Source organism: Lampris incognitus, unplaced genomic scaffold, assembly GCF_029633865.1.
Source record: "Lampris incognitus isolate fLamInc1 unplaced genomic scaffold, fLamInc1.hap2 scaffold_155, whole genome shotgun sequence".
Lineage (NCBI taxonomy): Eukaryota > Metazoa > Chordata > Actinopteri > Lampriformes > Lampridae > Lampris > Lampris incognitus.
In genome coordinates, this window is record NW_026611120.1 from 1 (window position 1) to 130,000 (window position 130,000).

At 44.1% G+C, this 130,000-nt stretch overlaps 5 protein-coding genes across 7 annotated transcripts; 2 read left to right on the forward strand and 3 right to left on the reverse strand.

Annotated features, from left to right (window-relative positions):
• Nucleotides 1–23,776: 23,776 nt before the first annotated feature.
• coq8b (coenzyme Q8B) lies at nt 23,777–73,517 on the reverse strand. Of its 2 annotated transcripts, none has more exons than XM_056301814.1 (16): nt 73,387–73,517; nt 63,309–63,490; nt 62,916–63,072; nt 62,544–62,746; nt 60,018–60,084; nt 57,925–57,999; nt 55,533–55,652; nt 52,282–52,367; nt 41,617–41,757; nt 38,523–38,604; nt 37,073–37,166; nt 36,251–36,392; nt 28,723–28,830; nt 27,302–27,367; nt 25,929–26,015; nt 23,777–25,234 (listed from the first exon to the last, which is right to left on the reverse strand). In XM_056301814.1, the coding sequence occupies exons 2-16, from the start codon at nt 63,486–63,488 to the stop codon at nt 24,935–24,937; spliced, it is 1,908 nt and encodes a 635-aa protein (XP_056157789.1). In that variant the 5' UTR covers nt 63,489–63,490; nt 73,387–73,517; the 3' UTR covers nt 23,777–24,934. The 2 variants fall into 2 exon arrangements, with proteins under 2 accessions (XP_056157789.1, XP_056157788.1); XM_056301813.1 differs by lacking the exon at nt 73,387–73,517 and adding an exon at nt 64,022–64,107.
• On the forward strand, nt 73,085–91,246 carry fbxo46 (F-box protein 46). 2 transcript variants are annotated; one of them, XM_056301810.1, is made up of 3 exons: nt 73,085–73,454; nt 86,630–87,251; nt 87,503–91,246. In XM_056301810.1, exons 2-3 carry the CDS (start codon nt 86,775–86,777, stop codon nt 89,360–89,362), a joined length of 2,337 nt encoding a protein of 778 aa, XP_056157785.1. In that variant the 5' UTR covers nt 73,085–73,454; nt 86,630–86,774; the 3' UTR covers nt 89,363–91,246. The 2 variants fall into 2 exon arrangements, with proteins under 2 accessions (XP_056157785.1, XP_056157786.1); XM_056301811.1 differs by lacking the exon at nt 73,085–73,454 and adding an exon at nt 73,696–73,764.
• Nucleotides 91,247–91,331: 85 nt separating this feature from the next.
• On the reverse strand, nt 91,332–106,776 carry slc5a2 (solute carrier family 5 member 2). Its single transcript, XM_056301812.1, has 15 exons — nt 106,415–106,776; nt 106,203–106,274; nt 105,911–106,015; nt 102,152–102,211; nt 101,850–101,954; nt 101,494–101,599; nt 98,680–98,760; nt 97,886–98,115; nt 97,619–97,754; nt 96,692–96,799; nt 96,161–96,311; nt 93,451–93,619; nt 92,713–92,928; nt 92,350–92,482; nt 91,332–92,274 (listed from the first exon to the last, which is right to left on the reverse strand). Exons 1-15 carry the CDS (start codon nt 106,526–106,528, stop codon nt 92,054–92,056), a joined length of 2,007 nt encoding a protein of 668 aa, XP_056157787.1. The 5' UTR covers nt 106,529–106,776; the 3' UTR covers nt 91,332–92,053.
• A 2,576-nt stretch (nt 106,777–109,352) lies between these two features.
• si:dkey-260j18.2 (uncharacterized protein LOC325231 homolog) lies at nt 109,353–116,075 on the reverse strand. The gene is made up of 5 exons (XM_056301809.1): nt 115,601–116,075; nt 113,503–113,656; nt 112,785–112,863; nt 112,425–112,652; nt 109,353–112,257 (listed from the first exon to the last, which is right to left on the reverse strand). Exons 2-5 carry the CDS (start codon nt 113,654–113,656, stop codon nt 110,763–110,765), a joined length of 1,956 nt encoding a protein of 651 aa, XP_056157784.1. The 5' UTR covers nt 115,601–116,075; the 3' UTR covers nt 109,353–110,762.
• A 318-nt stretch (nt 116,076–116,393) lies between these two features.
• On the forward strand, nt 116,394–128,517 carry sars2 (seryl-tRNA synthetase 2, mitochondrial). The gene is made up of 16 exons (XM_056301808.1): nt 116,394–116,670; nt 116,958–117,053; nt 119,595–119,624; nt 119,756–119,896; nt 120,017–120,071; nt 120,235–120,298; nt 123,264–123,369; nt 123,468–123,515; nt 123,718–123,826; nt 124,168–124,213; nt 124,303–124,390; nt 126,751–126,863; nt 127,387–127,480; nt 127,819–127,911; nt 128,004–128,069; nt 128,264–128,517. Exons 1-16 carry the CDS (start codon nt 116,395–116,397, stop codon nt 128,402–128,404), a joined length of 1,566 nt encoding a protein of 521 aa, XP_056157783.1. The 5' UTR covers nt 116,394; the 3' UTR covers nt 128,405–128,517.
• The last annotated feature ends 1,483 nt before the right edge of the window (nt 128,518–130,000 follow it).

The following is a 130,000-nucleotide window of genomic DNA, read 5'->3' on the forward strand; positions in this document are numbered from 1 at the left end:
GAAATAGAAAGATCTAGTAGTGAAATAGAAAGGTCTAGTAGTGAAACAGAAAGGTCTAGCAGTGAAATAGAAAGGTCTAGTAGTGAAATAGAAAGGACTAGTAGTGAAATAGAAAGGTCTAGCAGTGAAATGGAAAGGTGTAGTAGTGAAATAGAAAGGTGTAGCAGTGAAATAGAAAGGTCTAGCAGTGAAATAGAAAGATCTAGCAGTGAAATAGAAAGGTCTAGTAGTGAAATAGAAAGGTCTAGCAGTGAAATAGAAAGGTCTAGTAGTGAAATAGAAAGGTGTAGCAGTGAAATAGAAAGGTCTAGTAGTGAAATAGAAAGATCTGGTAGTGAAACAGAAAGGTGTAGTAGTGAAATAGAAAGGTCTAGCAGTGAAATGGAAAGGTGTAGTAGTGAAATGGAAAGGTGTAGTAGTGAAATAGAAAGGTGTAGCAGTGAACTAGAGAGGTCTAGTAGTGAAATAGAAAGATCTGGTAGTGAAACAGAAAGGTGTAGTAGTGAAATAGAAAGGTCAAGCAGTGAAATAGAAAGGTGTAGTAGTGAAATAGAAAGGTGTAGCAGTGAAATAGAAAGGTGTAGTAGTGAAATAGAAAGGTCTAGCAGTGAAAGATATAGCAGTGAAATAGAAAGGTCTAGCAGTGAAATAGAAAGGTCTAGCAGTGAAATGGAAAGGTGTAGTAGTGAAATAGAAAGGTGTAGCAGTGAAATAGAAAGATCTGGTAGTGAAATAGAAAGGTCTAGTGGTGAAATAGAAAGATCTAGTAGTGAAATAGAAAGGTCTAGCAGTGAAATAGAAAGGTCTAATAGTGAAATAGAAAGGTCTGGTAGTGAAATAGAAAGGTCTAGTGGTGAAATAGAAAGATATAGCAGTGAAATAGAAAGGTCTAGCAGTGAAATAGAAAGGTCTAGCAGTGAAATAGAAAGGTCTAATAGTGAAATAGAAAGGTCTGGTAGTGAAATAGAAAGGTCTAATAGTGAAATAGAAAGGTCTGGTAGTGAAATAGAAAGGTCTAGTGGTGAAATAGAAAGATATAGCAGTGAAATAGAAAGGTCTAGCAGTGAAATAGAAAGGTCTAGCAGTGAAATAGAAAGGTCTAATAGTGAAATAGAAAGGTCTGGTAGTGAAATAGAAAGGTCTAGTGGTGAAATAGAAAGATCTAGTAGTGAAATAGAAAGGTCTAGCAGTGAAATAGAAAGGTCTAGTAGTGAAATAGAAAGGTCTAGCAGTGAAATAGAAAGATCTAGTAGTGAAATAGAAAGATCTAGCAGTGAAATAGAAGGGTCTAGCAGTGAAATAGAAAGGTCTAGTAGTGAAACAGAAAGGTCTAGTAGCGAAATAGAAAGGTCTAGTAGTGAAACAGAAAGGTCTGGTAGTGAAATAGAAAGATCTGGTAGTGAAATAGAAAGGTCTGGTAGTGAAATAGAAAGATCTAGCAGTGAAATAGAAAGGCCTAGTAGTGAAATAGAAAGGTCTAGCAGTGAAATAGAAAGATCTAGCACTGAAATAGAAAGATCTAGTAGTGAAATAGAAAGGTCTAGTAGTGAAACAGAAAGGTCTAGTAGTGAAATAGAAAGATCTAGTAGTGAAACAGAAAGGTCTAGTAGTGCAATAGAAAGATCTAGTAGTGAAATAGAAAGGTCTAGTAGTGAAACAGAAAGGTGCAGTAGTGAAACAGAAAGGTGTAGCAGTGAAATAGAAAGGTCTAGCAGTGAAATAGAAAGATCTAGCAGTGAAATAGAAAGGTCTAGTAGTGAAATAGAAAGGTGTAGCAGTGAAATAGAAAGGTCTAGTAGTGAAATAGAAAGGTCTAGTAGTGAAATAGAAAGGTCTAGCAGTGAAATAGAAAGGTCTAGCAGTGAAACAGAAAGGTCTAGCAGTGAAATAGAAAGGTCTAGCAGTGAAATAGAAAGATATAGCAGTGAAATAGAAAGATCTAGCAGTGAAATAGCAAGGTCTAGTAGTGAAATAGAAAGGTCTAGCAGTGAAATGGAAAGGTGTAGTAGTGAAATAGAAAGGTCTAGTAGTGAAATAGAAAGATCTAGTAGTGAAATAGAAAGATCTAGCAGTGAAATAGAAAGGTCTAGCAGTGAAATAGAAAGGACTAGTAGTGAAATAGAAAGATCTAGCAGTGAAATAGAAAGGTGTAGTAGTGAAATAGAAAGGTCTAGTAGTGAAATAGAAAGGTGTAGCAGTGAAATAGAAAGATCTAGCAGTGAAATATAAAGGTGTAGTAGTGAAATAGAAAGGTCTAGTAGTGAAATAGAAAGGTCTAGTAGTGAAACAGAAAGGTGTAGTAGTGAAATAGAAAGGTCTCGCAGTGAAATAGAAAGGTGTAGTAGTGAAATAGAAAGGTCTAGCAGTGAAAGATATAGCAGTGAAATAGAAAGATCTAGTAGTGAAATAGAAAGGTGTAGTAGTGAAATAGAAAGGTCTAGTAGTGAAATAGAAAGGTGTAGTAGTGAAATAGAAAGGTCTAGTAGTGAAATAGAAAGGTCTAGTAGTGAAATAGAAAGATCTAGCAGTGAAATAGAAAGATCTAGTAGTGAAATAGAAAGATCTAGCAGTGAAATAGAAAGGTGTAGCAGTGAAATAGAAAGATCTAGTAGTGAAATAGAAAGGTCTAGTAGTGAAATAGAAAGGACTAGTAGTGAAATAGAAAGGTGTAGCAGTGAAATAGAAAGGTCTAGTAGTGAAATAGAAAGATCTGGTAGTGAAATAGAAAGGTGTAGCAGTGAAATAGAAAGGTCTAGTAGTGAAATAGAAAGGTGTAGCAGTGAAATAGAAAGGTCTAGTAGTGAAATAGAAAGATCTGGTAGTGAAATAGAAAGGTGTAGCAGTGAAAAAGAAAGGTCTAGTAGTGAAATAGAAAGGTCTAGTAGTGAAACAGAAAGGTCTAGCAGTGAAACAAAGGTCTAGCAGTGAAATAGAAAGGTCTAGCAGTGAAATAGAAAGATATAGCAGTGAAATAGAAAGATCTAGCAGTGAAATAGAAAGGTCTAGTAGTGAAATAGAAAGGTCTAGCAGTGAAATGGAAAGGTGTAGTAGTGAAATAGAAAGGTCTAGTAGTGAAATAGAAAGGTCTAGTAGTGAAATAGAAAGGTCTAGTAGTGAAACAGAAAGGTCTAGCAGTGAAACAAAGGTCTAGCAGTGAAATAGAAAGGTCTAGCAGTGAAATAGAAAGATATAGCAGTGAAATAGAAAGATCTAGCAGTGAAATAGAAAGGTCTAGTAGTGAAATAGAAAGGTCTAGCAGTGAAATGGAAAGGTGTAGTAGTGAAATAGAAAGGTCTAGTAGTGAAATAGAAAGGTCTAGTAGTGAAATAGAAAGATCTAGTAGTGAAATAGAAAGATCTAGCAGTGAAATAGAAAGGTCTAGCAGTGAAATATAAAGGACTAGTAGTGAAATAGAAAGGACTAGTAGTGAAATAGAAAGGTGTAGTAGTGAAATAGAAAGGTGTAGTAGTGAAATAGAAAGGTCTAATAGTGAAATAGAGAGGTATAGTAGTGAAATAGAAAGATATGGTAGTGAAATAGAAAGGTCTAGTAGTGAAATAGAAAGGTCTAGTAGTGAAACAGAAAGGTCTAATAGTGAAATAGAAAGGTCTGGTAGTGAAATAGAAAGGTCTAGTGGTGAAATAGAAAGATCTAGTAGTGAAATAGAAAGGTCTAGCAGTGAAATAGAAAGGTCTAGTAGTGAAATAGAAAGGTCTAGCAGTGAAATAGAAAGATCTAGTAGTGAAATAGAAAGATCTAGCAGTGAAATAGAAAGGTCTAGCAGTGAAATAGAAAGGTCTAGTAGTGAAACAGAAAGGTCTAGTAATGAAATAGAAAGGTCTAGTAGTGAAACAGAAAGGTCTGGTAGTGAAATAGAAAAATCTGGTAGTGAAATAGAAAGGTCTGGTAGTGAAATAGAAAGATCTAGCAGTGAAATAGAAAGGCCTAGTAGTGAAATAGAAAGGTCTAGCAGTGAAATAGAAAGATCTAGCACTGAAATAGAAAGATCTAGTAGTGAAATAGAAAGGTCTAGTAGTGAAACAGAAAGGTCTAGTAGTGAAACAGAAAGATCTAGTAGTGAAACAGAAAGGTCTAGTAGTGAAATAGAAAGATCTAGTAGTGAAATAGAAAGGTCTAGTAGTGAAACAGAAAGGTGCAGTAGTGAAACAGAAAGGTGTAGCAGTGAAATAGAAAGGTCTAGCAGTGAAATAGAAAGATCTAGCAGTGAAATAGAAAGGTCTAGTAGTGAAATAGAAAGGTGTAGCAGTGAAATAGAAAGGTCTAGTAGTGAAATAGATAGGTCTAGTAGTGAAATAGAAAGGTCTAGCAGTGAAATAGAAAGGTCTAGCAGTGAAACAGAAAGGTCTAGCAGTGAAATAGAAAGGTCTAGCAGTGAAATAGAAAGATATAGCAGTGAAATAGAAAGATCTAGCAGTGAAATAGCAAGGTCTAGTAGTGAAATAGAAAGGTCTAGCAGTGAAATGGAAAGGTGTAGTAGTGAAATAGAAAGGTCTAGTAGTGAAATAGAAAGATCTAGTAGTGAAATAGAAAGATCTAGCAGTGAAATAGAAAGGTCTAGCAGTGAAATAGAAAGGTCTAGCAATGAAATAGAAAGATATAGCAGTGAAATAGAAAGATCTAGTAGTGAAATAGAAAGATCTAGCAGTGAAATAGAAAGGTCTAGCAGTGAAATAGAAAGGACTAGTAGTGAAATAGAAAGATCTAGCAGTGAAATAGAAAGGTGTAGTAGTGAAATAGAAAGGTCTAGTAGTGAAATAGAAAGGTGTAGCAGTGAAATAGAAAGATCTAGCAGTGAAATATAAAGGTGTAGTAGTGAAATAGAAAGGTCTAGTAGTGAAACAGAAAGGTGTAGTAGTGAAATAGAAAGGTCTCGCAGTGAAATAGAAAGGTGTAGTAGTGAAATAGAAAGGTCTAGCAGTGAAAGATATAGCAGTGAAATAGAAAGATCTAGTAGTGAAATAGAAAGGTGTAGTAGTGAAATAGAAAGGTCTAGTAGTGAAATAGAAAGGTGTAGTAGTGAAATAGAAAGGTCTAGTAGTGAAATAGAAAGGTCTAGTAGTGAAATAGAAAGATCTAGCAGTGAAATAGAAAGATCTAGTAGTGAAATAGAAAGATCTAGCAGTGAAATAGAAAGGTGTAGCAGTGAAATAGAAAGATCTAGTAGTGAAATAGAAAGGTGTAGTAGTGAAATGGAAAGGTGTAGTAGTGAAATAGAAAGGTGTAGCAGTGAAATAGAAAGATCTGGTAGTGAAATAGAAAGATCTAGTAGTGAAATAGAAAGATCTAGCAGTGAAATAGAAAGGTCTAGTAGTGAAATAGAAAGGACTAGTAGTGAAATAGAAAGGTGTAGCAGTGAAATAGAAAGGTCTAGTAGTGAAATAGAAAGATCTGGTAGTGAAATAGAAAGGTGTAGCAGTGAAATAGAAAGGTCTAGTAGTGAAATAGAAAGGTGTAGCAGTGAAATAGAAAGGTCTAGTAGTGAAATAGAAAGATCTGGTAGTGAAATAGAAAGGTGTAGCAGTGAAAAAGAAAGGTCTAGTGGTGAAATAGAAAGGTCTAGTAGTGAAATAGAAAGGTCTAGCAGTGAAACAGAAAGGTCTAGCAGTGAAACAGAAAGGTCTAGCAGTGAAATAGAAAGGTCTAGCAGTGAAATAGAAAGATATAGCAGTGAAATAGAAAGATCTAGCAGTGAAATAGAAAGGTCTAGTAGTGAAATAGAAAGGTCTAGCAGTGAAATGGAAAGGTGTAGTAGTGAAATAGAAAGGTCTAGTAGTGAAAGAGAAAGGTCTAGCAGTGAAATAGAAAGGTCTAGCAGTGAAATGGAAAGGTGTAGTAGTGAAATAGAAAGGTCTAGTAGTGAAATAGAAAGATCTAGTAGTGAAATAGAAAGATCTAGCAGTGAAATAGAAAGGTCTAGCAGTGAAATAGAAAGGTCTAGCAGTGAAATAGAAAGATATAGCAGTGAAATAGAAAGATCTAGTAGTGAAATAGAAAGATCTAGCAGTGAAATAGAAAGGTCTAGCAGTGAAATAGAAAGGACTAGTAGTGAAATAGAAAGATCTAGCAGTGAAATAGAAAGGTGTAGTAGTGAAATAGAAAGGTCTAGTAGTGAAATAGAAAGGTGTAGCAGTGAAATAGAAAGATCTAGCAGTGAAATATAAAGGTGTAGTAGTGAAATAGAAAGGTCTAGTAGTGAAACAGAAAGGTGTAGTAGTGAAATAGAAAGGTCTCGCAGTGAAATAGAAAGGTGTAGTAGTGAAATAGAAAGGTCTAGCAGTGAAAGATATAGCAGTGAAATAGAAAGATCTAGTAGTGAAATAGAAAGGTGTAGTAGTGAAATAGAAAGGTCTAGTAGTGAAATAGAAAGGTGTAGTAGTGAAATAGAAAGGTCTAGTAGTGAAATAGAAAGGTCTAGTAGTGAAATAGAAAGGTCTAGCAGTGAAATAGAAAGATCTAGTAGTGAAATAGAAAGATCTAGCAGTGAAATAGAAAGGTGTAGCAGTGAAATAGAAAGATCTAGTAGTGAAATAGAAAGGTGTAGTAGTGAAATGGAAAGGTGTAGTAGTGAAATAGAAAGGTGTAGCAGTGAAATAGAAAGATCTGGTAGTGAAATAGAAAGATCTAGTAGTGAAATAGAAAGATCTAGCAGTGAAATAGAAAGGTCTAGTAGTGAAATAGAAAGGACTAGTAGTGAAATAGAAAGGTGTAGCAGTGAAATAGAAAGGTCTAGTAGTGAAATAGAAAGATCTGGTAGTGAAATAGAAAGGTGTAGCAGTGAAATAGAAAGGTCTAGTAGTGAAATAGAAAGGTGTAGCAGTGAAATAGAAAGGTCTAGTAGTGAAATAGAAAGATCTGGTAGTGAAATAGAAAGGTGTAGCAGTGAAAAAGAAAGGTCTAGTGGTGAAATAGAAAGGTCTAGTAGTGAAATAGAAAGGTCTAGCAGTGAAACAGAAAGGTCTAGCAGTGAAACAGAAAGGTCTAGCAGTGAAATAGAAAGATATAGCAGTGAAATAGAAAGATCTAGCAGTGAAATAGAAAGGTCTAGTAGTGAAATAGAAAGGTCTAGCAGTGAAATGGAAAGGTGTAGTAGTGAAATAGAAAGGTCTAGTAGTGAAAGAGAAAGGTCTAGCAGTGAAATAGAAAGATCTAGTAGTGAAATAGAAAGATCTAGCAGTGAAATAGAAAGGTCTAGCAGTGAAATAGAAAGGACTAGTAGTGAAATAGAAAGATCTAGCAGTGAAATAGAAAGGTGTAGTAGTGAAATAGAAAGGTCTAGTAGTGAAATAGAAAGGTGTAGCAGTGAAATAGAAAGATCTAGCAGTGAAATATAAAGGTGTAGTAGTGAAATAGAAAGGTCTAGTAGTGAAACAGAAAGGTGTAGTAGTGAAATAGAAAGGTCTCGCAGTGAAATAGAAAGGTGTAGTAGTGAAATAGAAAGGTCTAGCAGTGAAAGATATAGCAGTGAAATAGAAAGATCTAGTAGTGAAATAGAAAGGTGTAGTAGTGAAATAGAAAGGTCTAGTAGTGAAACAGAAAGGTGTAGTAGTGAAATAGAAAGGTCTCGCAGTGAAATAGAAAGGTGTAGTAGTGAAATAGAAAGGTCTAGCAGTGAAAGATATAGCAGTGAAATAGAAAGATCTAGTAGTGAAATAGAAAGGTGTAGTAGTGAAATAGAAAGGTCTAGTAGTGAAATAGAAAGGTCTAGTAGTGAAACAGAAAGGTGTAGTAGTGAAATAGAAAGGTCTCGCAGTGAAATAGAAAGGTGTAGTAGTGAAATAGAAAGGTCTAGCAGTGAAAGATATAGCAGTGAAATAGAAAGATCTAGTAGTGAAATAGAAAGGTGTAGTAGTGAAATAGAAAGGTCTAGTAGTGAAATAGAAAGGTGTAGTAGTGAAATAGAAAGGTCTAGTAGTGAAATAGAAAGGTCTAGTAGTGAAATAGAAAGATCTAGCAGTGAAATAGAAAGATCTAGTAGTGAAATAGAAAGATCTAGCAGTGAAATAGAAAGGTGTAGCAGTGAAATAGAAAGATCTAGTAGTGAAATAGAAAGGTGTAGTAGTGAAATGGAAAGGTGTAGTAGTGAAATAGAAAGGTGTAGCAGTGAAATAGAAAGATCTGGTAGTGAAATAGAAAGGTGTAGTAGTGAAATGGAAAGGTGTAGTAGTGAAATAGAAAGGTGTAGCAGTGAAATAGAAAGATCTGGTAGTGAAATAGAAAGATCTAGTAGTGAAATAGAAAGATCTAGCAGTGAAATAGAAAGGTCTAGTAGTGAAATAGAAAGGACTAGTAGTGAAATAGAAAGGTGTAGCAGTGAAATAGAAAGGTCTAGTAGTGAAATAGAAAGATCTGGTAGTGAAATAGAAAGGTGTAGCAGTGAAATAGAAAGGTCTAGTAGTGAAATAGAAAGGTGTAGCAGTGAAATAGAAAGGTCTAGTAGTGAAATAGAAAGATCTGGTAGTGAAATAGAAAGGTGTAGCAGTGAAAAAGAAAGGTCTAGTGGTGAAATAGAAAGGTCTAGTAGTGAAATAGAAAGGTCTAGCAGTGAAACAGAAAGGTCTAGCAGTGAAACAGAAAGGTCTAGCAGTGAAATAGAAAGGTCTAGCAGTGAAATAGAAAGATATAGCAGTGAAATAGAAAGATCTAGCAGTGAAATAGAAAGGTCTAGTAGTGAAATAGAAAGGTCTAGTAGTGAAATAGAAAGATCTAGCAGTGAAATAGAAAGATCTAGTAGTGAAATAGAAAGATCTAGCAGTGAAATAGAAAGGTGTAGCAGTGAAATAGAAAGATCTAGTAGTGAAATAGAAAGGTGTAGTAGTGAAATGGAAAGGTGTAGTAGTGAAATAGAAAGGTGTAGCAGTGAAATAGAAAGATCTGGTAGTGAAATAGAAAGGTGTAGTAGTGAAATGGAAAGGTGTAGTAGTGAAATAGAAAGGTGTAGCAGTGAAATAGAAAGATCTGGTAGTGAAATAGAAAGATCTAGTAGTGAAATAGAAAGATCTAGCAGTGAAATAGAAAGGTCTAGTAGTGAAATAGAAAGGACTAGTAGTGAAATAGAAAGGTGTAGCAGTGAAATAGAAAGGTCTAGTAGTGAAATAGAAAGATCTGGTAGTGAAATAGAAAGGTGTAGCAGTGAAATAGAAAGGTCTAGTAGTGAAATAGAAAGGTGTAGCAGTGAAATAGAAAGGTCTAGTAGTGAAATAGAAAGATCTGGTAGTGAAATAGAAAGGTGTAGCAGTGAAAAAGAAAGGTCTAGTGGTGAAATAGAAAGGTCTAGTAGTGAAATAGAAAGGTCTAGCAGTGAAACAGAAAGGTCTAGCAGTGAAACAGAAAGGTCTAGCAGTGAAATAGAAAGGTCTAGCAGTGAAATAGAAAGATATAGCAGTGAAATAGAAAGATCTAGCAGTGAAATAGAAAGGTCTAGTAGTGAAATAGAAAGGTCTAGCAGTGAAATGGAAAGGTGTAGTAGTGAAATAGAAAGGTCTAGTAGTGAAAGAGAAAGGTCTAGCAGTGAAATAGAAAGGTCTAGCAGTGAAATGGAAAGGTGTAGTAGTGAAATAGAAAGGTCTAGTAGTGAAATAGAAAGATCTAGTAGTGAAATAGAAAGATCTAGCAGTGAAATAGAAAGGTCTAGCAGTGAAATAGAAAGGTCTAGCAGTGAAATAGAAAGATATAGCAGTGAAATAGAAAGATCTAGTAGTGAAATAGAAAGATCTAGCAGTGAAATAGAAAGGTCTAGCAGTGAAATAGAAAGGACTAGTAGTGAAATAGAAAGATCTAGCAGTGAAATAGAAAGGTGTAGTAGTGAAATAGAAAGGTCTAGTAGTGAAATAGAAAGGTGTAGCAGTGAAATAGAAAGATCTAGCAGTGAAATATAAAGGTGTAGTAGTGAAATAGAAAGGTCTAGTAGTGAAACAGAAAGGTGTAGTAGTGAAATAGAAAGGTCTCGCAGTGAAATAGAAAGGTGTAGTAGTGAAATAGAAAGGTCTAGCAGTGAAAGATATAGCAGTGAAATAGAAAGATCTAGTAGTGAAATAGAAAGGTGTAGTAGTGAAATAGAAAGGTCTAGTAGTGAAATAGAAAGGTCTAGTAGTGAAATAGAAAGGTCTAGCAGTGAAATGGAAAGGTGTAGTAGTGAAATAGAAAGGTCTAGTAGTGAAAGAGAAAGGTCTAGCAGTGAAATAGAAAGGTCTAGCAGTGAAATGGAAAGGTGTAGTAGTGAAATAGAAAGGTCTAGTAGTGAAATAGAAAGATCTAGTAGTGAAATAGAAAGATCTAGCAGTGAAATAGAAAGGTCTAGCAGTGAAATAGAAAGGTCTAGCAGTGAAATAGAAAGATATAGCAGTGAAATAGAAAGATCTAGTAGTGAAATAGAAAGATCTAGCAGTGAAATAGAAAGGTCTAGCAGTGAAATAGAAAGGACTAGTAGTGAAATAGAAAGATCTAGCAGTGAAATAGAAAGGTGTAGTAGTGAAATAGAAAGGTCTAGTAGTGAAATAGAAAGGTGTAGCAGTGAAATAGAAAGATCTAGCAGTGAAATATAAAGGTGTAGTAGTGAAATAGAAAGGTCTAGTAGTGAAACAGAAAGGTGTAGTAGTGAAATAGAAAGGTCTCGCAGTGAAATAGAAAGGTGTAGTAGTGAAATAGAAAGGTCTAGCAGTGAAAGATATAGCAGTGAAATAGAAAGATCTAGTAGTGAAATAGAAAGGTGTAGTAGTGAAATAGAAAGGTCTAGTAGTGAAACAGAAAGGTGTAGTAGTGAAATAGAAAGGTCTCGCAGTGAAATAGAAAGGTGTAGTAGTGAAATAGAAAGGTCTAGCAGTGAAAGATATAGCAGTGAAATAGAAAGATCTAGTAGTGAAATAGAAAGGTGTAGTAGTGAAATAGAAAGGTCTAGTAGTGAAATAGAAAGGTCTAGTAGTGAAACAGAAAGGTGTAGTAGTGAAATAGAAAGGTCTCGCAGTGAAATAGAAAGGTGTAGTAGTGAAATAGAAAGGTCTAGCAGTGAAAGATATAGCAGTGAAATAGAAAGATCTAGTAGTGAAATAGAAAGGTGTAGTAGTGAAATAGAAAGGTCTAGTAGTGAAATAGAAAGGTGTAGTAGTGAAATAGAAAGGTCTAGTAGTGAAATAGAAAGGTCTAGTAGTGAAATAGAAAGATCTAGCAGTGAAATAGAAAGATCTAGTAGTGAAATAGAAAGATCTAGCAGTGAAATAGAAAGGTGTAGCAGTGAAATAGAAAGATCTAGTAGTGAAATAGAAAGGTGTAGTAGTGAAATGGAAAGGTGTAGTAGTGAAATAGAAAGGTGTAGCAGTGAAATAGAAAGATCTGGTAGTGAAATAGAAAGGTGTAGTAGTGAAATGGAAAGGTGTAGTAGTGAAATAGAAAGGTGTAGCAGTGAAATAGAAAGATCTGGTAGTGAAATAGAAAGATCTAGTAGTGAAATAGAAAGATCTAGCAGTGAAATAGAAAGGTCTAGTAGTGAAATAGAAAGGACTAGTAGTGAAATAGAAAGGTGTAGCAGTGAAATAGAAAGGTCTAGTAGTGAAATAGAAAGATCTGGTAGTGAAATAGAAAGGTGTAGCAGTGAAATAGAAAGGTCTAGTAGTGAAATAGAAAGGTGTAGCAGTGAAATAGAAAGGTCTAGTAGTGAAATAGAAAGATCTGGTAGTGAAATAGAAAGGTGTAGCAGTGAAAAAGAAAGGTCTAGTGGTGAAATAGAAAGGTCTAGTAGTGAAATAGAAAGGTCTAGCAGTGAAACAGAAAGGTCTAGCAGTGAAACAGAAAGGTCTAGCAGTGAAATAGAAAGGTCTAGCAGTGAAATAGAAAGATATAGCAGTGAAATAGAAAGATCTAGCAGTGAAATAGAAAGGTCTAGTAGTGAAATAGAAAGGTCTAGTAGTGAAATAGAAAGATCTAGCAGTGAAATAGAAAGATCTAGTAGTGAAATAGAAAGATCTAGCAGTGAAATAGAAAGGTGTAGCAGTGAAATAGAAAGATCTAGTAGTGAAATAGAAAGGTGTAGTAGTGAAATGGAAAGGTGTAGTAGTGAAATAGAAAGGTGTAGCAGTGAAATAGAAAGATCTGGTAGTGAAATAGAAAGGTGTAGTAGTGAAATGGAAAGGTGTAGTAGTGAAATAGAAAGGTGTAGCAGTGAAATAGAAAGATCTGGTAGTGAAATAGAAAGATCTAGTAGTGAAATAGAAAGATCTAGCAGTGAAATAGAAAGGTCTAGTAGTGAAATAGAAAGGACTAGTAGTGAAATAGAAAGGTGTAGCAGTGAAATAGAAAGGTCTAGTAGTGAAATAGAAAGATCTGGTAGTGAAATAGAAAGGTGTAGCAGTGAAATAGAAAGGTCTAGTAGTGAAATAGAAAGGTGTAGCAGTGAAATAGAAAGGTCTAGTAGTGAAATAGAAAGATCTGGTAGTGAAATAGAAAGGTGTAGCAGTGAAAAAGAAAGGTCTAGTGGTGAAATAGAAAGGTCTAGTAGTGAAATAGAAAGGTCTAGCAGTGAAACAGAAAGGTCTAGCAGTGAAACAGAAAGGTCTAGCAGTGAAATAGAAAGGTCTAGCAGTGAAATAGAAAGATATAGCAGTGAAATAGAAAGATCTAGCAGTGAAATAGAAAGGTCTAGTAGTGAAATAGAAAGGTCTAGCAGTGAAATGGAAAGGTGTAGTAGTGAAATAGAAAGGTCTAGTAGTGAAAGAGAAAGGTCTAGCAGTGAAATAGAAAGGTCTAGCAGTGAAATGGAAAGGTGTAGTAGTGAAATAGAAAGGTCTAGTAGTGAAATAGAAAGATCTAGTAGTGAAATAGAAAGATCTAGCAGTGAAATAGAAAGGTCTAGCAGTGAAATAGAAAGGTCTAGCAGTGAAATAGAAAGATATAGCAGTGAAATAGAAAGATCTAGTAGTGAAATAGAAAGATCTAGCAGTGAAATAGAAAGGTCTAGCAGTGAAATAGAAAGGACTAGTAGTGAAATAGAAAGATCTAGCAGTGAAATAGAAAGGTGTAGTAGTGAAATAGAAAGGTCTAGTAGTGAAATAGAAAGGTGTAGCAGTGAAATAGAAAGATCTAGCAGTGAAATATAAAGGTGTAGTAGTGAAATAGAAAGGTCTAGTAGTGAAACAGAAAGGTGTAGTAGTGAAATAGAAAGGTCTCGCAGTGAAATAGAAAGGTGTAGTAGTGAAATAGAAAGGTCTAGCAGTGAAAGATATAGCAGTGAAATAGAAAGATCTAGTAGTGAAATAGAAAGGTGTAGTAGTGAAATAGAAAGGTCTAGTAGTGAAATAGAAAGGTCTAGTAGTGAAATAGAAAGGTCTAGCAGTGAAATGGAAAGGTGTAGTAGTGAAATAGAAAGGTCTAGTAGTGAAAGAGAAAGGTCTAGCAGTGAAATAGAAAGGTCTAGCAGTGAAATGGAAAGGTGTAGTAGTGAAATAGAAAGGTCTAGTAGTGAAATAGAAAGATCTAGTAGTGAAATAGAAAGATCTAGCAGTGAAATAGAAAGGTCTAGCAGTGAAATAGAAAGGTCTAGCAGTGAAATAGAAAGATATAGCAGTGAAATAGAAAGATCTAGTAGTGAAATAGAAAGATCTAGCAGTGAAATAGAAAGGTCTAGCAGTGAAATAGAAAGGACTAGTAGTGAAATAGAAAGATCTAGCAGTGAAATAGAAAGGTGTAGTAGTGAAATAGAAAGGTCTAGTAGTGAAATAGAAAGGTGTAGCAGTGAAATAGAAAGATCTAGCAGTGAAATATAAAGGTGTAGTAGTGAAATAGAAAGGTCTAGTAGTGAAACAGAAAGGTGTAGTAGTGAAATAGAAAGGTCTCGCAGTGAAATAGAAAGGTGTAGTAGTGAAATAGAAAGGTCTAGCAGTGAAAGATATAGCAGTGAAATAGAAAGATCTAGTAGTGAAATAGAAAGGTGTAGTAGTGAAATAGAAAGGTCTAGTAGTGAAACAGAAAGGTGTAGTAGTGAAATAGAAAGGTCTCGCAGTGAAATAGAAAGGTGTAGTAGTGAAATAGAAAGGTCTAGCAGTGAAAGATATAGCAGTGAAATAGAAAGATCTAGTAGTGAAATAGAAAGGTGTAGTAGTGAAATAGAAAGGTCTAGTAGTGAAATAGAAAGGTCTAGTAGTGAAACAGAAAGGTGTAGTAGTGAAATAGAAAGGTCTCGCAGTGAAATAGAAAGGTGTAGTAGTGAAATAGAAAGGTCTAGCAGTGAAAGATATAGCAGTGAAATAGAAAGATCTAGTAGTGAAATAGAAAGGTGTAGTAGTGAAATAGAAAGGTCTAGTAGTGAAATAGAAAGGTGTAGTAGTGAAATAGAAAGGTCTAGTAGTGAAATAGAAAGGTCTAGTAGTGAAATAGAAAGATCTAGCAGTGAAATAGAAAGATCTAGTAGTGAAATAGAAAGATCTAGCAGTGAAATAGAAAGGTGTAGCAGTGAAATAGAAAGATCTAGTAGTGAAATAGAAAGGTGTAGTAGTGAAATGGAAAGGTGTAGTAGTGAAATAGAAAGGTGTAGCAGTGAAATAGAAAGATCTGGTAGTGAAATAGAAAGGTGTAGTAGTGAAATGGAAAGGTGTAGTAGTGAAATAGAAAGGTGTAGCAGTGAAATAGAAAGATCTGGTAGTGAAATAGAAAGATCTAGTAGTGAAATAGAAAGATCTAGCAGTGAAATAGAAAGGTCTAGTAGTGAAATAGAAAGGACTAGTAGTGAAATAGAAAGGTGTAGCAGTGAAATAGAAAGGTCTAGTAGTGAAATAGAAAGATCTGGTAGTGAAATAGAAAGGTGTAGCAGTGAAATAGAAAGGTCTAGTAGTGAAATAGAAAGGTGTAGCAGTGAAATAGAAAGGTCTAGTAGTGAAATAGAAAGATCTGGTAGTGAAATAGAAAGGTGTAGCAGTGAAAAAGAAAGGTCTAGTGGTGAAATAGAAAGGTCTAGTAGTGAAATAGAAAGGTCTAGCAGTGAAACAGAAAGGTCTAGCAGTGAAACAGAAAGGTCTAGCAGTGAAATAGAAAGGTCTAGCAGTGAAATAGAAAGATATAGCAGTGAAATAGAAAGATCTAGCAGTGAAATAGAAAGGTCTAGTAGTGAAATAGAAAGGTCTAGTAGTGAAATAGAAAGATCTAGCAGTGAAATAGAAAGATCTAGTAGTGAAATAGAAAGATCTAGCAGTGAAATAGAAAGGTGTAGCAGTGAAATAGAAAGATCTAGTAGTGAAATAGAAAGGTGTAGTAGTGAAATGGAAAGGTGTAGTAGTGAAATAGAAAGGTGTAGCAGTGAAATAGAAAGATCTGGTAGTGAAATAGAAAGGTGTAGTAGTGAAATGGAAAGGTGTAGTAGTGAAATAGAAAGGTGTAGCAGTGAAATAGAAAGATCTGGTAGTGAAATAGAAAGATCTAGTAGTGAAATAGAAAGATCTAGCAGTGAAATAGAAAGGTCTAGTAGTGAAATAGAAAGGACTAGTAGTGAAATAGAAAGGTGTAGCAGTGAAATAGAAAGGTCTAGTAGTGAAATAGAAAGATCTGGTAGTGAAATAGAAAGGTGTAGCAGTGAAATAGAAAGGTCTAGTAGTGAAATAGAAAGGTGTAGCAGTGAAATAGAAAGGTCTAGTAGTGAAATAGAAAGATCTGGTAGTGAAATAGAAAGGTGTAGCAGTGAAAAAGAAAGGTCTAGTGGTGAAATAGAAAGGTCTAGTAGTGAAATAGAAAGGTCTAGCAGTGAAACAGAAAGGTCTAGCAGTGAAACAGAAAGGTCTAGCAGTGAAATAGAAAGGTCTAGCAGTGAAATAGAAAGATATAGCAGTGAAATAGAAAGATCTAGCAGTGAAATAGAAAGGTCTAGTAGTGAAATAGAAAGGTCTAGCAGTGAAATGGAAAGGTGTAGTAGTGAAATAGAAAGGTCTAGTAGTGAAAGAGAAAGGTCTAGCAGTGAAATAGAAAGGTCTAGCAGTGAAATGGAAAGGTGTAGTAGTGAAATAGAAAGGTCTAGTAGTGAAATAGAAAGATCTAGTAGTGAAATAGAAAGATCTAGCAGTGAAATAGAAAGGTCTAGCAGTGAAATAGAAAGGTCTAGCAGTGAAATAGAAAGATATAGCAGTGAAATAGAAAGATCTAGTAGTGAAATAGAAAGATCTAGCAGTGAAATAGAAAGGTCTAGCAGTGAAATAGAAAGGACTAGTAGTGAAATAGAAAGATCTAGCAGTGAAATAGAAAGGTGTAGTAGTGAAATAGAAAGGTCTAGTAGTGAAATAGAAAGGTGTAGCAGTGAAATAGAAAGATCTAGCAGTGAAATATAAAGGTGTAGTAGTGAAATAGAAAGGTCTAGTAGTGAAACAGAAAGGTGTAGTAGTGAAATAGAAAGGTCTCGCAGTGAAATAGAAAGGTGTAGTAGTGAAATAGAAAGGTCTAGCAGTGAAAGATATAGCAGTGAAATAGAAAGATCTAGTAGTGAAATAGAAAGGTGTAGTAGTGAAATAGAAAGGTCTAGTAGTGAAATAGAAAGGTCTAGTAGTGAAATAGAAAGGTCTAGCAGTGAAATGGAAAGGTGTAGTAGTGAAATAGAAAGGTCTAGTAGTGAAAGAGAAAGGTCTAGCAGTGAAATAGAAAGGTCTAGCAGTGAAATGGAAAGGTGTAGTAGTGAAATAGAAAGGTCTAGTAGTGAAATAGAAAGATCTAGTAGTGAAATAGAAAGATCTAGCAGTGAAATAGAAAGGTCTAGCAGTGAAATAGAAAGGTCTAGCAGTGAAATAGAAAGATATAGCAGTGAAATAGAAAGATCTAGTAGTGAAATAGAAAGATCTAGCAGTGAAATAGAAAGGTCTAGCAGTGAAATAGAAAGGACTAGTAGTGAAATAGAAAGATCTAGCAGTGAAATAGAAAGGTGTAGTAGTGAAATAGAAAGGTCTAGTAGTGAAATAGAAAGGTGTAGCAGTGAAATAGAAAGATCTAGCAGTGAAATATAAAGGTGTAGTAGTGAAATAGAAAGGTCTAGTAGTGAAACAGAAAGGTGTAGTAGTGAAATAGAAAGGTCTCGCAGTGAAATAGAAAGGTGTAGTAGTGAAATAGAAAGGTCTAGCAGTGAAAGATATAGCAGTGAAATAGAAAGATCTAGTAGTGAAATAGAAAGGTGTAGTAGTGAAATAGAAAGGTCTAGTAGTGAAACAGAAAGGTGTAGTAGTGAAATAGAAAGGTCTCGCAGTGAAATAGAAAGGTGTAGTAGTGAAATAGAAAGGTCTAGCAGTGAAAGATATAGCAGTGAAATAGAAAGATCTAGTAGTGAAATAGAAAGGTGTAGTAGTGAAATAGAAAGGTCTAGTAGTGAAATAGAAAGGTCTAGTAGTGAAACAGAAAGGTGTAGTAGTGAAATAGAAAGGTCTCGCAGTGAAATAGAAAGGTGTAGTAGTGAAATAGAAAGGTCTAGCAGTGAAAGATATAGCAGTGAAATAGAAAGATCTAGTAGTGAAATAGAAAGGTGTAGTAGTGAAATAGAAAGGTCTAGTAGTGAAATAGAAAGGTGTAGTAGTGAAATAGAAAGGTCTAGTAGTGAAATAGAAAGGTCTAGTAGTGAAATAGAAAGATCTAGCAGTGAAATAGAAAGATCTAGTAGTGAAATAGAAAGATCTAGCAGTGAAATAGAAAGGTGTAGCAGTGAAATAGAAAGATCTAGTAGTGAAATAGAAAGGTGTAGTAGTGAAATGGAAAGGTGTAGTAGTGAAATAGAAAGGTGTAGCAGTGAAATAGAAAGATCTGGTAGTGAAATAGAAAGGTGTAGTAGTGAAATGGAAAGGTGTAGTAGTGAAATAGAAAGGTGTAGCAGTGAAATAGAAAGATCTGGTAGTGAAATAGAAAGATCTAGTAGTGAAATAGAAAGATCTAGCAGTGAAATAGAAAGGTCTAGTAGTGAAATAGAAAGGACTAGTAGTGAAATAGAAAGGTGTAGCAGTGAAATAGAAAGGTCTAGTAGTGAAATAGAAAGATCTGGTAGTGAAATAGAAAGGTGTAGCAGTGAAATAGAAAGGTCTAGTAGTGAAATAGAAAGGTGTAGCAGTGAAATAGAAAGGTCTAGTAGTGAAATAGAAAGATCTGGTAGTGAAATAGAAAGGTGTAGCAGTGAAAAAGAAAGGTCTAGTGGTGAAATAGAAAGGTCTAGTAGTGAAATAGAAAGGTCTAGCAGTGAAACAGAAAGGTCTAGCAGTGAAACAGAAAGGTCTAGCAGTGAAATAGAAAGGTCTAGCAGTGAAATAGAAAGATATAGCAGTGAAATAGAAAGATCTAGCAGTGAAATAGAAAGGTCTAGTAGTGAAATAGAAAGGTCTAGCAGTGAAATGGAAAGGTGTAGTAGTGAAATAGAAAGGTCTAGTAGTGAAAGAGAAAGGTCTAGCAGTGAAATAGAAAGGTCTAGCAGTGAAATGGAAAGGTGTAGTAGTGAAATAGAAAGGTCTAGTAGTGAAATAGAAAGATCTAGTAGTGAAATAGAAAGATCTAGCAGTGAAATAGAAAGGTCTAGCAGTGAAATAGAAAGGTCTAGCAGTGAAATAGAAAGATATAGCAGTGAAATAGAAAGATCTAGTAGTGAAATAGAAAGATCTAGCAGTGAAATAGAAAGGTCTAGCAGTGAAATAGAAAGGACTAGTAGTGAAATAGAAAGATCTAGCAGTGAAATAGAAAGGTGTAGTAGTGAAATAGAAAGGTCTAGTAGTGAAATAGAAAGGTGTAGCAGTGAAATAGAAAGATCTAGCAGTGAAATATAAAGGTGTAGTAGTGAAATAGAAAGGTCTAGTAGTGAAACAGAAAGGTGTAGTAGTGAAATAGAAAGGTCTCGCAGTGAAATAGAAAGGTGTAGTAGTGAAATAGAAAGGTCTAGCAGTGAAAGATATAGCAGTGAAATAGAAAGATCTAGTAGTGAAATAGAAAGGTGTAGTAGTGAAATAGAAAGGTCTAGTAGTGAAATAGAAAGGTGTAGTAGTGAAATAGAAAGGTCTAGTAGTGAAATAGAAAGGTCTAGTAGTGAAATAGAAAGGTCTAGCAGTGAAATAGAAAGATCTAGTAGTGAAATAGAAAGATCTAGCAGTGAAATAGAAAGGTGTAGCAGTGAAATAGAAAGATCTAGTAGTGAAATAGAAAGGTGTAGTAGTGAAATGGAAAGGTGTAGTAGTGAAATAGAAAGGTGTAGCAGTGAAATAGAAAGATCTGGTAGTGAAATAGAAAGATCTAGTAGTGAAATAGAAAGATCTAGCAGTGAAATAGAAAGGTCTAGTAGTGAAATAGAAAGGACTAGTAGTGAAATAGAAAGGTGTAGCAGTGAAATAGAAAGGTCTAGTAGTGAAATAGAAAGATCTGGTAGTGAAATAGAAAGGTGTAGCAGTGAAATAGAAAGGTCTAGTAGTGAAATAGAAAGGTGTAGCAGTGAAATAGAAAGGTCTAGTAGTGAAATAGAAAGATCTGGTAGTGAAATAGAAAGGTGTAGCAGTGAAAAAGAAAGGTCTAGTGGTGAAATAGAAAGGTCTAGTAGTGAAATAGAAAGGTCTAGCAGTGAAACAGAAAGGTCTAGCAGTGAAACAGAAAGGTCTAGCAGTGAAATAGAAAGATATAGCAGTGAAATAGAAAGATCTAGCAGTGAAATAGAAAGGTCTAGTAGTGAAATAGAAAGGTCTAGCAGTGAAATGGAAAGGTGTAGTAGTGAAATAGAAAGGTCTAGTAGTGAAAGAGAAAGGTCTAGCAGTGAAATAGAAAGATCTAGTAGTGAAATAGAAAGATCTAGCAGTGAAATAGAAAGGTCTAGCAGTGAAATATAAAGGACTAGTAGTGAAATAGAAAGGACTAGTAGTGAAATAGAAAGGTGTAGTAGTGAAATAGAAAGGTCTAGTAGTGAAATAGAAAGGTCTAATAGTGAAATAGAGAGGTATAGTAGTGAAATAGAAAGATATGGTAGTGAAATAGAAAGGTCTAGTAGTGAAATAGAAAGGTCTAGTAGTGAAACAGAAAGGTGTAGTAGTGAAATAGAAAGGTGTAGTAGTGAAATAGAAAGGTGTAGCAGTGAAATAGAAAGATCTAGTAGTGATATAGAAAGATCTAGCAGTGAAATAGAAAGGTCTAGCAGTGAAATAGAAAGGTCTAGTAGTGAAACAGAAAGGTCTGGTAGTGAAACAGAAAGGTCTTGTAGTGAAACAGAAAGGTCTGGTAGTGAAATAGAAAGATCTGGTAGTGAAATAGAAAGGTCTGGTAGTGAAATAGAAAGGTCTAGTAGTGAAATAGAAAGGTCTAGTAGTGAAACAGAAAGGTCTGGTAGTGAAACAGAAAGGTCTAGTAGTGAAATAGAAAGGTCTAGTAGTGAAACAGAAAGGTCTGGTAGTGAAATAGAAAGATCTGGTAGTGAAATAGAAAGGTCTGGTAGTGAAATAGCAAGGTCTAGTAGTGAAATAGAAAGGTCTAATAGTGAAATAGAAAGGTCTAGCACTGAAATAGAAAGATCTAGTAGTGAAATAGAAAGATCTAGTAGTGAAATAGAAAGGTCTAATAGTGAAATAGAAAGGTCTAGTAGTGAAATAGAAAGGTCTAATAGTGAAATAGAAAGGTCTGGTAGTGAAATAGAAAGGTCTAGTAGTGAAATAGAAAGATCTAGTAGTGAAATAGAAAAGTCTAGCAGTGAAATAGAAAGGTCTAGTAGTGAAACAGAAAGGTCTGGTAGTGAAACAGAAAGGTCTAGTAGTGAAATAGAAAGGTCTAGTAGTGAAACAGAAAGGTCTGGTAGTGAAATAGAAAGATCTGGTAGTGAAATAGAAAGGTCTGGTAGTGAAATAGCAAGGTCTAGTAGTGAAATAGAAAGGTCTAATAGTGAAATAGAAAGGTCTAGCACTGAAATAGAAAGATCTAGTAGTGAAATAGAAAGATCTAGTAGTGAAATAGAAAGGTCTAATAGTGAAATAGAAAGGTCTAGTAGTGAAATAGAAAGGTCTAATAGTGAAATAGAAAGGTCTGGTAGTGAAATAGAAAGGTCTAGTAGTGAAATAGAAAGATCTAGTAGTGAAATAGAAAAGTCTAGCAGTGAAATAGAAAGATCTAGCAGTGAAATAGAAAGGTCTAGTAGTGAAATAGAAAGATCTAGTAGTGAAATAGAAAGATCTAGCAGTGAAATAGAAAGGTCTAGCAGTGAAATAGAAAGGTCTAGTAGTGAAACAGAAAGGTCTAGTAGTGAAACAGAAAGGTCTAGTAGTGAAATAGAAAGATCTAGTAGTGAAATAGAAAGATCTAGTAGTGAAATAGAAAGATCTAGCAGTGAAATGGAAAGGTGTAGTAGTGAAATAGAAAGGTGTAGCAGTGAAATAGAAAGGTCTAGTAGTGAAATAGAAAGATCTGGTAGTGAAACAGAAAGGTATAGCAGTGAAATAGAAAGGTGTAGCAGTGAAATAGAAAGGTCTAGTAGTGAAATAGAAAGATCTAGTAGTGAAATAGAAAGGTCTAGTAGTGAAACAGAAAGGTGCAGTAGTGAAATAGAAAGATCTAGTAGTGAAATAGAAAGGTGTAGTAGTGAAATAGAAAGGTGTAGTAGTGAAATAGAAAGGTCTAGCAGTGAAATAGAAATGTCTAGTAGTGAAATAGAAAGGTGTAGCAGTGAAATAGAAAGGTGTAGCAGTGAAATAGAAAGGTCTAGCAGTGAAATAGAAAGATCTAGCAGTGAAACAGAAAGGTCTAGTAGTGAAATAGAAAGGTCTAGTAGTGAAATAGAAAGATCTAGTAGTGAAATAGAAAGGACTAGTAGTGAAATAGAAAGGTCTAGCAGTGAAATAGAAAGGTCTAGTAGTGAAATAGAAAGATCTAGTAGTGAAATAGAAAGATCTAGCAGTGAAATAGAAAGGTCTAGTAGTGAAATAGAAAGGACTAGTAGTGAAATAGAAAGGTCTAGCAGTGAAATGGAAAGGTGTAGTAGTGAAATAGAAAGGTGTAGCAGTGAAATAGAAAGGTCTAGCAGTGAAATAGAAAGATCTAGCAGTGAAATAGAAAGGTCTAGTAGTGAAATAGAAAGATCTAGTAGTGAAATAGAAAGGTCTAGTAGTGAAATAGAAAGGTCTAGTAGTGAAACAGAAAGGTGTAGTAGTGAAATAGAAAGATCTAGTAGTGAAATAGAAAGGTGTAGTAGTGAAATAGAAAGGTCGAGTAGTGAAATAGAAAGGTCTAGTAGTGAAACAGAAAGGTGTAGTAGTGAAATAGAAAGATCTAGTAGTGAAATAGAAAGGTGTAGTAGTGAAATAGAAAGGTCTAGTAGTGAAATAGAAAGGTGTAGTAGTGAAATAGAAAGGTCTAGCAGTGAAACAGAAAGCTCAATGATCAAGAGTCCATGGCAGGTAGCCTCTTCTTGGCTAACACTAATAAAATTCAATTACTTTACTGAAAAGTCTTCATTTCCTTCTCCCCTTTAATTTCATATTTAATACACACATCAAAACAGTTACACACACAGCAATGCGTGACTACGGTAAAAAGTAAGTGATAATTGTGCATATGTACATGGGTATCTGTCTGGTTGAGGTGTGTTAGTCAGTCAGACCAGAAGGAACGGTGTTGGACTGGCAGGAAACACAGGCTCCACCATGTCACATCCTTGAGTATCACAATATTTACCATAAATATCCTTTGTGATAAGCATTAGTGTTATTTGAAGAGGAATGACAGTAATGTACATGTTGACGAGTTGTATCAAACATGGGTCATTATCCGAGGTTAGGTACAATTCCCATGTTCATCCTGTGATCTGCCACACAACAGGGCTACATTCAGTGGTTCTTTGTCTGCTGACAGAGCAGTGAGTCCTCATCACAGCACTGACAGAGCAGTGAAGAGGACTCACAGCACTGACAGAGCAGTGAGTCCTCATCACAGCACTGACAGAGCAGTGAAGAGGACTCACTGCTCTGTCAGTGCTGTGAGTCCTCTTCACTGCTCTGTCAGTGCTGTGAAGAGGACTCACAGCACTGACAGGGCAGTGAGTCCTCATCACAGCACTGACAGGGCAGTGAGTCCTCATCACAGCACTGACAGGGCAGTGAGTCCTCATCACAGCACTGACAGAGCAGTGAGTCCTCATCACAGCACTGACAGAGCAGTGAGTCCTCATCACAGCACTGACAGAGCAGTGAGTCCTCATCACAGCACTGACGGGGCAGTGAGTCCTCATCACAGCACTGACAGAGCAGTGAGTCCTCATCACAGCACTGACAGGGCAGTGAGTCCTCCTCACAGCACTGACAGGGCAGTGAGTCCTCATCACAGCACTGACAGGGCAGTGAGTCCTCATCACAGCACTGACAGGGCAGTGAGTCCTCCTCACAGCACTGACAGGGCAGTGAGTCCTCATCACAGCACTGACGGGGCAGTGAGTCCTCATCACAGCACTGACAGGGCAGTGAGTCCTCATCACAGCACTGACAGGGCAGTGAGTCCTCATCACAGCACTGACAGGGCAGTGAGTCCTCATCACAGCACTGACAGGGCAGTGAGTCCTCCTCACAGCACTGACAGAGCAGTGAGTCCTCATCACAGCACTGACAGAGCAGTGAGTCCTCATCACAGCACTGACAGGGCAGTGAGTCCTCATCACAGCACTGACAGGGCAGTGAGTCCTCATCACAGCACTGACAGGGCAGTGAAGAGGACTCACTGCCCTGTCAGTGCTGTGAAGAGGACTCACAGCACTGACAGAGCAGTGAGTCCTCATCACAGCACTGACAGGGCAGTGAGTCCTCATCACAGCACTGACAGGGCAGTGAGTCCTCATCACAGCACTGACAGGGCAGTGAGTCCTCATCACAGCACTGACAGAGCAGTGAGTCCTCATCACAGCACTGACAGGGCAGTGAGTCCTCATCACAGCACTGACAGGGCAGTGATGAGGACTCGATGAGGACTCGCTGCTCTGTCAGTGCTGAGTCCTCTTCACTGCCCTGTCAGTGCTGTGAGTCCTCCTCACAGCACTGACAGGGCAGTGAAGAGGACTCACAGCACAAGAGGATATTTGGCAGCAAAAACATGACCTGAAAACACAACCCGTCTTTTAACTTTGTATGTATTATTACTTATTATTTTACAATTTATTATTATTTATTTATCTTGCTTATTTTTCTTTTCTTTTTCAACTTTTTTCTTTTAATCTTATTTTTTATAACCCATCTTTTGGAACAATGGCAGATCTAGTTTTAGAGGACATCTCTTCCACGCTCCAGGAAGTCATTGAAAAAAGAACGTTGTGTTGATCACACCGTGTGCTAAACGGGTTTAGTGACATTATGTTGCCACACATGTACAGCAGCCTTGTTTCCAGCATTTGCTGACGGTGAGATAGAAACTTTTTGGGTAATATTTTCCACACAATGATCCAAGACACACTAAAATACTGCTTCCATTTAGTATCTAAATCAAATCAGCAGTTTGAGCTACAGTTCGTATCGGTCATTACAAAACTATTAACACCAATTTCAAATAACACAATTCACACAGTTAACCATTACCGTTATGTATTAACATGTTTTTATACAGGCAGAGGCTTCATCACATCTCAAATGTGTTGGCAGACTGCTGCGACTGGAAACCTGTCGAGGGCAACAGTAGAATCGATTCACCGACTTGACAAATTGGGGAGGGATACCCCAAGTCATCATACTGTAAGGCTGACATCAGTGGTCTGCACAAAATTAAGCTAATGATGGACTGCAGCGGCACCGCCAGCAATAGCAAAGGAAATAACTTTTTCTCATAATGTAGTCACAAGTCACACCCCAGGGGGATGAGTATTAGTCTATTGGCCCTATGATTTGAGACATGCCTTGATCCAAAGCCTAGAATTTGAAGGTTCAAATCCTTTCGTCCCTTTACTTTAAACAGAAGGTGTCCTTTAGAAGGTGATGAGGGTGTGCCTCGGCTCTTACGCCTGAGCTGCCTGTGTGGCTTGCCTCCTCTGGGTATAGCTGTTGTAGATATCTAGGAACATGTCCCGGCAGGGGATGTGCGCCTTGAGCTTGGAGCAGATGAGGAAGGAGCCGGCCATTTTGCGATGGAGGGAGTAGGTCTCCTCGGGTGGAGGGGTGAGACGATGGCGCAACATGATGGGGATCAGGCTCTGGATTCGCTGCGTTGTGCTCTGAAGGCCAAAGTCAAAGGGCTCTGTGGAGGCAAAGGCCTCCCCTAAGATCATCACCGCCTCCACATGGGCATCCTGGAAGGCCTGGGGGGGGGGGGGCAGGAGAGGCATAGGGATGATAATTTAAACATACTGCAAGCATTTCTGTTTGGATGTGGGTGGAAATTATACAGCTCCAATGTATTGTAAGTGAAATAACACTTGAAAATATAATCTGCTTTTTAGGCCGACAAAATAAGACATACAACTATATCAATATGCTATCATAATAAATAGCCCGTAGCAGAGAAAGGAAAACACTACTTGTCAAAATGCAAAAGCAATGTGTTTTAAGAGATAAACTCACAACCACCCTGAAGAGGAGTGCATCCACACAAAACGTGTTGTTCAAACAGTGTATAACCAAGTATCTTCCCATGGCTGTACACATGTTTTCATCCTTGTAGCTCCAACAGTTTTCTTTGCTTTAGAAAGTTTCTCCTTATTTTCCAAGGATTTTGCCACCTTGGGAAGTATTTTGCCCTTCTACTCATCCTTCCTACATAATCATCATATCTCAATAAGAGCAAAAGTAACACATGAGCAGGTGGCAAAATATTTAAGGAAGGGATTCATACACTGCAACTGCTGAGTAAGAGCTCCAAGGACAGGGAGTGAGAGAGGAGAAGGCAGGATGGAGGGGAAACAAGAGGAGAGGACAGACATAGAAGGAGCAGTGACAGATAAAAAGCATGAAAAATGGATGAGTATGAGTTAGCAGAGACTAAAATTATCTTACCTTGGCCTCGAAGCCTGTCAAGAACTTCAGATCTTTTGATTTGGAGAGAACAGTGGCTCGATCACCCACAGAGGCGGCATGCACCACCTGAACGTTGGCACAGAAACACACAGCAAAAAGGACTTGGTGAACCAAGCATGAGAGAAAGTCTATACAGAACCTGAACGTTGGCGCAGAACACATACCAAAGAGGACTTGGTGAACAAAGCATGAGAGAAGGCCTGTATAGAGAACCTGAACGCTGGCACAGAAACACACACCAAAGAGGACTTGGAGAACCAAGCATTAGAGAAAGTCTATACAGAACCTGAACGTTGGCAAAGAACACACACCAAAGAGGACTTGGTGAACAAAGCATGAGAGAAGGCCTGTATAGAGAACCTGAACGCTGGCACAGAAACACACACCAAAGAGGACTTGGAGAACCAAGCATGAGAGAAAGTCTATACAGAACCTGAAAGTTGGCACAGAAACACACAGCAAAAATGACTATGTGAACCAAGCATGAGAGAAAGTCTATACAGAACCTGAACATCGGCACAGAAACATACACCAAAAAGGACTTGGTGAACCAAGCATCAGAGGAAGTCTATACAGAACCTGAACATCGGCACAGAAACATACACCAAAAAGGACTTGGTGAACCAAGCATCAGAGGAAGTCTATACAGAACCTGGTACAGCCATTGTGTTTGGTTTGAGCATTTCTGAATGAGGCATATCAACATGTTTTGAGGTAAATGGTGATTGTCACTGTAAGATAAGTATGTAAGATAGATCAGTTTGTGTGTGTGTGTGTGTGTGTGTAAGTGTTTGTGTATATGCTTTTTGTATAGAAGCTTAAAAAGCTTGTGAAATGACTGAAAAAAGATAAAATAAATGAAAACAACAACAATGTTGTACAATTGGTTTGACTTTGTGGTGGTACGGTGGTGTAGTGGTTAGCGCGGTCGCCTCACAGGAAGACGGTCCTGGGTTCGAGCCCCGGGGTAGTCCAACCTTGGGGTCGTCCCGGGTCATCCTCTGTGTGGAGTTTGCATGTTCTGCCCGTGTGTGCGTGGGTTTCCTCCGGGTGCTCCGGTTTCCTCCCACAGTCCTGAACTGTAGGTCAGGTGAATCGGCCGTACTAAAGTGTCCCTAGGTGTGAATGTGTGTGTGTGTGTGTGTGTGTGTGTGTGTGTGTGTGTGTGTGTGTGTGTGTGTGTGTGTGTGTGTGTGTGTGTTGGCCCTGTGATGGCCTGGTGGCCTTTCTAGGGTGCCTCCCCACCTGCCACCCAATGACTGCTGGGATAGGCTCCAGCATCCCCGCGACCCTGAGTGCAGGATAAGCGGTTTGGATAATGGATGGATGGTTTGACTTCTGATTCATTGTACCTGTATGTAGTCATCTGTGAAGGATTCTGGGTAGTCTCTACAGGCTCCAAAGTCCAACAGAATAACCTAATGATGAGATAATAAAGGGTAAAGAACAATAAATGGTAGGATCACCTGATAAAGAGCTAGTATAAACCAGTGCTAATTCTGACAAGAATTTTAAATTAAGTTTTAGTCTTAGTTGCTGAACCCAGCCACTGAGGATGCACAAGCCAGTGCATTCTTAGTGCCAGTCCCAAGCCCCGATAAATGGGGAGGGTTGCATCAGGAAGGGTATCCGGCGTAAAATCTTTGCCAAATCAAATAGGCAGATCATATACAAGTCCAAAGGAGTTGAATCAAGTGCAACTGGACTTGGTATATATCCGTGAAGACGTTTCGCCTCTCATCCAAGAGGCTTCCTCAGTTCTGCCTTTCTGACTAGACCAAGCTAGTCTGACTGGCTGCTGATGAGACTCAGAATTTATCCTCTAGGAGTCGTTGTCAGAGGTATTGAAAGGCGTGGCTCTTTGTGATCCGATGTTTACCAACGCCCGTCGCTAACAGAGCAATAGATATGAGTGGCTCTTTTGTGTACCGATGTTTGGCCGCGCCCGTCGTTATCGGAGCTACTGATATGCGTGGCTCTCCTGTGCTCTGATGTCCAGCCGATTTGCATTTGTTTAGCAGCGATGGTGGTTGGGGGTGTTAGTTTCGACTTCAATGTTCAGTGGTCATTAGAGTGGTTGTAGCCGTTAGTGACCGACTGTTGTTCTTGGAGGCTAGGCTTCTTGAGTCTCCTGGGTAGAGATGAAAGGACGGCATTGTAAGTGGGAGATAGGTGGTGTCGCAGACCTCCTCCTCTGTTGAGGGATGGTTTTTCCAGTTTCGCATAGATGGCTTCCTTCACCCCTCTTTCAAACCATCTATCTTCTCTGTCCAAAATGTGTACGTTGCTATTAGTAGTAGTAGTAGTAGTTGTCATTACAATTAAGTCATGAAATAAAATGTCGTCAACGAAATATTTTTGTTAACATTTTCATTGACAAAACTAACACTGGTGTAAACAGACTGATGCTCAGATGTGCAGGGTGGAGTCAGGCTTGTTACAAATCCGTAAGATCAGTCAAGTCACATTTAGAAAGTTAAGATCAGTAACTCTCGTGGAACTATGCATCCGAGTGGTCTACACAGCAGGCCGGTCTTTCTACATGCTTGTGTCATGTTGGCTAGCATTGTTGGGTCCAGTCATTAACAATTCAAAACACACAATGAAAGTCAGTTTCACTTACTGTGATACACTTTTCCCTTTATGACTTACTTAATGGCTCAGCTTGATAACATTTCAATGGCAAAATATTTTCAGCTCCCAAATAATAAAGACAGCCTAATTTGACAATATGTACCACTGAAGTACATATACAGTAGTAACAGTCTCTCACCTTGTTGGTGTCTGCATTATAGAAGAAGTTAGCCCAGTTAGGATCCGTCTGCATGAACCTGAACTCAAACAGCTCCCTAAGGCACAACTGCAGAATATTGAAACAGATCTAGAAAGGGGAGGAGAAAAAACAGAGAGGAGAGGAACCAAGAAAAGAGGAGAGGTTAATTTACCAGTTTTTGGGGAGACAGGACAGGTCCACTGGGATAAAGACCACCATCAAGTCAGCATCTTCTCTTACTTAGCTGTCAATCTAAATGGCTAGCCCTCTTATGACTTCACTGCTATTTCTCCATCCATCCATCCATCCATCCATCCGTTATCCAAACTGCTTATCCTGCTCTCAGGGTCGCGGGGATGCTGCAGCCTATTCCAGTAGTCATTAGGCAGCAGGCGGGGAGACACCCTGGACAGGCTGCCAGGCCATCACAGGGCCAACACACACACACACACACACATTCATTCCTAGGGACAATTTAGTATGGCCGAGTCACCTGACCTACATGTCTTTGGACTGTGGGAGGAAACCAGAGCACCCGGAGGAAACCCACGCAGACACGGGGAGAACATGCAAACTCCACAAAGAGGACGACCTGGGATGACCCACCAAGGCTGGACTACCCCGGGTCTCGAACCCAGGACCTTCTTGCTGTGAGGCGGCTGTGCTAACCACTGCACCCCCGTGCCACATAACTGCCATTATTTGTAAGTAAATACTGTAATTACTCACTAAACCAGCCACTGGGGATGCATTCTTAGTTCTGGTCCCAAGCCCGGACAAATGGGGAGGGTTGCATCATGAAGAGCATCCGGTGTAAAATCTTTGCCAAATCAAATATGCGGATCATAAATAAGATTTCCATACTAGATCGGTCGACGCCCAGGTTACCAGCGACTGCCACCGGTACCGTTAACCAGCAGGGTACCGGTGGAAACTATGCTACTGTTGGGTGAAGGAGAAGGAGAGGGGGAAGGCATGTCCAGAGGCAGCTAGAGAGGAGAAAAGGTAGGCGTGTGGAGGTGAGAGTTGGAACTTTGAATGTTGGCACTATGACTGGTAAAGGGAGAGAGCTGGCTGATATGATGGAGAGAAGAAAGGTAGGCATACTGTGTGTGCAAGAGACCAGGTGGAAGGGGAGTAAGGCCAAGAGTATTGGAGGTGGGTTCAAACTCTTCTACCATGGTGCAAATGGGAGGAGAAATGGGGTAGGGCTAATTCTGAAGGAAGAGTATGTCAAGAGCGTGCTGGAGGTGAAGAGAGTGTTAGACAGAGTGATGAGTATGAAGCTGGAAATCGAAGGTGTATTGATGAATGTTATCAGTGCATATACCCCGCAAGTTGGGTGTGAGATGGACGAGAAAGAAGAATTCTGGAGTGAGATGGATGACGTGGTGGAGAGGGTACCCAAGGAGGAGAGAGTGGTGATTGGAGCAGACTTCAATGGACATTCAACTCAATTCAATTCAATTTATTGTCATTAAAAACAATCTGAAGGCACATGTTAAAAATGAAATGAGGGCTGTGGCTTCACCAAACAGTGCAAGAGAGACACAGACAAACACAGCAAACACAATATAAGATATACACACATGAAGACCAAAAGCTAAAAATAAGTTAAAAGAGAGCTGGAGTACAAAATATTTAAAAATATCTACAGACATTCAGTGGGTAGCCAGGTTCAGGTGGGCAACAGCTTGTGGAAAGAAGCTGTTTTTGAGCCTGGTAGTACGGGCTCTGAGGCTCCTGTAGCGCCTCCCAGAGTGCAGGGGGGAGAACAGTCCATGGTTGGGGTGGGTGGATCTCTGCTGATGCTCAGACCCCTTCGAAGGCAGCGTTTGTGATACATATCTTTTATGGCTGGGAGCTGGGTACCGGTGATATGCTGGGCCGCCTTGACGACCTGCTGCAGAGCTTTCTGGTCTACTGAGATGCAGATGGTCAGGATGCTCTCTATGGTGCAGTGGTAGAAGTTGGTGAGAATTTTGGGGGGTAGACAGGCACTCCTCAGCCTCCTCAGGAAATGCAGGCGTTGTTGGGCCTTTTTCACAAGGGCCTGGGTGTTTAATTTCCATGAAAGGTCCTCGCTGATGTGGACTCCAAGGAATTTAAAGCTGGAAACATGCTCCACTTCCACCCCATTGATGTGAATGGGGGAGTGGCTGCAGCTTCTAGACCTCCTGAAGTCCACAATCAACTCCTTTGTCTTCTGCACATTAATGGGGGAGTGGCTGCAGCTTCTAGACCTCCTGAAGTCCACAATCAACTCCTTTGTCTTCTGCACATTAAGGACAAGATTGTTGGTAGCACACCGTGATGTGAGGTGCTCAGTCTCGTCTCTGTAGGCCATCTCGTCATTGTTGGTGATACGGCCAATGACTGTGGTGTCATCTGCAAACTTAACTATAACATTTGAAGGGTGAGTTGGCAGGCAGTCGTGGGTAAAGAGGGAGAAAAGGAGGGGCTCAGAACACAGCCTTGAGGGTCACCTGTGCTGAGGGTCAGGGTGGAGGAGGAGTGATCAACCATGTATGTGTTGTTAAGTTCAAGGTGGGTCAGAGCAACTTGCAGGGCAGTGGCATCCTCAGTAGACCTTTTGGGACGGTAGGCGAACTGATCTGGGTCGAATGTGGGGGGGGGGTAATGTTTTTGATGTGAGCCAGAACCAGTCTTTCAAAGCACTTCATGGCAATGGGGGTGAGTGCTATGGGTCGGTAGTCATTCAGACATGTGGATGTTGGTTTCTTGGAGACAGGAATGATAGAGGTGGTCTTAAAGCATGCCGGGACTTTAGATTGGGACAGTAAGAGGTTAAATACAGGTGTGAAGACCTCAGCCAGCTGGTCGGCACATTCCCGGTAGACCCAACCCGGTATGCCGTCTGGTCCGGCAGCCTTCCGTGTGTTCACTCTGCACAGTGATTCTCTGACATCTGCGACTGATAGAGTGAGCGCCTGGTTTTCTGGGCGGCTGGGGATTTTTGTGGCTGGGTCAGTATTGTCCTTGTCGAAGCGGACATGTTGGTGAAGGGAACAGAGGTGATGGGAAGGTATGGAGTCAAGGAGAGAAATGTGGAAGGACAGATGGTGGTGGATTTTGTGAAAAGGATGGAAATGGCTGTGGTGAATACATATTTCAAGAAGAGGGAGGAACACAGGGTGACGTACAAGAGTGCACACAGGTGGACTATATCTTATGTAGAAGGTGCGATCTAAAAGGGATCGGAGACTGCAAGGTGGTGACAGGGGAGAACGTAGCTAGGCAGCATCGGATGGTGGTCTATAGGATGACTTTGGAGGCCAAGAAGAGGAAGAGAGTGAAGACACAGCCGAAGATCAAATGGTGGAAGTTGAAGAAGGAAGACTGTTGTGTGGAGTTCAGGCAGGAGGTAAGACAGGCACAGGGTGGTAATGAAGAGTTGCCAGATGGCTGGGTAACCACTGCAGAAATAGTGAAGGAGACAGCTAGGAAGGTACTTGGTGTGTCATCAGGACAGAGGAAGGAAGACAAGGAGACTTGGTGGTGGAATGAGGAAATACAGCAAAGTATATAGAGGAAGAGGTTGGCAAAGAAGAAGTGGGATAGTCAGAAAGATAAAGAACGTAGACAGGAGTACAATGAGATGCAGTGTAAAGCAAAGAGAGAGGTGGCAAAAGCAATGGAAAAGGTGTATGGTGAGTTGTATGACAGGTTAGACACTTAGGAAGGAGAAAAGGACTTGTACCGATTGGCTAGACAGAGGGACTAAGCTGCAAAGGATGTGCAGCAAGTTAGGGCGATCAAGGATAGAGATGGAAATGTGCTGACAAGCGAGGGGAGTGTGTTGAGAAGGTGGAAGGAGTACTTTGAGGGGTTGATGAATGAAGAAAATGAGAGAGAGAGAAGGTTGGATGATGTAGGGATAGTGAATCAAGAAGTTCAGTGGATTAGCAAGGAGGAAGTGAGGGCAGCTATGAAGAGGATGAAGAGTGGAAAGGCAGTTGGTCCTGATGACATACAGTAGGGAAAATAATTATTTGACCCCTTGCTGATTTTGTAGGTTTGCCCACTTACAAAGAATGCAACAGTCTGTAATTTTAATCATATGTACACTACCGTTCAAAAGTTTGGGATCACATTGAAATGTCCATATTTTTGAAGGAAAAGCACTGTACTTTTCAATGAAGATAACTTTAAACTAGTCTTAACTTTAAAGAAATACACTCTATACATTGCTAATGTGGTAAATGACTATTCTAGCTGCAAATGTCTGGTTTTTGGTGCAATATCTACATAGGTGTATAGAGGCCCATTTCAAGCAACTATCACTCCAGTGTTCTAATGGTACAATGTGTTTGCTCATTGGCTCAGAAGGCTAATTGATGATTAGAAAACCCTTGTGCAATCATGTTCACACATCTAAAAACAGTTTAGCTCGTTACAGAAGCTACAAAACTGACCTTCCTTTGAGCAGATTGAGTTTCTGGAGCATCACATTTGTGGGGTCAATTAAACGCTCAAAATGGCCAGAAAAAGAGAACTTTCATCTGAAACTCGACAGTCTATTCTTGTTCTTAGAAATGAAGGCTATTCCATGCGAGAAATTGCTAAGAAATTGAAGATTTCCTACACCGGTGTGTACTACTCCCTTCAGAGGACAGCACAAACAGGCTCTAACCAGAGGAGAAAAAGAAGTGGGAGGCCGCGTTGCACAACTGAGCAAGAAGATAAGTACATTAGAGTCTCTAGTTTGAGAAACAGACGCCTCACAGGTCCCCAACTGGCATCTTCATTAAATAGTACCCGCAAAACACCAGTGTCAACATCTACAGTGAAGAGGCGGCTGCGGGATTCTGGGCTTCAGGGCAGAGTGGCAAAGAAAAAGCCATATCTGAGACTGACCAATAAAAGAAAAAGATTAAGATGGGCAAAAGAACACAGACATTGGACAGAGGAAGACTGGAAAAAAGTGTTGTGGACGGATGAATCCAAGTTTGAGGTGTTTGGATCACAAAGAAGAACGTTTGTGAGACGCAGAACAAATGAAAAGATGCTGGAAGAATGCCTGACGCCATCTGTTAAGCATGGTGGAGGTAATGTGATGGTCTGGGGTTGCTTTGGTGCTGGTAAGGTGGGAGATTTGTACAGGGTAAAAGGGATTCTGAATAAGGAAGGCTATCACTCCATTTTGCAACGCCATGCCATACCCAGTGGACAGCGCTTGATTGGAGCCAATTTCATCCTACAACAGGACAATGACCCTAAACACACCTCCAAATTGTGCAAGAACTATTTAGAGCAGAAGCAGGCAGCTGGTATTCTATCGGTAATGGAGTGGCCAGCGCAGTCACCAGATCTGAACCCCATTGAGCTGTTGTGGGAGCAGCTTGACCGTATGGTACGCAAGAAGTGCCCATCCAACCAATCCAACTTGTGGGAGCTGCTTCTGGAAGCGTGGGGTGCAATTTCTCCAGATTACCTCAACAAATTAACAGCTAGAATGCCAAAGGCCTGCAATGCTGTAATTGCTGCAAATGGAGGATTCTTTGACGAAAGCAAAGTTTGATGTAAAAAAAATCTTATTTCAAATACAAATCATTATTTCTAACCTTGTCAATGTCTTGACTCTATTTTCTATTCATTTCACAACATATGGTGGTGAATAAGTGTGACTTTTCATGGAAAACACAAAATTGTTTGGGTGATCCCAAACTTTTGAACGGTAGTGTACATTTTAACAGTGAGAGATGGAATCCCAAAGAAAATTCCAGAAAATCACATCATATGAATTTATAAAAATTAATAACCACCTGATTTAGAAAAATAAGTATTTGATCCCCTACCAAACAGCAAGTATTCTGGCTCCCACAAACCAGTTAGTTTTTCTTTAAGATGCACCCCCAATCCCAACTAATTACCCACATAAAATACACCTGCATTACCTAGTTACCTGTATAGAAGACACCAGTCCACACCCAATCAATCAGATTTCAACATCTCCACCATGGGCAAGACGAAAGAGCTGTCTAAGGACACCAGGGACAAGATTGTAGACCTGCACAAGGCTGGGATGGGCTACAAGAGAATTGGAAAGCATCTTCGAGAGAAAGTAACAACTGTCGGTGCAGTTATCAGGAAATGGAAGGAACACCACACCACCGCCAACCTCCCTCGGTCTGGGGCTTCACGCAAGATCTCGCCTCGTGGGGTGTCCCTGATCATGCGAACGGTGAGGAATCATCCCAGAACCACAAGGGGGGGACAGGTTAATGACCTGAAGGCAGCTGGGATCACAGTTACAAGGTCCCACTGCTCAAGAAGGCACATGTACAGGCCCGTCTGAAGTTCGCCAATGAACACCACGAGTTTAAATACTTGGAGTCAACTGTCCAAAGTAACGGGGAGTGCAGGAGAGAGGTGAAGAAGAGAGTGCAGGCAGGGTGGAGCGGGTGGAGAAGAGTGTCAGGAGTGATTTGCGACAGAAGTGTACCAGCAAGAGTTAAAGGGAAGGTTTACAAGATGGTTGTGAGACTAGCTATGTTGTATGGTTTGGAGACAGTGGCACTGACCAAAAGACAGGAGGCGGAGCTGGAGGTGACAGAGTTGAAGATGCCAAGATTTTCACTGGGAATGACGAAGAAGGACAGGATTAGGAATGATTATATTAGAGGGACCACTCAGGTTGGACGGTTTGGAGACAAAGCAAGAGAGGCAAGATTGAGATGGTTTGGACATGTGTGGAGGAGAGATGCTGGGTATATTGGGAGAAGGATACTAAATATGGAGCTGCCAGGAAAGAGGAAAAGAGGAAGGCCAAAGAGGAGGTTTATGGATGTGGTAAGGGAAGACATGCAGGTGGCTGGTGTGACAGAGGAAGATGCAGAAGACAGGAAGAAATGGAAACGGATGATCCTTTGTGGTGACCCCTAACGGGAGCAGCCGAAAGTAGTAGTAGTACTCAAGCGATACCTCAACACTCTTACACTGCTCAAAATGTCTGCACAGGTATTTGCATTATCCTCAAGAATTATGATTGTGGTCCATTATGCCCCTAAACTGTTTCAATGATGTCTCTATTCAGAACCAGTATCTCATAGTACACTGGTCCAGTGCACCATACTTCCTCTACAGCTGCGACTCTCACATCTCAAGATGTTAAATTCATATGTGAGGAGTGATTGACTACGTTCTATGGAAGGTTTTGCATTATACCTTTGCAGTTTGTTAGGACCTGTTGTATTGTAGTGTGTCAGTTCGTACAATGTTAACGTTACCTTTGAGGCCTTCAGTATGCCTCTGCACTAATGTTACCATGATAAATTCTGCAAATATATTCCGTTTTCTTTGCAAAATAGAGGTTTCAATTCATGAAGAAAAAAAAAAGGGTACGAGACAAAATCAGACACAAAGGATACATCCTGAGTAAAATAACAGAGAGGAAAGACTCCTGATCTTCTCTGGTGAACTAGCCAACCCAATAGCAGTCCAATGGGTCTTTAGGCACTTCATACTAATTACAGCTTGCTGCTTGTGCCAGTGACTGAAACGCTACCTGGTTCCTGGTCTCCTGGTCCAAGTCCACACAGCAGTCCAGTGGGACTCCCTGCACCAGCTCCATAGCCAACACCCTCTGCCTTGACAGCTCATCTATCACCTCAGGGACTTGGAAGAACTTATCTCCTTCCAGCAGCGACCTGGGGCCAGAAGCAAGCCAACACCGTGAGATTTCTCAGCTAAAATGGATGGCGCCTCCTTGTGTTGAGGAAGTTATGTTGGAGGTTAAGACACAGCTTGAGTCTTATTTTTCAAATGCAGGAGAGGTTAATGGGTCGATAAAATAATAAAAATTGGCTGAAATTAGCTGAATAATATGAAATGAAATTGTGCCATTGTGACAATTAACTAAATCCAAACCCAACTGGGATTTAGAAAAAAAAAAAACCAATTATGTAAAGCAGCACGTTACCTTAACTCCCAATATTTTGTAATAGCAACTGGTAATAGCTAGTCATAATAGCTGCTAGTAGTAGTAATAATAATGAAAAATAATGGTAAAGCAATTAGCCCTAATTGCATACCACTTTCCTAAAATACTTTTTTAGCACGTCTCATGCAGCTCATCACATTGTGTTGTCTTTTAATTCTCTTAAATGTGAGACGATGACTGGAAATTGTTATGAAATTTGCAGCTAAGTGTGAATTTAGGTGTGAATATTCATAGCTAAATCTGATTTAGTATCAGTAATGACAAAGTTACAAAATATTACAAAATATCTAATATTTACCCTGAGTTCGGTGTCTTACCATTAAAACAGCCGCGCAGGTCCACTTGCATGTGGGGGGTTTATACTTTCCATACTCCACATAAACTAACCTGAATGTTTTGGCAGACTCTGCTTCCCTCTTGTAGTCACACTCCCACGCGAGCTCCCTCTGCAGCACCTCTAAGCTGCTGTCTGCAAACAAACCTGCAGCAAAACAAAGAGAAGCGATGTCAGGAGGGAAAACTGAAGAGAACACAGACTAGCGCAGTGTGGTCACTACTGTAGAGGCAAGATTAAAATATTCACAGGATAAGCACTAGCACGTTTTGAAGTGTGTGGATCAAAATGGAAGTATAATTTAGACAACCCGAGGATGAAATGACAGCAGATAACATTACATTGTACACAGTATAAACACCATGATTAGTGGTGTCTACTACTGTGCCCTCATTCCACTGCCCCTGACATTTAATGCTCTCATTATACGCTTGCATAGCAATGTTAATCTACTCTGTATTTTTATTCTCCTATTCTCCACTTCTTGACATAAGGCGTAATAACACTACATGCACCTGACATGCAATGAACTGCTGACATGACATGCCACTATATGACTACTATGGCGTGCTTGATGATGACTGCTGGTAAAATTCAAATTTATTTAATCGTTGACTCAAAATAGTGATCTCATTTAAGTCTGTGAAATGACAAAATGTAAATAAGGAACACCCTGCATATGTTAAACTGCACTCCTCTGTTGCAAAGTTCATGCTTAATAATTCATTTGTCATTAGATTGTCTCCAGCCTTTCATCTGCAGCAAGTTAAATCAAGCCTACGGTATTTCAAACAGGACGCTTAGTCGTGCTAATAAGCTTTGTAATAGGAGCTGTGTTGATATTTTGCACACTTGCTGTTAAATATTGTGGCCTAGAATACATAAGTGCGACCGGGTAAAGTGGTAGAAGGAGATAAAGTGACAGGCAGAACAGGAACATGGTATCATTCGATACATGATCAGGTGGCAAGATGAGGGATGTAGAAGAGACCACGTAACACAAGGTCTGCAATAAATACAGAAATGACTACAATCAGTATGAGGCCATCAAATCCCCAGTCAGTAACACTCATCTATGCTGTTTATGAATGCACGATATTGCTTTTCTTTTCTCGTTTTTGGTGCGCAGTGTGCAGGTTATTTTCATACAACAATCTGTTGAACATTGGTGGGTGCATTTTAAGATGTCATGCACATGAATCCAGGTTAATACAGCTTCTTATATTGTTTAACTTTTTAGTCTGTAGCAATGGTGACTAATTTATGTTGATCAACTTGAAGAATACAAACAAACGACTTATGGTCAGTGTCTTCTTTAACATCATGACAACATACCTGGAGTGCTGAATATAGGCCGTGACAAACCAACACTGGGGATGTTGCAGCTTATGCCTCTGACTTTACATAAAAAAATATTTCTACATGGTTTTCGTTTGAACAATTCGTGGATATTGTTGGCTGTGGACTGAATCTCTTTTCCAAGAAATTGGATTTTGGAGTTACCCTCTGGCAGGACCACGCTCATCTTCAGTACTGACATCAAGTTGTTGATGTCACTGTGGATACTCTCTGCCACTCCTGGATACTGGGATACAGAAGTCAACAACAAAGAAAAAGCAAGGATGTCAGAGAAGAGAGAAAACTAGAAATACCGCCTCACAGTTGTATGCCTCCACCAACCAGCCAAGCTGCAGTTTGCATCCATGTCTGTCCAGATTCAAACATATATCCATCCATCCATCATCTGCGCCGCTTATCCTGCTCTCAGGGTCGCGGGGATGTTGGAGTCTATCCCAGCAGCCACTGGGCGGCAGGCGGGGAGACACCCTGGACAGGCCGCCAGGCCATCACAGGGCCAACACACACACACACACACACACACACACACACACACACACACACACACACACACACACACACATTCATACCTAGGGACGTTTAGTATGGCCAATTCACCTGACCTACATGTCTTTGGACTGTGGGAGGAAACCGGAGACCTGGGGCTCAAACCCAGGACCTTCTTGCTGTGACCGCACTAACCACTGCACCACCATGCCGCCTCAAACACACACGCACACACACACACACATATATATATATATATATATATATATATATATATATATATATATATATATAAATACACAATCCAGTGAGTCACGTAAATGCTTTGAGACTGTCTAATATAGAATGTACTTGACTCACTGGATTATTTTGCTCCTTATTTGTTGAGCACTTTTCCTACCATTGAGTGTTTCTTTAAACACAGTTATATAGTATATATAGGGGGGGAAATCCAAAAATTTTTTTTTTTTTAATTTTCCTCCTTTTTCTCCCCAGTTGTATCCAGCCAATTACCCCACTCTTCCGAATCGTCCCGGTCACTGCTCCACCCCCTCTGCTGATCCGGGGAGGGCTGCAGACTACCACATGCCCCCTCCCATACATGTGGAGTCACCAGCCGCTTCTTTTCACCTGACAGTGAGGAGTTTCACCAGGGGAACGTAGTGCATGAGAGGATCACGCTATCCCCCTCAGCCCCCCCCCAAACAGGTGCCCCCGGCCGACCAGAGGAGGCGCTAGTGCAGCGACCAGAGCCACATACCCACATCCGGCTTCCCACACACAGACATGGGCAATTGTGTCTGTAGGGACACCTGACCAAGCCAGAGGTAACACAAGAATTCGAACCGGCGATCCCCGTGTTGGTAGGCAACAGAATAGACCGCTACACTACACGGACGCCCTTCAAATAATATTTGTAGTGAAGACTGAAGGAATTTAATAAAAGACATTAAGTGTATTTTTTGGTGAAATGGAAGTTATCACTATATTGACATGTATGATCCCAGTGAATAATTTCTAGTGGGAAACATGTTGTCTTCACTTAAGAGACTATTTTGAACACACACACACACACACACACACACACACACACATACACACACACAGTCTGTCTCCTCAGAGCCAAATCCATCTAGCAAGTCATACATGATCTCATTCTGACTGGTCAGAAAGTTACCAACATAAAAGAGATGTGTGCATGCAGGACAAGACTAAGAGACACTAACACATAATCATTCGATAAGATAAGCTAATATAGGTCTATTGACAGCTCATATTTTCGTTAGTGTAAAATAGGTCACGGAGAAAGGAGAATCCTTCACCTTTTCCATCACCCTCAAAGCGTCCAAGACTTGAATCAACGAAAGGGGATGGCCTATATGTGTTGCTGCAAAGAAGCTGGAAATTCTAAAACATGGATGCTTCACGCACATCTTCAACCCGGCAGCACAGAAGATCTACACAGTCACCACGGTTTCAAGGTTAGTGTCACCAATTCAGTATCCGACCAACTGCAAAATATGGTCACAATCTCCCCATCTGCTCCTGAGGGATGGCGCTGAATAATGGCCAGTAAAGTGTTATTGCAGAACATTATGATTTTACACTGAAGTTGACCTTTGACCTTTTGGATAAAATGTCATCTTTGTCATTTTATCCTATTAGACAAGTGTGTGAAACTTTTCTATTAGCGTATGAATTCTTGAGTCATAGCCAAAAACATGTTTTGTGAGGTCACAGTGACCTTGACCTTTGACCTGTCACAGCCACCCCCATGCCTTCCCAGGACCCACCCTCTGTCCCAGTCTCCCTGATTGTCTCCCTTATCTTGGCCACTCCCCCTGCCCTGGTTTCTCTCTCCTGTTTGTGTGTGTACACGTGTGTTTCAGGATTGGAGGCGGGTGTGTGGCAGGCAGAGCAGAGGTCCACCACCTGCATCTCATCTACGACAATCAACCATCCATCCATTATCCAAACCACTTATCCTGCTCCCAGGGTCGCAGGAGCCTACCAGCCTTGCCACATCCACCCTGCCAGATCATAGCGCCTACTTAGTCAGTCCTATGCTTCCAGCCTTGAAACCTTTCATTGTCTCCTAGTCCATCGATTCCGTCTAACTCTGCTTTCCATGTTCCTGCAGTCCCGACTGCTCTGCCCAGCCCCTGCCTCGACTTGCTGGTCTGTCTCCATGGAGCCCCACTTGTCTTCCTGCTTCCAGGTGTGGTCGGGGTCCCCACCCAAGTGTACGCTTGCCCTGGACCCAGTGTTCCCTATCTGCTCCTTGTCTTGTTTGGCTTTAAAGGACTGGTTTTACTGAAACCCTGCCTTGAGTCTGTGTGCATACTGAGTTCGGCCTTGCAGCTCCAGTTAACATGACTACCAAATTCTAATCAGTTCATCCTTGAATCTAAGTAGATGTTCGAACTAGGTGTAATGAAATTCCCTCCGGGCATTCCAGAGATATCATCTTCATGAGAATGGGACAGATGTGTGGTCACAGTGACCTTGACATTTGACCACCAAGTCAAGTCAATTTTATTTGTATAGCCCAATATCACAAATCTGTTCATCCTGACATCTTAAGCGGACGTTTGTGCCAAATTTGAAGAAATTCCCTCAAGGTGTACATGAGATCGCGTTCAAGAGAATGAGATGGACATAAAAACATAATAATGACTCCAGCCATGGCTGTCACCGGCACGGAGGCATAAAAATGTACTGATGAAGAAGAGAGAGTATTTGTGAATCTTACCTGGATTTTCATTGCAATTTCTCGACCATCTTTTAAAACTCCATGATGCACCTGACCTATGGAGGCTGCAGCAAATGGTTTGTCTTCGAAGGATGACAGTTTCCCGGTCCAGTCTTTCCCCAGCTCCTCTTCTAAAACTTTCTATTGAGAAACGGTGATAAACAATCACATACACTGCCAAAATGATTCTGATGTACACAACAAGTTAAATTTACTCAGAGCTACATTTAAAAAAAAAAGTATACATCTGTCTAAATGCATCTGACCATATATGTATATACAGATGTGTGTGTATATATATATACACACACACACACACACACACACACACACACACACACACATATATATACATATATATATACATATACACACACACACACACACACACACAAACACACACAAACACACACACAGCAATGTGTGCCCCGTCAAATATCTCAGACAACCACTGTGATCATTTCGTTTGAAAAATTTTCAGATCACACTTTATTTCACGGTACACTAACAAGACCTAACAAGCCGTACTTTGTCTCAGATTAGACAAAAACTAGAAATAATGTTCTTTAGTAGACAGTAAACAAACAGTTATTCCCGTATTAGACACCATACACCTAAATTATGCTTTAATTAGAAACCACATATAATGCCATATTAGACCAAAAATACACAACACTTAGATACAATTATACCAAATTATATTCCAATCAGAAACCAATCACATCTGGTCGCTACTTCAAATGTCCCTCATTCCTGGAGGATGTTCTCCACAGTCCCATGGAGTTTGTAGGTAGTAATACATAGCCTAGCTAATACATGCTTCCTCAACGCTCGACTCCCATACCAGTTAGGCCATCAGATCATTTAATGCCATGTCACTATCCCACCCCAGCAGCATTAGGCTATGGAAGATGCCAGAACATTAGGCTATGGAAGATGCCAGAATGTTAGGCTATGGAAGATGCCAGGACATTAGACTATGGAAGATGCCAGGATTTTAGGCCAGGACATCTGAAGCTCAATCTGGACAAGACAGAACTGATGTTCCTCCCGGGGAAAGGTTGCCTGCACCGAGATCTGGCCATCACCATTGACAACACCGTGGTGACGCCGACTCGGACTGCGAGGAATCTGGGTGTGATCCCGGACAACCAACTGTCGTTTGCTGCAAACGTTGCATCGGTTGCTCGCTCCTGCAGATTTCTCCTCTATAACATCAGGAGGATTCGCCCATTCCTCACCGACGAGACGGCACAGGTGCTCATCCAGGCTCTGGTCATCTCCCGGCTGGACTACAGCAACTCCCTCCTTGCTGGCACCCCGGCGTCGGCCATCAAACCACTAGAGCTTGTGCAGAAAGCTGCAGCTCATCTGGTTTTCAACCGCCCTAAGTTCTCCCACACAACTCCCCTTCTCATGTCCCTACACTGGCTCCCAGTAGCTGCTCGCATCCAGTTTAAGACTCTGGTGCTAGCCTACAGGGCAGTGAAATGAACAACTCCTTCCCATCTCCAGGCCATGGTCAAGCCCTACACCCCCACCAGACCACTTCGCTCTGCTGCCTCGGGACGCCTGGTTGCCCCATCGCTTAGAGGCCCCTGCTGCCGATCGACCTGGTCCCGGCTCTGTTCTGTCCTGGCCCCACAGTGGTGAAATGAACTCCCCACTGATGTCAGGACAGCGGAGTTGCTGCCCATCTTTCAGCGCAGGTTGAAAACTCACCTCTTCAAGAACTACTACCCTGTTACTTGTTCTTACCACTTATTGTATTCTCTCATTTAAAAAAAAACTCTTTCTTGCGCTTTTACTTTAGCAATGGTTTTGCTCTTAGATGCTTGTTTAGATGTACTTATGACCTCTGATGTCTAGTAGTTCTCCCGATTTCCTACGTTAAATGATGCACTTATTGTAAGTCGCTTCGGATAAACACGTCGGCTAAATGACTGTAATGTAATGTAATTAGGCTATGGAAGATACCAGAACATTAGGCTATGGAAGATGCCAGAACTTTAGGCTATGGAAGATGCCCGGAGATTAGGCTATGGAAGATGCCAGAACATTAGGCTATGGAAGATGTAAGGATGTTAGGCTATGGAAGATGCCAGGACGTTAGGCTATGGAAGATGCCAGGACGTTAGGCTATGGAAGATGCCAGGAGATTAGGCTATGGAAGATGCCAGGACGTTAGGCTATGGAAGATGCCAGGAGATTAGGCTATGGAAGATGCCAGAACATTAGGCTATGGAAGATACCAGGAAGTTAGGCTGTGGAAGATGCCAGGACATTAGGCTATGGAAGATGCCAGGACATTAGGCTATGGAAGATGCCAGGACATTAGGCTATGGAAGATGTAAGGATGTTAGGCTATGGAAGATGCCAGGACGTTAGGCTATGGAAGACGCCAGAACATTAGGCTATGGAAGATGTAAGGATGTTAGGCTATGGAAGATGCCAGGACATTAGGCTATGGAAGATGTAAGGATGTTAGGCTATGGAAGATGCCAGGACGTTAGGCTATGGAAGACGCCAGAACATTAGGCTATGGAAGATGTCAGGACGTTAGGCTATGGAAGATGTAAGGATGTTAGGCTATGGAAGATGCCAGGATATTAGGCTATGGAAGATGCCAGAACATTAGGCTATGGAAGATGCCAGGACGTTAGGCTATGGAAGATGCCAGGACATTAGGCTATGGAAGATGTAAGGATGATAGGCTATGGAAGATGCCAGGATGTTAGGCTATGGAAGATGCCAGGACACTGCATCTTTATCTCCCACTGTCAGACCCGCATTAGACTTTTAGAGGGTAATTTATACCACATAAAAACAGAACTGTGCCACAAACTAAAGCAGGGTTCCTACAGTTGAAGGCAAGCTAGATTTAAGACTTTTCAAGACTATTTTTCATGTCACTCGGAATGAAATTTAAGAGCAATTTCACATTAACCAAAATTGAAGAAAAAAAAAAAACAAATAAAAAACAACATCAATTACTTTGGGTTAGGGACAATGTAAGTGTTACAGTTAAAATACAATAAGGCACACACTCAGGCATATAAAGGGCAGCCAAACACAACGTTTGGGTCCTAACATCTACGATGAGAGAAATTATTTTCTTGCCATTGCTGACGAACCATACGGAGATTATTTCTTAAGGGTCCGCGGTGGCGTAGCGGTCTAAGCGTCGGCTTGGTGTCGATGCAGTTGCCCACTGGGGACTGGGGTTCGCGCCCCGGTCTCGTCAGATCCGACTATGGCCGCACTCGATGAAGCAGCAATCATTGGCATCGCTGTCTTCGGGAGGGGGGCGGAGTCGGCTTGTGTTCGTCATGTGAATGCGTCTCTGTGTGTGTCGGAAAAACAGTGGTTCGGCTTGGATTCGCCTTGTCACGAAAGTGGGGAGGCGCTTTCCTTCGAGACTGCCGGCCGGAGAGATGCAGTTGGCGAACGCATGCAATACGAGGGTGGGTGTTTGAATTAAAATAGGGATCAATTGGCCACTAAATTGGGAGAAAAAAGGGGAAAATCAGAAATAAATTTATAAGAGATTATTTCTTAGAATAAAAGGTTTTCAAGTGCTGCATATATTATGTTAAAAGGTCAATTATTGACATCTGAAGCTAAAGCAGACAGTCAAAAGAAACTTTCAAGACTCCCAAGGATGTAAGAACCTCTTTTCATGACAAGCGGCCAACGATGTATTGAATGCCTTTGTTTCATGTTCGCGCTCAGCGCCATTTTGTATGTTTTCATGAAATGTACTGTATAATTTGTTGATGTATTTATGTTATGTTCATTCACAAATATAGATCTCATGGCGTGACTAAGACGTGGGTGTATCAGAAAAACAAGACGTGCCCAAGCAATAAACGCCCGTTTCAAAGAACCGACCTGTGTCTGTGTTGTCGTGAAGAGAGCTACATTGAGAACTCGCCTGTTCAACATGGGTAGGCGAGACAACAAGACTGCAGCGGGTAACGACGCAACGAACATCCAGCATATCAGATAAGCAAAGCCCATAACGCATTGTCAGCATAGCGACTGCAAGCAACGGTGATTAGACCATGTTGAAAGCACAACTTTTCATGCCAAAGCCAAGAAGTGCTCTACCACAACCGTTAAGTTAAGGTGGTGTGAGAAGTGGTTTGACTTGGAAATTGCAACTAAGGACTCAGGTCTATTAACCTTGCATACTGTGCTTAGCCTACATGTTTGGGGATAAATCTAATGTGCCAGTGTTTGTAGTTGTTAGATGTCATAAGGTTTAAATGGGAACGCCACCCCTTAAGCAAGGTTAACAGCAACTTAACCCCATAAGCAAGTGAACAAGTTTTTAGTACGGGTTAAAGAAAAGGACATTATCATAAATTGAAATTTAAAAATTGTAAAAATGTTGTGTTTTATGAAAAGTAACAGAGCTTAAAAGGCAATTTAAGTGAAGTTTACCATTGATGTGAAAACCTTTCTTATGTAAAGGATAAGTGATTTAATGCATTTCTAAGACTATTCCCTCTGCAATTAAGGTTTATACTTGCATATTTGTGCCAAAGTAATTCCCAAACTTCTTATTTTTTGTTTTGAAATTGAAGTCAACTTGAAGTCTAGATAAGTTAAATAATGGTAGTTATCTTGATGCAATATTGAATATTGAAGTCTACATTTAGAAAATTAGGCTTCCCACGTAGTCTTAACACAGTTGTCAAGGAATTAACAGTTATTAATAACATTCCTGGCTACTCACATTTAGGCCTATTGTAGCTTACATTTATACATAGACTAATAGAAATCAAATTCAAGCTCAGTAGTTACACACATTCGATAGCCATTCAAGTTATCTTAAGATGTCTGACACAAGCACTGAGACCTGCCGTAAAAATGCCAAACCACCTGCTCAACTTGAAGCTACTGACACCAAATCTACAGAAGAAGTGGAAAGGCTACGTAGAAGTGAAAGAACCCGAACCCTAACAGAAAAGGGAAAAGAGCTTCGAGAAGAAAGGCTGAAGAGTGTACAGCGTCGGTACAGAATCATCTATGAGAAATGGAGGTGTTGTGCAAGAATAGGTAAGGAAATATTGACTAATAAGGCCTCCGAGGACGAACTGAATGAGCTGATTGAGAATATGGAAAGCATCTGTTCTGATTTAAAGGTCATTTATGAAGAGTTACATCCAATGCAAACTCCTGAACCAGACCAGCGGTGCAGAGTTGACATGTGCATATCACTTTCAGCATTCATTATTCGAAAAGCAGAAAGACAACTTGAAAGGCATACAACAGATGAAGAGGAAGAACCTTGGCCTGATGTTGGATCAATCCTAGACTCAACAAGTTGCTTATCAAGGCCACTGTCTCATCAATCAAAATGTAGTTCTACCCACTCTAGCATCCACTCAGTCAATAGAACGGAGGCTGCGGCTGAAGCTGCTGCATCCCAGGTAGTTTTGGCAGTTGTTGGATGAACAAGAAAGGGACGCAACAGAATTTCAAAGGCTAGAGGCTGAAGATAAACAACGGCTGGCACAGTTTGAATCTGAGAACTTAGCTAGACAATAAGCAATGCAAGACAAGCGTAGAAAGCTTAAATGCCAAGAAGAAGTGAAGAAGTTGAATGCTGCAAGAGCTCAAGTAAAGGTCTACGATCAAGTCGAAGAAAAATTTGAACCAATCGATTTGCTACATGATGTTGAACCAGTATGAGAACTTCAAGTTCTTAACCTCACAATTCCTCCAGTTATTCCTCAATCTCTGCCAGCCACAACCCAAGCCCTCCATGCATCAAGTCCCCCATTCATTCCTCAACCTCTACCAGTTATGAGTCAAGCTCCTAGTCCCCAAAGTCTGCAACTGGTACCTCAAGCTCCACCGACTTTGATGCCCATGCCCCAAGTGCAGAACAGCTGATTTGGTCAGCATGCTACCAAAAGGTATAAATGCTAATCATTTTCCAACACCAGAGCCTGCATTATTCATTGGAGATCCTTTGAAATTCAAAGACTGGCGGCTATCTTTCGAAACATTGATAGGCAGGAAAAACATTCCAAAGAATGAAAAACTGTATTACCTACGAAAGTACTTAGGTGGCGCTGCAAAGAAAGTCGTTGAAGGAGTTTTCCTACTAGGCACCAAAGCAGCATACGACTCAGCCTGTCAGCTGTTGGAAAAATGTTTCGGAGACCCATTTATTATTGGGAAGTCCTTCAGAGACAAGCTGCATGGATTGTGTTATGGCCCCAGTGCCATGTGTTATGTGTGCAATTACCCTCGTGAATACAAACCTAGGGTTTGTTTTTATGGGAGGGGGTGTTACGGCCCTAGTGCCATGTGTTGTGTACAACTACCCTCTTGTATACAAACCTAGGGTTTGTTTTTATGGGAGGGGGTGTTACGGCCCTAGTGCTGCGTGTCTGTAATTTTCCCCCTCCAGGTAATGCCCCGTCTTCCGTTGAAACTGCTGATTGAGCCCAGGTGACCCCAACTTCTCATCAGCTGGGTATATACCTTGGAGAGAGACACCCGACAATGCCAGTGGGCCATTGTTGTCAACCAGAGAGCGAGCTCTTATGTCGATACCCATTACTCCTTGAGACGGAGCGTGAAACTTGTTATTGTTATTGTTTGTTACGTTTTTTGGTTTGATCGGAGTTTGTTATGTTATCTAAGCCTGGTTATTTGCCAGCTTCTTTAGTTGTCATTGTTACTGTATATATTGACTTAGGGTTAATTTCTGTTAATAAATCTGTTTGTTTTTACACCTGGTTCCGCCTCCCACCTTTCTTATTCCCCCGGGACACTTTTATTTTCTTTGTTACTTCCCCTCATCCCCTGGACCTTTAACAGGGAACGTAACAGATGGCCAAAAATAAGCTCTAAAGATGGTTGTGAACTAAGAGAATTTGCAGACTTCCTCAAGAGCTGCGAGGCCGCAATGCCCCACATTAAGACATTGGAAGTTCTCAATGACTGCAATGAGAGTAAAAAAATTCTACTGAAATTGTCCGATTGGTTGGTATCCAGATGGAACCGCAAAGCGATGGAAGCTAGACAAGCAAACGCTGGGTACCCACCATTCAAAAAGTTTGTAGACTTCCTATTGAAGGAAGCAGTCCAGTCTGGGTCTCATCCACGGAACAGCCAGATCAAGAGGTCCAAGATCTCAACACAAACAAAGAGAATGCCAGTTTGTGGCTATCCACAATGTCTGCAAAGTCAACAGTCATACCTTGTCAGAAACTGTCAAATCTACAAGTGAGAGGATACAACTTAGAGAAAAGGATTCCGTTGCCATCAGTTTTCACACGAGAGTTCATTCCAGCAGACAGGTTGCACATTCCAACTTCTGAAACGGCTCTAAAATGGCCTCATCTGGAAAAATTAGCAGACAAGAGTCCACCACCATTGGATTGTGAAGTAGGCCTTCTGATCAGCTATAACTGCCAACAAGCCCTTCTTCCAAGTGAGACCCTGTCCGGAGAAGGAAATCATCCGTATGCACAGCAAACTGATCTCGGCTGGAGCGTCAGTGGCTGTGTGACTCCAGCAAATGGCTATGGCAATGCAATAGGAACCAGTCACCGAATCATAGCGTGACAAGTAACACCTGCTGTGCAGCCATCAGTTGAGCTAAAGAGAGAGGTACACTTCGTGTGCAAAACTCAAGTCAAAGACCTCAATCTCAATCCAACAGATATAATCAAGGCTCTCAAACCTGATTTCACAGATATCACTGCAGATGATAATCCAATTCCTCAGGAAGACCTTCTCTTCTTGTCCAAAGTTAAAGAAAATATAAGGCAGAGGGAAGATAGCCACTACGAACTCACACTTCCTTTCAAGATGGACAAACCTAATCTCCCAGACAATAAATGAAGTGCAGTTCAGCTGAAAGAGTCTAATTGGTTGAAAGGATCCAACTTTCTTTGGCAGCAGAATCTTCCACGTGAAGAAGAAACGGTGGGAAAAGTAGAAATGACTGACCCTGAGCTTCGCAAAGCCCATGTTCACACAGTCAAGACAAAACTGAAGCTACTAGTCAGTGACACTACACTAGATAAGGGAAAACCACTTACTAGATCAGTTCACCTCGAAAGACCTATTCACAAGGTAGTTACCTTACTTGATGCCAACTAAGTCACATACATAAGGTCACATTCATTCAGACTTAAACCATTTGATCAATTCCTTTCATAATTTTGTTTAAATGTAAATCTCACATTCCAAGTTAATGAGTGATTTTGGTGGGAGTGTAAGTGTTACAGTTAAAATACAACAAGGCACACGCTTGGGCATATAAAGGGCAGCCTGACACAATGCTTGGGTCCTAAAAGCTATGATGAGAGAAATTATTTTCTTGCCATTGCTGACGAACCATATGGACATTATTTCTTAGAATAAAAAGTTTTCAAGTGCTGCATATATTATGTTAAAGGTCAATTATTTACGTCTGAAGCCAAAGCAGACAGTCAAAAGAAACTTTCAAGACTCCCAAGGATGTAAGAACCTCTTTTCATGACACGCGACCAACGAGATATCGAATGCCTTTGTTTCATGTTCACGCTCAGTGCCAGTCTGTATTTCCTTTGTTTTCATGATATGTACTATATAATTTGTTGATGTATTTATGTTATGTTCATTCACAAATATAGTTCTCATGGCATGACTAAGACATGGGTGTATCAGAAAAACAAGACGTGCCCAAGCAATAAACGCCCGTTTCAAAGAACCGACCTGTGTCTGTGTTGTCGTGAAGAGACCTACAGACAATTTTGCCCAAGTGTTTATTGTAACATGAAACGTGACTTTTTTTAGTCCAGTGAAAAAGTTAGATGATCTATTTCAATTGTTGAAATCTTTTTAAAAAATTAAACTTTTTGACTGGAACCCATCGAAAACAATAACATAAAACAACATAGAAATCATGAATTCTCAGTAAAAAGGCACAACTGGCTGAGAACTGTAGGACAGCTGTTCCACCATATCCAGTAAGCATTTTGTCTTTTAGTGAAGCATCACATCACAGGACAACATGCTGGCAAAAAACAGAGTATGTCCCAATCTAAATGCTGTCGACAATTCTGCCTCCACCTGTTGTAATTCTGCCAATTTTTCGTGCCAGCCTTTCCTTCAGCTTGTGTGGCGAGCTGATCGCCATCATCCTGCAGAATGTTTGCCACCTCAAAGAGAGCAAGATTTTGTTTTCTTCACCCCATCATGCCGAGTCTGAAACACTTCTTGTGCAAAATACAGCGTGCCTCATACACATTGCCTGGCACTAGTCTGTGCCATGTCACAAAATCTTGGTTCAAAAGCAAATTTTCATTGAATTTGCACTTCTGCACATTGTCCAGGGTACAGTGACAGCTAGCTAGCAACAGTGGATCGGCTGCTCTAAGCCTTCCGGCCACAAACAAAATACGAGTGTCGCTGGTTTCGCTATCCTGAGCTGCGTGGTGTTAAATTAACACATGTAATTTCCCGGGTAATTTCCCAGTGGATCCTTAAAAAGTCTTAAAAGGCATTAAATTCATTCATCTAAAAATAAGGCCTTAATTGGTATTAAAATGTCTTGAATCAATCTTTTAAAAGTTAAAAATGCTAAGACATGGGAAGTATGATTTTATGAATCATTTTTTTCTTAAGTTGCAGTTTAAACTCTCAGTATTATTGTAACATCTAAGTTTTAAATAATTTACTGAATACCTCTTGCATTAACCTCATGCAGATCAGGATAGCGGAACCAACAACACCCATATTCTGTCGCTAGCTAGCTGTCACTGTAAGTGCAAAGCCAATAAAAACTGGCTATTCAACCAAGATTTCCCTCGAAGAAAGTCCAATAAGGATCTAACAGAAGGAAATAAAGATGGATTTCACTTTAGTTTCTGGCATAGTTCTGTTGTAATGTGGCACAAATTACCCTCTAAAAGTCTAATGAGGGTCCGATGGTGGGAAATAAAGATGCAACGTCCTGGCATCTTCCATAGCCTAATGCCCTGGCATCTTCCATAGCCTAATGTTCTGGCATCTTCCATAGCCTAATGCTGCTGGGGTGAGATAGTGACATGGCATTAAATGATCTGATGGCCTAACTGGTATGTGAGTAGAGCATTGAGGAAGCATGTATTACGTAGGCTATGTATTATTACCTACAAACTCCACGGGACTCCACAGAACATCCTCTAGGCAATGAGGGACATGTGAAGGAGCGACCAGATGTAATTGGTTTCTAATTGGAGTATAATTTGGTATACTCAGGTCTAAGTGTAGTATATTTTAGGTCTGATACGGCATTATATGCGGTTTCTAATTACAGCATAATTTAGGTATATGGAGTCTAATTAGGGTATTAAACTGTTTGTTTACTGTCTAATAAAGAACATATTTCTAGTTTAATTTGACACAAACTACGGCTTGTTACATCTAATTAGTGTACCGTAAAATAAAGTGCGACCAATTTTCAGTAAGATATAAGTACTACATTGTGGTGTCCATTTATCAAAATACTTCATCAATTTCAATAATGATAACACAGTAAAAAGAAGGATTAGAGCTCGAGTCAGGACCTAAAGACATGTAGCTGCCAGTATTTACTGAGCACAACAACAGGAACGCTTTGTGTCAACCAACATGTAGAGAGAGCGCGCACTGACGTTTAGACACGCTCACCTTCATCTGCCATGCCGGCATGAAGTCTGCGCTCTGCCGGACCCTCTCAAAGATCTTCTGCAGCTGGGGGTTGATGAAGGAGTTATCTATGACCAGGACAAGGTGGGGAAAAATAACATACCTTTTCACTAGGGTTGGGTATCGTCTGAATTTTATCGATTCTGATTCTGCTTAACAATTCCGGTTCTTATCGATTCCAAGTTTTGATTCCAACATGGTAAAAAAAAAAAAAAGAGGTCAAATGTTTAGATAACAAAAATATCTTTATTTTTTTAAGCATTAACTGAACATTAACAATGTAAATACATATAAATAAACACCTCATCCAAGGAAAATACTGGTGTCCTAACAACATAGTCATATTTGTAGATAATTAGAGGTGGAAAATGCTCAAATCTCTCATACCTGACAACAACACAGTGGAAAGAAGTAACGGTTGAACCATTCGTGGATAATAACATTTTCAGCTTCTTGTTGCTTATAAGATGTATGTATGTATGTATGACTATGCAACAAATAACTCAACAGTTTTTCTTCAGAAAGATCAGCATAACAGCCTTTTCAGGTCGTATGAGGGATCTTTCTGCACAAATAGTGTCTCCAGCAGTGGAGAAAACCCTCTCACTTGGGGTTGAGGAGGCCTGCATGCACAAATATGAAAATGCCACTTCTGATGGCAAAGGATATGTGGTTCTGTTGTTCCACCACCAGGCAGCAAGCTCATCAGATGTCACTGTTGGTGGCATCTCTTGGTACATCTGCAGCTCTCTGTCAGTCTGGTGCTGAATGGACGTTGTGCTGTTTGATAATGATATTTTCATCTTCAGGTCATCTTCAGCAGCAAAAAGCTCCTCCAGCAGAGACATTATAGCCCCCTTTCAGGGAGGTGGCTGCTCCTCCTCTTCCTCACTCTCCTCAATTTCTCTTTGTTGTCTTTTCTCCTCTGACTGCACTGCTACACCATCTTCTCCATGGGCATGTTCTGTTGGCTGCTTGGACTCAGTCAGCTTTCCTGTCCTCCACTTTGCGCTTGAAATGTGGGTCTAGTGCAGTCAGTGGCCTCTTCAAGAAGTGTCTGATGTCATCACCCTGGTACCGCTTGGAGAGGCTTTGCCAGACAGCCTACTTCAAGCTGGACATAAACACTGTCTCTGTCTTCTACAGTGAAGTGCTTCTCCAGCTTCTGAAGAATTGGAAGGACTTGGCTGTGTGTGGGGCTCTTTTCGGATGAAACATAGAATGTGAATGTAAATAACCTCTCATCAGATGGATGAACTCCTCTGCCTTTTGGAAATCTTCATCCATGAGTTGAGCAAGTCGGTCCCTCTCCATGGGCTTTCTCAGACGCTGGTCTAAGCTGGCTGCTTTGATTGCAGGATACTGCTCAAGGAATCATTCCAGCATCATGTAGAGGGAATTCCAACGAGTTCGAACATCCAGGATTAGGGAGTGTTGAGGCAGATCTATGAAACAACACACATGGACTTAAAATTGATAATGCATAGGAAATTAAGATTTTTTTTTTAATTTGAACAGTTATTGTCCTGTTCTGTGTGTATTTAAATGTGTTTTAAATAAATTAAAATAAATGTTGGTGCTTTGTGACAGACAATAGTTATCTTATCAATATGAGATCCAGTTTTTATTTGGTGTAGTTAGTTACATAGTAAGACATGAGATGTATGTTATGTTACTTACATTGTGTTAACAAATGTATTTTTTCCTGTAAAATGCACATAATAGTTCAGTTTAAATGAGCTGTCCTGTAAAAAGGTCTAAAGAAGTGAACTGAGGGATGCTTACTTAAGACTTGTTGCTTCTTCCGGAGCACAGGCTGTGCCATGGATGTCCGCTTCATCCAGACGACAACATCCCTGATCTTGGCGGTCCGTTTTGCCATTGATGTCAGAGAGCAGACACTTTGTGCAGCAAGATTTAGTGTGTGGGCAAAACAGCTTAGCTTTATGAATTGTAGCCTTGTTATTGCCACATCCATGTTTGTGATATTTTCAACAGTGACAGCCACTATTTTATCCAAAATGCCAAATTCTTGCAAGATGTCACTAATTTCTTCAGCCACCACTGGTCCTGTTTGTGATGTATAGACCACCTTTGTTCTGAGTACTTTTTGTCTCATCTTTCCCTCAGTGAAACAGTGCGCTGTCACTGTAAGATAGTGATCTTGGGAAATGTTTGTCCAGCTGGCACTGCTTAAGGCAACTTTGCTAACATTACTGAGCTCAGATATTTAAAATGTTAAGACTTTTCCACCTTGTAGCATGCAGGAATCAACTGACTGCTCAAACTATCTCTGGAGGGAGGAGTATATTTTGAATTTAGGGCCCGGGTCATCTCCCTGCAAATAAAAATTCAACATGACAGTAACTGTTACTGCACAAGTAAGCTACCACTATCAAACTTGTGAAAAAAAAATTTTTTTTAGACCTTCCCTACCTAAAGGAAGGGGATTTGACAGCTGAGAATGGGTGTAGCCCTTTCACCACAAAAGCCGTTACCGCTCTGTGGCACTCCTCAGTTTTCTCCTTGGTCATACTTCCTTTTATCGCAACAGAGAATGGTGTCTCGCGGCCTGCTGTCTTCCCAGGCTCTACTGGAGGTGCTCGTGATGCGCTGGCACTGTCCAAGTCTGACACATTCGCAGTCGGAGACCGCAGGACGTCAAACACTGTACATTCTTTCAAATCGATACCGTGCTGCCTTAAGCATTTGGTCAGATTTGAGGTGTAACCTGCCTTGCATTTACTGCACTCAGCCTTATTGTTGCTTTCTTTGGCAAAGTACAGCCACACTTTGGACCGTTTACCGCGGTCCATCTTTCAAACTGCTGCTGTGATGCTAGCCAAACATGCTAACCGCTAGCTCGTATCAAAACAAATGGACACGGATACGCAGGTACGGTTAAGTTGATGCGTAAAGTAGACAGGTCCTGGCAGATATATACATATACTATATATATACACATACACACACACACACACACACATATATATATAAAAGCCACCAAGTCCTTGCAGACATATGTAGCCGCTGTTGGCAATAATAAAGATTTATATTGCTTTTAGGACCCGATAAGAACCAAAATTGAACTTTTTTTAATGGGTACCCGGCATTTTTACTCAGTTCTAATTTGGAACAGAGTTTCGGTTCCCAACCCTATTTTACACCTGACTTGCATCGTCCACCTGGATCTGAAAATAATTTTACCACAGTTCTGTTGCTACTGTGTGTACCTTGTATGCTGAGCATCTGCCCAATCTTGAGTGCGGCCCCTCGGACTTTGCACAGCGTGCTGACTATTCTCTCAGCATTGGCCTCTGACAGAAGAGGAGAGTCTAGCAGGGCACCCATGTCTACAAAACAAATACACACACACACACACACACACACACACACACGCACACATAGAAGATAAAAGGATTATGAGCAATGATACAAAATACAATGCCCTCCATTATGTGTGCAAATTGGAATCAAAGTGTGTGAATGGAAGCATTAGGAGAGTTCAATGAGGAGCTCCATACATCAACCTGAGGCTTTTAAATAGAACCTCAAAGTCTGAACATACCACTTATAGATAGTAAAGCATAACCACCAGGGCATTATTCATCATTTAACATCATTTAACACTGATTACAGCCTTTGTTCCGTACTCTTGTTTTCTAGCCTATTTACGAGTTGAATTTAACACTAGAACTATCAGAATTTCATTCCTACCTAAAACGACTATGGGCGGTCATTTTGACCACTGCGGTTTTTAAACTCTATATTCTGTCAAGATAAATACCCAATTGAGATATTAATGCATTACATATGTTAGTATGTCTGTTAAGAAATTAACTGAGACCAAAATTAACATTTTAACAACTTTTAATACTATTTTTCAAACAAGTTAAAATGGCTGCTGTCCAAGGCCTGTAAATACTGCAGCGCGTCGGTGATGGTCATGGTGCGTCTGTAACAGCGTCTGTAACCAGACATGTTGGAAATAATCAAATTTAGGCTAGAGAAGGCCAGAAGGAGTTGCAATGTGTCTTTGCGGATTTAGAGAAAGCATATGACAGTTTGCCGAGAGAGAAGGTGTGGTATTGTATGAGGAAGTCGGGAGTTGCAGAGAAGTATGTAGGAGTGGTGCAGGATATGTATGAGGGAAGTGTGACAGTGGTGAGGTGTGTGGTTGGAATGACAGATGGGTTCAAGGTGGAGGTGGGATTACATCAAGGATCGGCTCTGAGCCCTTTCTTGTTTGCAATGGTGATGGACAGGTTGACGGACAAGATCAGGCAGGAGTCTCTGTGGACTATGACGTTTGTGGATGACATTGTGATCTGTAGTGAGAGTAGGGTGCAGGTGGAGGAGAGCCTGGAGAGGTGGAGGTATGCACTGGAGAGAAGAGGAATGAAAGTCAGTAGGAGCAAGATGGAAAACCTATGCGTGAATGAGAGGGAGGACAGCAGAATGGTGAGGATACAAGGAGTGGAGATGACGAAGGTGGATGAGTTTAAATACTTGGGGTCGACTGTTCAAAGTAACGGGGAGTGCAGAAGAGAGGTGAAGAAGAGAGGTGACGGCAGGGTGGAGTGGGTGGAGAAGAGTGTCAGGAGTGATTTGCAACAGAAGGGTACCAGCAAGAATTACTAAAGGGAAGGTTTACAAGATGGTTGTGAGACCAGCTATGTTTGGAGACAGTGGCACTGATGAAAAGACAGGAGGTGGACCTGGAGGTGGCAGAGCTGAAGATGATAAGATTTTCATTGGGAGTGATGAAGAAGGACAGGATTAGGGACGAGTATATTAGAGGGGCAGCTCAGGTTGGATGGTTTGGAGACAAAGCAAGAGAGACAAGATTGAGATGGTTTGGACATGTGTGGAGGAGAGATGCTGGGTATATTGGGAGAAGGATAGTGAATATGGAGCTGCCAGGGAAGAGGAGAAGAGGAAGGCCAAAGAGGAGGTTTATGGATGTGGTGAGGGAGGACATGCAGGTGGCTGGTGTGACAGAGGAAGATGCAGAAGACAGGAAGAGATGGAAACAAATGATCCGCTGTGGCGACCTCTAACGGGAGCAGCCAAAAGTAGTAGTAGTAGTAGTAGTAATAGTAGTAGTAGTAGTCTCTGCTCTGGGGAACGCTAGTGTGTTTCTAGGACAGAGCAATGAACTTCGCGAAGGAAATGATGTGACCAACACACGTCGTAAATAGTGACACGACGCGCACGATCATGTGCAAATTGCGAGCGGCCATTTTGACAGCTCATGGTCATTTTAAGTAGATCTTATCATAACCTTTTTTGCACAATTGATCTAAAACTCATTTTAAATGCAAATATATGCAATTTTAGGAGAATTCAGGGAGCTGCAGGTCTGCATCTTTTTTCCCCCACAAAGTTATTAAACTTCGAAAATCCAAAACGGTCATAATGACTGTCTTGGTCAGCTAGACCACTTCCTGGTAGGTATCAACATGGCAAAAACATCTACAAGGTCCACAAACTAACCATCTGTCTACTGAATTTGCCACTTCCACCAATGAGCACAAACGCTTGATATGAAGGGAATATGACACCAGAAGACAGGAGAATAGGGGACAGGGAAGGATAAACAAAGACACAAGAGGGACCCATTACCTCCTGCTCGCTTTCCTCCAAGGGACTGCTTTGCCACCTCTGCAATTGCACCAATCCCCAGACCTACTGCCAGTCCTGCAGCAGTAACAGAAAAAAGCCTTTGAGTTGCAGCCAATGACACAATGCAATACTTAGGATCCTGTTAGCCTCTGTCACCACCGGGGAACTCCACTTCAGTGAGTTGCACTAAAAAGGGGCTTTTACTATTGAAAGGAATTCATGCCTGCAAGAAATGCAAGTGACATAATCAAACATGATGACATACAATTCACACATTGTTTTCTAACAATGAAAGCAAAAGACAGACATGACTCTTTCACTTTGAATTTTCTCGCACACTGAAATATAAATGTGGTAGTATTGTTTTTCCTAAATGAGATATGGTTTTCTTGACATTTTGGAATCCATACAACACCTTTGAACGAAATCTGCACAACTATCTCAAAAGGCTGTGCTGTAATTGTGCCTAAATTCAATGTAATCAGTTGTCCAATCGCAGTCTGGGGGTGGGTTGGTTCATAGCGTCATCAACAAACATCTAAGCAAATTAAACCGATACACCTGAATCCATGTGCAGGTGAACCAGACAAAGTGATGAAAATGATGGCTGTGTTTTTTAAGAGTGGAGCGGTAAATGGAGGGAATGGGACAAGTAATGACTGTCACATGCAAGGAAATCAGTGCAGCTTGCAAAAGGACCTTGAGATTCATTCAAGATTAGATTCAAGTGCCAGCTAGCTATGGCGTAGACCAAACAAGAATCACAATCACTAGCATAATTCATCTCCCAGAGCTACAAATGAGTATACCTGAGATTGCTAAAGTATGTCAGACGCCCTTGCACAGTCTGTGCAGTCATGCATCTCTGAATTATCACAAAATAAAATCCTTAAATATAATAAAGACAATATAGGAATATTTGGTATGTAAAAAGCATAAGACCATCAGTCATTATCCTAATTGTATATAAATAGCAAATACAAATACAGCTTATCCCATGCCAAAACTGGTCAAATTCTGTTCTATGAAATTCATTTAAAAACTCTGCTACCAACTACATCGCTCCAAACAAACTGTGCTGAGTACTTGTTAAAATACTAATTGGAAACAAAGTCAGGGTTATAAAAAGCCAATGATGTAATAAGGGTGGAGAGCAAAAACATGATGTTATAGGTATATGGGTATCATTGTTTACCGCAGACTGTAAAGGCAAACCTATCCTTGATTACTTTACATTTACACAACCGTCACCAAACACTCATTTCTGTGCAACTTTCATTTACTCTTCTGTCATCTGCATAATACAAAACATGGTCCAACAAGGCAACACATTTGGAATTCCAAACGGGTTATCCAATCATACCATAAGGCAACCCATGTTAGTGTAAGTGATATAACACAACTCTGAAGGTCTGCAGCATTGGAGAATAAAGCAAGCATAGCTTTCCTGCAAAAAAAGTGCATGCCGCTGTCAAGAAGTGGCTGTTGTAGTGTCCAAGCAACTGACAAAAATCAACCTGAAGGATGTGCTTGGATGGCTATAGGGGCGGCATGGCTGAGGAGGCAGAGCGGGCTGTCTAGTAATTGGAAGGTTCCTGATTCAATCCCCGGCTCCTCCAGAGAGCGTGCCCAAGTGTCTGAGCAAAACACTGAACCCCTAACTGCTCCTGATGAGCAGGTTGGCGCCTTGCATGGCAGCCTCCGCCATCAGTGTCTGAATGTGTGTGTGAATGGGTGAATGTGAGGCATACATTGTAAAGCGCTTTGACTGGTTGGTAGACCAGAAAAGTGCTACAGAAATGCAGTCCATTTACCATTCTATACTTTCTAATGGTCACATTTCCCTTCCTTGTTGTGTAACTCAGTTTCCCCTTGGGATAAATAAAGTATTCTGATTCTAACCAACCCAAGTTCTCTCTCAGTCCATCTGGCATGAACAGCCAAGCTCACAGTGATTTGGATGAACCCCACTAACTAGATTACACTCTTTGCTGCTACCCATGTACAATACCATAACAATACTTGCATTGAGGAGTAGACATGCAATACAGTGTTTAGTTTTTTAGTAAATGGGTAAAGGACAATGCTCTTACCACCAAAGTTAACCAGCCTGCTGATTCTCGTAGCAGGCACCTTCCTCTCCCTTGAACGGTCACTCAGCTGGAGAAGAAAGATCACGTTTCTGTGAGGTATTTCAGACATTAGCCATGGTCCTAATCCAAACTGTGTTAAAGGCATGGATGTTTCAATGAAGAACACCAGGATCTTAGCACACAGACAGAGATGTAACCTTGCTGGGGGTCCAGAGATTTCCATTATAGCCCAGCTGCAGCAATTTAAACTTGATCTTGACCACATGAGAGGGTCATCCAAAAATAAGACTGGCTTGTTAAGGTGTAATTGATTAAAAAGGACAAAGTTTACATATCTCATTATTATAGTGTTTTGCATAGTGTTGATGTTTGTTATGTTTGATCCCAGCCTTTCCTTTGATAAGCACATTAAAGAAATCACCAAGACTGCCTTTTTTCATTTACGTAACAAAGCTAAAATTCGGTCTTTTCTCTCCATGGCTGATGCAGAGACTCTACTACATGCATTTGTTTCATCCAGACTTGATTACTGTAATGTTCTGTTCTCAGGTCTGCCACATTCTAGTACTGAAAGTCTTCAGATGGTTCAGAATGCTGCTGCTAGAATCCTACCTAAAACTAGGAAATTTGACCATATTACACCAATCCTTGCCTCCCTTCATTGGCTTCCTATCCATGTTAGATCAGAATACAAGGTGCTTCTGCTGACTTATAAAATCCTAAATGGTCTTGCCCCATCCTACCTGTCTGATCTCCTTAAACCTTACATGCCATCTCCAGCTCTACGCTCCCAAAATACAGGGTTCCTGTGTACACCCAGTTAAAAAGAAGTCAGCTGGTGGAAGGGCCTTTTCCTACCGGGCCCCGTTCTTGTGGAATAACCTGCCTGCTGCCATCAGACAATCAGAGTCTGTTGAGTCTTTAAATCCAAACTTAAAACTCATCTTTTTGCCTTAACCTGCAATTAGCTGCCTTTAAGTTGAGTACTTCACAACCTGTACTGCATGGTGGGTCGGTTTCTGTCTCAATGAATTTACCAACCACTGTTCTGCTGACCAGATTATAGAGTATAGATTATTGACTATTGCAAACTGTTCTCTTCTCTCACATGTCTTTTCTCTCTCACTGAATGAGGTCTTCTCCTTTCTCTTCATGATGTGAGTCTCCCCCATGTGCAAGTGTAGTATGTCCTCCTCCCAGGTCTCCATGGTGATGGTGGTCGCCACCAGGACACAGCTTGGCATCCTCCTCATCACATTCTTTATATATAAATATATATATATATATATATATATACTATATTGTGGATCCATATAATTTGGTTATCCTGCTTCAATGTTATATCCTTTTCTCTCTCCAATGTTTGACATGTCTTTTCTTGTCTCTTCTCCCATGTATGTGAATGGTGTGATACGAAATCTCCCATATGTGCATGTGTAGTCTGTCCTCTGGCAGCACCAACACCCCATTGGCACAGCGGCCAGGGAAGGGGAGAAATCCCACATTAAACAGGCCCTGGTTAAGTGTGGTTATCCTAACTGGGCGTTTGTCAAAGCCAGGAAGACGCCCAAACAGTGCAGCAGCTGATCGAAGAGAGGAGAAGGACAACAGCTGTCTAAGCGTAAACCAGTAGTGAAAGTTAAGATGCATATTTTCAAAACACTGCATCTCAGTTGCGTTCAAACCCCAAAACACACTGTGCCAGAAATTGGTCCACCGCAAGGATTGGGTCCCCCAGCACAAACAGAGCAATGTAGTGTTAAGTGCACTGTTAAGTGCCAGCAGGATTGCCATGACTTGTACATCGGTGAAACCAAACAGACGCTGGCCAAGAGGATGGCACAACACAGGAGAGCTAACACGTCAGGCCAGGACTCCACAGTCTACACCATCTACAGGCCAGTGGCCACTCTTTCAAGGATGAAGATGTGCACATCCTTGATAGGGAGGAGCGCTGGTTTGAACAGGGAGTCAAACAGGCCATCTATGTGAAGAGGGAATGACCATCCCTGAAGGGAAGGGGCCTAGGGGTACATCTGATGCCATTTTACAATGTTGTGATTGTAACCATTCTCAAATCCTCTGTGAATAGTACACATTGCCATTGAAAAGTCACGGCAATTTGCATATGAAACCGATTGTTGTTTTCGGTCATTATGTCACTGTATTGTTTATAAGGGTGGGGATACCTGCAGTCAGGTGAGACTGAAGAGGTCACTTAGATGATGATGAAACATTTCTCTCAAGAAACGTTGTGTCCTGAGGAACTGATTCAATGTTCTTTTATTTTCACACCTGGATTATTGACCATACATCAAGAAGTTTTGAGAATAGCTTTATATACCTCTCTTTTACAAGGGTACAAGCCTGCTCAGTCTGTACATAACAAAAAGATATTTGTGTAAGCTTAAGAGAAAATCAACAGGTGACCCAAGTCTGATTTACTTACATTAACAGTATCACTTAAACATAATGACATCATTTCCCAGTCTACATCAGGCTATTAAATGTAGTCATTCAACCAACCTTCTGTCTGACTGGTTTGACCAATGTCTGCTTAGCCTCCCTGGCCTTCCTGATGTCCTCTGGCGTGAGTCTGGCCACCACTGTCTCATGAACAAACCTGGTCTGGCAGTAGTGCTGAGGGCCAGGGGCGATATGGAGGAATCGGGTACTCTGTCTTCGCCAGCCTGCTCCTCCTGGAGCAGCCCCTGCGGCAGAAGGCACTCCTATGGAAAGGATAGGAAAGGGTATCAATGATAACTTCTCTCAACAATAATATGAAGTTGCTATGGCCACACATGTGTCATAATGAACTAAGCTACATGCCACTGCATACAAGAAAAAGGTGTCATGTTGGTATTTTACCAACATGCTTACATTGAGGATTTAAAATACCTGTTAGCACCTCTGATGAGGCCCCTGCCCCAGCCCGATTTTGCTTTGCTGCATCAGGGGCAAACTCAGACTCTACAGCCCACTTGGCTGCTTCTTCAGGGTCCATCTCCTCCCAGCCCTCAGCATCCGGGAACACATCCTCGGTTATAGACTGTTTCTAAAGAAAGAGTTTTGTTACTTCAGTTAAATAAAAATTAAAAAATCCAAAAAATACTTAAAAAGATCTAATTAATTTGTCATATTCCATAGTTTGTCTTTAATTCAAGCAAAGGTGTTGTACTTTTGATTTTAGTGCAGAGCAGAGCTCACTATAATTCCACCACCTCTCAAAAGCAGAGAGAGACAGAGAGAGAGACAGAGACAGAGAGGGGGGGGGTATAGGGTTATCCTCACCCCAGTACTATCTCCCATGACTGTGCCCACTAGTCCCTCTAGCACTCCCTGGGCAGCTTGGACTCCAGCCCCGAGAGACGAGTTGCATGTGACCAGCCTGAGCTGCTCCGCCTGCGTGGTGAGCAGGGCGGACGCTACTTTACCTGCACCGCGGAGCACCTGCAGCATGTCGGATAACATCCCTTCAAAAGACAGACAGAAATGCAATCAATGGCTTCACAGCACACAAGGTAACAGACCCGCCCCCCAACTCCCTCGAACAACAACAGTCTAGTAGTCGATGTGAGCTAGAATATCAAGACACGTTTCGAATAGTTGGACTCAGCAATGTAATGACAAAACTCTCTCACGAAACGTGTGTTTTCTCCACGATGCACCTTGCTGGCTGGGTGGTTTCAGCTTGGACGTGACTCAAGTCAGGACGCGCAGTAAAACGGCAGCACACGTGGGACGCCGCCTTTGGCAGTGCTGGCGGCGGCGCGTTGAAATAATGGCAACGAGAGAATGAACGAGGGCTTAAAAGATGGGCTTTAACTTGCCAGGGTTTCAACCGGGACAGCCATCCCAATCCACGTGTCGTAACGTCAGCCGCTAACAGCGTACCTAGCTAGTTACCACCCAGCCCTCACATTACCCCGCTCCCCTGCATCTGTCAGGACACAACGACTGAATGCGACAACAAGACAGGACGATTAACTTGTCAATTAACTCACTTCTAATTAATATGGGAGGTGTCCTTGCCAATGTCGCAGCACAGCAGCGTCCTCCGGCACAACACAACAACTGCTGAACGACTTGTTTTGCAACGTTCCAGCACCCGGAAGTACGGCTTTGACGGATTTAACCACCCTCCAATCGCAGTTCCTATACTGATAAGAAGGGTGGAGTCTAGCGAGGCGAATCATTAATTGTTATTTCTGTGTAACCAATGATAACACAGAAGCAAAACTTGCCCCGGGTTCACAATATAACACACGAAGGAATTGACGAATAGTTGTCAAATAAGCGCCACGAGAGGCAGCGCTCTTACATCCAAGTCCAACCGGAGCTTCGGAGGGGCGTGTCTTGGCGCAGCCTCACTCGGCGCACGTGTAAGGACACACGTTACAAAACCAAAGCGCAAACTGGTGGTTCAAGAAGTTCAGTTGAGCCCCCCACCCCACCCCCGCCACCTCACCTCACCCCCACCCCACCCCACCCGACCCCCGCCACCTCACCTCACCCCACCTCACCCCCACCCCACCTCACCCCCACCCCACCCCCGCCACCGCCACCACCACCAAAAATGTTGGATGGCTTCAAATATGGTGTCCCTGAAGCATCTTGTTTGTTTATCATGCAATACGTACGGCTTCCATTCCTTCGCGTTAAGCAAAGCTTTTATGATTTTTATTCGCAGGATATCTGCATTCATATAAAACAGGTTAATAACCAGAGGCTTCTGTAAAAATGCTTAAAACTGTAAAAATTGAATAAAATTAGAACGAATACAAATGTCTACATAACACAATCAGACAAAATGTGAAATAAAAACATCCCCAGAAAACAATGCACTGATGTTGATGATATATTTGTCCCATAACAAAATCAGCGTCATGTTTATTTGCCATGTAGGTTTGCACACATGGAATTGGACTCTGGTTTCGTGGCTCTCTCTGTGTACTTAACATAGAATAACAACACAGCAAGACAACAATCTTCACATATATACACAAGGATGACTTTATACAGGCGAAATAAGAGGTGATAAAGTGCAATTGTGCAAAGAATATATCAGAGATGCTGAAATTGCTTGAGTATTAGTGCTTTTCTCTATAGGTCTGCTGCTGGTTCCTAGTCGGAACTAGTGGGATATTATTCTAGTTGTAGCTGTGTTATTCTAGCTGTAGCTGTTTTTCACCTAGTGTGTCCTTAAATATTTCTTGTTGCCTAGCTGTTTTGACTTAGTTATTCTTTTAGTTTATAAATATATTCCTTGGTAACTTGCTGTTTGCAGTTTTAATAGTTTTGTGTGAGGTTTGATAGAGTTTTACATAAGTGACCAGTTTCTGGGCAATAGTTTCAGTTTAGCTCTTTAGCCAATCGGGAGTTAAGTGGCCAGGGTCTGGCCTGCACTCCTGGCAGACAATTAGCAACCAGTGTTCTTTGAATCACTGCTGCTACTAGGAGATGCTTCCAAGCGTAAGGCAAACAAGCCGAGGGCAAACAGGTCTAGGTTGAACGAAGGCTAGAGTGAACAAAGGCAAGTGTGACTTTTTCGAGCCAAGACTTAGTCAAGCAAGGACTGCTCTTTTTAGATCCGGTCAGTCATCTGTATTTTGTTATAGACTTTCCTTCGCATTCCTGTCCTTTCTTCTTCCCGGGGCTGGCATAGATGTTGGGTCACTCCTAGGCGCCGTGTCCCTACCAATTTCATCTATCCCACTCTCTCTACTCACAGTGAGCAAGTGCTGACGGGAGGGCTCTGGGATGGCCAGTCTGTGGTGCCAAAAGCTGAGTTTGTCATAGGCTATGCATCCTTGCTCTCCCTCAACTTTCTTGCTCTTACTGAGACCTGGATCATGCCAGAAAACACTCACTACCACACCAGCAGCTCTGTCAGCTGTGTATTCTTTTTCTCACACTCCCAGAGTTGGGAGGCAAGGTGGTGGTACTGGCCTGCTAATATCCCAAAAATGGAAATACTCTCTTGTTTCCATTCCACAATTTTCTCTGCCCTCTCTTGAATTTCATGCTGTTACTGTCTCTTATCCAGTCAAACTCACCATCGTGGTTGTGTACCGCCCACCAGGCCCCCTTGGTGAGTTTCTGGAGGAGCTTGACACATTTTTCTCGTACTTCCCTGTTGATGACTCTGCACTTATCCTTCTCAGTGACTTCAACATCCACACTGACAAGCTAGATCCTCTTCTCTCTTTCCTCTTCTCCTTTGACCTTCACCTCTCACTCTCTCCTCCTACCCACAAGGCTGGCAACCAGTTGGACCTTATCTTTACTAGACACTGTCCTATTTCCAATCTCTTTGTTACTCCCCTCCAGCTCTCTGACCACCATTTCATGTCCTGCTCTCTCACCCCCCCCACATGGTTTCCACCCGTAGACACCTCTGCTCTCTCTCCGCCACTGATCTTTCTTCCTCTGTTACCTTTACCCTCCCTACACCTGAATCTCTCTCTCTCCTACCCCCTGCTACTGATCTTTTTCTCTCTACCCTCTCCTCTTCTCTGGTCAATCTCTGTCCCCTCATCTTCGGGCCTGCACATCCAACTCCACCTGCCCCTTGGCAGTCCGACTCGGTACGTACTGACAGACGGAGCCTAAGAGTGGCAGAGCGCAAATGGAGAAAAGGCAAACTCCAAGAGGACCTTCTCAACCTCCATCTCTTCTTTCTACTTTCTCCTCCTCCCCTTCTGCTGCTAAAGCTGCCTTCTATCGCTCTAAAATCCTATCCTCTGCCTCTAATCCTAAGAAACTCTTTGAAACCTTCTCTACACTTCTTCAACCTCCTCCTACTACTTCCTCCCTTCTCCCTGATGACTTCGCTAACTTCTTTGACAAGAAGGTAAATGACATCAGATCCTCCTTTTCTCACCCCCCGGATAGCGCTCCTTGCATTAGCCCACCCTCTGCAACCTCCCTCACCTCTCCATGTCCCACCCTATCCCACCTCACTACCCTCTCCCCTGATGAGGTCCTCAACCTCATCACATCCAGTTGCCCCCACCACATGCTCCCTTGACCCAGTCCCCTCCCCTCTTCAGTCTATAGTACATGAATTCCTTCCCTTTCTAACCCACCTCATCAGCACCTCCCTCCAGGCAGGATGCTTTCCATCTGCCTTCAAGACTGCTAGAGTCACCCCCTTCTCAAGAAACGATCGCTTAACCCCTCTGACATCAAAAACTACAGACCGGTTTCCCTTCTACCCTTTCTATCCAAAGCTCTCGAACGTGCTGTCTTGAACCAACTTTTTCTGTACCTCCACCAGAATAACCTCCTGGACCCCAACCAGTCTGGGTTCAAGGTGGGTCACTGGACAGAAATGGCCCTCCTTGCAGTGACAGAATCGCTGCATGCTGCAAGAGCAAACTCTCTCTCCTCTGTCCTGATACTCCTGGACCTGTCAGCTGCATTCGACACAGTGAACCACCAGATCCTCCTCTCTACCCTCGACGGGCTGGGTGTTACAGGCTCTGCACTCTCAATGTTTGCATTCTACCTGACGGGTCACTCCTACCAGGTGAAATGGAGGGGCTCTGTGTCGGAGCCTCGCAGACTGTCGACAGGCGTTCCACAAGGTTCGGTTCTGGGTCCTCTCCTTTTCTCCCTGTACACGACATCCCTGGGTTCTGTTATTCGCTCGCATGACTTTTCTTACCATTGTTATGCTGATGACACCCAGCTGATCTTGTCCTTTCCTCCCTCTGACACACAAGTAAAGACACACATTGCTGTGTGCTTGACTGACATCTCGGAGTGGATGGCGACACACCACCCGAAGCTCAGTCTGGACAAGACAGAGCTGATGTTCCTCCCAGGGAAAGGTTGCCAGCCCCGAGACCTGGCCATCACCATTGACAACACTGTGGTCAGTGGTGCCGGCAGCTGTAATCCTATACGCACCATGCGTACGTTGTTTTTTTTTAATGATTTTGTTCGTTTTTGGGGTTTTTTGCTACTCACGCCATTTGACGCAAATTACATTTGAAGGCCAATGACTGTGTTAACGACACTGGCTAATAGCGCACGGTGCATACATGGGTCTGTACGCACCGTGCGTACAGGATTACAGCTGCCGGCGCCACTGACCATGGTGACGCCAACTCGGACTGCGAGGAATCTGGGTGTGATCTTGGACGACCAACCGTCGTTTGTTGCAAACGTTGCATCGGTTGCTCGCTCCCGCAGATTTCTCCTCTATAACATCAGGAGGATTCGCCCATTCCTCACTAACGAGATGGCACAGGTGCTCATCCAGGCTCTGGTCATCTCCCGGCTGGACTACGGCAACTTCCTCCTTGCTGGCGCCCCGGCGTCGGCCATCAGACCTCTGGAGGTTGTTCAGAAAGCTGCAGCTTGTCTGGTGTTCAACCGCCCCAAATTCTTCCACACAACTTCCCTTCTCATGTCCCTTCACTGGCTCCCAGTAGCTGCTTGCATCCAGTTTAAGACTCTCGTGCTAGCCTACAGGGCAGTGAAATGAACAACTCCTTCCCATCTCCAGGCCATGGCCAAGCCCTACACCCCCACCCGCCCACTTCGCTCTGCTGCCTCGGGACGCCTGGTTGCCCCGTCCGTCGCTCAGAGGCCCCTGCTGTCGATCGACCCGGTCACGGCTCTTTTTTGTCCTGGCCCCACAGTGGTGGAATGAACTCCCCACTGATGTCAGTGTTGACCCTCAGGGTGCCAGTGGAAACTATGCTACTGTTGGGTGAAGGAGAAGGAGAGAGAGAAGGCAGCGGGAGAGGAGGAAGGGTAGGAGTGTGGATGTGAGAGTCGGAACTTTGAATGTTGGCACTATGACTGGTAGAGGGAGGGAGCTGGCTGATATGATGGAGAGAAGAAAGGTAGATATACTGTGTGTGCAAGAGACCAGGTGGAAGGGGAGTAAGGCCAGGAGTATCGGAGGTGGGTTCAAACTCTTCTACCATGGTGTGGATAGGAGGAGAATTGGGGTAGGGGTCATTCTGAAGGAAGAGTATGTCAAGAGCGTGCTGGAGGTAAAGAGAGTGTCAGACAGAGTGATGGGTATGAAGCTGTAAATGGAAGGTGTATTGCTGAATGTTATCAGCGCATATGCCCCGCAAGTTGGGTGTGAGATGGGAGAGAAAGAAGAATTCTGGAGTGAGTTGGATGACGTGGTGGAGAGGGTACCCAAGGAGGAGAGAGTGGTGACTGGAGCAGACTTCAATGGACATGTTGGTGAAGGGAACAGAGGTGATGAGGAGGTGATGGGTAGGTATGGTGTCAAGGAGAGAAATGTGGAAGGACAGATGGTGGTGGATTTTGTGAAAAGGATGGAAATGGCTGTGGTGAATACATATTTCAAGAAGAGGGAGGAACACAGGGTGACGTACAAGAGTGGAGGAAAGTGCACACAGGTGGACTATATCTTATGTAGAAGGCACGATCTAAAAGGGATTGGAGACTGCAAGGTGGTGACAAGGGAGAACATAGCCAGGCAGCATCGGATGGTGGTCTGTAGGATAACTTTGGAGACCAAGAAGAAGAGGAAGAGAATGAAGGCAGAACCAAAGATCAAATGGTGGAAGTTGAAGAAGGAAGTCTGTTGCGTGGAGTTCAGGCAGGAGTTAAGACAGGCACTGAGTGGTAGTGAAGAGTTGCCGGATTGCTGGGCAACCACTGCAGAAATAGTGAGGGAGACAGCTAGGAAGGTACTTGGTGTGTCATCAGGACAGAGGAAGGAAGACAAGGAGACTTGGTGGTGGACTGAGGAAGTACAGCAAATTATACAGAGGAAGAAGTTGGCAAAGAAGAAGTGGGATAGTCAGAGAGATAAAGAAAGTAGGCAGGAGTACAAGGAGATGCAGCATAAAGTGAAGAGAGAGGTAGTGAAGGCAAAGGAAAGGGCATATGATGAGTTGTATGACAGCTTGGACACTAAGGAAGGAGAAAAGGACTTGTACCGATTGGCTAGACAGAGGGACCGAGCTGGGAAGGATGTGCAGCAAGTTAGGGCAATCAAGGATAGAGATGGAAATGTGCTGACAAGTTAGGAGAGTGTGTTGAGAAGGTGGAAGGAGTACTTTTAGGGGCTGATGAATGAAGAAAATGAGAGAGAGAGAGAGAGAGAGAGAGAGAGAGAGAGAGAGAGAGAGAGAGAGAGAGAGAGAGAGAGAGAGAGAGAGAAGGTTGGATGATGTAGGGATAGTGAATCAGGAAGTGCAGTGGATTGGATTAGCAAGGAGGAAGTGAGGGCAGCTATGAAGAGAATGAAGAGTGGACAGGCAGTTGGTCCTGATGACATACCTGTGGAGGCATGGAGGTGTTTAGGAGAGATGGCAGTGGAGTTTTTAACTAGATTGTTTAACACAATCTTGGAAAGTGAGAGGATGCCTGAGGAGTGGAGAAGAAGCATACTGGTACCGATTTTCAAGAACAAGGGCGATGTGCAGAACTGTAGCAGCTACAGAGGTATAAAGTTGATCAGCCACAGCATGAAGATATGGGAAAGAGTAATAGAAGCTAGGTTAAGAGGAGAGGTGATGATTAGCGAGCAACAGTGGTTTCATGCCAGGACAGAGCACTAGAGATGGAATATGCAGTATTAATATATGTCTGTGAATGTTCTCACTCATCCAGGTCATGGTTATCCAAAAGAACTGAATCAAGTGCAACTGGACTTGGTATATATCCGTGAAGACGTTTCACCTCTCATCCAAGAGGCTTCATCAGTTCGTGCCTTTCTGGTCTTCCCCTTAAGCGTCTTCATAAACTTCAATTGGTCCAGAATTCAGCTGCCTGTATCAGTACCAGAACTCTCCACAGATCATATCACTCCTGTTCTTCAGCAACTCCATTGGCTCCCTGTTTTGAATACCGTATTGACCTCAAGATCCTGCTCCTCACCTTTAAGGCCCTTAATAACTTAGCTCCTTCATATCTTTCTGAACTCCTTCATACCCACACTTAGTCCTTCCAAATGGAATGAAGCGAACGTTACAGAAATAAAGACATTTCCCAAAAGATATAATGTTCTTGTGGAAGAAGTTGGCCGTGAGTACTCCATGTTCCGAGACTCAAGATTTTTCGAAATTTTGCTGCAGGAGATTGAGGAGAGAAAAGCCAAGAAATTGAAAAATCCATATCTGCTGCTAATCCTTAAAACATTTTCAGGTGGTGATCTTGTTGCCCTCTATCCAAACCTCTTTCGCGTCATCCACATTGCTGCAACCATACCCGTGACAATTGCCAGCTGTGAACGATGCCACAGCAAGGTGGAAAAAAGATGGAAGAAGACTGTCTTGAGAGTTTGCTAATCATCAGCAGCGAAAGAGATCTTTCCCAAGACATTGACCTGACTGAACTCGTAAACCAGTTTGCCATAAAACCTAGGAAACTTCGCTTGTAACATTGTTGTCAGTTGCTAATCAGTGGAATGATACATAAAATTCTTGCAATTTTAAGGCAACTTCAGACGTTAGCTTACTGTGTTAATGTTTGATTTTTTTGCTGAAAGTCAAAAAATGGTTTTGATACCACGTTAATGCATTTATTTTACTTTCAAAATACTACCAACCTTTCAAAACAGCCAACCTACTATAACATTTGGAATACAGCATTGTAAGCCTTTTCAGGCTCATTCAGATTATATACGATCATAAATTATGCCAATATGTATTTGGTTTAGGTTTGCTCTATGAAACCAAAAAAAGACTAAATGCCATAGTTATCAAGAGATACGCGACATGGCGTTGTAAATCTGCTTCTCTTTAAAAGCGTATCTCATAATTGTCTACGTTGGCAGAGAAATAAACAATGGTAGATAATCATATCAGCTGATTTATAGAATAACTGTTACAAAATTGTCAAATTTTCCATTTTAGCACTGACAAACAGGATTAGGAGAGGCCTTCAAAGCCAAAGTAAAGCATGTTCTTCAGAAGTTTGCCTTTGGGTGCTGGTTTATAGAACAACTGTTAAGAAATTGTCAAAGTTTCCATGTCAGCAATGGCAAACATGATATCGGGGGAAGCATTCTAAGTCAAAGTAAAGGGCGTGTCCCCAAAAAGGGCATGTCCCCAGACCCCCTCATTTTTATACCCCCCCACTTCTTTTACGGAACTGCCTATGGAACTCTCTCCCACAAGACATTCGCAACATTGACTCTCTTTCAACCTTCACTCCCATCTCAAAATGTGCCTTTTCAAACTGGCATATTCAGTCTGATCCACACTTCACTGAGTTTTGTCCAGGTGATAATTTTATACTTATCTGTTGTGTTAACTTTTTATTGTCTATTCTGCTTTGTTTTGATTTTATTCTGTCTGATACAGTGCTGCTTGTTTTTTTTTTACTGTGTTCTGTAAGGTGTCCTTGAGTGCTCTGAAAGGCACCCACAAATAAAATGTATTATCATTATTATTATTATCCACTGTAGCGACCCCTAACGGGAGCAGCCAAAAGAATAAGAAAATCCCTATACGGTGCAAACCTATTTATGTGCTATTATTTGATGATGCACTTTGATCGGTGCTCCAAGCGGACATAGTGAAGATACAGAGTAAATCTATGAACATGTTGCAACAAATAACTCCATCGGGCTAGAGTTCTGTCCAACACATGCTTATACATTAAAACCTTATACCAATTAACTTGATGGAGAAAGGTCAAAATTCAGGAGGAAGGAGTGGACAGTTTTTTACATGTGTGTGTGTGTGTGTGTGTGTGTGTGTGTGTGTGTGTGTGTGTGTGTGTGTATGTGTGTATGTGTGTGTGTAAAACAGGCATTTGTACATTTTAAATTGCTCATATATTCATATATATTCATGCATGAAGTGAAATGACGAAGTGTTCCTGATTCTTGATATTTTTATCCATGAGTGCTTTGTCAACATAATATCCTTGTTATGCTAATTAAGCCAGTCCATTTCTGAATGTGGGGGGGGGGGCGGGCGAGTGAAAGAGGGGAGTCATGGAGAAACCATATATGGGCACACCATCGACTCTGCATTGCCATTGGCTGCCAGCCTTATGCAGCTGCTTGTCAACAAGATGGCCTTGCTCCCTCTGCCGTTTGACAGTGATTATTTTGGTAGTCCTGAGAGCATACCTTAAGAGCCTCTGTCAGTTGCAAATCGTAACGACTTAGGAACGTGTTGGGGGTCCGTGAAAGGTTAAATGTCAGTTGAGTTGTGTTCAAAGAAAAAACCAGTCAGGCCTTGATAGCAAAACTACAAGACAAGGTTGTTAAGAAAGGACCTTGTGGCTAACCATGTTAGCCAGCGATGTGGACTAGCTTAGCTACGTGGACGGACGCGGATTGGCGTTAACTCGTGTCACCTGCACCCACTGGCTAGTGTCTAGCTAAACTGCGTAGGTTAGAAAGAAATCAAACCTCTTGGTCGGTTGTCATCGACAACCTGCACACCCAGGAGCTCGTCTCCGAAGACTGTCTGCAGTAAGGTAAGGGAGCTCGCCAAAGCTACAATCACGAAGCAAACAAACCAACCATTGCCCCAGCTAGCATAGTCGCTCATATCATTACCACCCAGGTAGGCTTTAAACCACCCAGCAAGCAAGCTAGCTAGCTAGCTAGCTTGTGCTAGCTTTAGCCAGTCGGTGTTCGCTAACAAGGTAACGTCGGACAACAGTATGGAGTCCACCAGGATTTTAGGTCGCCCAGGCCCAGTTGGAAAAAACCCAAGAACGATTCGAACGCAAGTCCCAGCTCTTTCAAGTTAGAAGAGGAGGAGGAGCAGGGGTATGTGGACAAGTAGGTTACTGGAAGTGTGCTGGCGTTACATTTAAATGGAAGGGGGTTGTTGTTGGCTCAACTGTGCGGTAGGTTGGATATTAATGCGAAGCGCCATGGTACTAGCGGCACTTCGCTATGCTATTCGACTGGTTATGTCAACAGAGCTAGCTAGTTTTGTTGAGTTAATCTAAACGTCAAAGGACTTGAGGTCAAAGTAGCTCGCCGGCCCATTTATCAGGTAGCAGATAAAGCACAACTGCGTTACATCACTTTTGCCAAACAAGCAACGGTAGCCACAGCTGCTGTGGGCTAAGTTAAACGCAAGCAAGCACCTTGATTAGTTCATTTGAGGCCCTGTTGTGCTCTCCAAGTGTCAACGACCTGCTTTGATTTGGCTCAGGGCAAATGTAACGTTCGCTTCGTATGGCTCAGCATAGCCCCAACTGTTCAAATGATATGTTGGCCGTCCAATGGATCGAAAGTTAATTCGTAACTACAAAAAATTTTCTTTTTGCAGTTTTCCATAAAAGCTTGTATTGATCACTTGTCTTTCAAGTACCCCTGCACTTGAATTCACCAGCCGAGGTGGGACTATCTCTGGTGCCTTTAAATAATTACTGATCACTTAAGATGTTTGATTTGGTGGCCTCTTAAGAGGTCAGCTGTGTTGACACAGTTGCCAGTGTGGTGGTGGTTTATATTGTGTCGACAGTCCATCAGCACAGACATGTACAGAGACTTGTAGGGTTTGCCAGACTGAGAAAAGGGCTACTTAAGGTTGTTATGATCCTAGGCCGTCTGCTGGAGTGATGCAGTCAGGCCTACTGTTTTGTTGACAGTTTGTAATGGAGCTGGCCTGCTGGCCATACTCCTTGTTTTGTCTCTATAGATTCAGGGGTGAGGGTGACTAGACCAGGTTTGAGTTTAGGCTTTCTGGCAGGCATCAATAATAGCCCCATATCACTTGCCTGCTTGAGTTTATTTGGCTGAAAAGCTGTGAAATTTAGGGGGAAGTGTTGGGTAGAGTCTGCTGCAAGGACCTGGCATAATGGTATTTTGTTAAAAAGTCTAGTTTACCATGGTGAGTTTTATTTGAAAGGGTAGGCTGAAACCCATGCCATACATCCTTAAAGGAAAAAATACCAGGGGCATCTTACTCATGATATTTGAGAACATTGCACTACCTAAAATGTACTAAGACTTGATTCAGATAAAATGGGAATGTGATATGTGACACACCTACCAGCAATGAACTTCCAAGGCTTAGGGAGTGGGACAACCCATCTATCATTTGTATAGGGAAATTACTAGTTAAGATGACTGGAGGTTTTGATGCCACATGATGGTATGTCAGACCTGTCAGGCTTACTTAGTGAACACTGGTGCTGCGTGAACAGCAGGATAATTTTTCTCACAGTTTGATGCAGCAAATTTTGAGTGGGCCAGTACCTTTTCTTTTTAAGCTAGAGTGAGAATTGTAATTTGTGTGTCTAGTCATATTTCACAATGTTGGCTAACCCAGACGGTAGTGGAATGATGGTCAGTGTTATTGACATTATGTGGGTAAAAGAGACTGGTAGCTGAGCTGTCGTGAACTAGGCTGTCTGGGCTCTAGGTTTAGAACACATTTTTCTCCTGTTACCCTTCATTCTGTTTTCGGTCAATTAAACCTGTGATATGATCTAGCGTGGGTAATATTTTCTTGCCACAACAGCACACTTGAGCTGTGTATGCTTATATAGTGCTCTCCTCCAATTTTTTTGCCATTCATTTTTTTACACCTGTTGCCCAAAGGACAAACTTTTTTTTATAAATACACTTGAATAGTGAAATTGTGTTTTCTTGACAATTTCTTTGTTAAAAGTAGTCAGTGTATTTATTGTATACAAATTTGGGACCGATGATGTAGGCCTCTTTTCTACTCTAATAGGAGTACACTGTGGTATAGTGCTGGTGTAGTTGGTTGCTTCTGTACTTGGACAGGATTTGGAGGATTAGGCCTATGCAAAAAGCTTAAAACCTCACCCGACCCTTTCATTTGCAGGAATTGTTTTTCACATGAAAAGGGATGGAAAAAAGAACTGGCTGACTTGTTAATTTTATCCTATATCAGCTGTGGTTAAAAACGTCGAGTATTGAAATCCAAATAGAAAATGAAACTGTCGATGTTCATAACTGTGGTTAGTAATCTATGGTGAGGCAATTTCAGAATGAATTCCTCTGCCCTTAGAATTTCAGCCTGTCAAAAGTTCTGCATTTAGATAATGTAGTAGTCTCACTTGGTTTTTAGTGTAAGCCTATTGTATAGTCTTAATTTTGTATATTGTATTTCTTGATATTGTATAGTCTTGTTGAAGACATGCCCCCAAAAGCAGGTTTATTATCCATTTATAATGGTTAAGATGTTCATTTCAACATCAGCCTAGGGCATCTATGGGGGTCTTGCCAGCTTATTTTGGGGGTGTAACGTAATAGCAACAACTGTAGACCAATAACAGAGACTTAAATATTAATGAGGTTTGTGTGCATCTACCTTTTCTTTTAGTTTTACTACTACTACTACTTTTGGCTGCTCCCGTTAGGGGTCACCACAGCGGATCATCCATTTCCATTTCTTCCTGTCTTCTGCATCTTCCTGTGTCACACCAGCCACCTGCATGTCTTCCCTCACCACATCCATAAGCCATCTACCTTTTCTTTTAGTGTTAGCCTTTAAAAAAAAAAATTCCTACAGCACAAAGAATAAAATAACAGAAGGCTGTGTGCTGATGGAAAGTTTTCTCCAATCCAAGTTGCCCCTTTTCCACCAACATCACATCCAAATTTTTTACTTGGATCACATTTGGTGTGAAAGGGTCTGTGGCTCACTGCCCTTAGAAGTTGATCGAAGGGATGGCATAGCAGTCTTCCTAGGCATTTGGCACAGCATTTCCTGGTATAGTTTCAGTGTGAAAGGGTTCCACAGAATCTAGCTTTCACACATTCAATGTGAAGGTTGATCAATAGCGTTACAAAACGGCTGATATTGTTGTCGTTCTTTGTGTGCGCGTGCATGACTTTGCACTGTAATGCTGCATTGGATAGACTCCCTATGTGGCACCACTTATGATGCCATCCGGTCTATTTTAGAGGTGGGGAGAGTGACGGAGAGGGATGAAGAGGAACAAAGGGGGTCAGGAGGAAAGCTATGACAAGTGTTTGTTAGATTTTCCATGCACAACAGCATAATCCGCCAAGTTCACCACACTTGGCGGCGTTTGCTTTTTACACCTGTCTTAACAATTCCAGTAGTCAAAAAGTACAAAGCACCACCCATTTAGTATCACAGACAGTCAAATCAAAAAGACCAACTAGGCAAGCTATAACCTAGTTTTTGAACATAGTTTCATCCATGTAAATAAGGCAGCGACCCAAGATGGGCAAGCCTAAAAAAATGGTTTTCATTGACCAAAATGGCAAACTGCCTATTTAAGTGGCTGTCAGACACAGTAATTGGCAGCTGTTTGTATTGAACTTGAATATCTATACAGGGCCAACAGCAAGTCTAGTCCCATAAGAGTAAATAAAACTGAAGACCACTGTACCATCAAACATGTAACTCCTCTGTTTTTTGAATGCATTTTGTAATGGCTGTAAAATAGAGAGATATACTTTATTAATCCCCGTGGGGAAATTCATCCTCTGCATTTAACCCATCCTAGCCATGTAGCTAGGAACCGTGAACAGCCGCTGTGCAGCGCCCGGGGACCAAGTCCAGTGGTCCCTGGGCCACTGAAAATAAAGCAAAATTTCACTGAAGGGCTCTATCTGTTATGCTCTGGTATGAAGTCCATTTTCTGGAATGAACTCTGAAGTTGTCCCTCAAAGGGGTGGGCATATTCAAATTGCTACTTGCATAACAATTCTTAGTGCTCACCTTTACCCCACAATGATGCATCCCTTCTAAATGGGAGCGGGTTTGATGATGGAAGTGTTTACTTTAGCATGCATTTTTGATATCAAGCTCTTGCATAAGAGGATCGTGTGGAAACGTGTTTGCAATGAGAGCTTTGCCAATGAAGCCCCATAAAGAAAAATAGCACATTCAAATTATAGCTTTGTCATCATTATCAACTGACACCTCCCTTTGAAGTTTTCCTCAGATTCAACAGTACGAGTGACTTTATAGCTTGATGCTGGCGTCACACTACACAAAACTCAGCCCGATTTATAGCTGGGATTCACAGTCGGGCTGAGTCTGTATTGGTCTGGGCTAGTCTGCAGATTTTGGAGCTGTTGGAGTTGACGGTTTTCTTTGTCTAGCTTTTGTTTTCAAAAAGCTATGTATTGACGTTGTCATTTTGACATCATCATGAAAGAAAGTTCGTCAATGAATACTTGTCAAAACCTTGACAGAATTAACGCTGCCTCTTGTTGACAGCAAAATCCATCCCAAGACTAGACAAATCTTGTTTTGTTTTTTATTATACCATCCTCATTTGTGTCTTTCCTTTTTTAATTGGGGATAAGTTGATGCAAGTCTTTCACTTGTTCACTGTTAGAAAGTTGACTATGAAAGCTAACATGGCCTGCCATGATAGTAATTGATTACAATGCCAGTGCATGGCTTGTCGTTTACTGTCTGCTGCTACATACAGCTACCAGTTAGTTGTTAACTTTCAGTTGGGCAATAGGAACACTCATTTTATGGTGCAAAGCAATGACCTATAAAAAAAAATGATGAAAGGATATAGAGACAGGCGGGTGTACAAAATCATCTAATGTACTTGGTTGAGGGCTCTTTGCCATGATCCAGTTGTAAAAACAAAAAACAAAACAGGATGTATTGGGAAAACTAACATATAGTCCACTTGTTCAAAGCAACCATAGACCCAAGTTTTAGAGAAATTGGGAAATTCCAAACCATTTTTTCATCAAAATATTGCCTTTATCCGCTTACTCGGGTAATAAATATGATTCTATGTAAACACACTCAATGTGAGAAAGAAAAACGGCTCTGCTGTCAACATGTAGGTGATACAAACTAGTTCTGATGAAGCAATTTTCCATATTGTTACAGTTTTTCACTGTTTGTAGCATCCTGCCTTTTGTCTATGAATCGGTTACTCCTTAAGTCACCCATGGGCACAATGCAAGCATTGGGTGGTACAGTGGCGCAGTGGTTAGAACTGTTGCCTGACAGCAAGAAGGTCCTGGGTTCAAACCCTGGGGTTGTCCAACCTTGGGAGTCGTCCCAGGTCGTCCTCTGTGTGGAGTTTGCATGTTCTCCCCATGTCTGCAGTGGGTTTTCTCTGGGTGCTCCGTTTTCCCCCACCGTCAAAAAGACATGCATGTTAGGCTTAGTACTCCTGTCTTGTGTCCCTGACCAAGGCAATAGCAAGACGAACTGGAGTTGGTCCCCGGGTGCTGCAGCTGACCCCTGCTCCTAGCTACACAGCTAGGATGGGTTAAATGCAGAGCATAATTTAGCAAGGAGGAAGTGAGGGCAGCTATGAAGAGGATGAAGAGTGGAAAGGCAGTTGGTCCTGATGACATACCTGTGGAGGCATGGAGATGTTTAGGAGAGATGGCAGTGGGGTTTTTAAACTAGATTGTTTAACACAATCTCGGAAAGTGAGAGGATGCCTGAGGAGTGGAGAAGAAGCATACTGGTACCGATTTTCAAGAACAAGGGCAATGTGCAGAACTGTAGCAACTACAGACGTATAAAGTTGATCAACCACAGCATGAAGATTTGGGAAAAAGTAATAGAAGCTAGGTTAAGAGGAGAGGTGATGATCAGCAGTAGCAGTATGGTTTCATGCCACGAAAGAGCACCACAGATGTGATGTTTGCTTTGAGAATGTTGATTGGGAAGTATAGAGAAGGCCAGAAAGAGTTGCAATGTGTCTTTGTAGATTTAGAGAGCGCATACGACAGGGTGCCGAGAGAGGATGTGTGGTATTGTATGAGGAAGTCGGGAGTTGCAGAGAAGTATGTAGGAATGGTGCAGGATATGTATGAGGGAAGTGTGACAATGGTGAGGTGTGCGGTTGGAATGACAGATGGGTTCAAGGTGGAGGTGGGATTACATCAAGGATCGGCTCTGAGCGCTTTCTTGTTTGCAATGGTGATGGACAGGTTGACGGACAAGATCAGGCAGGAGTCTCCATGGACGATGATGTTCAGGGATGACATTGTGATCTGTAGTGAGAGTAGGGTGCAGGTTGAGGAGAGCCTGGAGAGGTGGAGGTATGCACTGGAGAGAAGAGGAATTAAAGTCAGTAGGAGCAAGACGGAATACCTATGCATGAATGAGAGGGAGAACAGTGGAATGGTCAAGATGCAAGGAGTGGAGGTGACGAAGGCATATGAGTTTAAATACTTGGGGTCAACTGTCCAAAGTAACGGGGAGTGCAGTAGAGAGGTGAAGAATAGAGTGCCGGCAGGGTGGAGTGGGTGGAGAAGAGTGTCGGGAGTGAGTTGCGACAGAAGAGTACCAGCAAGCGTTAAAGGGAACGTTTACAGAATGGTTGTGAGACCAGCTATGTCGTATGGTTTGGAGACAGTGGCACTGACGAAAAGACAGGAGGCGGAGCTGGAGGTGGCAGAGTTGAAGATGCTAAGATTTTCACGGGGGAGTGACGAAGAAGGACAGGATTAGGAATGATTATATTAGAGGGACCTCTCAAGTTGGAAGCTTTGGAGACAAAGCAAGAGACGCAAGATTGAGATGGCTTGGACATGTGTGGAGGAGAGATGCTGGGTATATTGGGAGAAGGACGCTTAATATGGAGCTGCCAGGAAAGGAAAAGAGGAAGGCCAAAGAGGAGGTTTATGGACGTGATGAGGGATGAAATGCAGGTGGCTGGTGTGACAGAGGAAGACGCAGAAGACAGGAAGAAATGGAAACAGATGATCCGCTGTGGCGCCCCCTAACGGGAGCAGCCAAAAGTAGTAGTAGGATAAGGGCTCTGTAGCTAAAGCAAATAATAATGGACTGAGTGGGCAACCCTGACGGGTTGCTCTTGACAGCTGGAAGTATTGTGATTGTTTACCATTTGTAACAACTGAGGCTTTTGGTGAAGTATACAAAAGCTTAATCCATGAAATCAAATTAGGACCATACCCAAATTTTTTTAAACAAGTGAAAAAAAATTCCCATTCGACCCTGTCAAAAGCTTTCTCTGCATCCAGCGAGATGACCACCTCTGGTACCTCACTGGACGCAGGAGAGTGAATAATATTCAAAAGCTGACGGATATTTGTAAATAAATGTCGTCCTGAAATGAAGCCGGTTTGGTCAACAGATATCACTTCATGGATTGTGGTTTCTAGGCGTAGGGCAAGAGCTTTGGCTAGGATCTTCACATCACAGTTTAGGAGAGAGATGGGTCTATATGAACCACATTCTGTGTTATCTTTACCTGGCTTAAGCGGGAGAGTAATTGATGCTTCGGTCAGTGTTTGTGGCAGCGACCCACGAGGCAGAGAATCATTAAACATATCGAGTAAAATTATCGACAGCTTGTTAGAAAATATTTTAAAGAACTCTATTGGGTACCCATCCGGGCCAGGCGTTTTACCACTTTGCATCGCCATCATTGCGTTAATGATTTCTGTCTGTTGTAGTGGGAGTTACATTACATTACATTAGTCGTTTAGTCGACGCTTTTATCCAAAGCGACTTACAATGAGTGCATCATTTAACAGGAAATAAGGAGAACTACTAGTCATCAGAGGTCATAAGTGCATCTAAACAAGCATCTAAGAGCAAAACCAGTGCTAAAGTGAAAGTGCAAGAAAGCGCTTTTTTTTTTAAATGAGTGAATACAATAAGTGCTAAGAACAAGTAGCAGGGTAGTAGTTCTTAAAGAGGTGAGTTTTCAACCTGCGCCGAAAGATGGGCAGCGACTCCGCTGTCCTGACATCAGTGGGGAGTTCATTCCACCCCTATGGGGCTAGGACAGAAAAGAGCTATGACCGGGTCGATCGGCAACAAGGGCCTTTGAGCGATGGGGCAACCAGGCGTCCCGAGGCAGCAGAGCGAAGTGGTCGGGCGGGGATGTAGGGCTTGACCATGGCCTGGAGATAGGAAGGAGCTGTTCCTTTCACTGCCCTGTAGGCTAGCACCAGAGTCTTAAACTGGATGCGAGCAGCTACTGGGAGCCAGTGTAGGGACATGAGAAGGGAAGTTGTGTGGGAGAACTTAGGGCGGTTGAAAACCAAACGAGCTGCAGCTTTCTGAACAAGCTCCTGAGGTCTGATGGCCGACACCGTGGTGCCAGCAAGGAGGGAGTTGCCGTAGTCCAGCCGGGAGATGACCAGAGCCTGGATGAGCACCTGTGCCATCTCGTCGGTGAGGAATGGGCGAATCCTCCTGATGTTATAGAGGAGAAATCTGCAGGAGCGAGCAACCGATGCAACGTTTTCAGCAAACGACAGTTGGTCGTCCAGGATCACACCCTGATTCCTCACAGTTCAGTCTCAGTCCTATGAATTGTGTTGATAGGGGGAGCCTGGAGATTATCAAAAAAATTTCCATATAAATACTGTCACTTGTGTCTTCTGACATATATAGGTTTGAGTAAAATGAGGTGAATATTTCATTAATTTCTCCTGGGTCAATAGTTAACTCCCCATTTGGTTTCCTAATTTGTGGGATCTGTCGAGCAACCGCTTGGCACTTAAATTGGTGTACTAAGAGACGACCAGCCTTCTCACAATGCTCATAGACATATCCACGTGATTACAGTAAGAGTCGTTCTGTCCTTCTAGTTGATAGGTTGTATTGGGTTTGGAGGTCGAGCTTCGTTTCCAAGAGCTCAGGGGAAGGGGAGGTAGAGTACAGAGCATCCGCTGTATCTATAGGTTTAATGAGCTGGTCCTGTTCAAGTCTTCGCATCTTATTGAATCTAGCTGAATATGACATAATCTTGCCCCTGATTACAGCTTTCAGTGTTTCCCAAAGCAACCATGGGGAAATATTATCTTTTTTATTGAATTCGATAAAGTCATCAGTTTTTTAGATATCAATACACAAAAGGCTTTATCAGCCAATAAAGTTTTGTCTAATTTCCAAGGAGAACGTTCCAAATTGTTAAGAGGAAATGTGATATCTAGTAACACAGGGGCATGATCTGATTCAATTATAGTCAAATGTTCAGTTTTAGTGACATAGGGGAGAAATGTTCTATCAATGAAGAAATAGTCTATTCTACTATGTGACTGGGGAAAAGGAGAAGGACTGATTTTGTGGAAATAAGGAACGCCAAGGGTCGACACCTCCTATCTGATCCATAGAGTGACAGTGATTTGGCCATTTTTGAAGGGGTTGTGGATTTAGGATTAGAACGGTCTAGTACTGGATTGATTACATAGTTCAGGTCGCCACCAAAAATCAATTGTTGTGAGTTCAAATCTGGTATTAATGAACTGACTCTTTCTATAAATTTATCATCATCCCAATTTGGGGCGTAAACATTAACCAAAACAACAGGTTTGTGGGAAAAGTCCAGACACTATGATATAGTGTTCCTCTGAAATAACAGTAGATGCATTAAACTGAATTTTTTAATGTATCAATATAGTTGTTCTACATGTTCTGGAATTTAAATTTGAGTGAAACACATGGCCCACCCAACCTTTTCTTAGTCTGACTTGATCTTTAACCAACACGTGAGTTTCTTGAAGAAATACAATTTCACAATTTAAATATTTAAGGTGGTTGAATATTTTAGCTCTTTTTACAGGCCCATTTAAGCCTTTTACATGCCAGCTGATGAACCGTACACCAGCCTTACTAGTTCTGTTTTCCATATTTAGCCAGGAACGGTAGCGTAACAGTGATGACAGTGACAAGATAAAAAAGTGGTTGTAATAGAATGCACAGCCTCATGAATAACCTCTCTAAGAAAAACAAAAGAGAATACACATTGTAAAAAAACTAGGGGTGTCCCTTCCCATAACCCTGTCTCACATCCCAAACATGAACGAAACTAAGACTGAGCCTATACTTGTTCCTCTCTCTGGGGCAACCTGCAGGCTACATAGCCCTATTCCCAAGACCGTCCGGTAACACAGCCTGACTCTTTCAACGAATAAGGCTCCCAGCAATTAAATATTAAGAGCTTACCATACTCAAGGAACAAATAAAATGAAGCATCTGTAGGCCAGATGAACAATCAATATACATATGAAAGCACAGCCTATGATGGCAAGAAAAAATAAAAGGTAGGCGATGTCTCTATAATGAGTAAGCTGAACACGGATGAGTTAACATAGCCCAGCAATAATACAGCGAGTGACCATACCTTCAGTCCCAGGGCTGTTGAGAGGGTGAGTTCACACAGTAAACATAGCCCTACCCATTTTCAAATCAGTCCAGGTAATCGACAGTCTCCAACCAGTGTAGTTCAAAACAGCCATTTTGCTAGCCTACTTTTTAAGCTATCTTCTGATCGTAAAACTTCTGAGCTTCATTGGGGGAGTCCAATGTGCGAGTCATCTCCGTACATCACGCGCAGCCAGGCCGGGTACAGTAAGTGGAACCGCATGTTCTTTTGGTACAGAGCTTGTTTGATGCTGTTAAATGCGGCTCGCTTTTTAGCGAGTGCTGCGCTGAGGTCTTGAATAGACCCTTATAACTGCTCCTTGGTACTTCAGCTCATGGTTCCTGGCCCAGCACAGTGCAGTTTCCTTCTGCTGGAATCTGGAAAAGCAAACCAGGAACGTGCAGGGGGATGTTCCTCGGCCTGATTTGAAGGTCGGGGTCCGGTGTGCTCTCTCCAGCTCAGGCGGTGCAGAAAAGACATCAGGACCCATCATTTGCATCAGCATCTCTGACATGAGTTTGACCGGATCTTTACCATCTCCTCACTGCCTTCAGGAATGTTCGGTACACGGAGATTGGTCCGCTGTGATCGGTTCTCGAGGTTGTCGGTCTGGTCCTGCAGAGACAGGTTTGGGTTTGGAGCATTTTGATGGTGGACTCGGCTACAGTTAAATGTTCAAAGTTGTCACTGGTAAAAGACTCCACAGAGGTAAGGCGCTTCTGGAAGGAGTTCACTGTCTCCTGCAAGGAGTCCAGTGAGGCTTGTAGGGGTTTAGTGGACTCTTGGATCAGGGAAGAAACGTCATCCCTAAGTGACCTCCTCTGCTTTTCGAATTCTGCAGACAGTTGATCCATGGAAATGAGCATATCAGCTGTGGTAGCTCCGGTTTCTGTTGTTGTCGAAGGGTTGTTAGCAAACACTGCTAGCTTCTCGGCTGCGTTCTTGGAAACGTTAGCATATGCACGGTTAGCACTAGCTGGAGTTTTGTCTCGACGTTACTTGCTGGTTTGGCACGTTTACAGTGGCTCATTTCGCAAGATATCTCTAAAGTAAGTCTTACTAGGCCGTATAAGTCTCAAAGGAAAAGCTAGGTAAAACAAGTTTTGTCAAAAAGTAGACTAGGAGCCCTCGGTCCTGCGTCCTCTACCTACATCACATATACGGAAGTCCCTCGACAGTAAGTTTTCTGCCTCACACTGTACGATCTGTATTTGTTTTTGCGAAAGCAGCTGTTATAGTTGGCTGTGAAGGTCCAGTTGCAACTTGAAATTTACACAGAAAGTGAAACATTTGTAATTCGCTGACCCAATAGGCAGGTGCCCACTGTTATAAGTTGTTAATAGACAAACAATTGGCCTATAATTTATGAGGTAGATGTGGCGTAGAAATTTCATATTGGTGTTAAAATGGATACCATCGCCGTATTTTTTTTTTTAGATGCCATGACTTACCATATTTCCATTAATACCACCAAACCCCAAGCATAACAAACAAATTAATTGTTTTATTTAAAAAATGTGTAGTAATTTTTATCCTGTTATAAGCTACTACTACTACTTTCGGCTGCTCCTGTTAGGGGTCGCCACAGCGGATCATCCGAACTAAATCAATGGATACTATGTAGATTCAATATTAATGAGGAGAATCCTTGACAGTTAATTTCTGAAATGTATCGTGTGTTGAGTCGCGTAACCTTACTCATAAAGATTATCTTATGTCTTAGTGTTTGACTGTAATTCGGTTCAAGCCTTTCCATAACTGTGACCTTTAAATCAGCGGGGTGTTAAGCATGTTGGACCATCGACACTTGTTTCTCTCTCCTTAAGCATGTTGGCACGTTCTTGGCAACCTGTACAGCTGGCACAGTCTGTGACGCAGAGGCAAAGCACTCTGGGTAGACTAGAGGCTTCCCTTCCAACCCCGTAATGTAGGTTTGCTGAAAGGGGTGAGTACAGGGGAGGACAGCGACATTAGTTTCACTACTACCCCACCCCCCTCCTCCTCCTGTTTTCTAAAAATAGGTCTGGCATATGCTTGCTTGCCCCTCCCTGTGTTCTCTCTTATCAGGCAAGTCCTCTTTGTAGCAATGAGAGGAGGAAATGGGAATAAAAGAGGAATACATTTTGATGCTTTTGTATTCCACCTCTTCTGAGGCTGGCTCCAGACGCAGGGCTTGAAATGAAATCCCTTTAATTTGAATTAGAAGGTCTAAGGTGAGAGTTTAGCTCTTAGAATAAGGTAGCAGATGTAATGCTAATGGAGTTTGACCAAAGTAAATGACGTACTAGCTATACTGTTGTATTCTGGTAATTGCTGTTGGTATAGACAGCCAGGTTGCCTTCCTCTTTGTTTTTTCTCAAATTTGTACATTGAGGCAACAATTCAATATAACCTCATCTAATAGTTGACTATTGATTCCTGCAATGATGAGCATTGTTGTTCTAGAGATATGAGCTCAGTTTTGATGACTAGGTTTTTGTTTGACTGTTAATCTTGTTTATCTCCTCTATTTTCCTTCTCTGCCCACCCCTTCTCCCCCTTCTTTCCCATCCCCCTGTCTCTGTATCCAGGTTGTATGCCCAGTGTTGCTTTTGATTTGTGGCAGACGGTGCCTATCAGATTGGCACTAGGACAGGGAGCAGAAAATGAGAGGTCTGGCTATTGGTGTTTGCTGGCCAGCCTAGATGCAGATATGCCCCGGTGGTCCACTCCCTAATGGACCGAGACACCTTCTCCCACATTCGCCTGTGGTGCCCACGCCCCTTTGGCACCTACTCCCAGAACAAGGTTCGCAATGCAGGCTCAGGGGTCAGTGGTGGAGGGACAGGGCCCCCCTCCCTCTGCAAGGTTGAGCCCTCTGCAGGAGGCATAAGGTCGCTGGATGAAAATGAGGGCGGAGGGATGATTTTGGGAGAGCAGGAGGAGAACGGAGATGGGGATGAGGAAGGTGCTGGTTCGGAGAATACACCCCCTGACTCTGAGCTCAGCTCCATCTCCCTGACACAGAGTCAAGCCCCTCCGCCCTCCTCAGCCCCTTCCTCACCACCCTCTTCAGGGGCACAGATGGAGGATGGCCGTGTGCTGTTGGATACCTGGTATGTTATCAAGCCAGGAAACACCAAGGAGAAGATTGCCTTCTTCGTTGCACATCAGTTCAGTGGAGCAGGGCTGCCCAGACCCAGTGCCATGAAGGTAAGGAGCTACAAGATTGGGTTTGGAGTGAAAACCAGTGTACACATGGCCCTCCATGGCACATGACTAGGCATCACTGGTATAAAGTCCTTTGAAATGTTTTAGGATTCTTTATTCCCACTTGACCTTCCTCATTGCTGCTAACTTTAATGATGGAAAAACATTCGTGGTAAAGATGGGACACTATTAGCTGGCATGAATTCGGGTAGAATAAGAGTTGACTGAAATATTTTTTCCATCTTTTTCCCCAGGTGAAAGGTAACTGGGCAACTGACTGCAGTAAGGCAAAACGACGAAGGCGATGCTCCTCTTATGACCCTCCAACCCGTTCCAAAACCAGGTCAGATGCCCACCTTAAACATGACCCCTCTCCGGCTCCTGATTCTTCTCCCAGCCCAGATGAGCCACCACTGGGAGGGGTGAGTGAGACAGACCTGCTGTCTGTGGCAGAGATGGTGGCCTTGGTTGAGCAGAGGACGGCAATGGCCCTCCAGGGGATGGTGGCTGTTCAGGGCAGCCAGCAACAGCACCAGCTTCCTATTTCCCACAGTGATGGGCTCCCTTCCCACCAGCACACCGTCATCCAGGGCACTGTGTCAGACCCAACCCCTTTGGTGTTTCTGTCAGAAAGTTCAGAGCCCCAGCCCTCTGTGGAACCACCAGAATCATCTTCTCCCATCCAGACTGACCAAGAGCTAGAGGACCAGCAACAGGAATCGTGCAGGGTAGCTCAAGCCATTGCACACTTTGAGTCCCAGAACCTGGAAAATAGACTCAGACTAGGCTCTGGCTGTGCAAGTGGAATAGACTCATTTAATAAAGACAGAGAAAGGGAGCGTAAAAGAGGAGGTGAGTTGGGGGCTGGTGTTGCAGCCCCTCCCCCACCACCCACCCATGGTCATGGCGAGGTAAGGATAGCTTTTCGTGTGTCCAGCATGGACCCACGGTCCCAGTCGGAACCTGTTGGCAGACCCCACTGTATGTTTATGAGCTGTGGTGGTGGGAGCAGTCAGACAGGAGCCAGGGCCAAAGAAAAGATCACCTGCGACCTCTACCAGTTAGTCAGCCCCTCCTCAAGAGACCCAAGCAGCCTTTTGCTTGCTGCTGCCTCTGCTGCCCCCAAACCAGATGGAGACCACCCAGACAGGCAGCCATGCAGTAGCCCAGATCCGGCCCAAGAGCTTTCTTCTGCGGAGAAGAAGGCTGTGGGTGTGGGGAGGGAGAGAGTGACTGGTTTCCATGTAGAAGTGGTCGTGACAGGTGCTGTGGACCAGTGTGTGTTTTATGGAAAAGACAGCACAGAGAATGTGCAGGAGGAAACTGTGTGTTTTGGAATGTCTGGTGGAGGAGGGGGAGGCGGGAGTGTAGGCAGCTCCACTGACCCTTCTTCTGATGATCCTCCACCTGGGCAGCTCTTTTTTCTTCAGCCATCCCGGGTCCCAGAGGAGGATGTGAAAGGAACAGGTAACAGCAGCGGATCAGCAGTGTGCTCTTTGGACTGTGCCAACAATAACAGTTCTGGAAAGGGGGTGGTAGCGGGCTCGGGGGAGCGGGTATCACGGCCAGACTCTCCCCTGACTAGCGTAGGGGTAGTGGATGACTGCTCTGACCCTTCCCTGTGCCGTCTCTACCGGCATGTCTCTCACGACTTCCTAGAGATTCGCTTTCAGATCCAGCGTCTACTAGAACCGCGCCAGTACATGTTGCTGCTCCCAGACCACATCATGGTCAACATCTTTAGCTACTTGCCCACACGTTCCCTGGCTGCTCTCAAGTGCACCTGCCATGACTTCAAGGCGCTGATTGAGACCTATGGGGTGCGGGCAGTGGACTCTCGCTGGAACCAAGACCCTCTCTATCGAGATGATCCCTGCAAGCAGTGTAAGCGGCAGTATGAACGTGGGGACGTTTCCCTCTGCCGCTGGCACCCCAAACCTTACCACCATGACCTGCCTTATGGACGCTCCTACTGGATGTGTTGTCGACGTACAGACAAGGATACACCAGGCTGCCGTGTTGGGCTCCATGATAACAATTGGGTTCAGCAGCCAGCTAACGGTTCCCAGCCTATCCGCACCAGGAGGGAGGAGAGAAGGGAGGAGGCCAGGTAGAGAGGCAAGGAGGAGTTGTCCTCCTCCATCAAAGTAACTCATATCTCCTCCAGCATCCCTTGGTCTTCTTTCCTCTACTGTTATTCAGAGAAAAAATTTCAAAAGGACAGAGAGGAATTGGCACTCCCAAGACTTTTTTTTTTCTCCAGTACTCCTTCCTCTTATTTTGCCCTAAGTAGAAGGGAGATTAGAGGAGGGGGAGAGGTGTGTTTCTCTCCCTGCCTTTTCAAGCCCTCCAAAATCTCCCTCTCTCCTTTCTCTGCTCCGACGGTGGCGCTTCTTGAAAGTTTGCATACCAGGGTTGGGGTCACCCCTGCTGCTCCTTCAGTCAGCTCTCTTGTCTCTTATTGTAGTCAAGTTTCTTTCTAACTCTGTACTAGGTTAGTAGGCACCTTTCTAACTCTGTACTAGGTTAGTAGGTACCTCTTAAAGTCTGCAGTGTATTTTACTAACACTCATAAAGTGATGCCTAGAATTGTAATGCCCTAGAGTCTAGGTACTGCTCCTGCTATGGCCAACTCTTAGTTGTTCTGTTCTTTGTGGCGTATTTTACCCATAATCATTCATGTTAGCTGTACAATGCTGCTTTCAAGAAATGAGCTGTACAGGCTCCTAAAGATGTAACCTTTCAGTGGTGGAATGTCCAGCATTAAAGTGGAAATGTGATTGTATCGAGCTAACTTTCTTATGTGCGAGGTTGCCATTCGTGCTGTACCTGACCTATGCCATGTGTTTCTTTTTCTATGAATGTGCTGTAATGTGCTGTAGCTTTTCTGAACAGCCCCAAATAATGCTGCTGAAATGGCTGCCTGTCACTGATGTTAACTCTGTTGTAGCCATACTGTTGGTCGGCGACAGCCCCGTTTCTTCCTTCTAGCCACTCTACTGGCAACTGAGATCTGTTTTTCATCCTCATGCAGCTGACCCCAACCTTGTTTACCAGCTATACGGAAGAGCCACAGACGACTTCCTGTTTTGTTGTTTTTTTTCCCCAGAAAATGGGAGATCATTTATTGAACTTAGACCAGAGGGATTGAATTGGAGGGAAAGAAGACTTGATGTCACTTTGCAAAGGCCTGATGTCACTTTGTATGGTTTGATTGACTTGCTTGTTTGCTATTTTTATTTGGTTGTTTTATTGGGGTGTATGTAAGAGAATGTTTGCTGTTATTCCCATTTTTTCTCTTTTGGACTGTGGTTTCCCTGACTCAGTTTGACCCTGTCCTCACCCCTGCAAATGATTTTTAAGAAACTCCATCTTTGTTTTAACACTGATTCTCTCCACCCCTCTTCCCCTCCTTCCTCCCTGCAATACGACAGAGGGCAATGTTTGACTAAGCCGTTATTATCGCTTTGAGGCGGATGAAACAAACCAGAGACCATAGAAGCTCTATACACCAGCTTCCAGCCTTAAAACCCCCCCTACCTCTTGCCCGCCCCATAGGATAGTGAGGTGTCAGATACCTTACAAAGATACAAACATTATTGGGAGTTGCACAGGAGCCCATACGCAGGTATGTCTCCAGTCACTATAACGCTAAAAGATCCACAACTCTTTTGTGCGAGTGTAGTTGGGTAAACTGAACAGTGCCTGGTGACAGTTCTGCCTCTTGATTCTTTTGAAGAACCTCCTTTCTCTCTCCCCTCCACTGCGCCTAGTTTGTTAACCCCCACCCCCCACCCCCACCTCTGCAAACTGACAGACTGGACCTGACCTACAGAATGATGCTGAAACGCTGCATGGAGGGGGATAGACAGTGGGGGAGGCATGGGAGAACCTGCAAGGTCTAGATATGTACAATGCTGATGGGAAAATATCTGCTTAAATAAAAACAGAAGTGATTAAACTGGAAATCTGGACAACTGCCTTACGTTTGTGTGTGTGCATATGTAAAAACGAAGGCAGGTTTTTGGAAAAATCAATTACACAAAATTTGTATTTATTTTCAACACTAATCAGTATTCAATATAAAGTGCTTTGTTTTACGTTTATCACACAGTAATGAGTGCGGATATCTTTGAGGTATTGAAGGACAGCCGTGAAATTACACAAAGATCTTCATTTGTGTCCTCCGTTGACTTCGCTGGCAAATCTGAGGGAGCTCAAAAAGTTGAAGGGAAGGATAGTCTGGATGCAGTCAGTTTGATTTCCAAAGGCGTTTTTATTACATTCTCTTCTCGTCCCCATTGATTGTCATCAGAAAGATGATTTCCTCTCTGCAGGGTGTCTGTTTCCATGCACTAGGCTGGCAAATAATTCAATCTATGAAAGGATACAGTAATGACATTCTAACTTAAGTAATTTGAGGCTTTGCATTGCATTTATTTTTTGCAATGGGGCAAATATTTGTGTTCAGCCTAATTTACATTTAAAAGTGAAGAAAATGGTGAGGTGCCCCTCTTGCCTTTGGTTTTCGATTTATTAGATATGTAATCTCAATTTGTCATTATCTGGCCTCGACACATCATTCTCAAACCTTGTATCTTAAGGTGTTCATTCCACATCATTGCCAACAGGTGGTTTTACAATGGCGAAGGAACTCATTTCATTAGTGACGACCGTTCATTGGATTATCATGGAAGAGCACATTTAAAAAAAAATCACACCTAAATGTATAACTATAAACAAATGTCTTCATCTTAAAGCACCATCTTTTTCACTTCAGTCAACACCCAAGACAGTCTGGCTGCTCATGCATAGTAACCCCACATAAAGACCGCCACAGCCATCATTATGATGGCGTTGGCATCCACAGCGTGCCTCCACACTGTGTCCTCACTGATGTCAGGCAGCTGTTCTGATGCCTCAGGTCCTTCCTGGTCTGTGGGCTCAGGGGCACCAGAGCCACCACCCACACCACAGAGCCAGCCAAGCAAGCGACAGATAGCAGACTTGACCTCTTCCTGAACCACTGAGGAGAGAGAGGGGTCAGTACTTTGTCCATGTGTGTGGGCTTGCATGTAATTTTGAACCCATATATCCTCACCTAGGTCACCTTCAGTCCTGTCTCTCTTGTCCTCGGCCCGTCTGCGGGCTCTTCTTGCTCTCACCTCGTCCTCCCAGTCCAAGTCTTGCCGTTCCTCCTTGGAGTGCCGCAGACTGAACACCAGACGGTAGAGCTGGAAAGAGAATGAAGGAGAGCGCTCGGTCACTCAGACGCACATTCATAAATAAGTAAACTATCTTAAAATGACTGTAAAGCAAAACGTATGGATGAATACAGTACAGAATGCAGTACATCTGGTTTTTATTCTACAGTAGGACACTGACACCAAAGTTTAGCATGACCTCGTTGCTGAAAACAGATTTTACATTTCACCGTTTCAAGTCCTGATGAGAAGTTACTCACGTGTTGGTCTTTTATGGGCTCGGTACCATAGCTGACTAGCAGCACCAGCACTGAGGTACACAGGAAAAGGATTATGGAAAAGTAGAGATAATGGACCCCACACACCAGACTGGGACAGCTAGATGGGAACAGACAGCTGCCGGTACCGAACCAGAACTCGGGGACCATCCGACACAGGCTCATCACCAGGCCACCCATTAGACCCCAGAATGCCCCCTGAATGTGACGAGACAGGAAGAAATGAACTTGACATTACATCATTTAGCTTAGACTGCATTTTTTTCCCAAGTGTAGGTGTTTTTTGTTTGTTTGTTCTTTTGACATACGTTCCTTTTGTGTAAAATCTGAACACTGACATGCTTTTCTGGATCAGATCCTCTAGGTGAGCTTTTATCTTAGCACCACACAATAGCAACGGGTGCACTGTTTGTCTGTCACATTGAGCCAGACCACCTTTGGATTTTATAACAATACAATTGTAAAATTTGCTTAAAATACCAAATACAATATATCTTCAACTCAGTTCTAAAAAATACCTATTTATGGTGGAGCTGCCAGGGAAGAGGAGAAGAGACCCAAACAGACCAACATTGTGAGGAGTTATCAGACACGCTATTATCGACCGCTGTGCAGTTCAAACAGAAATAAGGAAGGACTTGGTGCAGGCATCAAGGGCCAACTGCATGGCAGAATATGAAGAAACAGACAACATTAGCAAGCGTTCATATGATATCTCACCGCTTCGTTCACCCTCTTCACAAATACTGCCAGGAAGAAGACGGATGCAATAGGTGGAGCCAGATAGCTGGTAACTGACTGGATGTAGTCAAACAGCTGACCGCTCTGGGCGGCCTGGACAACTGGGATCCAGCAGATACTAACTGCTACGATGCAAAGCACCCAGACTCTGGAAAGGAGCGAAGGGGCAAGGAAGGACAAACAAAGCTGATGATTAGGGATGGAGAGACAAAACACACAACCAGCAATAAATAAATGGGTGAATAATAACTTTCTTTAACTAAATGAGGATCGGACAGAAATTCTAATAGTTGGCCTCGAATCCAAAAGGGACGAGCTGCGTAAGACGCTTGGTAATCTAACTCCCTGCATCAAACCGTTTCATGCCCCGTGTGACCAGGGGGCCATTCTTTCCTCTCAGAAAACACTGCCCAGGTACGGCCGGTCCCGACCGAGCAAGGTGCTGAAAAATTAATCCATGCTTTCACTTCAAGTAGCTTATTAGAAATTAATCCATGCTTTCACTTCAAGTAGCTTATTAGAAATTAATCCATGCTTTCACTTCAAGTAGCTTATTAGAAATTAATCCATGCTTTCACTTCAAGTAGCTTATTAGAAATTAATCCATGCTTTCACTTCAAGTAGCTTATTAGAAATTTCCGCTTCCGGTGTGGGAAGATGCTTCTGCAAATTCGTGTTTGCACCGGCCTCACCCAGCACTGTCCATGCAGTGTCTTTGTCCACGCCTGCGTCTCAGTCTGTCTTCGTGTGATGGCTGGGAGAGCTGGCGCTGGATCAGCTGGGAGAGCGGGGCAGGCTAAGCTAACTGCTAACCCATGCAGACCGGCAGTTCAAATAACACCGAGGGTGGTCTGGCGGCGGCCTCACCTGGCGTTGACTGTGGTGTTTTCGATGTGGTCGTGAGGAGTGCGGGGAGGTGTGTCGAGTGTCTGTCTGGCTGGGAGAGCTTGGTCTGCTTCGTCCGGTGGGCCTGGGGACCACGGCCCCTGCCTGGAGCTGCGGTCTGACAGGACGTGGGAGCGGGGCGGGCTAAGCTAACTGCTAGCCCATGAGTTGGACGGTGATTTTTTTGATGTGTTAGTTTGGGTATGTGTGTTCTTGTAGTTTCTGAGTGTGTTTTGGTCTTTATGTTGCACTGCTGTGGGCTGGGAAACGCCTTTCGTTTCACTTCATGTACGCACGTGCAGGAAGTGAAATGACAAGTGAAGTGTTGTGATTCCTGAGTGTTCCTGCGTCCTGGTACACTACTGCAATGCACTTCTTACTGCTCTTCCTAGAAAGTCCACTGAGAGGCTGCAACTCACCCAGCTAGACTCCTAACAAAAACAAGGAGGACAGAACACGTCACCCCGTCTCAGCTGCGCTGTACTGGCTCCCTGGATCGTCCAGAATTGATTTTAAAGTCCCAACTTGTGTACAAAGCTCTCAGTGGCTTAGGACCAGCCTACAACACAGATCGCCAGTTGTTTTGTTCCGCCACGAGCCCTTACATCCTCTACTGCTGGTTTTCTAGTTGCTCCAAACCCCACCAAAAAGAAAAGTGGAGATGCAGCTTTTTCCAGCTATGCCCCAAACGGTGTAACAGCCTACCAGAAGATATGAGAGGCAAAACTCTGTTGAGATTTTTACACGCCACTTAAAAACATCTCTCTCTGACCAAGCCTGCAGGCGGCACGGTGGCCCAGTAATCAGCACTGTTGCCTCACAGCATGAAGGTCTCGGGTTCGAGCCCCAGGCCGTCCCAAGTCCTTTCTGTGTGGACTTTGCATGTTCTTCCCGTGTCTGCGTGGGTTTCCTCCCACCATCAAAAACACATGCATGTTAGGGTTAATACTCCTGTCTGTGCCCCTGAGCAAGGCGATGGACAGAAGAACTGGAGTCGGCCCCCGGGTGCTGCAGCTGCCCTCTGCTCCTTCTTTGTTTTCCGCATGGCTTGTGGGCCTGTATGTTCACTGACTGTAGCGTGCAGTGCATCTTAGGATGTCTTATTTATTTATTTATTTATTTATTTATTTATTTATTATCTGTTTGTTTATGTTAACTGATATGAATTGTTGCCCTTCGCCTGGTCCTGGTGTGAGTCTGCATGCAGGGCCACACGAGGGTGACAGTGTGCATCTCTTGCCCATGTACTGACCTGTCTGTTGTTCTGACATGCTGATGATGGCCGCTTGTCTGAGTTTGTGAAGGGTCTGGGTAGATTGTAAAAGTGAATTGCCCTTCTGGGATAAATAAAGTCTGAATCTGAATAGGAAGGGTTAAATGCAGAAAACAAATGTCATTGTAACCTACAATGACAAAATAAAGTGGCTTTCTAATTTCTTCTTTTCTAGCCTGTTTTTATTCTCTTTTAAAGGTAGAGCACTTTGAGCTACATGTTTTGTGTGAAAGGTGCTATACAGATAAAGTGTATTGTTGTTGTTGTTGTTATTACAGTAAATGAATCTGCTCCATGTGATTGACAGTAGTGCTGGGTGAAATGAAAAGCATTGCCACAACAATCAGAATTTAAGCACGATAGAAACATCACCAAGATGTTGCTGACGTGAGCAAGCCTACCACACTTAAGACTCCAGCGGAGGGTCGCGTCTCATTCAGCTGGTTGCTGATGTAAAGTATCATATCAGAGCACGGCTGGGGCTCAGATGATGCTCCCTCCCCCAAATACTTCCCTACCTGTTTCCCCTACCTGCCTACGACCATGAGCTCGCTCTCCTTGGCCTGCGGTCTAATGCGCGTCCAGATGTCCATGGTGAAGAGTGTGCTGCTGCTGTTAAAGATGGAGGCCAGGGAGGACATGAGCGCCGCCAGCATCACGGCCAGCATCAGGCCGCGCAGACCTGCAGACAGGAGGACGAGACGACAGCCAAGAGGAAGACAGAAGGGAGAACAAGGGTCTGTTTATAGGGCAGACATGACCAATGGGACGGGGTGGGGGGGGCAGACACAGTTTGAAAAGGAGAAAAGGGAGAGATCAACTAAGAGGGGGAGGCTAGTGAGACAACAGAGAGGGGGAGGGGACGGGTTGCAGTAAAAGTAAAGCGGAGAAAAGGGATTGAGGGAAGAAGAAGTGAGTGGAGAGCAGATGGGAAAAGGAAGAGAAGAGAGGGACAATGGAGAGAGAGGCAGAAGACGGGGGGTGGAAGGGGTGAAGACACAAGGCCAGCTACTTGAAGAGAGCGAGTGAAAACCAAGGGAGAAAGGAAAGGAAGAGCCTCACCGTCGGGCATAACAGAGATCACCAGTTTAGGGTAGGCAATATTGGAGCAGCCCACCGCGGTCCCACACACCTCCTGACACACCTCCGGCACCACGCAGCCCACCTCATCTAGTGTTGGACAGAGCGAAGACACACAAACACACTCATAAGGCACCACGTCCCTGACAAGCCTTACAGGACGCTTCGTCACAGGACGCTGGCAGAAGAAAGTGCTCAAAAGGAGGAGAAAACAGTCTGTCCGTCCGCTTTGTCCCGAACCAGGGACTCGTCTGTTTCAGCGCTGGACTCACACACACCCTGGTGCGGTTTGTTTTCACACGGCCACATTTAAAAATGGACCAAAACTGTTAAGACAAACGCCACGCACAAGCAAGCTGCTCCCTCACTGGTCAGACTACTGGTGCGGGAGTGTCCCCGTCATTGTGTCCTGGACAGAACAACGCAGGGACAAGGCACCGAAAATGCACAAGCTCGTCATGGCATCATCGCACTTGTCGCAGTTCTCCGGCTGTGCGACCGGTGTCGTCAGCACGAGCACCACGTTCAGTCTGCACATGGATCTGGACTCCATTTCAAAAGAATGTGTTGATGCATTTCGTACAAAGACGTGCTGAGACATGAGACACGTCAACAGGGGACGGCATGCTTTAAATAACGCACACAGTGACACGTTCGGCCAACAAGTTCGATTCCTAAGACGCACCGGGTAAGAGTGTTTTGGTCTGGTGGGACTGCGTCCTCGCTGCAGACGAACCTGTCCAAGGTTCGGCTGGAAGCGGGACGAGACCACCCTTTCTTTGCGATCTCGATCCGCTTGTTTTGTCCTGCATCTGAGTACGATTGCTGTGCTCACATAAACGAACCAGCCTTTGGGGGGAAAGGCTCCCGGTTTTGAAACAACTGCCAGGTGTGAAAGCACTTACAGACCTGGATAGAGCACCCTGCTGATCATGCCAGGGAAGACCATGAGGAACATGGGCAGCAGTTTGAGGTAGCCACACATGATGCAGCCCGCCTTCACATGGGTCACACTACGAGCAGCCAGGCAACGCTGGACTATCACCTGGAGAGAGAAAGAGGGGGGGGGGCAGAGCTAGTTCAGTCTCTCTGTCACGGGCTGTTTCTCTGTCAAATCAAAGCAGGCGTCTTTGAGAGGCCTGCTTCCACAATGGCGAAAACATGCCGAGTGTTCACCTGGTCAGTGCACCAGTACCAGCCTCCATTTACGGCGATGCCAAAAAGCACCCCGGGCCAGGGCAGGTCCCCCGTGGCAGGGTCTCTCAGCAGGTTGAAGGCATCCTGTCTGGGTGTGTAGCACTGCGGGGAGATGTTGTAGCGCTGGGGCTCCAGGGAGACAGTCGCAGCCGGCATGGCAGAGCCGTAGCTGGCCAGGAGAGCACCGTAGCCCCCCACCTTATCGAAGGCTGGGGGAGTGTCACGTGAAGGGACGAATGGAGACAAGAAGTAGAAGCAGAAGAGATGGAAAAAACAGAATAGAGGAAGAGTGATGCAGTCACAGTTTAAGTGACCTGCACTACTGAATTATGTAAATAGACCTCTACAGCAGACCTACAACTACAGTACATAGACTGGGCAGAGGGGATGGGGGTGGGTGCAGTGGGTGGAGTACTGTTTGAAGTGTTCTTGGTACTGGAAGCAGTAAAAGAGGACTAGCATCTGCACTCCAATATGTGCATATAATAGAGAAGTGTTAAGTCATGAAATATGACCCACTTGTTCTTTCCTAATCAGTCTCACAGTTCAGAGTCCTCTCCACTGCCCGTCTGCCTTTCCCCTCCTCTCCTGTTGTGGGCCATTACTTTCCCAGAGCTTTGTCAGCGCTAACTGCTCATGGGGAAATACATGGAGTGGTACTATTTTTGCCCCCTGCCTGCTCATTCCTCCTGCCCCCTTGTCTTGCATCATGGATCATATTTTGACTTTCTTAGTAGGCTGCAGATAAGCAATGGTGTCCAATGTAGACTTACAGAAACCCGTTAGGACAAAGGCCCCAGCAATGATGATGAAGGTCTGAACTGTGTCGGTGTACATGAGAGCAGCAAGGCCACCTGGTCTCACACACACACACAAATATGCACGAGCACACATGCACAGGAGCAACATTAATCAGTACCATTACTCAATATACACCAGCAAGCTGACTGAGTAGCTGTAAACCTCCATGAGCTCATACTGAATGGAAAAGCCAGAAAGGTTACAGAGGGGATGAGCTGCTCTATCTGGACAGCTGAGGGGATGAGCTGCTCTGTCTGGACAACTGAGGGGATGAGCTGCTCTGTCTGGACAACTGAGGGGATGAGCTGCTCTGTCTGGACAACTGAGGGGATGAGCTGCTCTGTCTGGACAACTGAGGGGATGAGCTGCTCTATCTGGACAACTGAGGGGATGAGCTGCTCTATCTGGACAGCTGAGGGGAGGAGCTGCTCTATCTGGACAGCTGAGGGGAGGAGCTGCTCTGTCTGGACAACTGAGGGGATGAGCTGCTCTGTCTGGACAACTGAGGGGATGAGCTGCTCTGTCTGGACAACTGAGGGGATGAGCTGCTCTGTCTGGACAGCTGAGGGGAGGATCTGCTCTATCTGGACAGCTGAGGGGATGAGCTGCTCTGTCTGGACAACTGAGGGGATGAGCTGCTCTATCTGGACAGCTGAGGGGATGAGCTGCTCTATCTGGACAGCTGAGGGGATGAGCTGCTCTGTCTGGACAGCTGAGGGGATGAGCTGCTCTGTCTGGACAGCTGAGGGGATGAGCTGCTCTGTCTGGACAGTTGAAGGGAGGAGCTGCTCTATCTGGACAGTTGAAGGGAGGAGCTGCTCTGTCTGGACAACTGAGGGGAGGAGCTGCTCTATCTGGACAACTGAGGGGAGGAGCTGCTCTGTCTGGACAGTTGAAGGGAGGAGCTGCTCTATCTGGACAGCTGAGGGGATGAGCTGCTCTGTCTGGACAACTGAGGGGATGAGCTGCTCTGTCTGGACAGCTGAGGGGATGAGCTGCTCTGTCTGGACAGCTGAGGGGATGAGCTGCTCTATCTGGACAACTGAGGGGATGAGCTGCTCTGTCTGGACAGCTGAGGGGATGAGCTGCTCTGTCTGGACAGCTGAGGGGATGAGCTGCTCTATCTGGACAGCTGAGGGGATGAGCTGCTCTGTCTGGACAGCTGAGGGGAGGAGCTGCTCTATCTGGACAGCTGAGGGGAGGAGCTGCTCTGTCTGGACAGCTGAGGGGAAGGGCTGCTCTATCTGGACAGCTGAGGGGAGGAGCTGCTCTGTCTGGACAGCTGAGGGGATGAGCTGCTCTGTCTGGACAGCTGAAGGGATGAGCTGCTCTATCTGGACAACTGAGGGGAGGAGCTGCTCTATCTGGACAGCTGAGGGGAGGAGCTGCTCTGTCTGGACAGCTGAGGGGAGGAGCTGCTCTGTCTGGACAGCTGAGTGGAGGAGCTGCTCTGTCTGGACAGCTGAGGGGAGGAGCTGCTCTGTCTGGACAACTGAGGGGATGAGCTGCTCTGTCTGGACAGCTGAGGGGAGGAGCTGCTCTGTCTGGACAGCTGAGGGGATGAGCTGCTCTGTCTGGACAGCTGAGGGGAGGAGCTGCTCTATCTGGACAGCTGAGGGGATGAGCTGCTCTGTCTGGACAGCTGAGGGGAGGAGCTGCTCTGTCTGGACAGCTGAGGGGAGGAGCTGCTCTGTCTGGACAGCTGAGGGGATGAGCTGCTCTATCTGGACAGCTGAGGGGATGAGCTGCTCTGTCTGGACAGCTGAGGGGAGGAGCTGCTCTATCTGGACAGCTGAGGGGAGGAGCTGCTCTACCTGGACAGCTGAGGGGAAGGGCTGCTCTATCTGGACAGCTGAGGGGAGGAGCTGCTCTGTCTGGACAGCTGAGGGGATGAGCTGCTCTGTCTGGACAGCTGAAGGGATGAGCTGCTCTATCTGGACAACTGAGGGGAGGAGCTGCTCTATCTGGACAGCTGAGGGGAGGAGCTGCTCTGTCTGGACAGCTGAGGGGAGGAGCTGCTCTGTCTGGACAGCTGAGTGGAGGAGCTGCTCTGTCTGGACAGCTGAGGGGAGGAGCTGCTCTGTCTGGACAACTGAGGGGATGAGCTGCTCTGTCTGGACAGCTGAGGGGAGGAGCTGCTCTGTCTGGACAGCTGAGGGGATGAGCTGCTCTGTCTGGACAGCTGAGGGGAGGAGCTGCTCTGTCTGGACAGCTGAGGGAATGAGCTGCTCTGTCTGGACAGCTGAGGGGAGGAGCTGCTCTGTCTGGACAGCTGAGGGGAGGAGCTGCTCTGTCTGGACAGCTGAGGGGAGGAGCTGCTCTGTCTGGACAACTGAGGGAATGAGCTGCTCTGTCTGGACAGCTGAGGGGATGAGCTGCTCTATCTGGACAACTGAGGGGAGGAGCTGCTCTGTCTGGACAGCTGAGGGGATGAGCTGCTCTGTCTGGACAGCTGAGGGGAGGAGCTGCTCTGTCTGGACAGCTGAGGGGAGGAGCTGCTCTGTCTGGACAGCTGATGGGAGGAGCTGCTCTGTCTGGACAGCTGAGGGGATGAGCTGCTCTGTCTGGACAGCTGAGGGGAGGAGCTGCCCTGTCTGGACAACTGACCGCTGGCTGATGCTTTACACTGACATCAAGGCTGAGAAAATGGTCAGTCATACGGCAGTAAAACTGTTTAGGCATCTTCTACAGACACACACAGGCTCAGCTTATGAATGCAAGTACAAGTTGGTGGGTGATGTACATGCAAGCATCTAGGCACAAAGATAACACACACACACACAAACCTGTAACAGTGTACAAGGCTGTGATGGAGAGGAGGGCGATGACAGCCACATAGATGTTCCATCCTAACGCCTGCTGGATGAAGATTGCTCCTGAGAAAATGTCCACCTGCAGGAGGGACAAGGGTGAGCGAATGAATGAAAGAAGCACTATTAAAGAAAGTGACAGACAGACAGACCAGACATAAACAGACAGACAGACATAAACAAAGAGACAGACAGACAGATAAATAGAGAGAGAGTGACAGACAGACAGAGAGAGAACGGGCGAGAGAGAGATACAGACAGATAGACTTATGGAAAGTGAATGTTTGATGAAGTGGTGTATGCCTCCTATGGGCTAGGTCGGTGCTACTCACAGACATTTTGGTGAAAATATAGAGGAACAGAGAGATGATTGACAGGTAGATGCTTATCCTGGTCCCACCAAACCTCTTTTTCAAGTACTGGGGCATCGTGATGACCTGTAAATGGCAGATTAACAAAACCAAGTGCAAACCCAGGAATTATGGGAGCCATCACAGTACACTCACTTTCAGTAAACTGCTTTTAGAAGGACTTTCATATGCTTGACACACGTGAGGACGTCCTGCCACTGGTCTTATCACATTTCTTGGAGAGATGCCTGTTGCTGAGCTATGGCGATTCAAGTACTACTCACCCCAGCTGTAATATAGACTGGCACGAAGAGCCAGCCCAGCAACAGCACAATGAACAGAGCCTGCAGAAGAAACGGCACAATGAACAGAGCCTGCAGAAGAAACAGCACAATGAACAGAGCCTGCAGACGAAACAGCACAATGAACAGACCCCGCAGAAGAAACAGCCCAATGAACAGAGCCTGCAGAAGAAACGGCACAATGAACAGAGCCTGCAGAAGAAACGGCACAATGAACAGAGCCTGCAGAAGAAACAGCACAATGAACAGAGCCTGCAGACGAAACAGCACAATGAACAGACCCCGCAGAAGAAACAGCCCAATGAACAGAGCCTGCAGAAGAAACGGCACAATGAACAGAGCCTGCAGAAGAAACAGCACAATGAACAGAGCCTGCAGACGAAACAGCACAATGAACAGAGCCTGCAGAAGAAACAGCCCAATGAACAGAGCCTGCAGAAGAAACGGCACAATGAACAGAGCCTGCAGAAGAAACAGCACAATGAACAGACCCCGCAGAAGAAACAGCCCAATGAACAGAGCCTGCAGAAGAAACGGCACAATGAACAGAGCCTGCAGAAGAAACGGCACAATGAACAGAGCCTGCAGAAGAAACGGCACAATGAACAGAGCCTGCAGAAGAAACGGCACAACGAACAGAGCCTGCAGAAGAAACAGCACAATGAACAGAGCCTGCAGAAGAAACAGCACAATGAACAGAGCCTGCAGAAGAAACGGCACAATGAACAGAGCCTGCAGATGAAACAGCACAATGAACAGAGCCTGCAGAAGAAACGGCACAATGAACAGAGCCTGCAGAAGAAACGGCACAATGAACAGAGCCTGCAGAAGAAACAGCACAATGAACAGACCCCGCAGAAGAAACAGCACAATGAACAGAGCCTGCAGAAGAAACGGCACAATGAACAGAGCCTGCAGATGAAACAGCACAATGAACAGACCCCGCAGAAGAAACAGCACAATGAACAGAGCCTGCAGAAGAAACGGCACAATGAACAGAGCCTGCAGAAGAAACGGCACAATGAACAGAGCCTGCAGAAGAAACGGCACAATGAACAGAGCCTGCAGATGAAACAGCACAATGAACAGAGCCTGCAGAAGAAACAGCACAATGAACAGAGCCTGCAGAAGAAACAACATGGCATGAACAGAGCCTGCAGAAGAAACAGCACAATGAACAGAGCCTGCAGAAGAAACAGCACAATGAACAGAGCCTGCAGAAGAAACAGCACAATGAACAGAGCCTGCAGAAGAAACAGCATGGCACGAACCGAGCCTGCAGAAGAAACGGCACAATGAACAGAGCCTGCAGAAGAAACGGCACTATGAACAGAGCCTGCAGAAGAAACAGCACAATGAACAGAGCCTGCAGATGAAACAGCACAATGAACAGAGCCTGCAGAAGAAACAGCACAATGAACAGAGCCTGCAGAAGAAACAGCATGGCATGAACAGAGCCTGAAGAAGAAACAGCACAATGAACAGAGCCTGCAGAAGAAACAGCACAATGAACAGAGCCTGCAGAAGAAACAGCACAACGAACAGAGCCTGCAGAAGAAACAGCACAATGAACAGAGCCTGCAGAAGAAACAGCATGGCATGAACAGAGCCTGCAGAAGAAACAGCACAATGAACAGAGCCTGCAGAAGAAACAGCATGGCATGAACAGAGCCTGCAGAAGAAACAGCACAATGAACAGAGCCTGCAGAAGAAACAGCACAAAGAACAAAGCCTGGCAGAAGAAACAGCATGGCATGAACAGAGCCTGCAGAAGAAACAGCACAATGAACAGAGCCTGCAGAAGAAACAGCATGGCATGAACAGAGCCTTCAGAAGAAACAACACAATGAACAGAGCCTGCAGAAGAAACAGCACAATGAACAGAGCCTGCAGAAGAAACAGCACAATGAACAGAGCCTGCAGAAGAAACAACATGGCATGAACAGAGCCTGCAGAAGAAACAGCACAATGAACAGAGCCTGCAGAAGAAACAGCAGGGCATGAACAGAGCCTGCAGAAGAAACAGCATGGCATGAACAGAGCTTGCAGAAGAAACAGCACAATGAACAGAGCCTGCAGAAGAAACAGCATGGCATGAACAGAGCCTGCAGAAGAAACAGCATGGCATGAACAGAGCTTGCAGAAGAAACAGCATGGCATGAACAGAGCCTGCAGAAGAAACAGCACAATGAACAGAGCCTGCAGAAGAAACAGCACAAAGAACAAAGCCTGCAGAAGAAACAGCATGGCATGAACAGAGCCTGCAGAAGAAACAGCACAATGAACAGAGCCTGCAGAAGAAACAGCATGGCATGAACAGAGCCTTCAGAAGAAACAACACAATGAACAGAGCCTGCAGAAGAAACAGCACAATGAACAGAGCCTGCAGAAGAAACAGCACAATGAACAGAGCCTGCAGAAGAAACAGCACAATGAACAGAGCCTGCAGAAGAAACAGCACAATGAACAGAGCCTGCAGAAGAAACAGCACAATGAACAGAGCCTGCAGAAGAAACAGCACAATGAACAGAGCCTGCAGAAGAAACAGCATGGCATGAACAGAGCCTGCAGAAGAAACAGCACAATGAACAGAGCCTGCAGAAGAAACAGCACAATGAACAGAGCCTGCAGAAGAAACAGCACAATGAACAGAGCCTGCAGAAGAAACAGCACAATGAACAGAGCCTGCAGAAGAAACAGCACAATGAACAGAGCCTGCAGAAGAAACAGCATGGCATGAACAGAGCTTGCAGAAGAAACAGCATGGCATGAACAGAGCCTGCAGAAGAAACAGCACAATGAACAGAGCCTGCAGAAGAAACAGCACAATGAACAGAGCCTGCAGAAGAAACAGCACAATGAACAGAGCCTGCAGAAGAAACAGCACAATGAACAGAGCCTGCAGAAGAAACAGCACAATGAACAGAGCCTGCAGAAGAAACAGCACAATGAACAGAGCCTGCAGAAGAAACAGCACAATGAACAGAGCCTGCAGAAGAAACAGCATGGCATGAACAGAGCTTGCAGAAGAAACAGCATGGCATGAACAGAGCCTGCAGAAGAAACAGCACAATGAACAGAGCCTGCAGAAGAAACAGCACAATGAACAGAGCCTGCAGAAGAAACAGCACAATGAACAGAGCCTGCAGAAGAAACAGCACAATGAACAGAGCCTGCAGAAGAAACAGCATGGCATGAACAGAGCCTGCAGAAGAAACAGCACAATGAACAGAGCCTGCAGAAGAAACAGCACAATGAACAGAGCCTGCAGAAGAAACAGCACAATGAACAGAGCCTGCAGAAGAAACAGCACAATGAACAGAGCCTGCAGAAGAAACAGCACAATGAACAGAGCTTGCAGAAGAAACAGCATGGCATGGAGACGGCGTGTCAAACAGCGAGCGGCCTCTCTGACGTTTCATGCAGGCTGACTGGTAGGACGGTCACAAGCACGTGTTCCGAATAAAACACGGTAAATAAAACGACACATCTCAGTCTCACGCGGCACACGTAGGCAGGTGAAACGAGTGTAAAATGTTTAGTATATTTACAGTAATAATGGCTCATTCTTGTTTGCCATTGTCGCTCAATAATGTGGACAGGGCGGAGAGGAAGCAATACTTTGAAGAACCCCTGCAAAGGAAGGGCAGAGACGCGTGTGGCGCGTCCTGGTCTCGGTGACCCGGGTTTACTCTCACGCCATGCTCCGCAAGTGTGTGTCGTGCACACGGTGCAGCTTACATTCCACTCGTAGGCTCCCACCGCGATGCCACTGGCTGCCCCGGTGCCCGCTAAGCCTACGAAATGCCCGCTGCCAATGTTGCTGGCAAACAGGGATGCACCAACCTGGGGGCGGGGGGGGGGGCAGGAAGAGGAGAAACCGGGATTAAAGTGAAATAAATGTGGATCTATGAAAAGGTCTTACTGGGAGGTTCAAAGTGGATCAGTATCTTGTCTAGTCCCTCAAACTCACATGAGAAATTCTACATTCACAACATCTTGATCTGAGCAATCAATATGAAGCTGAACTTACAGGCCACCACGTCATGGTCCGCCCAGCCAAGAAGTACCCCCTCACTGTCCCACGGTTGGTCTGGAACATGGACTGCAACAATCATACCGGGTACAATACATCAGATTTTAGCCAACCGAATTCATATGAATGCAAGTGGACACAGTTCGAGTGACATACACACATTATTGTAGCTCATAAGCAACACAACGCTGACACTGAGGGGCACTCACCCACACGCCCACACCCATGACGACGATGAAGTACGCGGCGATGACGCTGACGTCTGCGGGGTTGCTGATGGTGTCTTTACCTGACAAACCGGGATGGACGGAAGGATGCTCCATTGCTCACAGCTTCACCCGTCGCCTGCTGCAGGGGGCGCAGCGGGGTTGGGAAGTCCGCCTGCCCTGCCCGACTGGTCCTGCTGACGAGCCACTAACAAGGCTGCCGCTGCACGACAGCAGCCGTTTGCAAATGACTACAGACAAATAAGCTGGTGCAGGCGCAGGTGGTGGCGCAGGGACTGGGGGCCGGGCGGCGGGGACAGGCAGGCCAACAAGACCTTTGGTCAACAGCGGCAACGGGCAGATTCAGCAGTTTATTAATGGCAGTAAATATTAACGTCTGGCCACCGACACGCACAACACACCCGGGTTGGGGTGGGGGTGGTGGGGTGGTGGGGGGGGGTCACTGGTTTTCGTTTATCCAGTCATCCGTGTCTCCAACATAGACACGTTAAAATCTGTGGCCATCAACCAACCCCCCCTCCCCCCCCGCCGCCCCCCCCCCGTCCCGGTCTCTGCTCCGCCCCCTCTGCTGGTCCGGGGGAGGCTGCAGACTACCACACGCCTCCTCCATACATGTGGAGTCACCAGCCGCCGCTTCTTTTCACCTGACAGTGAGGAGTTTCACCAGGGGGGCGTAGCACGTGGGGGATCACACTATTCTCCCCAGTTCCCCCTTTCCTCTCGGACAGGGGCCCCCACCGACCAGAGGAGGCGCTAGTGCAGCGAGCAGGACACACACCCGCATCCGGCTTCCCACCCGCAGACCCGGCCAATGTAGGGACGCCCGACCAAGCCGGAGGCAACACGGGGATGTGAACCCGTGTTGGTAGGCAACGGAATAGACCGCCACGCCACCCGGACGCCCGTCCACCAAAAGTGTAATGTGATGTACACACGTTCGACCTCGGGGACCTTACACACGGCATGGACCCCTTTAACGAGCGGGGCGGGGCTAAAACCACCACGTGCAAGACAAGCGCCACAACACACGGACAAAGCAACAGCTTTATTCACGGACACGTCGCCGTCTGTCATCAAGACAGCCACGTGCCTTCCGGTTAGAAAAACACATATCATCATCATCATCATCATCATCATCATCATCGGGTCATACAATGAGGCCAAACTTAACTTCATATTCTGGGCGTGAATGGTGGGGCTTTAAAAACGAGAAACCATGTGGAATAGATACACTTCTCGGAAATATACCTAAACAACACACCCACACACACACACGCACACACACGCACGCACCCACACACGCACCCCCCCACACACACACACGCACGCACACCCACACACACGCACCCACACACACACACCCACACAAACCCACACACACCCACCCACACCCACACGCACCCACACACACACACCCACACGCACACCCACCCACCCACCCACACACCCACCCACGCACGCACCCACACCCACCCACCCCCCGTCCAGTGGACGTGCGGGCCGACTACAGCGACAGGATCTCCAGCGCAGTGAGAGGAGTGTGCCAGACGCTGGGCGGCACCGCCACCGAGTCCGACACACACGCTACCAGACTGATGGCGGCTTGGACAAACACTGCGGGGGGCGCTAGAGGACGCTCGGTGCGTGCGTCCTCTTCTGAAATGAGTGCCACACCGCGCTCACACCAAAAGCACCACGAGCGAGCGACACGAGCCAGCGGCAACACCGCGTCATCATTCTCTCAGTGGCGCTGCACGCGGGTCAATTCCGGATATCGTCATATCGTGATACATAATTTCCTTGTCTAAACTGATGACGAAGGGCGTCCGGGTGGCGCTGCGGTCTATTCCGTTGCCTACCAACACAGGGATCGCCGGTTCGAATCCCCGTGTTGCCTCCGGCTTGGTCGGGCGTCCCTACAGACACAATTGGCCGTGTCTGTGGGTGGGAACCCGGATGTGGGTATGTGTCCTGGCTGCTGCACTAGCGCCTCCTCTGGTCGGTGGGGGCGCCTGTTCAGGGGAGCTGGGGGGGTAGCGTGGTCCTCCCACACGCCACGCCCCCCTGGTGAAACTCCTCACTGTCAGGTGAAAAGAAGCGGCTGGTGACTCCACATGTATGGGAGGAGGCATGTGGTAGTCTGCAGCCCTCCCCGGATCAGCAGAGGGGGTGGAGCAGAGACCAGGACGGGTGGGAAGAGTGGGGTGATTGGCCAAGTACAATTGGGGAGAAAAAGAGGGAAAAACCCAAATGAATGAATAAATAAATAAATAAATAAATGGATACCAAATATTTATTAAATAAGAGTTCTCACAAAATGAGATCAGAAATATTTGGGGGAGTATTTGGTTTGATATTACCGTTAACCAAACGGTTCGATGCGATAAACCCCCGTTGGATTCTTAAATATGCCGTTTTTGCATAAGGAAGCAGATATTGATACTGTGTAAAAGCCGCTGTGGTTATTGTGCTAGCAACATTGTCCATATTGCCCGCCACCAGGTGGCAGTCATTCATTATCAATGAGAGCTGCAGTGAGCAGAGGTGCCAGCGCCCACAGTGATGAGATGAAGTTGAGCAACTTTATGCAAATTAGTAGGGGCCACTGGGCAAAACTGCCGCCCCTCCCCGGGCCACCAGGCAAACCTGCCCAAAACTGCCCCCCGCCCCCAAATGCCTGCTGCAGGGCTGGCAGTGAGCCGCTAGCTTCCAGAACGACTGCTGGAGCTCACAGCACTTTAGGTGTGAGTGAAGGGTTAGCCTTCATATTTCACTGCAATGTGGTACCCAATCCTGGTCCTTTGCTCTCTATTGTTGATTAATTTGCATTACTGCCATTGCTCTGGATTATTAATGACAGTACGACGGAGCCTCTCTAACGAGTGCACACTCATAGATAGACCAGATGAATTTGGTTCGATTTGCTTAGACTCAGTCTAGCGCCCTTTAATAAACAGAAGTCTAAGTACTGACAAAGGTAAAAATGGAAAAAGAATGAAAACCAGAATTTTTGCCATTCTCAGGCAGAGTTCGACAACTGTTTTGTGTGTGCACAAGGGAGCGGTGATCAGATAACGAAACTCCCCTTGGAAATATGTGAACTTGTTCAAAGTACAGAAATGAGAACAACATTGGAGAAAGGAGGCAGGATGAGAGAACATGGAAACTCTCAACCACGCGAGTGGTTTACCACAGAATGTCCTCATAGCTTCGGACACCCAGTTTCTTGTATCTCACAAAGTCAAAGTGTAGTTACCGTTTTACCAAACTGTGAACGTTGGAATCGTTCTTCCATCTGTTCCTACACACTGTGCCTCGTTCTGCTGGTGCAGTCAAAACCACATTACCATTATGAGGGGGGACCTCTGAGGAGTAGAGTCAGGTCAGAATTAACTACAGAAAACACAACCAATTAAAAGAAAAAAAAGATTTTTAATAAATAATTCCCTCAGTGCCCGACAGGCAGACTCAATGGGCCTCATTCATCAGTCGCTCGTACGTACAGATTGTTCTTACACCCATGTGCCCTTTTAACTCTCCAGATTGTCTGACAGGCAGCAGCAAAGCCTGATGGTTATTTGTAATTCCTCCCCCCTAACAGCTATTGTCTACCTCTTGCAAAGACATCAGTGTGAGCCAACTGGAGACTAAATTCAGGCTTTACCCAGGTGCTACACTGGCCTCTCAGACAAAAGTCAGGGCTAAAATAGCACATGGGTGTGGAAGAACACATTTGTACCTACAAACGATTGATGAATGACGCCCGTTCTTGAAACACCGTGGGCAAGTGAAAGAAAAACCCAATTTTGACACTGCTGCTTATGAATTTCAAGCAACTATTTAAAAACGGACTTTAAAAATTTGGGGCAGTACAATATGGAAAATATTACAAATGCAAAAGTCATTAAAAAAGGAAGTTTGTTATGAATACATTCAAGGCCTTTCTGCTTCTAAAAATTACTTGCAGACACGAGTGTTCCTTGCTCTGACAAATATGTATTTAAAAAAGTTATTTTATGGTATTTGTGGTCTGATTTCTGCCCCCAATAAGTCCTGGTATTTTTGTCTGTTTGTATTAATTCCTTTAATGAAATCTGTCTGCTTCATTGGGTTTAAACTCGGGCCCCTTTACCAGGGCTGTGGCAAGGTGGTCTCATTTTTCCCTTGTAACTTAAAACTTAATTGTAACAATCAACCTTTCGTAGGTTCGTTTACTTAAGATTTACAAGGAAAGTGGGGCAGTTTCTTGGGTGATCAATGCAGCCTGAAACTCTACTCTCCATCACATAGTTGGCTATCTTTCACTCCAGCCATATTGGTCCACATCAAGCTAGTCATTGGCCTTTTTGTAGTCCTCTTTGGCTAGCCTCAATCTGGACAGGATGTGTTTCTTGGGAAATTTCAGAGTGGTGCACCCAAATTGGCTCACCCCTCCGGTATCACCAGGGAGTTTCTCCCGTCTCTGGACCCAGCTCCGCCAGCCAGGTTTCCAACAGTACACACTGTCATAGAACCGTGACCCATTTTCACCACCTAGCACATAAATCCTCCGCTTCCATCGAGCCACACCCCCAGCTGCAATACGCCGCGGTAGGCCAGGGAACACCACAGGGCTAGGGGCCCGATCACTCCCACCACCTGTACCCCCCCGCTCCCCTGTGAATGTTGCTCCTGCCCCCGTCACCTCCCTCTCCACCCCAGACCCCCTCCCCTCTCTGAAAAACAGCACACGGCCTGTAGCGTCCAGCATCTCCAGGTTGGTATAGTTGCCATCCAAGAACTTGGTGGCGTCTCTCATGTACCCTCCGATGGCACATACCCCACCTCTCACAGCGACCCCTCCAGCCAGACAGGTGGCACCAGAGTCCAGCGGGACACGTGTCCAGCAGTCTGTCATGGTGTGGTAAATAAGCACTCCGGAATGGACCACAGCCCGGTTCTGTTCTAGTGTAGTTCCACCCATTAGGTAGAGTCGTCCACGTAGGGCTGCAGAGGCAAAGGCGCGCAGTGGGAGGGGTAATCTGGGCCCAGGACCCCACTGGAGTGAGACCAGGTTTAGGGTCTCAGAGGAGTCCAGGAGGGCAGAGCGGTTACTGCCTCCCAGGGCATAGAGTGACTCCCCAAAGCCCAGCAGCCCTAGCATAGCCCTGGATTGGACCATGGGGGGCCGTTCTGTCCAGCGGTCCAACACAGTATCATATTCGTAGACTGCTGCAGACACAGAGCCTGTCCGGAGGATTCCGCCGGCAACAAACAAGCGATCACCTACAGCCGTGCACCCCGGACTCACCAGTGAACCCAACGCCGCCAACTTCTCCCACTTCCCAGTCCGAGGGTCAAAGCAGTCAACAGTGTAGTTGCTCTCTGCTAACTTGTCATCCTCTCGAGATGTCAGATCCACACAGACGATCTTTTTCTCAAACATACCCTCTCGTGGTCTGAGAGGACCCCCAAGGCCCTCGCCTGCTGCAGCAGGCCCCAGCTCCTGGCTCAGTCTTCGGCTCTCCCCCTGGGATAGCAGTCCAGGCCGCAGATGGTGAAGTAGTGCTGGCATGTAGGTGTAGCGATCTAGGGGCTGGTGCTCAGCCCAGCGGCGTGCTGCATCATAGACCTCTGCTTCAGACTCTACTCCAAGACGGTCAGAGCCAAGGAGGCTGCCTAGAGTGCCATGGTCCAGCAAGAGGAAGTCTTTCTGCCGGGCCACTCGGGGGAAGTGCTGGGCAACCAACCTCAGAGAGGCACGCAGCAGCAGCTGGTCATGATGAGAACGAGCCAGTGAGTACATCCCCAGACAGTTGTCCATTGATAGGTGCTCAAACAGAAATCTGGAGAGATTAGAGAGGATGAGGGGAAAGAGGAAAAAACAGAAAAAGAGAGAACCAGAGAGAAGAAAGATAACAATGGTGCATCAACTAAACAGCAAAGTCAAAATAAAGAAATAAAAAGACATGATATTCAGTCACAATTTTAATAAAGCTATATCAACAACTACCTGGAGCACAGGTCTTGCAGGGGCATGACTTGAAGCCGATTGGCCGCCACAAACAAGTCCTCAGCTGTGTCCAGAGAGAGACCTGCCTCACCAGTGTAGACAAATTGGATGACAGTCTCCATAACAGATGGCGTCACTTCCTCCAGTCTGATCTCAGTGAGACGGGACTCAACCAGAGGGCTGGTGAACATGGCCCGGAAATAAGGGCTTACTGCCGCCAAGAGGACTCTGGGGTTGTTGAGAGAAAAGCAGGTGGAGGGAAATTAGATTTAAATAACAAAGTGGCCGACCAAAAGAAAAAAATACTGTAATCGGTGGGGATCTTCCAATCCTCCTTGGCAGAGGAGATGGCAGGCTTACCTGTGACACATGAACTTTTTGCCCTCTACAAGCAGAGTCACATCACACAACTGCTGTGCATCCAAGAGCTGCTTCAGCCCTGTGAAACAGGGAAGGAGACAAGGCAAACAGGGATAGGGATGAGAAGAGGGGACAAGGACAAAAAAGGTAGATGAAAAGGAGGTTAGAATGAGAGGTGCAAAGACAAAGTGAAAAAAGAGGACAAGTGAGGCAGAAGATTAGAACGATACAGTCCTTACATTGAGACGAACTAGCACACAGAATGTTTATAAGAAAGAAGAAGAAAGCCATTTTATTTTGTCATTGTATTCTAACAACCATTTGTATTCTTACAATGAATTTGTTTTCTACATTTAACCCATCCTATTGTACAGGAGCAGTGGGCAGCTGCAGCGTCCGGGGACCAACTCCAGTAATTCTTTCCATTGCCTTGCTCAGGGGCACAGACAGGAGTATTAACCCTAACATGCATGTCTTTTTGATGGTGGGAGGAAACCCATGCAGACACAGGGAGAACCTGCAAACTCCACACAGAAAGTACCTGGGACGGCCTGGGGTTTGAACCCAGGACCTTCTTGCTGTGAGGCAACAGTGCTAACCACTGGGCCACCGTGCAGTCCTCCAGATAGAACCTTATCTATAGATAACACCTTATCTATTGGCAACACCTCCATGTCAACCGTCTGTCTCACTTCAACCTTATCTGGTTCTGACATACCTTGTGTGATATAGTCTCCCAGTGGGGTGGTGCTGTCATCAGGGAAGTCCTCCTCTTCTGAGTCGCTGTCTGACAATGGCTCGCCTCCTCCACCATCCCCATCCTGCCATGGCTGGGGACGCCAGGTGACTGTGCCCCCTCGCACTGTGTTCATCTGAGATACACACATGCAGAAATTATTTAGAAACATATACATGTATGTACAAGCACACACGTGAGTAGAGAAGATTTATCATGTCATTAGTTCAATAAGTGTGTGGCAGATTATTATCTGTACTGGGCTTTAGATAAAGGGACAGTAGGCTTTCCCAAGCCAAGTGCTTATGCTAATTGACTACTAATCTACAGCACAAGTACATTTTGGTTATGTCATGGATGTAGTGAAGTTGGGGTCGGATGGATCGTGTAGCCTGCTCCCCCTCCAAAAGAAAAATTTAAAAAAAATCAATGGTCCAAAAAAGTCCAACTAAAGTGTGTTGAATGAAACCAAGCGGCAGTTACCTTATGCTGCAAGACCTGCTGTATGTGGTTCATGCTACATACAGCAGGTCTTGATACTCAGTTCTGACATTCTTTTACTATATTCAATTTTTCTGACCACCTGTTTACATCTACTTTTAAAAGTGGCTCGTATCTGAATCCTGTGCTTACATCATAACTCTGGTTTGCACTTGAAACAACCTGCATGTGTAGCCTTACACAAGAGTTCGGTCACCGATGCGGAAGTAAACAACTGCATGTGTACACGTCATTTAAAATGTGACACACACTATTTCTGCATTTTGAATGTGCTATCTGCAATGACCTGAAAAATGTGATTTGTGTGGTTACATGACAGTCACACTGGCAGATATCGGTTTCCTCTCTGATTTATTTCTAAAATGTGGTCAAATCAGATCGGAGAACATCTGACTCCCAAGTGCTTTTTTACTGGTTACATGATCAAAACACATATCCAATCTGTCTCACATGTGAGCAAAAAAAAAAAAATTGAATTGGTTCACTTGTGCCAGGCAGCCCAAACATAGCCATCCATCCATCTATTATCCAAACCGCTTATCCTACTCAAGGTCATGGGGATGCTGGAGCCTATCCCAGCAGTCATCAAGTCAAGTCAAGTCAAGTCAAGTCAGTGTTATTTGTACAGCTCAATATCACAGATTAAAAATGTGCCTCAGTGGGCTTAACAGCAACACAACATCCTGTCCTTAGACCCTCTCATTGCATAAGGAACAACTCCCTAAATAAAACACCCCTTTAACAGGGAGAAAAAATAGGAAGAAAGCTCCGGGAGAGCAACAGAGGAGGATCTCTCTCCCGAGACGGACAACGTGCAATAGATGTTGTGTTTACACAGTTTACACAATACAACACTGAACGAGGATTAACAGGATAAACACAGCCTTAGAAACAAAATAAACTCAATGACATTTGTAAGCCTGAAATATGCATCATTTAGCAGTTCTTCCACCAGCTTACAAGTGTTAGTATAATATAAAGTAGAGCTGAGCAATATTTCCATATAATAGCAATATTGTCAAAAGAGACTAGTTGCACTCTGGGATTGTGGTTATAGTAATATTGTTATATAACCCGAATAGTGTCATTTTCTGGTCTTATTGGCTACATTAAAGTAGAGTAATGCAATTCTCTGAACTTTAGGGGGGTTTAGCTGATGAACAATGAATGCCTCGCCCTGGTTTGTCAGTGATCATTTTTGAAAATGCTCGTGTATTGAACATCTTGTGAAAGCATCATCCCCCAAATACTGTCACATTACTGCTAGAGGTAGTCAGTCGAAAATATGGTGATATTTTTTCAATATTGCCCTGCCCTACTACACAGTAGTGTATTCACAGCCATTTAGGTCAAAGACCAGATTCATCGGGGCATCATGTGCTCCTAATGAGAAGGTCTATTTTTAAAGAAAAGGTACACACCTTTCCGTGGACTGATTACAGCCCTGCATGTCCTTACTTTCATATGCATCCGATACTACACTCATAAGGCCCTTGTGACCAGGAGCCAGAAAGTAAACACTCATTACAGCCCCAGCTGAACGACATGGCCAGTGGTCAGGACATTTAGCTTCCATTACCTTTGCCCTTCTTCTGGTTTCCACTGTGAAAGCTGGAGTGGTAACTTCAACAGGAACTGATGAGAGAACTTAAACAACTGAGTTACAGCATCAGTCTGTTTATCTACGTCCGGAAAACGAGATTCCGGTGTCTTTTCCCTACACCCATCTGTGTCTTTCGTCCTCCGAGGCCCAAAACACGCCTCGCCCGGCCTTGTGTGTGAGAGAACACGGCCTTCGGTGGAGGCTCGTCACGCTACTCGGCTCCCATCAAAGCACACACGGGATAGACCACAAGTCACCGACAAGCTAACCTAGCTTGCAAGACCAGACTCGGGTCTTGTGCAAGTGCATCTGCAAGTTGTCTCTCTTCTCCTTGTCGTGCATATTACTCAGCAGTCGCATAACTCCAACGCGCCTATGGAGGCTATGGGTACAAGACAACAGCTTAAGCGGACCCTAAAACTGAGAGACGGGACTGTGGTTCCGACAGCCGCACTTGTCATCTCTGAAAACCGCATTACCGCAACAGAAAGCTCCTCTTAAGCTCATTGGTTGACCTTTAACCCGTGACGTTTTGTTTTGAGCTCACTCGTGCTCCGCCGCAGGAAAACACAACTTGAGTTTTTTATCTAAAACATAAAAACGGATATATTTGGTCGTAGTTTTGCGAAAAGTTTCATATATTTAAATCTCCAGCCTTTAAATCATTTTTTATATCGTCGTTTCATTGATGGTTGTACTCGATTGGTCAACTGTATTTCGCTCCTGCCTGCGCTTGCGCAGATGTCCGCATTAAACGGAAGTAGCCAGACATGGCGACCCGCGTTGGCGCAGCGGCCGCGCTGGGCCACTCGGCTCTACGCGCCCTGAAGCCGGTGGTAAGCCGGTGCGCAAGACCGCCGACAGCTCCGTTCGTTCCGCGTCGTTTCGCTCATGGCGTCCGGAGCAGTCTGTACGAGCACGTCCGCGAAGGCTACAGCGACAAGCCGGACCTGGACATGCGGCTGCTGTGTGACGAGGTGGACAAAGTCATTGGCAACGTGGAGAGCAGGAAAGGAGATCTGCGAGCGGACGATGTCCGACAAATTGTACGAGTCTGAGCTGCCGCAATGGCCGCATAGCAGCCACACTGCCACACCACTTGGCCCCTATGGCGGCGTTGCACTGTTTTTAAAACGATGTTGCAGAGCTGAGTAACGGCATGATATGGTCAGCAGGGGGCAGTTTGCCTGGTAGCCAGTAAAACGCACTTTTTTATAACTTGCATGCCTTGTTTCACAATCCTGATGTTTTTCCTGATCTCGTGTGCGTGTGCGTGTGCGCGTGCGTGCGTGCGTGAATCTGTCTTGTCTCTTTACCTATATGCCCTTTGCAGGTTTGTGTGTGGCAGCAGCTCCAAGCAATAAGAGGGGATATTTTTGAATTAGAAGAACAAAAGACACAAATCAGCAGCGCAGTCAGAGCACTAGTGGTCTGTATGACTGTAATACCTGTCCTTGTGGTCTGTATGACTGTAATACCTGTCCTTGTGGTCTGTATGACTGTAATACCTGTCCTTGTGGTCTGTATGACTGTAATACCTGTCCTTGTGGTCTGTATGACTGTAATACCTGTCCTTGTGGTCTGTATGACTGTAATACCTGTCCTTGTGGTCTATGACTGTAATACCTGCCCCAGTGGTCTGTATGACTGTAATACCTGCCCTCGTGGTCTATGACTGTAATACCTGCCCCCGTGGTCTGTATGACTGTAATACCTGCCCTCGTGGTCTGTATGACTGTAATACCTGTCCTTGTGGTCTGTATGACTGTAATACCTGTCCTTGTGGTCTGTATGACTGTAATACCTGCCCTCGTGGTCTGTATGACTGTAATACCTGCCCTCGTGGTCTGTATGACTGTAATACCTGTCCTTGTGGTCTGTATGACTGTAATACCTGCCCTCGTGGTCTGTATGACTGTAATGCCTGTCCTTGTGGTCTGTATGACTGTAATACCTGTCCTTGTGGTCTGTATGACTGTAATACCTGTCCTTGTGGTCTGTATGACTGTAATACCTGTCCTCGTGGTCTGTATGACTATAATACCTGCCCTCGTGGTCTGTATGACTGTAATACCTGTCCTTGTGGTCTGTATGACTATAATACCTGCCCTCGTGGTCTGTATGACTGTAATGCCTGTCCTCGTGGTCTGTATGACTGTAATACCTGCCCTTGTGGTCTGTATGACTGTAATACCTGTCCTTGTGGTCTGTATGACTGTAATACCTGCCCTCGTGGTCTGTATGACTGTAATACCTGTCCTCATGGTCTGTATGACTGTAATACCTGCCCTTGTGGTCTGTATGACTGTAATACCTGCCCTCTTGGTCTATATGACTGTAATACCTGCCCTCGTGGTCTGTATGACTGTAATACCTGTCCTCGTGGTCTGTATGACTGTAATACCTGTCCCTGTGGTCTGTATGACTGTAATACCTGTCCCTGTGGTCTGTATGACTGTAATACCTGTCCCTGTGGTCTGTATGACTGTAATACCTGTCCTCGTGGTCTGTATGACTGTAATACCTGCCCTTGTGGTCTATATGACTGTAATACCTGCCCTCGTGGTCTGTATGACTGTAATACCTGTCCTTGTGGTCTGTATGACTGTAATACCTGTCCCTGTGGTCTGTATGACTGTAATACCTGTCCTTGTGGTCTGTATGACTGTAATACCTGTCCCTGTGGTCTGTATGACTGTAATACCTGTCCCTGTGGCCTGTATGACTGTAATACCTGTCCTTGTGGTCTGTATGACTGTAATACCTGTCCTTGTGGTCTGTATGACTGTAATACCTGTCCTTGTGGTCTGTATGACTGTAATACCTGTCCTTGTGGTCTGTATGACTGTAATACCTGTCCTCGTGGTCTGTATGACTATAATACCTGCCCTCGTGGTCTGTATGACTGTAATACCTGTCCTTGTGGTCTGTATGACTATAATACCTGCCCTCGTGGTCTGTATGACTGTAATGCCTGTCCTCGTGGTCTGTATGACTGTAATACCTGCCCTTGTGGTCTGTATGACTGTAATACCTGTCCTTGTGGTCTGTATGACTGTAATACCTGCCCTCGTGGTCTGTATGACTGTAATACCTGTCCTCATGGTCTGTATGACTGTAATACCTGCCCTTGTGGTCTGTATGACTGTAATACCTGCCCTCTTGGTCTATATGACTGTAATACCTGCCCTCGTGGTCTGTATGACTGTAATACCTGTCCTCGTGGTCTGTATGACTGTAATACCTGTCCCTGTGGTCTGTATGACTGTAATACCTGTCCCTGTGGTCTGTATGACTGTAATACCTGTCCCTGTGGTCTGTATGACTGTAATACCTGTCCTTGTGGTCTGTATGACTGTAATACCTGTCCTTGTGGTCTGTATGACTGTAATACCTGTCCCTGTGGTCTGTATGACTGTAATACCTGTCCTTGTGGTCTGTATGACTGTAATACCTGTCCCTGTGGTCTGTATGACTGTAATACCTGTCCTTGTGGTCTGTATGACTGTAATACCTGTCCCTGTGGTCTGTATGACTGTAATACCTGTCCCTGTGGCCTGTATGACTGTAATACCTGTCCTTGTGGTCTGTATGACTGTAATACCTGTCCTTGTTGGCACCATGTACATAAGTGATAATATTGAAAGGGCTAAACATCTTATGCTTGGCTATGGAATCTGATTCTGTTTCAGATTATTGATTAAAAAAACCTAGCTGTAATACAAGATAGCTCAAACTCTCCAGCCTGTTATAAGTCTTTATAAAACCCTACATTTGGTTTGCATTTATATATCTACACCGATATACATTTCACCATGAAGGGCCCCACCAATGGCAGTAAACTAGACTCGTCTCACATCTGTGAGATTTGATTTAAATGTTTATATAAATCTTGTTTAGTCCCTGGTGGAAACAAGCAGAAATAGTATAAAACTGTATTCAAAAGCTTGACCTCTTGTCATTTTCACAGAACAAAAATGACAAGAAGAGCCTCGCAAATGTAAGTTAGATTTTGTCTCATCAGAAATGACTCTTCCTTGCTGTGTTGTTGACATGATCAGTAATGATGTTCCCCCTCACTTGCATGACTTTTGTGAGCAGTAAGTACCTGACTCCCTGTTTGTCACAAAGCTTCCAGAATACAATGAGGCTCGCCAGGAAGGTCGAGAGATCCGCACAAGGCTGAGTCAGCTCTACCTTAAGGAGAAGGAACTGGAACAGACGCACTACGAACGAGCACTCAGACTGCCCAATACCACACACCCTGATGTGGTAAACACACACACACACACCCTCTGCCACAACTGTTTAGAAAGAACACTATGAGCTATGTCAGTAACAAATGTGCAGTGAGTGAAACTAGACCAATATTACATGTTTTTTGTTTTTCAGCCAGTTGGAGATGAGAGCCAAGCAAAAGTGGTTGAAGTTGTTGGACAAAAGCCAGGTCTTTATTGTGTTAAATTGAGTGTGTTTAGACAGACATTGTCTTCAAGGAATGATATTTGACTCAGTTGGAATATGCTATATGACATCCTTAGAACAAAAGAGTAGTTTTATTGTTATGTCTCTCTTAGTGGTAAACAGATCTTTTCCGCTTTGCCCTGCAGTGTTTGACTTCGAACCCAGAGGCCATTTGAAACTAGGGGAGCATCTGGGCCTTATCAGACAGAGGTGAGGTTGGCTTTGCTTTTGTGACGCAACACACTCCTTCACTTTCTGATTTTTATGATAATATTAAACATTTTATTTAAAGGCGCCTGTCATGACACTCAAGGTCACCTTACATCAAATACACTAAAACAAAGCAGTAAAAACATGAGTGCAGCCAACAATAAAACACAACATAAGCAACAGAGCATGCATCAGCAGGAGTTAAAAACGCTGCTACAGTGAGTATGCTAGTTTAAAAAGGGGGGGTTTTAAGAGCAGTTTTGAATCCTGTAACGGGGTCCGGTAAGCAGATGGGGGCAGTTTCATGGCGCTGGCTGATGGTAGGTCAGTCTGCATGATGTGAGCAGAGGCAGCTGCCCATGAATGATGCTAATATTGGAGTTGAAAAACTTGAGTGCATTGTTGCTTAGAAAGGTTCATGTTGCTTCCAGGTGGGTTTAGTGACCTTTTACCTGTGGAGAGGAGCGGTCCAGTATTCTCTTCAACTGTACTGATGAGATTTGCATAATAGGATGTTTTAGCTGTTGAATGAGCATTTTTGTAATGGAGTATATGATCCAAATACATTTGTTTCTGAACAGCAAGTCCAGTCTTGGAGCAAAGCCTCTCAAGGCGCCGACCTATAGCCTTGAGTTGACATAACTCAGGTGTGTACCAGGGCGCAGTATGGGCAAATGAGACAACCCGAGTTTTTTATGGGGGCTAAAATGTCAAGTGCGGGAGATAAATTAGTATTGCAGTACTAGGGAGTGAGGAGGTGGGAGCAGGGGTGTGGTTTGAGGTCATTAAACTGCTGAGAACATCTGGATTACCGTGTCCAATGTTGCAGTATCATATGAAGCCATGCACCCTCGATTTACTGAGCAGTAGCTCGGTTTTTAAACTCTATATTCTGCCAAGATAAATACCATAGTTGAGATGTTAATGCATTGAATGTCAGTATGTCTGTTGGGAAACAATTGACACCAAAAATGAACAACTATAATACTATGTTTAAACAATTTAAACTTCAGAGAGACATGGTCCAACTTAAATAGCAAATTTGAAAAAGTGAAACTATTACCTGAAAAACAAAACGGAAAACACACATTGCTAATCTAACAAATGTAACAAGGCCTATAAAATGTGACATTTAAAAAAAAAAAAAAAAAAACAGAACTGAAAATAAATATTGAAACAGTCCCCAAACAACGACCGGACAGACAGTGCCCCTGTGTGACCACAGCTTTATGGACAGGGTCGTTCAGCAGAGGTGATGTTACATGATGTGGTACCGGAACAGCAAACCAGGTCAAGGATGTGGCCCTTGGTGTGGGTTGTACAGCTGACATATTGCCTTGGATCAAAGCAGTCTAACATTGCTTTAAGCTCTGTAGTGACCATCTTGTCAATGTTATCAGAGTGGAACCTTTAAATGGCCTGTTAGGATGGTTCTCGGACACGCTGCACTAAGGGTGGGCTGGTAAATATTTGATGCCTTAGGTGGTCTGTACATAGCAGCAATAATTTTTTCACCCACCCCTTTCTCCCCAGTTGTATCCAGCCAATTACCCCGCTCTTCTGAGCTGTCCCGGTCTCTGCTCCACCCCCTCTGCTGATCCGGGGAGGGCTGCAGACTACCACATGCCTCCTCCCATACATGTGTAGTCACCAGCCGCTTCTTTTCACCTGACAGTGAGGAGTTTCACCAGGGGGACGTAGCATGTGGGAGGATCACACTACCCCCCCCCCCCCCAGTTCCCCCTCTCCCCTGAACAGATGCCCTGACTGACCAGAGGAGGCGCTAGTGCAGCGACCAGGACACATACCCACATCCAGCTTCCCACCCGCAGACACGGCCAATTGTGTCTGTAGGGACGCCCGACCAAGCCAGATGTAACATGGGGACTCGAACTGGCGATCCCCGTGTTGGTAGGCAACGGAATAGACTGCTACACTACCCGAATGCCCCCAGAGCAGCAGTAATGATGGGTGTAGGTCCATAGAACAGCCAGCAGTTCACATGAAGATAGGTCAGGTAGAGAGAGTGGGGTTAGTTCATACTGTGGCGTTTAAACCGCTGATTTAACTAGCGGAGTTAGCACACAGTGGTCTACATGCCGGTCGCGTCGTAATATGTCTTGTGGGTAAGAGGCCCGGTGCCTAATATTAATCTGTATGGGGAATGATTTGTGGTTTTGGTGCCCATTTCGTTTTCCTGTGTTCTTTGTGTCGTATGTCACATTGTTTGATTGTTGTCTGTTCAGCTCCTACTTCTCTGTAGATATAATGGCCAAGTTTGATAAGAATGAAAAGTTAACATTATGAAAGTAAGAATAAAAAAAAATAAAAAATAGATGGGGTGTCCGGGTGGCGTGGCAGTCTATTCCGTTGCCTACCAACACGGATCGCCGGTTCGATCCCCATGTTACCTCCAGTTTGGTCAGGCGTCCCTACAGACACAATTGGCCGTGTCTGCAGGTGGGAAGCCGGATGTGGGTATGTGTCCTGGTCGCTGCACTAGCGCCTCCTCTGGTCGGTTGGGGCGCCTGTTCAGGGGGAAGGGGGAACTGGGGGAATAGCGTGATCCTCCCACGCACTACGTCCCCCCGGTGAAACTCCTTACTGCCAGGTGTAAAGAAGCGGCTGGTGACTCCACATGCATGGGAGGAGGTATGTGGTAGCCTGCAGCCCTCCCCAGATCAGCAGAGGGGGTGGAGCAGAGACCGGGACAAGAGTAGGGTAATTGGCCGGATACAATTGGGCAGAAAAAGGGGGAAAATAAAAAAAAAATAGATGGGGGCTGAAAGCAGACAGATGTCACATGTAAGGTAGCTCCCTGGCCATGTGTCTGTCCTCTGCTTGCATTTCCCTGGACTGTGTTGTGACGAAACAGCACATGTCCTTCTAAGGAAGCTGAATGTCGATCCATGCCAGCATAAAAAAGCCATGTTGTCTTGTTTTTTCCCTTTGTCTTCTCTCCCAGGCATCTAGCTCATGTTTCAGGTCACAGGTCATACTATCTGAGGGGTGCTGGAGCCAGACTACAGACTGCTTTACAGAACTTTGCCCTGGACATGTTGCAGCGGCGGGTAAGCTTGTGTCTGCCAGTATGAGGTATACGATTGTATGGTATCACCTTACACTACTTATAGTAATGTTCATCCTCTTCATCATATAACCTTTGCAGGGCTTTATTCCAATGATTGTACCGGACATGCTGAGGGGCGCCGTGTTTGTGAGTTATCCAAACTTGCTCCTGGTTCCATCCCAACACCGTCATCCCTTTGTTGTTTTTATCTGTGTCTTTGTTTGCTTTCACCTGGGCGTATTTCCAACATGCAGACCTCAAGACATTTGAGCCGACACTTAAGCACCTTTTCAATCTTCAAATTTTCCCAATTATCTTCTGTCCCCCGTCCCTCTGTTGTCCCTTTCAGGAGGGATGTGGGATGCAGCCCAACGCTCATCAGTCTCAGGTCTACTCACTGGACCAAACCCGCTTCCCTGACCTCAACCTAGCTGGAACTGGGGAAGTGGGGGTGGCAGGTGAAGCTCCATTATTTCCTCCTGTCTCTGTCACCCATGTTCTCCTCTTTCAAATACAGAGGGCGGCTGAACTTTGTATACAGTGCAGCACACATTGCTGCCAGTAGAATATCCATATATTTCAATGTCCATATATTCAGTACTCTTGTTGCTGTTTCATAACAGAAGCCATAGCACCCTGTATGGTTGGAGTAGTCGAAAGATGTGTAGAGATTTAAAATAGAGCAATGTTCCAGAGCACAGTGAGAAAGTCAGACTCAGATCATTTGCATAGGTTAGATCTGAGACTGAAACTTGATGTTAGGTATGCATGTGCTAGATCCAATCTTTTTCTTGTAAAGGTTACTTTATGGACCATGCCGTGAACTTGAAGGATCTGCCTGTCAGGTAAGAAGCACCTCCTCTATTTTGGAGTTAAGTCCCAAGCTCTTGTGGGAATACGTTTGTATGACATGACTTGTTATTTACCACTGTAGGACAGTCTGCAGCAGCACGTGCTACAGAGCAGAGACCGACACGGGTAGAGAGACATGGGGGCTCTACAGAGTCCATCATTTTAACAAGGTAATGAAGGGGGTCTAACAATTACCATATCTCCCGAACTACAAGTCGCTGTTTTTTTACTTGTCTGGCTGGTCCTGCAACTTGTATTCCAAAGCGACTTATACAATGTCATTTTGTTGGACGAATACATTGCATTTTTTTTTTTGTGTAAGATTTTTTTTTTTGGCATTTTCTGCCTTTATTCTCCAGCAACAGTAGAAAGAGACAGGAAAGGCAGGGGAGAGAGAGGGGATGACATGCAGCAAAGAGCCCGGGCCGGATTCGAACCCAGGCTGCTGCAGTAAGGACTCAGCCATATATGTGGTACACGTTCTACCAGGGGAGTCACGGGGTGCCCAGAATACATTGCATTTTAACTAAAGTCCTTCACACACCAGGGATGTGATGAATAAAAGACACGAAAATGCCAAATACTCACCGGTGAATATTTCGCACCAAAACTATTCATACTGGCAGCAGTACGAATTCACGAGACATGTGGGGGACTCAGCCTGGTGGGTTTAGGTACAGCATTGCAGTGTGTTGGGATCTTCCCCTCGCGGTGGTGGGGGGACCCCTGCCTGTTGCCAGTCCGGGTCCCGCTGAGTGTACCTCCTCCATTGCAGTGCGCCACAACTGGTTCTGAGTCAGTAAGGAAGGGTTGTCTTGCCTCCAACGCTACTATATCCAGAAGTCCATCAGCTGCTCACCATCCGGACAGCTAGTTGTTCAGCCATGCTGCTCCACACATTGTCCTACTATATCCAGAAGTCCATCAGCTGCTCACCATCCGGACAGCTAGTCGTTCAGCCATGCTGCTCCACACATTGTCCTACTATATCCAGAAGTCCATCAGCTGCTCACCATCCGGACAGCTAGTTGTTCAACCATGCTGCTCCACACATTGTCCTACTATATCCAGAAGTCCATCAGCTGCTCACCATCCGGACAGCTAGTTGTTCAACCATGCTGCTCCACACATTGTCCTACTATATCCAGAAGTCCATCAGCTGCTCACCATCCGGACAGCTAGTTGTTCAGCCATGCAGCTCCACACATTGTCCTACTATATCCAGAAGTCCATCAGCTGCTCACCATCCGGACGGCTAGTTGTTCAGCCATGCTGCTCCACACATTGGCCTACTATATCCAGAAGTCCATCAGCTGCTCACCATCTGGACGGCTAGTTGTTCAGCCATGCTGCTCCACACATTGTCCTACTATATCCAGAAGTCCATCAGCTGCTCACCATCTGGACGGCTAGTTGTTCAGCCATGCTGCTCCACACATTGTCCTACTATATCCAGAAGTCCATCAGCTGCTCACCATCCGGACAGCTAGTCATTCAGCCATGCTGCTCCACACATTGTCCTACTATATCCAGAAGTCCATCAGCTGCTCACCATCCGGACAGCTAGACGTTCAGCCATGCTGCTCCACACATTGTCCTACTATATCCAGAAGTCCATCAGCTGCTCACCATCCGGACAGCTAGTTGTTCAGCCATGCAGCTCCACACATTGTCCTACTATATCCAGAAGTCCATCAGCTGCTCACCATCCGGACAGCTAGTCGTTCAGCCATGCTGCTCCACACATTGTCCTACTATATCCAGAAGTCCATCAGCTGCTCACCATCCGGACAGCTAGTCGTTCAGCCATGCTGCTCCACACATTGTCCTACTATATCCAGAAGTCCATCAGCTGCTCACCATCCGGACAGCTAGTTGTTCAGCCATGCAGCTCCACACATTTGTCCTTGAATTCATTGTCTTTATCATTTTTGTGTCCTTTGTCGCACAACCTGTGGTGATGAGAAACACAAACAATAGACAGATCCGCCGTTGTCATTAGGAGTTGTGACGTGCTGTGATGTCTGTTCCGCACAACGTGTTTGCTTGATCCCTTTATTTGTGGTGCAAAATATCAGAAAACTCGAGCTCTTCCCGAGAAAAATTGTCGCTTTTTGGCTGCGTAATATTCATTTTCTGTGTGAAGGTACTCATGACAAAAACAACAGTTCGAAAAAATAATACTGACATGCGAATTAATCACACGAAAAAATGCCCCTGGTGTGTAAACATGCCAGTTGTTGCCACCGTTTTATCTTGTGACTCAGTTGAAAGTACGGTACCACCGTGTAAATGCAATTCATACGCTGAAGCAACTTACATGTTCTTTTTCCTTGCACATTTTTTTTTTTTTTTTTTTTTTTGCTGAGTGCAGCTTGTATTCTGATGCGACTTGTAGTCCGGTAAATACAGTACTGTACAAAGCGCACACGAGACCTGACGGAATTAGAAGGAATAAAAGCCATGTTGCCTTTTAAGAGGATGAGTGATTGTGAGAATTGTTGAGGTTTGCATCACAGAACCCTTTCAGGTGGAGATGTTTGGTGTAACAGCGAATGAGACAGGAGAAGAGAGTCATCAGCTCCTGGAGGAGTTCCTCTCTCTGCAGAAGGAGATCTTCTCCTCTCTGGAACTACACTACAGGTAAGGTCCACCGCACATGAACATTGACAGTGGACTTTCATGTCAGGTGTTCACACTGGGACAATCCTCAGACGTTTCTCACACTGTCACGCAGATCACACATTTGTGAAGACATATCGTTGCTGAAGGACCCAACTCACTGACGCATCAAATGTTTATCATATTGTAAAAAAAGTCGTCAAGTCAGTTTTATTTGTGTAGCCCAATATCACAAAATACACATTAGCCTCAGTGGGCTTTACAGCAACACAACATCCTGTCCTTAGACCCTCGCATCAGATAAGGAACAACTCCCTAAAAAACCTTTAACAGGGAGGAAAAATAGGAAGAAAGCTCAGGGAGAGCAACAGAGGAGGATCTCTCTCCCAAGATGCACAACATGCAATGACGTTGTGTTTATAAAATATATGAAGAATAAGATGAGGAGGAGTGTCCAGACACCACCAGAACAGCCCAGGAAAATTAGAATTAAAAAAAAGAAAGAAAAGAAGCAAATTGGTTGCGCCTTTTTTCTTGTTTACAGAGTCTTAGACATGCCAACACAGGAACTGGGTGCTCCAGCCCACCGGAAGTATGACATTGAAGCTTGGATGTCAGGGAGGAATAGCTATGGAGAGGTAAGCCCTATGATGGCTCTGTTCAGCAGGCTAACTGGACGCTCTGGATCTTAGAACTAACTAGTCTTCAAAGAATTAACTTGTTCATTTGTACAGTCATTACACTGTTTATTTACACGTGTTTATTTTCTAGTTTGATGTGAGGCTTGGTCAACGCTTTTATCCGAAGCAGCTCATATCCCCTTGAGTGGACACATTTTTAAGTGTATATGATCCTGATTGTAAATAGAACTGTTGGGGAGGGGGACGGTCACACCAAACACTCTGAGCTCCACAAAATCAGTTGTGCTTTGCTGTTGATGGTGTCTGCCTTATGGTTTTCCTTCTCCAAATGCAAGATCTCCAGCGGATCCAACTGCACAGACTACCAGAGCAGGCGCCTCAACATTCTGTATGAGTTAGAGGACGGCAGTCTGCATTATGCGCACACAGTAAGGCTAGAGAAAGTCGGTGCTTCTATATATTCTCCCTGGTTTTGTTTGTAGTGGTTTACCTTCTACATGATGCAGCTTTTCTCCTGTAGGTGAATGCTACAGCGTGTGCCATCCCCCGGACTATTATTGCTATCCTGGAGACTCACCAGACCAAAGTAAGACACCAGTGCACATGCCCACTTAGAATCATCAAGCCAGTGACAATCTGATACACATGATGTTTATCTCTTTGGCCACTTCTCGCACTGTCTCACTTGTTCATTCTCTCTCCCCCTGTTCACATCTTTCTCTCTTCTCCTTAACCCCTCATTGCTCTCTTCCTCCCCTCCACCCCCTTCTTCCCCTTCAGGAAGGAACAGTGCGAGTACCCCAGGCCTTGCAGCCGTACTTGGGTCTAGAAGTAATTGAGAAGCCAAACTACACTCCGCTGAAATACATTGGACCCAATCAGACTAGCCGCCCACCCAGGCCTGTTCCAAAGACCAGATGACACACACAAATGTGGAGACATGAAACCAGTACTGTGTAACAAGCATACTCAACCACCAAAGTGGGAGCAAGTTATATCACAACTCTGTCAATTTAGGAAGTATTTTATTTTTTTCCCTTTGTCAATATAAAAATAAAACTTAAGAATTCAGGATGTTTCCTTGCCCTGCAAGTTGGGTGTGAGATGGGAGAGAAAGAAGAATTCTGGAGTGAGTTGGATGATGTGGTGGAGAGGGTACCCAAGGAGGAGAGAGTGGTGATTGGAGCGGACTTCAATGGACATGTTGGTGAAGGGAACGGAGGTGATGAGGAGGTGATGGGAAGGTGTGGTGTCAAGGAGAGAAATGTGGAAGGACAGACGGTGGTGGATTTTGCGAAAAGGATGGAAATGGCTGAGGTGAATACATATTTCAAGAAGAGGGAGGAACACAGGGTGATGTACAAGAGTGGAGGAAAGTACACACAGGTGGACTATATCTTATGTAGAAGGTGTGATCTAAAAGGGATTGGAGACTGCAAGGTGGTGACAGGGGAGAGCGTAGCTAGGCAGCATCGGATGGTGGTCTGTAGGATGACTTTGGAGACCAAGATGAGGAAGCGAGTGAAGACACAGCCGAAGATCAAATGGTGGAAGTTGAAGAAGGAAGACTGTTGTGTGGAGTTCAGGCAGGAGTTAAGACAGGCACTGGGTGGTAGTGAAGAGTTGCCAGATGGCTGGGCAACCACTGCAGAAATAGTGAGGGAGACAGCTAGGAAGGTACTTGGTGTGTCATCAGGACAGAGGAAGGAAGACAAGGAGACTTGGTGGTGGAATGAGGAAGTACAGCAAATTATACAGAGGAAGAGGTTGGCAAAGAAGAAGTGGGATAGTAAGAGAGATGAAGAAAGTAGACAGGAGTACAAGGAGACGCAGCGTAAAGCAAAGAGAGAGGAGGAAAAGGCAAAGGAAAAGGTGTATGGTGAGTTGTGAGACAGGTTAGACACTAAGGAAGGAGAAAAGGACTTGTACCGATTGGCTAGACAGAGGGACCAAGCTGGGAAGGATGTGCAGCAAGTTAGGGCGATCAAGGATAGAGATGGAAATGTGCTGACAAGCGAGGAGAGTGTGCTGAGAAGGTGGAAGGAGGACTTTGAGGGGCTGATGAATGAAGAAAATGAGAGAGAGAGAAGGTTGGATGATGTAGGGATAGTGAATCAGGGAGTTCAGCGGATTAGCAAGGAGGAAGTGAGGGCAGCTATGAAGAGGATGAAGAGTGGAAAGGCAGGTGGTCCCGATGACATACCTGTCATGGAGATGTTTAGGAGAGATGGCAGTGGAGTTTTTTTTTTTTCCTTTTTTCTCCCAATTTAGTGGCCAATTGATCCCTATTTTAATTCAAACACCCACCCTCGTATTGCATGCGTTCGCCAACTGCATCTCTCCGGCCGGCAGTCTCGAAGGAAAGCGCCTCCCCACTTTCGTGACAAGGCGAATCCAGGCCGAACCACTGTTTTTCCGACACACACAGAGATGCATTCACATGACGAACACAAGCCGACTCCGCCCCCCTCCCGAAGACAGCGTTGCCAATGATTGCTGCTTCATCTAGTCCGGCCA

What these genes read in the sequence shown, in the direction of transcription:
- fbxo46 (XM_056301810.1), top strand. Translation starts at nt 86,775, where the DNA reads ATGGACCGAGACACCTTCTCCCACATTCGCCTGTGGTGCCCACGCCCC. An exon ending in CCAGACCCAGTGCCATGAAG is followed by an intron (nt 87,252 to 87,502) that starts GTAAGGAGCTAC and finishes CTTTTTCCCCAG; the next exon opens with GTGAAAGGTAACTGGGCAAC.
- si:dkey-260j18.2 (XM_056301809.1), bottom strand. Translation starts at nt 113,656, where the DNA reads ATGAACACAGTGCGAGGGGGCACAGTCACCTGGCGTCCCCAGCCATGG. An exon ending in AAAAAGTTCATGTGTCACAG is followed by an intron (nt 112,653 to 112,784) that starts GTAAGCCTGCCA and finishes CAACAACCCCAG; the next exon opens with AGTCCTCTTGGCGGCAGTAA. An exon ending in CTGCAAGACCTGTGCTCCAG is followed by an intron (nt 112,258 to 112,424) that starts GTAGTTGTTGAT and finishes TAATCTCTCCAG; the next exon opens with ATTTCTGTTTGAGCACCTAT.
- sars2 (XM_056301808.1), top strand. Translation starts at nt 116,395, where the DNA reads ATGGCGACCCGCGTTGGCGCAGCGGCCGCGCTGGGCCACTCGGCTCTA. An exon ending in CGGACGATGTCCGACAAATT is followed by an intron (nt 116,671 to 116,957) that starts GTACGAGTCTGA and finishes TGCCCTTTGCAG; the next exon opens with GTTTGTGTGTGGCAGCAGCT. An exon ending in TCTCTGGAACTACACTACAG is followed by an intron (nt 126,864 to 127,386) that starts GTAAGGTCCACC and finishes TCTTGTTTACAG; the next exon opens with AGTCTTAGACATGCCAACAC.
- coq8b (XM_056301814.1), bottom strand. Translation starts at nt 63,488, where the DNA reads ATGTTATCCGACATGCTGCAGGTGCTCCGCGGTGCAGGTAAAGTAGCG. An exon ending in TCAAACCAGTCAGACAGAAG is followed by an intron (nt 60,085 to 62,543) that starts GTTGGTTGAATG and finishes TTTCTTCTCCAG; the next exon opens with CTGAGTGACCGTTCAAGGGA. An exon ending in ACCAGGAGACCAGGAACCAG is followed by an intron (nt 28,831 to 36,250) that starts GTAGCGTTTCAG and finishes TCCCCTTTCTAG; the next exon opens with ATCTGTTTCAATATTCTGCA.
- slc5a2 (XM_056301812.1), bottom strand. Translation starts at nt 106,528, where the DNA reads ATGGAGCATCCTTCCGTCCATCCCGGTTTGTCAGGTAAAGACACCATC. An exon ending in TGAAGAGGGTGAACGAAGCG is followed by an intron (nt 92,929 to 93,450) that starts GTGAGATATCAT and finishes CGTCACATTCAG; the next exon opens with GGGGCATTCTGGGGTCTAAT. An exon ending in AGCCCATAAAAGACCAACAC is followed by an intron (nt 92,483 to 92,712) that starts GTGAGTAACTTC and finishes TTCTCTTTCCAG; the next exon opens with CTCTACCGTCTGGTGTTCAG.